We start from the raw sequence: 144,179 nt of genomic DNA, 5'->3' as shown, positions 1-144,179 counted from the left end.
ATAAGCTGTTTTAAGCATTCAGAGGTGAATACACTACGTTTTTGAGCACTTGAAAACCTAAGCATGTGCAAATGTGCAGAACAGTATTCTCAGATATGGAGCAAAAAGAAATGCAACTTTTTCTTCCTTAAAGTTATTCTGTGAACTTCCTGGCATAGAGACTGCGTTAGGACTATTCAATACTTAGTAGCGGAGTGCTTATTCATGAGATGAGGCTATCTAACAACTCATCTAACTTACTAAATTCAATTAAACAACCAAAAGAAAGGAACAGGTATTAAAAGAAATTTCATCACTAAAATGGACAGATTTTTGTTGTGAAGTTGTGAAGACATTATATACTCTAAATTAGAAATTAATCTTATTACTGTCTCTCCACTTTGGTTTAATTGCAGCCCATCCTGCTCATCTGTGCAAGGAAGCAACTAACACCAACATTAGAGAAAAAGAGATTATTAAGCAGAGTCTAGAGGAAACCACCTAGAACAATGCCATCTCCTCAACCTTACTGACAAAATGAAAGTTGCCACAGAAATCCTGAGGAAATGGGTTTACTTATTGCCATGTTATAATTTATTATACTGTGAGGGGGGGGGGAAAGTCAGCTTAAGCTTTTAAGAGTTTCTCCTATTATTAATTAAAAAAAAAAATTACTAGTCCCTGTGTACCTGAAGATGATGCATACACTAAACTTTCTAAACACAGAGAACATCAGGAATTTATTAGGAAATTACATCTCTTGATATATATTCCCAGATATTTGAATGCCCTCTTGCGGAAATTAAAATTCTTTTTGATTATATTACCTTCACTGGCATCTGGCTCTCCATTCGTTTTAATCTGTTTAGAAACTATTTTCATTTTCCATGACATACCACTCAAGATTCACTTATGCTGAAGTCTTTTTTTCTATTTTGTGAGCTATTTTATCTCCTTGTTGCACTGAACAGTGCATTTTGGTTTTAATTTACACAGAGATCAGCACTTTCCCCACTTGGGGGCACATGCTTTCCTCACAAAGATTATTGTTTGTGGGGAACCCAACACACCAAAATGTCAAAAAGAAGTATTTAAGTATCTGTTGTAGTTTTTATCTCGCTTGCCCCTTTTGGGGGGAAAGTTTCCTTAACCATAGGAACAGGTGAAAAAAGGGTATTGCTTGTCTTCAGTCACAGTGGCCTGTAAAGAATGCTGAGGTCTACACTATGCTAAATGTACAACAAAACCAGAGGCATGGAACTGGGACTCAAACTGCCAAGAAGCAGAGTAAATAATCTCACACTGCATTTCATACTACAAGTGCTTCCAATATCTGAATAAGCTCAGGTACCTCCAAAGTGTCAACATACAGTCACAACTGCCCTCATTTGAGTCAATAAAAAAAATTGATTATTTCCTTTTTCACATTAGTTCAGCAAAACTGGCAAATGTTTTAAGCTGACACCCTGCATCTCTGCTGGAGATTCATTCCATGTCCATTTGCCTACAGTGTGAGTATCTGCTCCAAAGAACTGCTCCAACCCTGCAGAGAAGTGTGCAGAGCAATTAGAGAATCAAGTGCTTCGTGCATATTAGTGCCTTCATATGTTTTGCATGGGCATCTTGGCAAGCAATGGCTTTCCCTGTTTATGGCTGCTTTCCTTCTTACACTAAAGGGGGAAAAAAAAAGAAAACAAACATGTATCAAAAGGAAGTGGAAAGAAAAATGAGTAATAGTAATATTACTTTTTTATTGCACATCCCTGCAATCCTGCTAATCTCTCCTCAAGATGAAAAAATCCTTCTTTTGCAAATACAACATAATCTTAAGATTCTGTATTTCCCTAGCATGTGTCACTTATTCTGATTAGGGCAAAATTATACTCCCCAACATAAACAGCTGTTAACTCCACTGCATTTAGAACTGCCACTGGCACTCCTGGGAGCACCTTTCCTCAATCCTACCTAGGTTGAAGAACTTTAACAGTTGGGGAGGAAAATTACTTTCCTGGGCTTGTTGCTGTTAATCGTTAGTGAAATTGTCTCATGAAAGCATTGGTTTAGGTTTAACATGCCTCCATAATTCTTTCCTATGCAAGGTTTAACATTTGCTTTTTATTTGGAGATGTAACTTAAAGTTCTGCATTCTTTCTACCAGTTCTACAGTGCCTCCACATAACATGGCAAAAATATCAAGGACAATTTATTATCTGACTTATTACCATTTCAGGTATAAAGAGAGCATAAATAAGAACAGTTTGTCCCTGTACCACATTACATCATTGTAAAGATGAAATGTTTCCCAAACATTTTTTCTTCTTGATCTCCCTTACATAAAAATGTTCGCACTTCATTTTACAGATAAAAAACGGAGGCAAAATATTAAGTCAAAAATAGCGCACCTCACTTGAAATCTCTAGGACCAGGTTTTTCACAGTATAAACTTCACTTCCATTGTGCAGAAAACTACTGTTTGAGTTGATGGACTAAGTGATAGCAGCAGATGGCTTTAGATCTGCACAGGACATGATTTCACCAAGTTTCATGGAAAGGTCCTCTATTTGACAGAGTTTGGACCAGGAAAGAGAATTACAAGCAATTTCTGTATCTATTAGACTAGAAAAGAATTTGAATTGCCAAAATATTAATACAAGAAAGTGAGATTGCTGATAAAAGGAGATAGAATAACATCTTTTTTACTGCACATTTAAATGCAACTAGCTCCATTCTCTAAACTTCAAATCAGGTGGGAAAAAGTTATGAGCAGAGGACCTCTTCAGAAGTTCTATGAACGACTAATTATTTTTTTAACCAAAATATTATTTTATATTAAACTTATTATTGTCAGTTGTCAATCAGCATTTCTAAAAAATATATTTGTTTTTCAATAATTGTTGTACTAGAGTGGTAGCCAGGGAAAAAGATCCTAGAGACATCTGCTTTAACAAGAATAAGCAGGTAAAACATTTTCAAAATATGAACAGGTTTGTTCAACTTGTATATATATACTATATGTTTACAAAAGTATATGACTAAAGTTTCTTTCTGAAAATAAATCACAAAGAATTATTTTTCATGTCAAAAACATTTAGTATTTGCAACTTTCTGATCTATTGTATAATTCTGTTAGCCAAAGACAAGGGAAATTTTTTTTTTTAAACAAGTTGGTACTTATAAAGTAATTATTCTTATAATTATAGTTGCATGGTTCAGTTTCTAAACCCATTTTGTTTTCCAGGTAATGACATTTTTAATGTTCAAACACTTAAAGGAATAACCTTGGACATAATAGAACACATTGAAAATAATAAGACATACCTTGTTTAGCTTTACAAAATATTCCAGTCCAGCTTCCAAGGGATTAGTGTCACAGTTCATCTGTTAAAAGATATAAATTCACGGTCCAGCAATGAGGGTCCATCATAGCTTTTGGGTTGGTGGGCTTATTTTTTCTTTCTGTGCATACTTCTATCTACTCTCGTGTCAATGTCTTCCATATTGTATACGTACAACTTCCATTTGAATACACTGAAAGCTTCCAATATGTGATTTAAACAGTGTATCTATTATAGTGCCTAATATATAGATATGTAAATCAGTCATCTAATTTCAATATGCAAAGTAAACACATTTCAGTAAGAAACAGGATTTTTCATCAAAGGAGACTGGAACTTGCAGAAGACTGAATAACTGAGGTATGCACACCTTTTACAACACAGCAGAATGTCTTAGCTGGAGAGGAAAATAAAACACAGCCAATTTCATTCACCACCTTCCCCTTCAGTGTAGGGGGAATAATTTGTTCGGTAGCATTTGAAGAAAGAATGAAAATAATTATCACAGGGCAAACAGAAAGGACCTCTACATGCCCGCCATTTCACCTTCTTGAGTTCTTTCATTTCAAAAGGAATTAGGAAAAATTTCAGGTAAGCAGAAATTATACTGATCTTCCCCAAATTCTCTAGACCCCCTGAGTAGTTCTTTATTGTGAGTGAGCAAATTCTGCAGAAACAAGCTAATGGGAAATGAAAAAGTTCCAAAGACATTATGAAGCAAGAATAATTGGCCTCTCAGGACACAGTTATTACAGAAATAAAATGTTTTCAGAATCTGTCAGCCAAACCTTTGATTTTAAAACACCAGAGCTCAGCAAAACCCTCATAATTTTGTTATACACAAGAGGGAAAACCATACATGAATAGAAATAAGTGTTTCTTTGCCAGCATTGCAATGGAGTACATTAATTATTTTTATTTAGAAATCACCAGTCAGAATTATAGCAGCTTTTCCTGCTCAAAGTAAATTTTTTTTCAAGCGAAATGGAGAAACTGGTACAAATATTAGCTATGCTAACTCTGACTAAAAGCTATACAGTCATAACTAAATAAAAATAAATTAAAAAAAACCCAACAAACATACTACTCCCCCTCCTCCTCACCAAAAACCTCAGAAGGAATAATAAAGAAGATTTTCTGACCTCTGCCCCCCAGGCTCGGAAACCCTTTTCCAGCCTTAAAGCATTCAGAGCATATGTTCCAAAGTCATCAATTCCCTCTTTCTGGCCAGCTTCCATGATTGCACTGTAAAGAGCTACAGAATCTTCTTTTCTATGATACAGCTCCCAGCCCAATTCACCTGTTACACAAAAAAGATTAATGGTTTCATTAACTCAATGAAATGATCCTAATAAATACACTCCTGTTCTTGGTCAAAAGTGGGGATCAATGCTGTAAGTGCTAATTCACACTCTGGGGTCAATTCTCCTAACATATAGCAAGTCTCATTCCGTGCAAGAACCCCAGAGGATTTGAGCCCTCTGTATTAAGCAGAGGGCTTACTTAAATTAGAACAATTTCCATTATTCTAATTTAAACTGTTAACTGAAAACTGTGGGTAAGGAAAAATCAGAATAACTGATAAGGAAAGATCATGTAATGAAGTTACAATGATAAATTAAGTTTAAGGGCATTAAAACCAGATGATGACTTGGCGAGTGAATAACAAATGTAACTGAGTGTAAATAAGAATCAGTGCATTGTATCATATTTAGCACAACAGATAGAGAATATGAATTACAGAACTTCAGCTGCTTCAAAATGCTCTGAATTCAATGCATTACACTAGAGATGAATGTAAAAAGAAATAAAAATAAAAAGTAACTGAAAAAACCAAAAACTAAGCACTACGGCATTACATTTTCAAAGCACATGACAAACACTAATATACACTAATCCAAAAAAAATTCTTGACGTTGGTTTTGCAGCAAATACCACAGAGGTTATCAGAACTGGCCTTTTGTTCTGCAAAATAAATATTTACACTATAGGATATTTCTAGAAAAAAAGGTCTTGGAAAAACTCAGCACAGACCCTGACCATATCAAATTTGGAAATCAATGTACTGTAATTCCTCCCACATTTATATGTAAAATATAATGAACCTACTTCTTAAGAATACATGATGAGACTTATTTTTCAACATTATTTTAGTGTCATTTATTATTTTATTGTCTTTTTCCTTAAGTGCATGTTTTTTCTATTGCTTACCTGTGTATGATATCCTAATAGCAATAAGAGCAATATTGGAAAGCTTCAGATGTTTACACTGGAGAAACTTAAAGGAACCATGACTCAGATCCTCATTTGTCAACTTCTGGAGGACTTCTCGTGCATATGGACCAGCTACACCAAGTACCCCCATCTCATCTGTCATGTTTTCTATTTCAACTTTGTATCCACCTGTTGTTACTTTCTCTTCTATCCATCTGCACATAAAACACAACACTGACGTTACACTGCTTATGAAAAATAACTGATTTAGATAAGATTTCAAGAAGAGTAACTTTTTTTAGTGTTCATCTCCCCAGCAGCTCCCAGTGCCACACCTTCTCCTAACCAACAAAACTATGTGCTACATTAGATAGTCAAATCCATCATTGATGTTAAACACTCTTTTCTCATGAAACACTGGTACAGCAACACAGGCATCTGAGATATAGCCAGGAAAGAAGAGAATTTAAATGGGTGGAACAGTATATTCAAGATAAGAGAAAGAAATGATCTCATACAGTGCCAAAGGATTTGGCTTTGGACCCAGAATGTGTTAGTAAAAAGTCAACCTACAAAAAGAGTAAGCAATAAGCACAATAAACATAAGAAATCTTCAAATAATTTCTGTGACAACAAAAATGTACAAGAAGGCTTGTTCCATTCTGAATGTAGTAGTTAAAGTATTGGCAGGAAGTTCAGTTTGGATTTAATAAAAAACAACAACTGAAAATTGTCTTTCAGGAAGCTCAGAAAATAAATAAAATTAGTATATTTAAAAATCTTAATAAGCACTAGATTATTCAGTGTTATCAGATCTCTGGCATAGGGGAGTACCAAAGAGGACTTCAGAAATCTGTAGAATTATATACATTAGACCTGACTCTGCTGTTTGGTTCCTGAATGTGCCAGTGATCCTACTGATTCCTCTGGGACTGTTATTAAACAGTACTTGAAATTAGTATACTAAATGGTATTCAAAAATACTTTGTATTCTTTGAATGTTAGGGTAGCAAGTTTCAGTCTTTTAGGCATTGATTAATTTTGATTAACTGGTTTGCCAGCAACCTCCAATTCCAATGTCAATTCCAATGCTCATCTATGAAAACTAATTTATTAAGTCATCCTGCAACTGCTTCTACTTCCTTTCTTTTTGTTGTTTCACTTTGTGACCCCGAAGCCCAAGGCAGAAGACATTACCACAAACACGAAGACTACACTACCTATCTCTATGGGCCAGGTCAGTGCCTCTGGGGTCATTTGTGTTTAAAGCCAATTTTTTTTTTTGCGTAAGAGAACACACTAGAAAGGAACAACTGTGCTATGTTACATCATACAATGCCAAACACAAGGTCCAACAACAAAACAATAACTACCTCCGATAACATATATTACATAACTGTCATTAAGTTCTCCATCTTTTTACATCAGCAATAATCCACTATCCAACTGCTTATACTTCAGGATTTAAGTCAACAAAGTTTCTAAGAACCTAAATTAAATAAAGAGTGTAGCTCTCATGAACTTTGTGAAAAGCTTGTTATGTACTTATTAAGAGTTTGGAACTTAGTAAAAATGTTTCTATATTAATATAACTGTATAGCACTATGTACTTACTGCATAAAAAATGAACTAACCTCAGATCGTGGAGTTCTGACCCTGACCCAGTTACAAGCATGAATTCTCCAGGACACAGTTGAGAAACGGTTAGCTCAGCATAAACTTTTCCTCTTGGCGTTAACATATGGCTTATATGTGTGGAACCCACCTACAGAGTAAAATTTGCAATTATTAAGAATGCAATATAAAACCTTTCAATTCTTAAACATCATTAAATATATGGTTATATGTCTTCATCTGAAAAAACAACTTTTTTCATGTTTGCTCTGCTGTGCCATAATAGGAGTGGAGAGATACACAACTGGCCAAGCTTAAGCTATGCAGTGGAAACTACATATTTTTTTGAAAATGGAAATGTTTAAAATAAGATAAATCAAGACCTTTATAAATATTTGTTAATTATGCATTACACAAGGCATTCTTAAGCTAGATTTGTTTTTTGATGCAGACAAGCATGAAAGGTACTAAAAATCAGCAGCTTAAAAAAAAATAACCAACTGTTGTGAATGTTGGATTTTTAAATGGACCCATAAACTGTACCTTCTGCTTTGCCATCTAGTTTTCTTTTTCCTCTTAGCAGTGCTGATTAAACTTCATAGAAAGCACTTGATTTGTTCTCATAATTTCCTCTTTAATCTTGATTTCCCTCCACCATATAAATATACTCAGCAAGTGTTATCAATGCCCACTGATGACACAGTTACCCTACCTCTACCCCAAATTAGACAGAAGACAAACTTTCAATCTATATTGTTATCACAAAATGAATACAGTAAAGAAGTATGACTGCATGGCAATTCAGGTTCTTCTTTCTCCTAAGATACCAATCTCATGTACATCCTTTCCATTCAGTTGACTCTGACCTTTGAGAAGAGCTTATATACCTTCATAGCTACAGTCTCAGTGTACTGCACTAGGCAGCCAGCTGTAAAACAGTCAGTATAAGGGGGAGCGTTTGAAAAAAAAAAACCTACACCAAAGCTGTTCATTTTGGAATTCAGAAAGAATACAACATCTAGCTATGACCACGCAAGAGCACCTTCCCCTGCTCTGCTCTGTGCCTCAAGCTGCCACAGTACACCACAGTTTTAGGCAGGCAGCTGCCAAGCTATTCTACTGTAAAAAAATTACAGGTGAGATTCACTTGCTTGTTTTAGATAGAGATTTGAAACACAGGAGGTTCTGTCTGAACATAAGGAGACATTCTTTTCCTCTAAAGATGTCTGAACACAGGAACCAGTTGCCCAGAGAGCTGGTGGAGTTGCCACCCTTGGAGATACTCGAAAGCCATTTGAACACAGTCCTAGGCAATAAGCTCCAGGTGATCTGCTTTAACAGGGAGTTGGACAAGTTGACATCCAGAGGTCCCTTCCAACCTCAGCCATTCTGATTCAATGATCAGTGCCAAAATGTACTTCTACTTGGGGCTGCTCTAGTATAAATTTCACTGTTTGTGCTCTTAAACGAATGCAACACATCTGACACAAATTATGCAACGATATTATGTTTCATTTTCCATGTCTGAAACAGAGGTTGTCTGTCTAAATCCTACATTACAACAGTTATCACTGTCCCACTTACCTTTGGAACAGCATTTGCAAATAGATGATCCAGCAGCTTAACAGAATCTGTGCCTTTTACTCTAAACTTGCCAAATGGTGACAGGTCAATCACACCAACTTTTTCCATAACCTGTTTATACTCACGACCCACAGGGTCAAACCAATTTGTGCGCCGAAAGCTGGGTCTGAAACAGAGCAGTTAGACACATTAAATACAATCTTAAAATTTTGTGCTCTTTTCAGCAAAACGTAGTCTTCAGTTTCTTCAGTTTAATAATCATCCAAAAGAGACAGACTTTCCTAATTGTAGGCAGCTTACCCAATATTTTCTTTAGTCGAGCATAGCTTAATAATTAAAATCCTTTAACATTTATTTAAGTTTAAGGTGTCAAAGGCTTTATTTCTGAACAACCAAGTGTGTCTCTTTATTCCTTTATGAGCCTCATTTAGATTGGGACTCCAGTATCCCTGTGGAAAATATTTCTTTGCTGGAAGCTTCCTGATGCAGGCAGGTAACTAGGTGGGCAATCACATAGGAGTAAAAAAAAAAAAACAAAAAGGAAAAGAAAAGAAGATCAAGCTCCTCTGTTCCAGACAACTAGAGAGAAATGAGCTTTTTCATGAAAACATTATACTGTGCTGCTGATCAAATAATGAGAAATGGACAAAAATACACTTTTATAATGAACAAGTTGTTTTCCAAGCTCCAGCTTGAGCTAGGTTGCTTGCTGCTATGCCAAACCTAGAACAGTTACAGGATACCTTGATGTGTGTTTCGAAATGTCTGCATTATCTGAATAAAATGTATTTTAAACTATGGAAAAAGCAAGAATAGAAGATCTATCTAATATATAGATCTGTAGCTGAAATGAATGATAAATGTATGCTTCTCATTACATTTAACTAGACTGACTTCTGCTATCATGGCAATTTCTCAGGGAAGGAAAAAAAAAAATCTTTCATTTACTTGTATCCAGTCTCATCTCCAGGTTTGTAGAACCAATGAGGTTGCTCCCATCCTGCATGAAAGCCCATTGAACATCTTGACTTTAGCAAATGATACAGCCCACTGATTCTCTCTGTTGGTCTCCCAGCAAATCTTTCTTCTTTAGGGTAACCAACTAGAGGGGAAAAGAAAAAAAAACAAACAAAAAACCCTCAAAAGCCATGGCATGCTAAGATCATCTTCAGCACAGAAAACATGTATATAAACAGAGAAATCTAGAGGCAGGCTTTGTTGGAATCCGTCTTCAGGACATAAATGTATTTAATAAATACCTTCTTACCAATGTTATTAAAACCGTAAGATTCTCTTGCTTTAGCTGCTGTGTATTCTGTGGTGGTCCACTTTCCGTAGCGGTTCGGATCTAATTCTATCAAGTCAAATGGAGGTTCCCCCTCAAGGATCCAGTCACTGAGGTACTTCCCTATGCCACCAGCATGTATAATGCCATACCTTGAAAACAGGAAAAAGTTCTGCCGTGCCAAGTCTTTCATGTTTTGTTTCTTAAAATCAGTACTAAAATATACTACTAACACATACTGCAAACACGCACTCTTAAGTATTTTACATTTTTCTCTCTTTTTTTCATTTGTTCTGTTTTGTCTTGTTTTCCAAGATTATATACTTATATTAACAGATATTTCTACTGCTCCATTGTCAGCAGCAGAATGTCCTCACTAATGTACAGCTGCAGTGTGTGAGATTACAGCAAAAGCTCTTTCTTTAAAATTCATAATTCAATCATCTTTTCCAGGGAATTAACACTCTTAAACAATTAATACTAAAGAATGTTTTCAAACTTCTGATGTCCATTAAATACACTTCTTAGTCATAGAATACCTCTTCTGTTTCAATCAAGTTTTATTAAACCAGACTCAGATTTGAAATCCATACTGAGACATTCTAGCAGCTCCAATGAGTATTTACATTTCAGTGACAAGAGCAACAGCAGCAAAAGTCGACACTGCAGAGATTGCTTTAAGGAATTTGAAATTCCAACAGTACTTTTTAAATTACTCCACAGAAAATCAGAGAATGTAGAGGAACTGGGGACAAAAACAGAAGACTTGTTTGCAATGGTGCCAGAGACTGAGAAACACATTTTCTCACCTGATTTGCCTTCTCTGTTCTTAACCACAACTACAAAGAGAACTGGTTCCAGAAAGCTTATGCTAATAAAATAAACACGTAGAAATTTCTGCTAACAATCTGTAGCAAAAGCCTGTCCAGTTTCTACATTAGTATGTGAAGAATCAGACTGTAGACAAAATATCTTGTCAGAAACCTACATTAAAGGAACCACTCTAGACAGCAAAGGTAGATGTTTAAAATTTATAAAGTGATAGATTTTAGGTTTCTGTATTTAAACATTTTGTACATAATTCTAACTATCAGAATGCTTGATATCTTGACATCCGTAGGGAAAAATGTGTGAAACTTGCTCCTGCAAGGTTACAGAAAACTGGGGACACAAATTTGTTGTGCTGCAATATGTACATGTTGCTTCTCAGTCTGTGTATGATCAAATAGTACCTCTGATTTGACACTGAAATGTTTAATGACAAATAATCATTAATACTGAATGATTTAAAACCTTTTGGAATACCTCTGTTGAATTAGTTTGCCATGTCTGAAAAAAATTTGTCAAAATATCTTTCTGCCTAGGCAAGATGTGAAAATAAATTCTTAGTTAGTTGTGAAATGTTCCCATAAGCACAACTGGAAAATCCTTGGAAAAAAAGTAAGTCTGTTCAAAACCAAATTTAGATTAACACACAGCAATTAAATCATAGACACTCACGCAGAATAGAGAAGCTAAAATAAACTTCAGTTGCTGCTCATCAACTTTACATTCTGAAGTCTATCCCCTCCATTAAAATAGGTAAGGATCTTATAAAAAAAAAGAAATAATTTCATTCTAATGCATATGCATAAGAAGAGTGAATCCATAATATCAATAACATTACTTTGAAATAGTGGGGTCTTAATAAATAAAAGAGAAATAACAAACTGAGTACATGAGGTAATTCTGCTAAACACACCCTGTTAGGCAGTTCAGCAAAAATCTTCAGACTCAGCACAAGCTTCTATAACCACAGCTGATGCAGTAAGGATGACTGCTTGTAAACTGCCACTTTGCAAGTGTTTCTGGTGTTAATGCAATTAAACAACTCTTAATTATTCATGGGTATAAGCTTTATGAGCATAGCTATGACGCCTTCGAGTACAGCTCCAGTCTTAGCCAGTTTAAGCCTCCCTGCACCATTCACTGCAGCCAAAAGCAGAGGGGAACAACAGCAAAGACACCACTGCACGATTGTGAGTGCTGACAGACCAAATACAATGAAGGTTTTCAGCTTCAGCTGAAGACTGCTGAGCTGATGGCAGAGTAACCTGAGGAGCAAGATAGCACAGGGGAGACTGCCCTGCTACTACAGCTACAGCCCTGCACCTGGGCTGAGTGGTCTCTGCACTCTACAGAGCTTTGCAGCACTGACTCTACACAACCCATTGATTTTGGTTTGATTTTAGATTACACAGGATGCCCAAATCCCTTGTTACCTCAGATAATAGGGAGCTGATTGTATTAATACATCCACTGCAATTGTTCTGCACAAAAATGAAATGTGTTGTTCAGGGGTAGGACGTTACAAGTAGCTGTGAAGAGTGGTACAGTGTAGTAATCTCAGTCTTCATATGATTTAGAGCAAATTTCCTTAATGAACACAAACTGTCCTTCTCTGGTTTTTCCTCTCTCCTGACATATTATTTCCCTATTGTTCCTGTCACATTCTTGTGTCTTACGAGTTCCTTGCTTCTCACCCGTTTCCAATTCATTCCATTCCTTTTCCTAGGAAATCTGAGTCTGCACACCATGGTCCCCTTTATAATGGCTTTATCCAGGTTATGGAATGGTTACACTGCTTTGAATTAAACTTTTCTGATTAAAATCCTAGCCTAATCTTGTTAACATTTTCAAAGCTGTAAGTAAATAAAAATGGGAAGCATTGAGCAACCTTAATAATAAATAGTGCTACACAATCTGCTAACTATACTTAACTTCTTTGCATGTTAAAATGCCTAGCAAGCTGCTAATTTTAGATAATAAAAATCCCCTAATCTAACAGCACTAAATCCTCTGTCACAATGTCCCTGCTAGTTGACTGTGAGATAAGGATTTGCTAATGCACACAAAAAGTTACAACACTGATAGAGACACTGCAGTGACCCAGAAGCACAGAACAGAGAGTCAAAAGTCCCTGAAAAGCAGACAAAGCAATCCAGTGATAGCCACGTAATTGTGAGCTGTGTACTAAACATTTAGAGATTAATTAAACTCCTGAAATAAGTTGTTTAAAGAAATTTAACCATGTAACACTAGTCTTCAGGTTTTCATATAAAGAACTTTGATTCTGCTTCCATTAACACCAATGAATTAAAAGACGCTCCAAAGTCTGGCCACAGAGTAATGAACTTAAATAGTCTTTTTGGTGAACAAGGTCTAGGCAAACCGCTTTTGTAACTGTAAGTTCTGCAAATGTTACTGAAAGATAACATTATTTTTTTTTAAATCCAAGCAGCAAAGGTGAATACCTTTCACAATGAATCATTGCAAAATTACCAAGCCTTTTTATTTTGAGGACCTCAGAAAGCATGTTAGTGATACTGCCTTATCTTATGATCTGAGGGTTTGTTTGCTTTGGAATGAAAGAAAACTGGAAAAAGCTGAGCTGGATTTTGAACAGCAAATTAGGCAATTGGAAAAACAATGTAAACAGAATGTATTCAATAACATGCACCTGGAATTGTAGTTGGTTCATTCCATCCATCTTGACTCAATGGTCAGACTAAGATAATTAAAGAGATGTCAGTGAGTGTTTTACCACTGACTCCAGTGCAGCCGTAATAAATAAGATGTAAATCACATTCAAGGAAAATGTCATAATGGGTGAGAGAATGACACCAGTAAACCACTTGTTTCTATTTTTGCGCTGTCCTCTTTGTTTGCTTTCTTCTAATACCCAGCAATGTAAGTTTTCAGCTCAACTTTCACAGTCAGAAACATGACTGGGTTTGTATTCCTTCAGCAGTCAGTCACACGGTATGCTGGTCTTCTGGTTAGTATACCTTCAGTTCTTTACCCAAAAATTAATACTTCACATTAAAAGCATCACAGATATTTGCCTCCAGATTAAAAGGAGGAAACAAATTTAAAAAATAGTTAGAGTTATGAAGAAGAAGCAAGAGAGAAAGATGAGCTTATTTTATAGAGATTGTGGTAATTAAGACTATTTCAAATTACATTTGACACAAAATATGTGCAAAACAATGGCCAAATCCATAAAAATGTACAAAGGTTGAGTTGACTGCCATTTTTACAATATGACAGACAAACAAAAGTTGTTACAAAGAACTTACTCACCCGAAACCAATAGCTACCCAGTAATTTCTGACACCCTGATGTGGTCCCACCATAGGAAGAATGTCTGGAGAATAGGTGATAGGACCTGCGATTGTGTTTACGATGTCCGCTTTTCTCAAAACGGGGACCATTTCCATAGCAGCCTCAATATGCTCCATTATTCTGTCTAAATCAGACTCAAAAAGTTCTTTTCCAAAACCTGCACAAATATTTCACTCTTATTATATACTTACACTAAAAACACATACATTTTAAATACACCTAGGCAATCTCTCTATATGAGAGTTACATGGAATTAAACAGTGTGTATGTTCAAGCCTTTGCCACCCTACACAAGAAGCACAGTGTGCAAAAATCCCTAGTTACCTACAGCATCAAGTTTATTTGTCACTGCAGTTATAGTATCCTTTATACATATTTGTTTAACCCTAAGGTCATGCAAATTCAACAATTTAGTAGAAAGGAAGTGAAGGAACACAGAAACTTTCTTCTACATTAATAACACACAATTATTTTTCTCAATATACCAATAATTTGAGAGGGGAAGAAACATGCTTCCTGTATATACTTATAATTTCCATTAAATTATGTGAATTATTTCACTCCTCAGTCAGGGCTCTAAGCAACATTGATTGCTCTTTCTTAGGAAACATGCATTTTTTTAAAACAGCAATACTATTGACTTAGTATAACTTTTTGTCTGGAAGTGAAGGGAAAGCTGGAGTCTAGATATAACACAGCAATTTATAATTTTTTTTTTAGTAAGCAGCTGTATGACATTGGCTATTTTTGTATTCTATACAAATGTACAGCTCTCTTGCACTTATATTCAAGCACAGCATTTTGTCTAAGACATGTCTTTGCTGTTTCTATTTGACAATTACACTGTCCAGCAGGAACAGCAAAAATCCAGAGCTCACATCAGTATGCTGGAGAGAACTGTAACTAATAAAAATCCCTATTCATTCAAAAAAGGCTACATAATGCAGATTTGGTGACTGCATCTAATCACAAAGCACAGCCACCTCTTCAGAAAGTAGGCTAAGATTACGTAGTAGATGTGTATGTTGTGCCTATTTCAAGTAGGCTTTTCTTATGTTACATTTGTATTTCTATTCTTTCATTATTAGAGTTACAATTATTCTTTGAAAAAAGTTTCTGAATTACAATCATGCATTGCAAATATTTTGTATTTTCCATCACCATAACAGCCTGGGATTTATACACATTGAAATGTGTGCTAGTGCTCATCAAGTTTAAAGATTTAATGTTCTTAGTTACCTGGTGGGACTCCATTTGTTACCCATGAGTCCTGCAGCTTCATTTTCTCCTCGCTTTCATATGGACCAAATAAAAGACCATCTCTTTCTTGCCTTAGATAATATGATCCTTCTAAGTCACGAATCACAGGCAATTCTGTTTTTAGGGCTTTCACTTCAGGGATAGTTGATGTCACAACATACTGATGATGAACAGGTATGAGAGGGTGCGGTAAGTCAATCATCTTGCCTATATCACGTGCCCAGAAGCCTAGAGAAGAAAAAAAAAAAAGCAAAACCAACATTCAAACACTAATTTAAGTGAATAGACAGTAAAATATTTGCAGGAAACACTGTGCTTTTATATGTGACATTTTTTTCCCCATACTTCTAATTTTCACATTATTTTTCATATTATCCAGCATATTTTCCCTCCATAATTCCATGTCCTTTTTCCTAATTATACTATATATTATTACAGCATACACATATTAAAAAAATATATAATTGGTAAATTATAAATCAGGCTTAAATTAACAGTTGCACAAACCTCTTGGTTTATTTCAGTAAATTAGGTCTCCAGTATACTCCTATCAGAGACACTTAAAAAACAGAATACATTAGCTTATGCCATAGGTGTTAACCTAGCCTCTTACAATCAACCAAAGGAGTTCGTATGCTTTCCCAAGACAGCACTCAAGTCCTAACACCCCAAAAGAGCAAGGAAGTACTTTCAGACAGCCAACCTCAAGAACTGGAGTTTCCTTCCTCTTTCACATGCATCGTGTGACTCATGTTAATTATGTCTCTCACACAGCAATCAATTCATTATAATGTTCACATCAGAAGTTCTGATACAGACTGTGACCAGAAAATGCAAGCAACAATTTCCCTGCCTCTGAAACTGGCTCAAGATCCTTCACATATACCATGAGGCGTAAGTTAAAGAAGACTTAATTCTTCTCTGTTAAGGTTAAGCTGCTAAGACACATTCACTTAGAGAGAGACTTGTGGCAAAGTCAAGGAGTGGAAAACACTTAATTGCCAAACTTATTAATTTTGGCTCTGCGTCATGGCTTACATCTGCTGTGAGGCTGGAACATAACAGTATTGGGAATTGGACAAGTACATCTGACTGGAATGGCGGCTGCTCTAAGAAGCTTTGAATATCTCTCAGCCCCACTGTGGTGGTTTGGGCTAGGCTTTCCTTGCTGACCAGTTTGTAACCAAGGAAGGGTCTAGATTTACCCAGTATTCCCTACAATTTTTACGTAAGCCCGACTATAAGAAGAAAGGAGGAGAGGCCTTCGCTCTCTTTCCTTCCGGCGGCTTGGAGGTGCAGGTTCCCTGCTGTTGAGTCTGTCGTGTTGGGGAGCGAGGCCTGGTAAGGCCTTGTCGACCTTGGGAGGCGGAGGTTGCCGGCGATCGTCCCGGAGTGACTCTCGGTTGTCCCAAGGAGAGTGGTGGGATATTTCTTTGCTAACTCTTTAGTTACTAGATCTCGGGCTACTGATTGGGATATATATATATATATATTTTATTTTGGTTTTGTTCCCTTTCCCTTCCCCCTTCCCTTTCCCTTGTGAAATTGTATATATTTTAAATTGTATATATTTCAATTGTAACATAAGTGTAAATATATTTTTATATATCACTTTAGCTGTCTCTCTCTCGTTTTGGGTTTTCTTAGTTGGTTGTTTTTCTCCCTCTTCTCCCTGAGGTTTTGCGGGGGGGGGATGACTTCTGGTGGTAAGGTTTGGAGATCTGGCAGGGAGCCAGGTTCAAACCATATCACCCACTCTCCTGACTCTTTAGATCAGGGAATAGAGGTCTCAGGAGTGGGAATGAAGGGGGAAAATTGGATGAAATAGGAGCTTCAGGGGAGTCTGGGAGTGAGCGCTGGGAAGGGCAAAATGAAAGAGGAAAGAAAGGTAGCAGGGCCTTCCAAATAAAAGGTTATGTGCCATATGGCACCCAGAAAATGAAGGTAGGTCAGCCTAGTTCTTGTGCAACCAGCTGACTGTTTATGACAAACTGTCTCTACCAAGATTTGCTACCTAACACAGCTACCCCTTCTCCTGTGACATACACTTCATGTTGCCCAGCTTAATATGCAACTTTTCTTCCTTTTTGCTGATTACTTGTCTGAACTAAACATTCCTACCTCTCTCTTCAATTCCAAGACTTCCATTCCACACCCCCCAAGATCTGGTCAAAGTTTCTCAGGGCCCTGAGGGCAGCAAAAGGCATAAATGATCCTGAACAGCCTCACCTGGGACTTCCACCCCCACTTCTGCCTATGGACACAGGTCAGCTGTGCCATTCCAGGTCAGCTCAGGTCCTTCAGAACCTGTCTGAGCTGGTTTGATTGTAGGTGTGTGCAGCTCTGTCACAACCATGCCTGTGCCTGGCCATGGAAAACATTGATCCAGACCCTGATCCGTGGACTACTTCTCAGCTTGACCTCAGCTCAGTCTCCTCTCCACAGTCCTGCCTGTTGATTATTGGGCACTATTCGACCCTTGTTTCTGTCACCAGGCCCGTTCCTGACCTGTGGTCACATTCTTGGCTTGGCCTCTGCCTGGCTTCATCACCATGGATCTGACTGTGCTTCATCTCCACAAGCTTGTCAGGAGATCTGTGGGCTGAACCTAGCTGTGAGTCCTGGGCCTTCCCTGCTCCCTTCCCTGTGCCCTATCAGACAGAGCACTTGCTGGCTCAGCCAGCCTTATTACCATGCTTGGCTCCCTGCTCCATCAGGAGCAGCCGGCTCATGCCGCTTGCTGACATTAACTTTGGAATACATCCTTTCACCTCTGGCTGGCATGGCTTAAAGCCAGGGCAATTAGGAAAGCTTATTTGGGCTATGCTGGCCTTGTGCCACCCCCCATGCCAGAAGGGCCAGCCTCAGGGTCTAACACCCATGGTTTTTACAAATGCAACATTTCCAACAAAAACGTTTTCTGTGGTGACTCAATAATTACTGATAGCCACCTGAAGCAAGGGAGCAGGAAATTCAGCATCACCATCAAGAGATCTGTTCAGTTAAAAGCCCCTGTCCAGTCAATACTGTCCAGTCAATACTAGAAACCAGCACCTGTTGCTCTGCCATTATCATATGTAAGGCTTTTGCTTCTTAATGGCACCCTTACCACTTGGAGGAGACTCTCTGCCAGAACGCTTGTTAGGTCAGTTATATTGGCTCAGGGATGATCCTGCCCTAGTTGTATACAGTGAATGATCCAAAATATCCTTTAAGACTACTGAAACATGACTTATGTTCCCTAGTACAGAAAATGATGAAAAAATTCTAATAAAACTGCATTTCTAGTACATCTGTAAGGGTTTACTTCATTACACATGACACACACAAATGTGGATTTAAGTGGAGGCTAAAAATCTTTAGGGAATGTCTTTTGATTTGGGCATTTTCCTATCACCTAAAAATAAAACTATTTTAAGGTAATGTCAGCTAATGATCCACAGAGAACAAAACGTGAAGTAGCAGAAAATTAGGTCTTTGAAACCTAACCTTGTTTCTTTCAGAAAAATAGAAATTTTCTTATCCATGAAGTTTGCAGAATAACACTACAAACACAGCTGATTTTAAAATGCTTTTGAGTAAGAGGTTTGCTTAAAATAAAATCTTCAGTATTGTCTTCTAAAAAAAGTCACTTATGGTAAGTGTGTATTTAATTGCTTAGAATAACAAGTGACATTTACTAATTGAAAAATATTACAATTTCTTTAAGGTTTTTGAACCATATGCAAATGTATTACAAAACTGAAAATGGAAAAAGGAAGAACATATTCTCTGAAACAGAATTCTAATTGGAAGCAGATATCAAGTCCTATTACATATAGTAGAGATAAATGAAGGTATACATTATGTCTCTAGGACATTCATGAAGATTAAATTGTAAAGACTGCAAACACCTGATGCTGAAATATTTAGTGGTTATATTCCTTAGCATATCTGCTGAAGTATGTAATCTGACTATCTCTTGTTTTTGAAAATCTCCCACCACTACTTATATATAGATGATTGTATATAGTGTGTACATGTCTGAAAATATGCTTATATACACACACCCACACTGTATATATAAACTAAATTCACTATTTTTGCAGAGTTTAATCAAACATTACATTATAAATAGGTTGCAAATCACTTCAGCAGGCTCAGTACCAGTTAGTTCATGTCAGGGATTATTTATTAGGCATCTACTTTCCTTCAAAATGGGAATCTCACATAAGGAACAGCTTAAGATTGGCTGAAACTAGTTTGTTCCAGTTCCTCAGCAGATGTCAGTTGTGGGGTGAGGCGGGGGAAGAGAGAATGTAAAGAGCCTTCTTATGTATTTTTTTTTGCAACATGAGCCTAAAATATGAGCTCTGAATTATACCAGTCATGATCTGTAGTGGAATGAGGCAAGGCTGAGAAAAAGAATTAATGTTATCTCAGAAAACATTTATAAGAGATATGTGTTATACAGGATTGATTTTACATCATTAGCCAGAATGTTAAGCAATATGTGCTTCAAGTATTCATTTTGGCTGAACAGTTAACTACACAGGAGAAATAAATAAATATATTGTTGATTTAATAAATTATTAAATAAAAAAAATACTTATGAACAGTTCAGAAGGGTGCATTCTAATTTTTGCAAATGAACTTTGAAAAGCATTTACCAGAAAACTCCACCTAAAGTCAACTTGATACATAAGCCAAAGAAAGATAACTACACTATGAAATTGTAAGAAAATTACCACATCTGTGATATTTCATCCATACGATGCAGAGCCAATAGTTAGGAATAATGAGTGCCTAGAAGTCTGTAGCCTAAATAAGTCTGACTGCCAAAAGAGCTGCCTTTCCATTTCATTATCTTGGATCACTCCCAGACCAATATAACCACACTGTGTAACAAATGACATACAGATCCTATTTGTAAGAGAGCTTGTGATTTTGTAACTGAATGCTGTCCCACAATTCATGCCTGAAAGCCATGAACTGACAGTCCAAAGGCAATCAAATATTGACACCTCTCATTTCCAAGTGTTTGACTCTGCAATCTACGTAAAATTCTTTTAATTTGCTTTCCCTGTTTGTGTGGTTGTTTGCTTTCCAAAAAGCATATTAGATTCCAGTAGTCCTCTTTTTCTCCCAAATGTGGCATTCATGAGCAAGCTTAGAGCCTCAAGCTGAACTTTTTCAGATCCTTGCTATTTAAGCTAGGCATACAGCAATAGCAGGTGACCACCTATGTATGGAAGGCATATGATGAGAAAGTGCACCTTTCAATGGGTTTTCCAGTTAGTCTTTATTGAAAGCCTGGAATGATCTAACACAGGGCTGATGAATGATCTACAGCCCAGACACTGAGAGAAAGGTCACCTAGTAAAGCTCATGCCCTGCGAGTTCAGTCATTTTATCCCACTCTCTCCAAATTTCTCTCTATCCCAATCTTCTCTCTTCACCACCCCTGCTTGGCTCATACCTGCTCTTCTTTTCTGCTGTCACAAACTCCTTTCTTCTTACTCCAGTCCTTACATACTTCTTCAGCTATTCTGCTGCTGTGTGTAAGTCAGTCTCCTCCGTTTGTCAAATTTTGTCCCAGCTGCCTTCTCTGCCTTCCAATCTACTCCCATCTACCTCTCCCTTGCTACTCCACTAGTCTTTTTTGCTTAGCTCAGGCAGCCTCAGTTTTCCACTCAGTTTCACACATAACCATTCCTTGAGGATCCTTCCTAATCATTTGTCTGAAAACCTCCTAGATCCTGTTTCTGTACTGAAACATGTCAGGTACCTTCCCACTCTCTCTCCCTGGTGTCACCCCCACTGTCGCCATCCCCTCTGGGTTTGAGCTTCCTTATTCATTAAGTCTTTCAGCATGTAAGTGTTCCACTTGCTGCCAGTGCTCCCAGACACCTCCAGGAATCTTTCCCAAGCATTTTGCTCTCCCAGTCTATTCCCCTTCCGGTCCAATTCACTCATAATTCCAATTGTCAACCGTGGTTATTCTACCAACCAACAAGAAGAGTCTCTGTCTCACCTCTTCATTTTATCTTCTTTGCACTAGAAATAGATGCTTTTTGTTGTTGTTGTTCCACTGCACATATACAGAAAGGAATTATAAAGACAGAGTCTTGCTCTCAGTACACTTGTCCCATCTGAGTAAGACAGTCCACTTGAGACATCACAGCTTCCTACTGACGCCCGATTGTTCACTGCAATGGGATGTATGAAAGACTAATGCCCCAAAAATGCAGGTATAATTCAGTTTGAGATAGACAGAGTCAGCAAAAATTTAATCTATATGTTAATATTCAACATATTTTCAAACAATAGAAACCAGAATGTCTTCTACTAGGAAGCAGAAGGTATGCTTCATATAGGATGTGCCAGTAGTTTCACCAATAATATATTTTTCTTTACTTGTATAAGGCAGCATAAAAATAAGTGAAATTTAGATTGAATACAGGCTTTTAGACCTATTAACTTGCTTAGGAAAACAAACACAAATCCAAAGGACTCTTGCCCAAAAGCTCTTTGGAGCAGAAACATCAGTCTGGCTTCTTTAAACATCAGTTTGGCTGCTTTAAAGAAGAATAAAAATTGCATATGTAAATACAAGCTCCTTTGAGTCAGGCAATTTTTATGATATGCAAAAAAATGCATTGTTAAGTTCATGTTTAAATACTACTGAAAGGACAACAAAAAAAATCTTTTGTCTCAAGGATATGTGGATAGAGTTAAACCTTAGAGAAAGATAATAGTGAAATAAGCAGGGTCAAATCGTCAGTCTCTTTGAAAAAACAGTGAAGACATTTCTACTTCATTTGTACATTCCATCTCCCATTAGATCTTAGCAAAAATATTGCACAGACCAGATAGTAGTTCGAGCACCCAGAGGGTGGTTGGGCACTGGAACACGCTCTCCAGGGCAGTGGTCCGCACCAAGCCTGACAGAGTCAAGAAACGTTTAGGCAACACTCTCAGATACATGGTGTGACTCTTGGTGTGCTCTGGGGCCAGGAGTTGGACTTGATGATCATTGTGGGTCCCTTCCAACTCAGGATATTCTATGATTCTAGACAGTAGCCTCTTTTCTACACAACTTACTATAAACCAGTTAAGGTCTCTTTTGCTACCATATATTTTTAATGCCTATTCAAGGGCAATTAACATAAGAGCTAAATTTTCATCACGGTGCAAAGTAATACATGCAAAGTACATTTTACCACAAACCAAGTGAACATTCGAAAACATATACTGCTTATACGTGTAATCCATGCAATTCAATACAGGTGCTTGGTGTCAGCTAGTTTGTAAATTTGAAGAGTAGACAAATGCTTATATTAAATCTTACCTGCAGTATTCACAATTCTCTTTGCTCGAATTATTCCAAGTGGAGTTTCAACTTCCCATGTCCCATCTGATCGGGAGTTAAGATCAGTCACTTGGACGGGATAATTTAACTGGGCACCATATTTTCTGGCTCCTGCAGCCAAAGCCATAGTGAGAGAATACGGATCGATATGACCATCTCCAGGGTTATACAGGCCAGCCAAAACCTAAGTGGAGATAAAATTCCCCAAATGAAATAAATTAAGAATTATCAAAATTAGCTAATTTAAAAAAAAAACACTTTCTTTCTTGAATATTGTAAACCTTAAGAAATCAAATCAAAACAAATTTTCAAAACATGTGATAATATTGGCCTACATAGAACTATCCAACTTAACAATAGTCTAAAGGAGTAAAATTGCTCAGATCTCCCATGCAATCAAAGGTTGCAATGCTTTAATGTTATAATATTATATACATAGTGATTAATAGTATGCACACTGGACTAAAATGCACATGAGTCTGATTTTAGGCTATAATACATCTTTTTTTAATTGAAAAACAAGAATTTCTGTACAATTTGTATAAAGAAAGTAGACCATACATATTTATATCTGATAGACCAATATTTAATTGCAAAGGAAATTATATTTCATAAAACCAGTTTCTTTACCTTATCCATGTTCAGTAAGGGAAATAGCTCTTGTACTTTCTCAGGCGTGATTAGGTACTGCTCTGTTGGGTGCCAACCAGCACGAGTCATTTGGTATTTGAATTCATCCACCCTAGTAGGAGTTGAAGCAATTCTGATACTGCCAGGCTGATGAAATCCCACAGACTAAACCAAAGAGAAATAGTGAATTACTGAAAGAACCTTTACTGATTCCCATATATGCATGTTTCTGTGCTATGGGAAGTCTAACAGAAATTTTGCCACTAACATCACCGAAAGAAAATTCAAGTAAGTTAGGGGCTCCTGAAGGAACAGGGCTTAGATGTAAACTCCTAGAGAAAATAATTTTTCAAGAAGTTATCAAATTAATTTCCTAGGTTAATGCATACTATGTTCAAAACAGTTGCAAGAAGCATTTATTGAATGTCATGATACTTTTACTTTTATTAAGATTTGATTAATACTTGATGTATGCACTTGCACAGTTTCAAAAATAGAATCAGGTATGTCTCAAAAATAAGTATATATAACAGCTTATATTAAAGTCTATCATCCACATAATTTCCTATTGAAATGCTGCAGAATATATTTAACTAAGCACCTTTATGACACAATGAATAACCACTCACCTTTTCTGTTTCTTAATAAAGTAAACATCCTTACAGAGCTAGACACTGACCGCTTACCTTCTGGTACATACTATTTTTTTCACTTTTTCTATGTTACCTCACAGGACAATAATAGGGCTGAATTAAGTTTTTTACTGAAACTCACAATGATAATCTGCTGTGGTATCTTATCTAGTTGAGTAGTAGAAAGAAGAAAAAAGCATTTTATGACAAATAGAAAAAATACATGTCATATTAAATATGACAAATGTAAAAAAAACTCTATAAAATTTGAAGACTAGTACAGTGAGGATTGTGCAATTTCTGCTGCAGTCCGAAGCAAGCACGAGTTTAGTAAATGAAATCTATATGGCTGAGTGATGCCAGATAAAAAGGATGACACCTGTGTTTCTCTGCATATCCATTCCTTAAATCACTACATAAAAACACATCTCTGAAAGGAACGGGAAGAATTGCAGCAATTTACTGAAGTACAGACAGCATCATATCATATGAATTTTTAAGTGGACACGTTTAAAACAGGAATGTATCATAATCAATCCATTCATTCCAGATCTCTGACGCTATTTGAGCTCCTCTATCAAGCTAAAGTTGCAGACTCTCAATCTGCTGAGCTCATGAGATGTTTTATGAACACCATTTTCTCAAACTGTAGAGGGATCTGGGAAACCATCTGAAATACATAGAGACTAAGCATGCAGAAGAGTTTGTTTCATTAAAAAGGGACACGATCCCACTCTACACCCTTATCAACTACAAACTTTTCTGTAAGACTATTATTGCAGCTAGTATTACTCTGAATTAATACTTTAAAGGTTAAGGTGATTACCTGCCCAGTCTCTTCTTCCAGTTTCTCATAGAGCTTGATGCTGTAAGCATGGATTTTCTTCAGGTTTATTCCAGGATGAAAATAAGTAGTTAAGCCAGCCTCAAATAAGAAATAGGAAAAATAACACCATAAATTAGAAATGTAATGTTTTCTTTCCTTCCTTCCAACTGTCAACATACCATAAAGAAACACATGGATACAGCCAGTTGCTACAAAAATAAAAATAAAATCCTTTCCCCACTTAAGGCATTTTTGTTTTCTGCACAGGTGTCTTTCCATCTGTCCTTTCTCATCAAATGTGTCAACCTATGATAGTTTTGCAGCTGTTCTCTCCTATGGTTTCCTTTCTTCCTTAAGTTATTCAGCTGACTGCTTCCTATCTTTTGGAAGGTACACAAAAACTTCATTTCTGACAACTAAGTCAAATTATTAACTCTAAATGTCCTGTAGTAAGGTCTTTTCTCTCTGTAAATGGAGATGGGAGAGAAACCAAACCTTCAGGAAGACCATATCTTCATATGAATTCTTACATTCCTGGAGCATGAACAGCAGGGCAGTGGAAGCCGATATTCTTCTATTCTCCACAGTTGTCTTATGTGGCAGCTAAAGAGCAACTGCTGCATTCCAGAAGTAGTTTAAAGCTATGTACATTCTGTACATCACTTTACTAGGTCTGACTTCAGAAAGCTGTCAAGCTCTTTTGAGTTTATGTAAAGGTAAAACCAAGAAGTTACTACAGCCTCTTTTATATTTAAGGAAACTATTCACCTGCCTACAATGGAGATGGCTGCATCAACCTAATGACATTCATAACTGCAGCCATTTAGCACTTAAAAAAGCAGAATACAGTGTTACTGAAGTTAAGCGTATGTCCTGAATTTGTCAACTCATTAACACCCTTCTTCAAGTGAGGCAGCATAAATGTAAAATTAACTTAGGTTTTCAAGATAACTACACTGATTTAAATATTTTATATACATAGTGCATTTTTTGCTAACTAAAACAGAGCTTATTCAAACATTAAGGTTGCTTCCATTAAGGGAGATAGACGCTGGAGTCCATCTTCCACTTTAGGGATCCTTTGAGAAAAATGATAGCAGTCAAAAGTAAAAAGTAACACATATAGTATAGTTCTGATACTTTCCTTCTAAGTTGCCCAGTTTGCATAAACATTAAATACTCTTGATTTTAACTTGTCAACGCCGTTCAGTGCTATGTATTTTGAGGCTTTAACTTTTAAAGCTAGTGGAATATCTGTAAACATATGAATAACAAAAGCAAGATTTAGTGATCTTTAAAGATATAATAATGCTAAGAAGCTATTAAATGTTACAATTCTCTATAATTAAAATATCATATATTAGATCACACAACCTCATTTTTTTAAACAATGGCCTCTTCTGTCCTATCTTTCTTGGTGCAGTTTCACATTTAAGACAGGATCTTTTTCTTCTGAAAGTTAGTTTCAAATTGTTCTTAGCAAATAGCTTACACCTAGATACCATTTCCATCAAAAAACATAGCTCATACTCACTGACATGACAGGTACTCATTATCTTCAGAGAAGGAGGGTCATTACTGTCTGGCATTACTGATTGTATGTCTTGATGCCATCCATAGTCTTGAAAGCTTTTCTTACCTTTATTTGTGAGAATTTTATCTTTCTGATATCTTAGTTTATATATGATATCATAGTGTACCACATCACTGAAATGTCAAAATAATCCAGTGGAAAAGAGTGTAAAATAAATCATTTGCCAGTATTAATTTTTCAGCTGTGTCTGCATTTTATTCATAAATTTGACTCTAAGTATGTTTAGTATTGTTCACCACCTCAACAGTCTGCATTTATAAAGTGATCATATAAACATGTAGGAGTGAGATAAATCTATTAATGGTCCCACTAAGGACAAAGAAGGTGGGCTGGATTCTTAAAGTCCCTGGGCTAAAGCAATAGTTTGGAAAAAATACTGCTTGCAATCATTAGCATCATACTGGACACAGGTGAAGATTAGGTATTTGACTAATTGTGGTTTTTATCTCATTTGATACATGTGCTTTTATATGGTTGTGAACACATTTATTTTAATTACCTTAGACTAAACCACAGGGCTCTTTTACTGTAGAATTTGTAATTAAAATTGTTTGTTTCTTAAAAACTACGTTCTAAGGGCCTTTTTTTTCTGTGTATACAGAATGAGGAAATAAATTAGGCATCAAAATGTTTAAATTTCTTTAGCCGTGTAAAGTAGCCTAGGACTAACTAATTTAGTTCTACCTGCCAAGTTTTTCATCTCATATTACTTTTACTGTCATCTTTTATTTATGTAAACATTTTCTGATCTTCTTTTATTTTTCCAAATGTAGTAATACATTTTCCAGATATAAGGAAATTCCATTTTCATGGTCACTGTTAGTGTAGTCTTTTTTAACTAAATAAGCCACAAATCACTTGCAAGTTAGCTATAAAACCATATATATTCATAAGCATTTAATTGCATGAATTAAATAAATACTCCACTCTCTGACGCTTTTAAGTGAAGGAAAGAATTTTAAATGCATTTGATGCCTTTCACCTCTGATAATGAATATTTCTGATTTCAGGAGCATAGTTGGGAGACAACTATAACCTGGCTGCACTATATAAAAATTAAGATCATAAAATCATAAAATAATGATAATGAAACAAACAGATTGAATGGGACCTCGGGAGATCTCTCTGCAACTTCAGCTAAAGGATCAGATCACATTGCTCAAGATTTTCTTCAGTCTGTCCTTTGAAAATCTCCAAAGATGGAGGCTGCACTACTTTCCTGGCTAAGCATAGAACTTTGCATTTGTCCTTGTTAAATTCCATAAAGCTCCTGTCCTTTCATCCTTCCAGCCTGTCTAGTTCCCTCAGCATCGCAGCTATGCCCTATGCATTGCCTGATCATCCCAGCTTGGTGTAAACTGCAAACTTGATGAGCACGTACTTTGTCACCTACTCCAGATAATTGAAAAACATATTAAACAGGATGGGTGCCAGGACAGACTCCTGCGACACTCCACTTATTTCCAGGCTTTGGGTAGCATATGACCCATTAACCACTACCCTCTGAGCCTAGCCATCCAGTCTTTTAATTTTCTAGTTGTCCAGCCATATAGACCACAGCATCTTCAGCTGAATACATGAATATTATGGGAAATGGTGTCTAAAGTACTGCTAAAATCTAGATAAGTAACATCAACTGATCTCCCCTTGTCTAAGAATTCAGTCATTTCATAATAGAAGGCAATCAGGTTTCATCAGACATGATTTATTCTTGGTAAATCCTGACTCTTCCCTGTCAAATTTTTTCTCCTTTATGAGCCCAGATCTGAGACTTGTTTGATGATTTTCCCAATAACCAAATTATGGTTAGCTGGCCTTTAGCTACTCTGCTCAGCCCTCTGGCATTTTAAAAGGATGCATACATGTGCCTTTCTCCAAATGTCTGGCACCTCCACCAATCTCAACAGTCTTTCAAAGTTGATACATCTGCAGATTTGCAATGCCTTGAGCAGTCAGTGCCTCAGTCCTGTACTTAAGTTGAAGTACTTTTTGAACGTTTCATAGTTATGATTCAATACACAAGATGCATGATCTGCCACTATGCATGGTGTTGCTCTGTTTGTTGAACTATGGTATAGCTGTCTAAAAGACACAAAGTTATTGAATTTTGTGTCTCCTAACTACATACAATGTGTTTTCTTTTGCTTTGTTTGTTGAAAAGCACATAAAATGAAATATACTACTTATATATTGCAGACAGTGACTTTTTTAAATTTCATTTTTTACTGTTGTTCTTTAATAAGGCCCCAAACACACAAACAATCTGCAACAAGATGAAGCATTCTAGACTTCAGACTTCCTCCCCTGGGAGAAGCATGAGAATATAAATAAAATACAATACATCTGATACATCCTCCTTAATTTGTTCCTGAAAGGCACTCAGATAAAGTATGCATAAATGTTCTATTGCACTAACAGAGTAGTTCTAGAGACATTAAACTGTTGGGTTTTCTCCTCTTTTGTATTGAATCACAGAATATTCCGAGTAGGAAAGAACGAACAAGGATCAAGTTTGAACTCTGAAGTAAATAGCCCATACTGGGATTAAATCTGCAACCTTGGCATTATTAGCACCGTGCTCTAACCAACTGGGCTAATCTCAGGGTCTACACACAGGGATAACAACCTCCCAATTTCAGATAAGAATAACTGGAAATTAATGGAAAAAGTATCTATTATTGTATTATTGTGGTAAGCTTTATTTCATTTTGTTACACTACCTGCTCCAGACAATATTGTAGAAAATATGGAATTACATACATGTACATTGTGCACCAGTATGTCCACATGATTAGCATTACTATAGGAGGTGTCTCCACTCTAACATTATTACATTATTAGTTCTTTTCCTTAAAATGCAGACAAACCTTCAGGCTTAAAAAAACCTCACAGTGTACAGTTGTTATATTTGCTCCCCCAAGACTTTATATAATGTCAGCAGTGGCAGGAAAGACAGCCAGGAAATAAAAAGGTAATGAAACTTCCACACCATTATATACACAAACTGCTGTTAATTTGAGAGATTAACAAAATATTTCTTACTGCATGCCAGGTAGATCCTGCAGTGAGCTCAGATTTTTCTAGCAGAACAACATCCTTCAAGCCAGCTTTAGCCAAGTGATAGGCTAGACTCACACCAACACAACCACCTCCAATGATCACTGTGTCTGCTCTGTCTTTCCCCAAGGAAGGAGATGAAGTTTTTTTCCTGAAAAAAAAGAAAAATTACAAAAAGGCAATTTTCCATCTGTTTTGTTTACTGTTTCAATGATAATAAAACTTGGTGTCTGCTTGGCAATTTACACACCTAACTTAAACCCCAACCTGTTCACCTGTATCTTCTTTTAAAGTAAATGCTCTTGGAGGGTCATATATGTAAATAGTAGTAATACCCCTAGCCATGACATGACATGACACGACATGACAGTAATACAAAAAAACCCAAAGCAAGCTTGCTTCCACTTGCAACTTTAAAACTTGTGTTATTACCCAATATAACTTTATATGTAGATCCTATTTTTCAATAACAAACTGGCCCCCCAAATGACAGTGTCAAAACCTGACTTTTCGAAAGCGCTTTAGTATGTGCAACACAAAGTCTTTAAAAAATGTATCCTTAATAAGGCTCCTTAATAAATTTCTAAAGCCAATGTCAGTAGGCTATGACAGTGTATGTGTTCATGAACAATGAAACTTGGTTTTTATTTTATATTCTGTCTATTTTGACATGTTCTTGTTTTCTGAAGACAAAACATTATAGGAACAGGTTTTTGTCAATTGCTCACACCTGCTACCCCACCACAATGTATTTTCACAACTACTTTAGGCCAGCATAAACCAGAACTGCTACCATAGGCAGTCCCATTCTTCTCTAAGTCATCTGATCCTCCTCTCTACTACCTCATCCACAGACAGCCAAGCAGCAAGCTACATGTGGAAATTTATAACGATTTTTAAAAAAGTATTTCTTTTGGTGCGAGACAAGGTAGGACATACTAGTACAGAAGCAGTACAGACTATGTAAACCACAGTATCTCTCCCTTCAGGACAGTTAATCAATACTCAATTTTATCTCTCCTTGTACATTTGCAACTTCTCTGGCAACAGACTTTCTAATGTGTAACTAGTCTTCCAGTCAGAAAACAAAGCTACTAGTTTTATGTATTATGAATAGAGATCTTATGACATTTTAACTGCAATTGTAGGAGGAATGTGCACCATGCTTACTCTCTAGGTAGTAACGAATAAATGGGAGGACAGAACACCACAGGTTTGTGTATTTGGTGCACCACACTCTTGCACGTGTTCTTTTTTGCGATTACATATTAATTTTTGCAAGTTAACACTAAGCTGTTTAACAGCCAAATGTGAGACACTTACACCACTCCTCTACTGAATTTTGAGGCACGTGTTAATCAAGGTCAACCACAGAGGCTTTTCTCACGCTTCTTTTATGCTGTGGATTTGAGATTTTCTCACCTGACTTTCAGGTTTTTTCAAACCTTTCCCCAGGAGCCCGGCAAAGATCCGGGGTGCACCTTCCCGGTGAACTACACCTTCACCCAGATGTTTGATCGTGCCAGTTAAAACCGGTCAGTACTTGCTCATCGGTATGGCCCAGAGGACACCAGGAGGGATCTCTACACCAAGTCAGCAACGCAGCCCGGATGGTTCTGGCTTTGCCGCAGCAACGCGAGGCGCTGGGAGATGCACCCCCTGCCCTCAGGTGATCCGTCCGGCTGCTGGTAGAGCATCGCAGGCCGGCGGCAGGAGCCCGCCCCTTTCACCGCCTTCCCTGCGCATCCCCGACAGCAGCATCACCGGGAGCCGCGGCTTCGGGCGGCGCGGAACCACGCGCGGAACCACGCGCGGACTGTGCGACCGCACCCGGCCCCTCCGCCCGCCCCCCGCCCGCACTCACCACCCCTGGGTGCCGAGGGGCCTCAGGGCCGCCGCGCCGAGGGGGCCGGGCCAGCGCGGGGGCTGCAGCCGTCGCAGGGCTCCCCGCAGCACCGCGCTCATCCCGCACACGACCAGTGACGGGGAGCGCTGGCCCCGCACCGCTCCCCGCGGCGACCCGTCCCGCCCCTGTCCCTCCGAGCCCAGCCCTCCCAGAGGAGGGTGCCGGACCGCCCCTTGGCCGAAGGGGCAGCCCGGGGGGGCACCGGGCGCCTCTCGAACTCGAGCCGGGCGGGGGCGGCGGCGGGAGGAGCGGGGCAGCCCCGGCCGTGCCAGGGCGCCCTACGGGGTCAGGGGCCGGACCGGGCAGGGGGTGTCGCCCGCAGCGCTGCCCCCAGCGCCCGCCCCCTCCCGGTGCTATAAAAGCGTGGCCGCAGGACTCGTCGGGTCGTGCTCCGCGCCGAGCCGTTGGGGGTTAGCGAGCAGCCGGCGTCCCTGGACGAGGAAGATGCTGCCGATCAGGAAGACCGCGAAACAGGGCAAAAGGGTAATTCTCCTGCCTCTCTCCCCACCCAGCCCCGGGCGCTGCCCTCCATGGGCACGGGAGTGATATCCCCGCCGCACTCCCCTCCGGCGCCCGCCGCGGTGCGGACGCTGCCCCGGCGGGACCGGGCGATGCGGGAGGACAGCCCCGCACCGCGAGTCTGGCGACGGCTCAGGGCAGAGCTCCCGGCCGCCCCTCTAGCCTCTGGGGGGTCCTGCCCGTAGGCTCCCGAGGAGAGCCGCAGCTAGAGCGCCATGACCCGCGAACTGCGCCGGTTACTAACCAGTAAGGTACTCGGTATCTCTGCAGGTAAGGTGATCTTGTGAGAACCTAAAATAAAGCCGTGATAATTATTGTAAGTGTTCAACATGGAGCTGTTAAAGACATTTGGACATCATTATGAGATAAATTAGATTGAATTAACTCTGTAACAGCTACAGAGTCTTTGTTTCTCTGAACACATAGACTGGAGCAACAGAGTTCGAGACCATTTTACCTAATAGTATTTGATATGCAAATTAAGCAGGACTCACAACACACTGGAAATTAAAATTATAAAGATTTTAAGGATAAACTGTCATTGAATTGGATTTCTGTCTTCAGCATCCTGCCTGCTCTATTTAAAAGCCCCAAATTGCTCTTCTCTTGATTAATATGACTGGATACCAACAGTATTTGTAATGTCCACCCAAATTCCTATGTATCTATGCCCTTTGCTCCCTCATTAACTAAAGAAAGAAACCAGTATAAAAAGTTATCCAGGCATCAGCCATTCAGGCCATTAAGGCAAAGCTATGAGCTTCTAAATCAAACTCTGACATTTACTGATACTGCTACCCTGCACTGCTGCTTGGGAAGGTCAGCAGAATCATATATCCATCTTTTATTTGGAAGGACACAATTACCATTAGTAGGGCACACCTTACTCAGAACGGGTTTTGCACATTTTTATGTGTAGCGTGTAAGTCCAGAGTAAGAGAACAGAAAGATACAGGAAGAAGTCTATGAGCTCTAGGTCTTTCAGGTAGATCAGTTGCAAAGGAGCGAGGTTGGGGGGTATTTTTTCTGCTTTTTATATTTTGGCATATACTCTTACCACCTAACTTCAACACCTAGCAGAAGGAAACTTTCCTAAGTTCCCCCTACAGGCAATGGACTTCTCTAGAGGGCTTACTTAAGATCTGAATAGTTGTTTTGAGATTCTTTTTCTCTCCACCAAGGAAAAGGTAGGCTATAGATAGACCAAGCAGGTTCTTCATTTACACAGTTCAGTTACATTCCTAAAGGTGGTTGAGGGAATATCTTCATAGGGACATTTGCACTCACTCTTTCCGTGAATAGATGGACCATGTGCTGCAACTTTATTCGTAGGAGCAAAGTGAAACAGTGAAAAGATGGCTCAAAAAAGCCTTGATTAGCTTTTTACACATTCTGTTTCTTGTAATTTAATACCAGATTTGTGTAGTACCAGATCACCTGTCAGTACGGTTTTGATCTGGATCAGACATGAGCACACAACTGTAACTCTCTGGGGCAGAACGAAGCAATATTGACCCTGAAATTCAGCTAGCTATACGCTCATTGAACCAATGATATTTTACAAAGTATATAAAGCAAAAATGGTGTGAAGAGAAGATGTCAGACCCATAATAAACTTTGCAAAAAGTTATTTCCATTTTAATCCAATATGAACTGATAAAGTAAGTTTTTATTAAGTATTTTGTGCTTTGTATTTATCTCTGCTGCCATTAGATGCCCTGATGCTAGGTTTCATGTATCACAATGTATTAAGATGCCATGGTCTATTGAAACATGGCTTATGTTGCTTCTGTGTGTCAAAAGTGAAGATTATTTTAAAATGCAGTTTAAAAAAACTAGAACTGTGAAGAAAAACTGTTGTTAAATCCTGTAAGTAAAAAAAAAAATCTGTTGAACTGCATTTAAGTACATATATAATAATAAATATAATACCTATATGTGATATCAATATGTGTCTATTACTTGATGTTCAGTTAACAAGCAACAACTGAGGCTGCTTGTATGTTAATTTTTTTTTCTGCATACCTGTTCTCTGGATATTAAATTTCTGAAGCAAACTCCATCTACAAAAGATACTTTGGCAGACGGGAAGCAGGGCTCAACCAGTGATCACTTGGGTACCTTTCTCTCACCCCATTTGAGGCATTTGGTTACAACTGCAAGTTAGTTTATTGCAAGCACAATCTTTACAAAGCCTCCTGGCACTTACATTAAAATTCTTTTGCCTGTTTCTGCTGAAATAAAGATTAAAACCTTGCACACTTGCTTTAATTAGGTCAATATTTTGGCAAGTCCACAGTGTGCAATGGAATCTGATGCAGAGGTTTGCAAGCCAACACTTGGCCAATCTCTGCACAGCAGCACTGCACAGAGAAGTCCTGCCATCTTGCTGCAATGTCAGTGCCTCAGCCAAAAATGGTGACCCTCTCAGGCTTGGTAGGCTCTAAAGAGCCTTACACTGCTGTGCTTGGTACTGAAACTGGCACAGTTGGCATACTGTTCCTTCTGCTTGGAAAGGCATACTCACACCCTGCCTAAAGGGCAGGGCTGAGATGTCATAAATGTTTGTCTTTGCTGGAGGTATGGTATAATAAGATAATTACATTAATGTGTAATAAGATAACTATATTAATGAAGGACAAAGTATCAAAAAAGAAAATCTACTAAAGGTTGAAGGCTGATTGTTAAAAAACCCTTCCACTCAGCATGAAAATCACACTCAACTCTATGTCCATGAGGCTTTTCTTTTTCCTACTCCCTCAAATTTCATCCATTGAAAGGCCAGTGTGCTGTCAAGAAAACTATGGAGAGAAATTGCAGTCTTGCCTTTGATAAATTCTTTTCCTATACTCACTACCTTGTGTATGTAGTCTTCAATCATTCATCCACTTCTTTAAATAAATAGAATTATGGTTGCAATCCAATAGCAGAAATAAACCCTATTTTGAACAAGCCAGTGAAGCAATGAAAGGAATAAAAAAAGTAATATATTTCAGGTGAAATGTTCTCATGTTTTTCAATTTTAAAAAAAAGAAAATTGCCACTTTCCTTGCACTAGCATGGAGTTGAAGGCAGAAGCAAGGGTAATCACAGGGTGCTGTAAGGTTTTTAATTTGGCATCTTAAAACATTTCAGGGCTGTGAAAAACAAAACAAGATTTTCTTTAACTTTGTAAATCTGGATAAGCAAACCCAGGCCTTAAAAAGACTGTCAGGAACTGCAGGCCAGCTTTTGAGATATGTCTTGTTTGGTAGGAAAATGTTACATGATTACTTTTCTGTGATGCCTGTTGTGCCATCTGGTGTCACAAGTTATTTGTGGTAAGGCTCTATGAAGGTGGCATTTGTAGCTGAAAAACAAATGGGCTAATAAAGAGATTAGTGATACTAGTGTTTCGTTTTAAGAAGTTTTGCATATATTTTACAGAAGATTTTGAGACACTGTTTTACTTTCATAGGAATGAAATTGGACCAGTGACTTCCAGTTCTGGGACCGTATCTCTGAAATACGGTACAACTGACTAATGAAAAGACATAAAAAATGTGTACATTTTAAAGCCTTATGCTGCAAAAGAGCACATATACCATTCTTTAAAGATAATTTCAAAAGGAAATTTATTACTTTTTACTATTACAGCAGAAGTATTTCTGGTAGCCCGCAGGTATTTATGTCTGCTTTGCAAATACAGAAAATGGCAACAAAGACAAAGGAAGGCCACAAAACTGAAGCACAGTAATTGTTAATATTTCCTCCTGCTTTCTTCAGGGTATTCTAGAGCGCTTGGATGCTGGAGAAATTGTGATTGGAGATGGAGGATTTGTCTTTGCTCTTGAAAAGAGGGGATATGTAAAAGCTGGGCCTTGGACTCCTGAAGCAACTGTAGAACACCCAGAAGCAGGTCAGTTTTACTAGGAAATAGTATTCCTGTAGTGAATGTAAACATGGTTGGTTCAATAATAACTATACAGGAACTCATAGTAGGTTTTCAAATAGGAGTGTTCCTTGACACTGTGTAAGTACATTGTTAAGAACAGCATAGGAACTGCCCATCTTACCCCTTTTACTTGCTCTAACACTAGCCAAAAGCAGTTGACTGGGGTTTATATTCATATTCTTATATGAATAGTGCAAACATGTAGTGATACCTCTTCAAAATGCTCTCCCAGTCTTCAATAATTTGTATCTCAGGGACTTTTTGTTGCAGATGTGGTTACATTTGTGTTTAATAACATTAGGTGATTTCTCAGTCATGAATTTGTCCAGTCTGTCCTAGAGCTGATCATTTAAAGCTTATGATTTATAACATCTCATGAAAAAGAATTCTGCAGTTAACCATCTGTTTTGTTTTGTTTTAGTAATTCTAGGACTCTTACATATTTAGAAACTAAAATAGTTTTTTTATTCTTTCAGAGAAATAACAGTTTTTAATAAACATCGTAATGGGAGTATTTAATGTTTCTTGCTCCAGTATGAAATGGGGAACGATAGACCTCATAAGAACCTAAAAATTGCAATAAACAGATAATGGAGTAACACTCTTAAAGTGGATGGAGAAAAAAACAAACAACTATTCCACACCTTCCAGCATAAAGATTATAGTGTTTAGCATAAATAGTGCAGAAGCAGATGCTATTAACTATTTATGTATGCTTCATTACAAGAAAGCATTTGCACTAATAATATGATGTGCAGTTAATCCCACAAGCCAACTCAGAATATCCCGGGGGAAAAAATTTTCTTTGTTCTGTGTTTGCCCTTCCAAATTAGTCTTTTCTTTCTACGCATGGGAAGAAGGAAGAGGAGGGGAAGGAGAGATTCTTAGCTCTCCCTGTTGCATTGCTTTGTACACCTTACCTATTCATGCAATCTAATTCCTCTGAGGCTTCAAGTGTCACTTATGTGTAGCATGCCTAATTTAGGGTTATGGACAGCTTTAGATAGTGCAGAGCTCCAGTAAAGGTTTAAGGATCAATGACCTAATTTGCTGACTCTCTTTGCTCATCCCAAAGAGAATTCCATTATCTCTCTTTCTGTTTGTTTCCACCTCTACCTTCGTCTGCCTCTGCACGTTCCAATTTACAACTCATAGCACTTATCCCACGCTCTTTATTTCCCCTTTGCTTGTTATTTTGCACCTCAAAAGCCCTTGACCCTCTCCACATGTCTCTTACAGGCTATTTATAAATACACCCTTCAGTGGAAATGTATTCACTGCTTTTTGTGCAGGGGGGGGGGGGAGGCTGCCTCCTCTCCATTATTGCTTTTTTGCTTCTGCATGCTCAAGGGTCATGTTACTTTGAAAGCAGGTGTAAAGAACACAAGGAGCAACTGGCTGAGCCAGTGGATGTAAAAACCATACAAACTACCAGAGCTTCTTGTTTTTATAAGGAAAGAAGGAAAAGGTGGGAGGTTCTGAGAATGCAGCAAGGGATTTAAAAAAACCCCACAAATTAAAAAAAAGTGAGTTTAAGCCCATTATCTGTTCTACTGGAGAGGAGTTTCACCAAACTGAGGAGTTTAGAAATGAGATCTAAATATTTCTTCTGAGACAGATCAGGTAGTGCTTATTGCCCCTATCTCTTGTTAGCTTATATCTGTCTTTTATGGAATGTCCAACTCACGGCAGAGTGAAATTAAAACTTAGTGTTATATGTTATACACCTGACTTCTAAAATGCATCAGATTATTAACAATGGTTTAATCTCATATGTGGCTGTTAGCCCCATTTCTCAAATGCTGGGGGGAAACACAGTTTCACTAGCATGCTGGAAGTCACACAAGTAAATTACCGAGTGGTTTGTGGTTTTGATAGTGCATCATGCTGTGGGTTTGATACCAACAACAGTGCATTCATTCCTCTGGTGAAAAATGATCTGCCTGGGGTTAAATGAGATTCAGGCTCATTTTTTCCCTCAAAATGTAGACCCATTCAAGAGCCTCTTCACATATCTGATATTTTGGGGTATGAAGTTCCTTAATCCCATGTGTTAGACTGTGTTTGATTTGCATACTTATGTCACCATCCTTATTCACACAAATACCAGGCCATCTTCTAGGAATGCTAGAACCATATTTAAAGATCACCAACCACGGGGGTAAACAAATCTGGTCTACTATTGAATATCATAGAGGATTTATGAAAATATTTGTAGATTTTTTTTTCCTTTCTCCATTTCCTGACTGGTTTTCATCAATGCTTTCTCACTGAGGGGAACAGAAACAGAAATTACAGAGCACTAGAAACATACAGAGACAGCCCTTATATTTGGGATCAGTAGCCTATTGTAATGGTGTAGGGAAAAGAATACTCCCTGAATTATGAATCTTTGTCTCTTTGTTAAAATGTAAGAATGAAATTTGATCCCACCAGTTCATGCAGATTCCAGGGGCTTTTCACAGTATCACAGAATATTCTGACTTGGAAGGGGCCCACAAAGATCATCAAGTCCAACTCTTAAATGAATGACCCCCACAGGGATTGAAACCACAACCTTGGCGTTACTAGCACCAGGCTCTAACCAACTCTCAGGGACTTTTTGAAATGTAGCTCTACTGTAACCTATGTTCCTGAAAAGATCTTTGTGACTGCTGAGAAAAGGAGCACTATGTTAAATCACAGTGGGGTAATTACAAGGCTGTAATTAGAAATTAAATACTGTACTACTAGCGAAAAGCAAGGACACTACACTTTCATTGATCCTTCAGTGAAAGCAAACATGCCTGCATGTATGCAAGTTGATTCTTGCAACTCAAACTGTTGATTTGAGCTTTTCTGGTGTGGAAAACTGTGTTTGTTGCAGCAGAAGGGAGTAATTTTATACTCATGACAAATTCGCACATTTTCTTAATGACTCAGATTGTCTGTAGACAATGAGCTATGATAAATCAGGTCTTCAGGAAACCTTTACTAAACATCTGCCACAGAAACTGCAGTGTTCTTGTGCATGTAGAAAGTAAGTATCTTGTGCACAGTATCTAGGGAATAAATTATTCCTGTATTTGGTATAAGCTGTCAAGCATTTACCTCTGTTTTACAGGATCAGTGGTGTTCTAGACATTATTATAATTCTTATTCTGTGGATATACATATAAAATCAATTGACAGTTCCAGTTCTGCTCCTGCTGTGGCAATCACAGTGTACTGCTTACAGCCAGGAAGGCACAAACTATCATTGCAGAGCCTACTCCCAAAGTCCTAATGTAGGCAATTTGTCCATTAAAAGTAATGGCAACCTTTCCTTTAAAGAAAATGTTGTCTCTGTAGTAAAATGATCATCTGCAGACATATGAGAAGAATTAACTTTGTGTTGTGAGTCACTTTTCTGGAGCAAGGAATCATCTTTTAATTAAAGGTGTATTTAGCAAAACAGAGCTTTGGTTTTGGCTGACTAGACTCTTTTAGAGTTTTGTCAAGGGAGAAAACTCAAAAATACAAAATAGGGGAAGTAATAAAACACCGTATTCTTCTGTATAAATATCCTTTTGTCCCTTAATGTGTTGCCCTAATAGTTTCTTCTGTTTTCTTCTTCATAGTCTAGAAGCTAAGAAAATGCAGCTGTTTCATTTGATGATCTTTTTGTCTGGTATTCCTTGTTGCTTTCATGTTCTTCTGTTATATGTCTGCTTTCCCTTCCTAAATCACTGTGTTATATGTCTGCTTTCCCTTCCTAAATCACTGTGCATCTTTATAACTGGGAGGTCTGAAGGACTGCACAAAGTAGAAGATAGACAAGGTGGCAGGCAAAGCTGAATCTGCTAATTAAATAGAAATCTTCAGTCATTCTTAGCAAAGAAAAATTAAGGAGAAAGTTTTCTACTTAACGTTCTGAGAGTGAGTAGAAAGAAGTTCTACGCAAACTGGGGTACTGCTTCTGCATTCTCATAATGGCTCTTCTAGTAAACACAGTATCACTTATTTTACACATTACATCAATAAACATTTGATTTTGGGATAACGCAGTAATAAGTGTACCAGACATCTCTTCTTTGTCTCTTGTTTTGCAGTTCGTCAACTTCACCGGGAATTCCTCAGAGCTGGATCCAATGTTCTGCAGACATTCACCTTTTACGCCAGTGAGGACAAACTAGAGAACAGGGGCAATTATGTTGCTGAGAAAATAACTGTGAGTAAAACAGTTTTGATGGCGATATGAAATGAATTGATTAATTTCAAAAGGTTTAGTAGAGAGATTATCAAGTACTTTCACAGTTTGTCATAACAGTTTTAGCAAGAAAGACAAGGACAAAAAAATCCCAAACACAACAACAAAACCAACCAACCAAAAAAACCCCCTCACAAAACACACCAACAAAAACCTCACCAGCCTAGCAAAAAACAAACAAAACCCAAAATAAACTACCCCCCCAATAAAATAGGTCAAGGATGAAGAGAGTAAAGAGAATGCCCACATTGTGTTTTTTCCTATCTGAGGAGATTGGTTTACTGATGCAAAGACTATAGGGAGGACTAAATGCACAAAAGGCAAAATTAATGGGGGAAAAAAAAGAAATGCTTTAACATTCAGAGAAATGAATAATCAGCTTGCTACCGTGCAAAATTATAAGGGCTGGAGAGCACCTGGTATTGGGAATCCATTGCAGCAAACCTTTCAAAACTGATTTCCTGCCAGTTCAAGAAGCGGGTCCTTTCAGGATTTAAGTGGTTTATGGTTCCACCACCCTGAGTTCCTGACCATGTTCCTGAGCACAAGGGAAGACAATCTGGCAGCAATAGACCTAAAAATCAGCTACATCTTTTAAGGCAGCCATGGAAAACTTCAGCTGAGAGAAGACTATGTAGATTCTAAGTAGTCCATGGACTGCAGAGAAACCTGCTATAATCAGTACTTGTTATCTATCCCAAACAATGGGATAGATTTTCTCCAAATCTTTTTTTTCCCCAGCTTTACCTCTTTTTCCAAAGCTGTGCTGGTCATCCTAATTTACCTATAGAGGGAATCTGTCTTTCAGCTTATGTGATTAATTAATTACAAATACTGATAAGTTTCCTTCTATTATTTTTAAATTGGTAACTTTAACATCAAATAATTAGTAATATCTTTTAAAAAAATGCCTTAAATAATTCTGTATGAATATTATATCTGATTTTTTTTAAATTATCAAAACACAAAAATACATTTTTAAAAAATAATTGAAATTACCATATATTTTGTTTTCCATCCACAAATGTCAGAATAAAAGCACACACTTAAAGGTAACTAACTCATTTTCTAAGAGGCAAAGAAAATTCCATTTCACACCAAATATTCACTTTTTACAGAATATTTGTGCAAAATGTATTAAAGGTGATGTGGTTTTTGTAGTATTTGATAATATGATAACTTAGAGGTGGCAAGAATTTTTTTCCTAGTGTTTGTTATTTTTCTTAAAGAATTTGATCTTCCTAATCAATATTATTTAAAAATCCATTTAAATTATAAAAGAATATGAAAAAGATATTATGGCTTTTGACTTTTTTTGTCCTTTTTTTTGCTCTGAAATTATATGTGTATCTCTGACCAGGTAAAATTGACATAATCTATATTCACACAGTGCCAGAAAGTGAATGAAGCTGCTTGTGACATTGCAAGAGAAGTGGCTAATGAAGGTGATGCTTTGGTGGCTGGAGGGGTCAGTCAAACACCATCATACTTAAGCTGCAAGAATAAAACAGAGGTTAAAGCAGTCTTTCAAAAACAACTAGATGTCTTTATGAAGAAGAATGTGGACTTCCTAATTGCAGAGGTAAATCTTTAAAAAAAGTACTTGCCTTCAACTGGCACAATGTTGACTTTTAACATGTCTAGTTTACTTTAGGGAGAACAACTATATATTGCTTCTTCCTTTAAAATTTTGTGCTGTGCTCTTGTCCCTGTAGTATCAGATATTTTTCTAAATGCACACCACCACCTGCAGGTGTCCTAGAAAAGGACCTTGAAACCTAAGTTTCTACCTCAGTGAAGTGAAATTCTATACTGGTACAAAGAAGATATAATAATGGGGTCTTAACTAGTTCCTATTTGTTCCCATATGTGGTAAGCAACCTAAGATGACTTTTCTAGATTAAAACAGTTCTTGGATTAATCCCTGATTAATCAAATCCTGTATGGGCAGTCTTATTCTGAAGCAAAATTATCATTATGTTTAACTTACTTTTACTCACTGACTTTTAAAAATCCTTTTTTAACTGGGTGGTCAGTGAACTCAACTGAATTATGTTAGTATAAATCAGAAAAGAATCAAGTCGTATTGCTGGTGAATTTGGGGTCTGGATTAATGTATTTATGCTTCATTGCCAAGAAACTAAGGTAGTCCAGTTTTAATTTCTTTCAGTATTTTGAACATGTTGAAGAGGCCGTGTGGGCAGTCGAAGTTCTAAAAGAATCTGGAAAGCCAGTTGCAGCTACAATGTGCATTGGTCCAGAAGGAGACATGCATGGAGTGTCCCCTGGACAATGTGCTGTCCAGCTGGTAAAGGCTGGTAAGGATCTCTTTTAATATGCCCTTTAAAAGCAGGGAACAAAGTAATGTCCTTAATTATTCAGATAAATATATGTGTATCTGAAGTAGGTAGCTTCCCAATTATATCTGATAAAAGTTTTGATTCTGTAGTAAAGTTTTTATGTGTACTTTACTAAAGCAGTCTTGTAAAAACAGATGAAAATGCAGCTATGAAATCCTTGATAATCAGAGTGCAATGGCTGGGAGCAATAGCCACAGACAGCTGATACTGAATACAGAAAAATCCTAAACCTACTCAAATTTCATTACAGACCCAGCCCCAAATTCTAGAATCACATGCAGGATCCAAAGCCACCTTTGATTCTCTGCTTGTGTATCTTTGAAATGTACGAAGCATAGTTCAAACCCAGGATGAGAGAATTAAGAGGATGAAAAAAATTAATAATTTTGCCTATTCCCAGGACAAGGGGTAAGGCAGAAGAAACTAATCAGGGGCATGATGAATGATGGTACAGCAGTTTATTATATCTGTTTGGAACAACACTTTTCCTTTCCAGTCAAAGTTGAAATCCAAAGGTAGAACTTGTGTTAGGAACCTGCTAACTATTTGCATGTGTGGCTGTACATAATCAGACTTCACTGATTAAGCACTGGTAAGAAAAGCAGCTGTAGAAGGGGGAAGATGTCATTCATTATCAGGAAGAAAAGAGGAGTGCAACTGAGATGCAAACGGAATGATCAACCTCAGCAGAGTTGAGCTCTAAGGCATCTGCCTTGTTTTCGTAACACTGGTGTAAAGATGGACTGTACTGCTTCTGGACTGCTGTGGCTCAGAACTTTCACTTCCCACTTTCTGTGGAGATGTGACTTGAAGTTATTTTCCTCCTCCCAGGTGCTTCTATTGTTGGAGTCAACTGCCATTTTGATCCAGAAACTTGCCTGGAAACTGTGAAACTGATGAAAGAGGGCTTGCAGGCTGCTAAACTGAAAGCCCACCTGATGTCCCAACCACTTGCTTTCCATACACCTGATTGTGGAAAGCAGGGTTTTATTGATCTTCCAGAATTTCCCTTTGGTAAGACAAGGGTATCTTTGTTGTTGTATGTTTGTTTGTTTATTTGTGGTTTTGTTTTATTGTATGTTCCTCTTTTGGTTTTTTTTCCCCAGCTTTTAGTAAAGCTGAAGCTGCAAAGTGTCCTTCTATACAATAGGATGAGTCCCAGTTACCTTCTGGCATTTTCCAGACAGATTACAGTATAGTATTGGATTAAAGATCATCCACATAGTGACAATGCTTCACTAGTATCGCAGCATGTGACTGAAAGTGAAATTACGATGAAAACAGTTAAAATACCACAATCTAAACTCAGTTAAAAACTTACTTCTTCCCAGTGCTATAGAACCATGGTCAGAACAGCTATAAACAGTCCAAAGAAATGAACAAAAGCAAATACTCAAAAAACCACTTACTATCCCACAAGGCCTATGTGTACCTGTTTAGGGACTTAATGTACAATGCATATGCAGAACTGGATACAGGTGCATGATTATTGCATAATAGTTCAGTCTTGTTGAGTGTTACTGTGTAATTTAAGTGAGACTAGAGAGAAACCAGAAAGGGGACTTCAATGTTGCTAACAAATTGGCAGTTTGGAGGCTTTACAACTATGCTCAGGAGAAACTCTACAAAAACTGAAAGATTCAGCCATTTTTGTGTATATAAGGCTTATTTTCCCTTGCGGTGCAAAGGATCCCTTTAACATAAAGACAGAATCAGCTTACACATTTTAAGGTTGATTAGAAAAATTCTTTCATTTTCAGATAACGTACACCTTTCTTTTCAAGATCAAACTGTATGGTATTAAATATTTGCAACTTGAATTTGTAGAAAAAAATTAAGAGATGGATGTGATTTTTAGGAAGTTAATTGTTTTTTCTTTAAATTTCTTTCTTTACATAAATGACGGAAAGAGAATAGTGAGCCTGAGGCATTCATTAAATGGTAATAACATGTCTGAGTTCTGAAAATATTCTGAGATGTTTAAAAGTGTTAGGAACCATTTATCCTATTCATTCCTTCATATAACTCCTCTGATTGCAAGCAAAAAAAGATCGAACAGATGCAGTAAGCAATCAAGTGAACTGAAAGATTCACTCTTGGATTGTATGTTTTAAGCAATCTGCATGAGATAATTGGTGAAGACTCATTTTGTGAATGTTTTCAATACCCAGAAGTAGCAACGAGTCACTTGATAGCAGATAAGCTGTTTGGTCAATCATTGTTAACCTGACCAAATTAACTGTTTTTTGTGAAAGGCAATATGGGCAAAGAGGTATTTAGATATCTGAAGAGTACATAACCTCTGTTCGGGCCAACAATATCTCAGTATCTAGGAAAGCATTAGCCATGTTGTATTGGCAAATTCCAGCATCTAGATGCCAGCAGTATTTATTTTTCTGTAGAATTTTATCCATTTTCCTGTGTTTTCCCTTCTGTGTTACTAGAATTTCTCTGAAATGTCACCAGTTAAATAAGGACAATATTTTAGAAAGAAATGTCCCAGTGAAAGCACCCCCAATTATATAGAGGGGGCAAATCTAGGAACAGGTTACAAACTTTTCATCAAAAACTGATGAAAATTTAAATCTCTTTTTACTATAAATTTTAACATTAAGTTATAGATATTTAATTCTGAATAAAGCCAAGAAAATAAATGGATTGACAGACATGGAAAACAGAATGTTAGTCAATTTTGGGGAGGTGTCTTTCTATTTTAGAGAAAAGCATTTGGTGTGGGACAGTATCAAATATTTTGCAGAAGTCAAGGAAGGTGATATCAGTCGCTCTTCCCTTCACCAGCACTGTAACCCCATCGTAGCAGGCCAAATTTGTCAGGCAGGATTTGCCCTCAGTGAAGCCACATCGGCAGCCACCAATCAGATCCTCATTTTTCATGTGCCTTAACATAGTTTCCATGGGATTTGATTCAGAGTCTTGCTGGGCACTGAGGTGAGACTGACCCATCTGTAGTTCTCTGGGTTTTCCTTTTTTTTAAATGAGGGTTATGTTTCCCTTACTCCAGTCACTGGGAACTTCATTAGACTGTCATGAGTTTTCACATATGACGACGGTTAGTGGCTTAGCCACTTCATCTGACAGTTCCCTCGGAACTCTCAGATGCATCTCATCAGGTCACATGGATTGTGACAGGGTTGTGGAGAAGACAGGGAGACACTCTATACTGTTCCCCTGGAGTTTTGTTGCTTATACCAGTATAAATTGAGTGCACAATGATGCATTCTTACTGTTGATCATTTGTATAAATTTTGCACTAGTGTTCTCATGATATATGAGAGACAAGTAAATCATGAATTTTTCCTTCTGATGCTTTTTGTCAGCTCTGTAGCATTGTACACAAGCTTTTTTTTATTTGAACAGCTTTCTAGGATAGCTTAATCTAAGTTTTCCTTGTGATATTAAGACCGCCTACTTTTCCTTTGTCCAGTCTTTCCTTCTAAGACCAATAATTTTCTGTTTAAGAATATTTAATTTTCTTCCTTCTGCTTTTTAATTTCTGAACCCATTTCTTAACTACACAGTGGACTTAGAATGGATCTGCTTTGTATCATCTTCTTGCATTTTAGGCATTTTTGGGAGAGGATATAGGGAGAAGAATCCTACCTCTCTACTGTATTGCTGGAGCCTTACTACCTTCCGACAGCTTCTTTGCCCAGTGGAGTGTTCAAATGCACAGACAGTGCACAGGCTTGCATGATAACCACGATGGTTCATCTCCTGCAGATGCGCATTAAGGAGTGGGAGGATTTTTATACTTTCATTCCCATATTTTTATTCCTTAAAGTTTCTTCTTCAGTCCTTGGTCTTTTCTTTCCAGTTATGCTGCTCTTGTGCCTCCTACCCTTTGAGGTGTGCTTTTCCTTTATCTTTTCACTTTCTATTCCTCTCCTTCCACGTCCTTCTTCTCAGTTCTGTTATCTCGTCACTTTGCTCACCACAACCTGCAACAGAGAGAAGGGTTCAAACTAAAGATTGCATCCTAACTTACCTACACACAGAACTTTCCACAGGCAATGACATGGTTTAAGGCAGCAAGATGCTTATGACTGGGATTCTAACTAAGGAATGGGCTAAGAAATAGCTACAGATCCCAGCTGAAACAATTGGCTGCTGTTAGCTGATCATGGAAAAAAATGTAATAAGCATTCTTGAGGAATAATGACCAGGCTTATTCCTATTCAGATAGACTGATACCTTCTCCTTTCACAGATTAGTTTGTGGTAATCAGATTTCCCAGGTATTGCTTGTTAATTAGGAAACGTAGCCATAACATTGAAAGTACTCCAAAACTTCAGCTAAGAACTCTGTCAGAATGGCAAGCATGCGATCAGTCTCAGAAGATACTATTTGCAAGGCCAAAAATGCTAACAAGCACAGGTCAGCAGAACACAGCACAATCAGAAGGCTAGACTTCTGAAAGTTTGCATCATTAATTCTAGGTCAGACAGTTCAACAGGTACATCTACATCTACAGTCACTTTAGCTAACAGAGTGCAAGTGTTTCAACAACATGATTTCTTACAAAAACTCTGTTGAAATGGACCATGGTGGAAACTTAAGATATGACTGTCATTGCAGGTCTGGAGCCAAGAATTGTGACCAGATGGGACATTCAAAAATATGCAAGAAAGGCCTATGACTTAGGAATTCGTTTCATTGGAGGCTGCTGTGGATTTGAGCCATATCACATCCGAGCAATAGCTGAGGAGCTGGCTCCTGAAAGAGGATTTTTGCCAGAAGCTTCTGAGAAGCATGGTAGCTGGGGCGATAACCTGAGCATGCATACCAAACCCTGGGTCAGAGCAAGGTGTGTATATCTGACCCGGAAAGCACACCAACACACCTCTTGCAAAGGCTTATATTGTGCAATGCAGCAGACTGGCTTAACTCATATGGAGGTCTAAATATCACTGTAAACATTCTATGTGTTAATAATTTTAAAGAATTAAAGCTGATCTTGGAGCAGGGAAATGGGCGAAGGAGCACTAGAGGAGCTCTTGTGAAAGTAATTCCTGAAAATAATTCATGAAAGTGAAGATGAAAAACTGACAGGGTACTATATATCAGCTTCTAATGGTGAGTGGCTTACAGTATTCCTTTCAAGGATGGAAAGAATACCTTAAAGATACTTTTTAAGCATGTATCATTTTATTGCATGCTTTCATTCCTCTGTATTTAAATATAGTTAGATGACCCCTTTGCAATGGTCATTTAGGCCACATTTCCTTCAGTATTGTGAGGTGCTGGGAAAAAAAACCCCTGAATTTCCTTTTCTTTCCTTAGGGCAAGAAAAGAATACTGGGTTAACCTGAAGCCTGCTTCAGGAAGGCCATATTGTCCTTCCATGTCAAAGCCAGATGGCTGGGGAGTGACCAAAGGAGCCAGGGAGCTGATGCAACAGAAAGAAGCAACGACTGAACAACAGCTGAAGGAGCTCTTCCAGAAACAGATCTAATCCACTGAAGTTGTGTAAATGTTAGAATGATTAATCTACAGACCATTTCATGTTTCACAAGAAAATCAGACAAGTACCCTACTGATTTATCACTTAAAATGTAATGAAAGAGACAAAATGCAGAAAGAATATGATTACAGAGTAAATATGTCAAACTTTGATAATAAAATCTTTCTCTGGACAAATAGTTTAGAGAATACATAGTCAAAAGTAAGTTTGTATTCTCATAATAACTGAGTTTCTGTTAGCTAGGTGCCATTAATTGGGTAGGCACATAAATACCTCAAAAGTAGTAACTGGCTCAACTCATATGTGCAAAGGGAAAAAGCCATCTCTAAATAAGGTATCAACAGACTTCAACTCCCAAGTCTGTTTTCAGTTTGGGATTATGTAGGAACTTCCTCAGACCTCAAGATTTGTTGAGGACTACTGCAAGAACACACAAGCTGCCAATACTTCAGACACACGATTATTTGTAACACTTTTTTGATTTCAAAAGAATAAAAGGAAACTGAAAAATATATCTTGTAATAGCAATCAAAACATAAGGAGAATGAGATCTTGCAGAAATTTCTTATATGCAGGGAGAAAGGTTAAAAGAACTTTTAGGAAAGGAAAATGACATGTAAATAACTCACTGCTTTTGTCTCAAGGTACCACCTACACAAGATTTCTTCTTCTGGAGACCAGAAGTCTTAAGAAATTACTCTGCAATTAAAAAAAAAAGGTCAAATAAATTAAAAATAACATGATGGAGTAGTTTTGTATTATCTTCATACCTTAAATCATGAGAGCTGAAACAGAACAACACACCTCCAGTAAAAAACTAATTTTCAAATGACGCATCTGATCTCTGGAAATCTCATTTTAAATATGTGGTTATCTCAAAATAGCAAAAAACCCGAAGGCTTGTAAAATATAACTCCTGTTTATATGAGTAGTAGAACATGCTGTTACTTAAAAAAAAAAAGGCTGATTGATTCATTCTACAATCTTAGCTGTAACAAATGAAAAACCCTGTTAGGAAATATCAATCTACTTAAGTTAAGAAAACCCATGGACATTTATACACTGATTTTGTTGAGAAGGTTTTTCATAGAAAGGGTACCACTGTACTTGGAACCCATAAAGGACACATTTCCATAGTTTATTTTTGTGAAATACCACACAACTTAGATTTCTCTCTAGAATGTAATTCCCACCCATTCTATATTAAGGCCTTCATGAAAATCCTATTCTCAAAGTTAGTCGAAAGCTTTAGTTCAACTATGTTTTATGTATAAGCTTATTTCATTATTTCTGTCCACGCTGGTATTCTACAGTTCAGGAAACAAATATACAAAACTTCAATGAGGAGCTTCAGGTATTCTTTTTAGACTGTTAATGGCAGACAGATTTTAGAAAAAGCCATCTCCATTCCGCAGGCTTGTAACATTGAAATACTAGCTGGAAATTTTGTCTGAAAGCCAAAAGCAGACAAATCAAGAAAGCAGATATTTTAAAATGTAGATTATTTGGAAAGCATCCATCTAAGTATATTAAACTCCTTTCCTTTCTAAATGCATCTGGGCATTACCTCTGCAAAAAGTGGAATAATGTAAAATCTGTAAAACAGAAAGGTCAGATCTTTCATCATCACCAGAATGCACACAGCATTAAAGATATATGTGTGATAAAGTGGCTTAAAATACAGGCTACAGTTGGTAAAGAAATGTTTTGAACAATCATTACCAATTTAGGGACTTGTGGTATAGAATGCAGCTTGACCATCACACACTAACTATATAAGCAGCTAGGGCTGATTTTTTTGAAACCATCAAAACATGCAAAAATTTGTATTGAAGTAAATGACTTCACAACACAGAATATTGAAGAACCTGAGATGATAAGATTTTTGAATGTTTAGATACCCAGTTTGAAAAGGATGAATTTTAACATGCTAAGAATGATGAAAATTATGTAGAAGTGATTTGAAGACATTAAAAATGAGATCTGACCCAAGAAGGAAGCTATACATACCCTGTTTAATTCATATCACAGGCTGGGCTTATCCAGAAATTGACAGTGGGATGAAAACAAGTTGTCAGGGTTCTTCACTGATCACTAAAGAACCCCAAACTAACAAAAAAACCCCCAATGAAACGAAACAAAAAAATCCAACACCCCCTGCCTTAAAAAAACCCCCAAACCCAAAAAACCACCAAGCAGCAAAGCCAACCAAGCTTTATTTCCCATTTCTTTCTGTGTAACATCTTAGTGAGGCACATAGGAACTGTTAGATGTGTTACAGCTTTCACAGAATCACAGAATATGGTGAGCTGGAAGGGAGCCACAAGGGTCATTGAGTCCAACCCTTAGATCTGCAAAGGACCATTCCCAAGAGTCACACCACATGTCCAAGAAAATTATCCAAACACTTCTTGAACTCTGTCAGGCTTGGTGCTGTGACCACTTCCCTGGGGAGGCTGTTCCAGTGCCCAGCTACCCTCTGGGTGAAGAACCTCTTTTCTAATATCCAACCCAAACCTCTCTTGACATAACTCCAGGCCATTCCCTCAGGTTCTGTCACTGGTCCCCATAGAGAAGAGATCAGTGTCTGCCCCTCCTCTTCCCTTCACAAGCAAGTTGTAACTGCAATGAGGTCTCCCCTCAGTCTCCTCTTCTCCAGGCTGAACACAGCAAGTGACCTCAGTCTCTCATTATATGGCTTCCCCTCAAGGCCCTTCACCATCCTCTAATGGTTAATTATGTGACTTGTTAAAGAAATAAGACAGGCTGACAGCACAGTCCTAGGAAATTTGTTTCCTTAGAAAGCCTATCTGAAAACTTAGATAGGAAGTGAACAGGGTTTTAGAAGGTTAGGTCCTGTATTTGGTACCCTAAGGCCTGTTTGGAAATACATCTAATGATGGAGCTTCCATGCCAGTGCCAGGCAGTCTGGTTACTTCACTATTCTTAACACATTTTTCCTAATTTGAATATTCCTTGATGGAATTTAAATCCATTATTTCTTTTCAGCTCATTGGAGACATGAAGAATTTCTTCACTTTATCTTTGCTGAAGTCTTTCACACATTTGAAGATTTACATACATTCCTTGTTTCTCTCTCAATCGAACAGACCTTGTTCATTCATCCTTTCCCTGCGGCCTCTGAGTCTATAGTTCATCATAAATCCAGAGATCACCTCCATCAGATCTCTTCCTATCTCTATGCTTTTTTTACCTGCAAGCAGAAGTGAAGATCCAGAAGTGAAAACCCAAAGTCTTTGCTATCTAAAGAATAAATCTTTACTCATGTGGCTGAATGTCAGGACCCTCTGTGTAATCTCAGGTGTTGGCCTGATTATTTGTAAACCACAGGAATGCAAGGGTTATTGTAAAGAAGGAAATTTGGGAGTAATAAAGTTATGTTTTCTGTAAATTTTGTTACTCCCAAATTTACAGAAAACATAATTTTTTCCCCTTGTTCTTTTGAAGAGAAAGTTTTCTAAAAATCCTACCAAATCTGACATCCTCAGGTACCAAAATTTCTTCCTAAAGCAGTTTGTGACTCTGCCTTCTTTTTCTATACACACAGTAGCAGGTTCAGTGACATTTTTTAAATCTTAACATCAAAAGAAGTGGATTCATATATTATTTCAGCAACTTGCTTTGCTACAAAATTCTTCACTACCTTTCCTTTATGTTCCACTTTATTGAGAGAGATGGTATTTGTCATAAATTTTATGGAATCATGATACTAAATTTTTTTAATGGTGTATACTATACCTCTATATGTACAACTCCTGAGACAGATAGCAATCAATTACATCCCAACATTAGGAATCTGCAGATGAACTTCCCATATATTTTGGTCAACTTCACCTCAGAGCTTCTGTGTCCAGTAAAGTGGAATATCTGAAAAGAAAAACAAATTTGTATAATAGGACTTGATGCAATAATGGTGGACAGTAGTTGCTATGAAATTAGTTTCAAAGCAGGTTGAGAAATGTATGTTTGGAAGGTAGAAGCATGACTCTTATCTGACAATTAACAAAGCAACAGCAAACACCCATCAAACGAAGCTTTACAAGCTTTACAAGTTGTCTCTGGGTGGTTCAAAAATGTTTTGTAGCATTCATTTGCAAACATTTGCATGTCATTGTTTCAGTGCAATTGAAGAGAGAGATGAAGTGACAAATGTAATGTGGGAGGGAAATTCCGTTATCAATTTTTATTTCTAATCAATCAAACAAACAAAGAATAGGTCAGTTTCATCCAAGAAAAAAACAAGAATAAAAAGACTCTACAATAATTTAGGTCAAGCAACAGCGTTCTTCAGCCCCATGAAAAAAAGCTTGCATGTTTGTATGAATTATGTCAGCTGGTATGCTGGAAGATCCTGCTGGCTCTTCCTACAAACATTTCTGCAACAAAGCACTTCTCAGGAGCATCACAGTATTACAGCTCCATGGAAAATCAAAGATGCGTCCTTTGAAGAAAAAGGCTTTTTAAAAATCATATTTCTTACTGTGTAATTTCTTCTTAGCTTTTTTCTGTATGATGAAACCCCAGCAAAGTGTACTCTCCAAAGACAGGCCTGTAGCAAGCTGTGTGAATGCTGCCTCCAGGCGGCTCCGTGCATAGATACAGCACCGGGTAAGGGAGAACCTCAAATGGCTTCTCAGGCTTGGGTATGCAGACAGAAATCAGAACAGCTGTTAATTCCTACTTAATTTCAGAACAGACTTAATTATACCTGTATTTGTTACTTAATAAGAAAGTGTTTTCTTTACAAGAACTGTAAAAGCTAATTAAATCTCCTGTTGTCTCAGTCTTATTTTACTGCCAGAATAAATGGACTGGATGGAAGTTTTTCCTTGAAAATAGCCAGATCCACTTTTATTTTAAACAATCAAATGGCATACAATGTAGACAAACATTTTAAATTTACAAGGAACGGGACAGTGGAGAAAAAAGCTGGAACAGGGACAGGATAGATGCAAAGAGGCACTGTGTGCAATATTAAATGCTACACAGCACTGCATCTACCACACAGCAGGGTAGAATTTAGATTTGATAAGCATGAAAAGCTGTGGCCTCTGTAGCCACTGCTTTCTGCAAGGCTAGACCTTGCCAGGTTTCGTTGTGTTATCCTGGCAAGACTGCCCCATCACTGAACAGCAAATTGAGGCTATGTTCTTTAAACTTTCTACTGTTTTTCCTAATTCTTCTATCGATATGAGAATTCTGGTCTCAGAGAAATAATTGTTATTCCATCCTACTTTAATACTGCTATGCCTGTGTTTAATGTGACTGGTTCTGCTGGTTCTGCTAGGCAGACAGGACTCTTAAAGATAATTACTATTTGCACCATTGACTTGAAAGGCAATCTGCTTTTTTTTTTTGGACCTGACGCTGTTCACACTCCATTCTGCTCACACTCATACAGCAGCACAAAAGGGCAGAAAGTGGATTAGATGTGTTTGCCTAGAAATGAAGCAATCCTTGTGTGTCATAAAGATAATACACCTGACTCTTACCCATCAGCTTCTTCCCACACGTGGGAATATAGAATATTGCAAAGGTGAGAGAGGGTGGCCAGGACAGTTGCCTTTGATTAGAAAATTAAAATAGTTCATCAGTCTTGTCATGCTAGCCTGTGGAAGGAAGGCTGCATACAAGTAAGAAAGTAAAGAATTAAAATCAGTTTATGCATTACTTATGCTGAACAGAATTGTTATGAACTGCCCAAGGTGAAACAGAGTAGGAAATCAGACTTTTGATTTTTTACTTGTAACTTTTACCAGAATATTTAGCTGAATGCCCTAAGGTGTTCCCAAAAAGCTGTGTCCAGAAGTTGTCCTCAGCTGGAGACAGAAAGTACATAGGAGTATGTCCAAATAGTAATTGCCAGCACTTTTAAAAATGTATGCAGAAAATTGACTGAACAAGGATTTGGTCCTTGGTCCAAAGCTTCATGCATAAACCATTCAGAAATCCTCTGCAAACCTGATTAGCTATTCTGTTCTCACTAATATATGCAGAAAAATCATAGATCTAAATTACTATTTCCTTCGGTTGCTAGTAATTTGGCATATCACACGGGTGAGCATCCAATGCTGACAGACCAATGTGTTTCACTCCAGACCTCTGGGCTGGTGTGAGTCCCCGCAGCACAGCTGAGTAGCCAGGATCAAGGCAAACAGACAGTCGCATAAGGTAGCTAAATAAAGCAGAGGTTCTAGAAGTAAGGATGGATTGCATTCACTACTGGGTATGTCTTACTGTTCATGGCTCAGCTTAATAGTCTGGCTAGAACAGGATCTGTTTTAGAAGGGTGTCTGGTTAACAGTTATTTATCTGAAGCACAGAGATATTTTTGAGTAACATAGCCTACTCCATTAGTAGCTAGTTAGCTGCAATAACTCTAATAAAGCAAAGCTCTTTCATTCTTTTGTCCTAATATACTGGCCTCATTTCTAAAATTAGTGCCTAAATGTGTGTTGTGCATGTGACAAACTTACTCATTAATTCAGTCCTACTGGCATCTATAGCTATAAACGGTCCTTTGCAGACACATCTGGTAGAACATTCTTAAGTTTTTTTCTACATCAATCTTCAAAAAAACCAGCAAAAGTCACATTCATTTAGAGGAGTACATGGTGACATTTTTGTTTTAATCTTCATCTATCTGATTAATGGAATCTATTAAAATAATAAAATGCGTAATACTCACAGCTCAAGATTTCCTTGCACAGGAAAGACAGTAATATTTTCCACATGAAACCCTGTTGTCTCTCAGTGGTTTCTAAAGGAAACAACAGAACAATGTAATGGATCACTCAGAACAGCGAGAACCTGCTTAGAATACAGTGCGTTTGGTTCAGAATAAATTAACACTTAATTATTACAGTTAACTATTTGGTTAAACCTAAAGAACAGCATGATGCCCATGAATAGTTTTAAACAATGTATTGGTGATAATGCCAATTTGGTCCTTCCATCCAGTGTCTGTTGTCATTCCCTGTAGAGTGACAACGAACTTCGAGTTAGATGCTAGCAATAGGCCCCAGTGGATCCTGGAAATGTCAAGGAGGGAAATGCTATAGTAAAGAAATTTTGAAATTCAGAAAACTGGCCTCAGTGTTTAGAAGCATTCACTGTTTGCAATTTTGGATTGAATCAATGTGACCCTGCAGTTTGCATGACCCAAACAAAATTCTTCACTGAGAAAAGAAAAGACTGGGATTCATCATCTCGAATAACATCTATTCTTTACAACAAGCATGTAGCAGAAGGCTATGGAAATGAAAGTGCAATTTATCCGAAGAGGCTTATACAATTAGATTCCATTTATATAACCTCCTCTCTTGCAATGCCTCAGTGCTCCATATTCTTTTAAAGTCTTTAATTTTACAGGAAACCAGTGAGGTAAAAAACTACTGACCATCTATTCAACATCTGGGAGGCCAAAGCAAAAGAATGAACAGGGGCTACATTCATACTGGCTCACGTAAGTTTACTTCAGTATAAACACTTCCTCCACTGGTGCCACTGGAACCTGGATCTTCCAGTCTTGTAAAAACAGTGCTCTGAATTGCTGAGTGGCACACTCTTAAACCTTGATGCCACAGCAGTTGCAAAACCAAAGGTTTGTACTGACAGCAAGTGGTCTGACTATGGCCCTAAAGAGCTTGTCCATGGTCATGCTGAGTTTGAAGTAGAACAGAAAGTTGTCATTGGATGCTTCCCAAGTCCCACAGGCCAGGCAGGAAAAATCTGAAGAAAGCAGGATTTCTGAAAGTAATCTTTTAATGTTTAGGCAAGTCAGAGGAAAGCACAGTGCCCTTGCCTAGTTTCTTAAGGTCCTATAGGATCTTCTGGCTGAAGCCCACTTTGCCCTGGGATTCCTTTTTCCCAGTAGACAGTTAGCTCCCTCTGCTCCCTGTGATTCTTTTTTTTTCCATTTAATAGTCCAAGAGCCTCATTTTCAATTCAAGTGAAGATGATTATAATTGATGTGAATTATGCAAAGCCTTTTGTTGTTTTCCATTCTGGCTCATTTAAAGCTTTGGATCTGAAAACCACTCCATATTGCTGTTCCAGGTCTGAATCTGTAGAGCAATCCCATTTCTAGTTTCAGAAATCTTTGTCTGGTTGATCATATAAATAATTTTGATTAATATGAATATAAGTAACTACATTTAAATTTGAGTCCATGGAAAAATACCATTAGATGAAACTGTCCTTTAGTAAGTCCTTTGCAATCCATAAATAACTCTGCTGAGAGCCGAACAAAGGCCCTTTGTGTTATTGCACATTGGAGCCAAAAATGTTCTTGAAGCAAAGTTTGTTTTCAATATAATTACATACAGCTCACACATAAAACAGCTTGTTGTGCTGAAGCCAAAAATGTAGTCCTTTAGATGCTATGAACATCCTCATCTATAGCAACAATAGAAACAAATGTATGGCAAGACCATTTATATTTCACTGATTCCTTTTCTTTTATTTGATATATTACTTCTTGTCTAAGGACACAGTCCTGCAAGAATCTTACTGCTAGCACAAATGTCTGCCTGTACAAACAGCCTTGCAGCACTGGGAGTTCAGTCAGTGAATTCAGGGCTGTTTTGATATCTTTTGCAGTAGTGCCTGTTACTGATCCTGACTGGAGACTTAAAAATATTCAGAAAATGTAGCAAATATATTTTAAAATACTGCAGAAGAAGTTGAAAATAAATACTTAGATTTGGGGGTTTTTTATATTGTGTGTCCTAAGATGTATTCAAACTTTCCAGTCAAAGTTTAAATGGTTGAGATTTTACTTTAGGAAACTGAATATGTCCTCAGCCATGTCTATCAGCTGAAGCATCCTGTCAGGATGGTCTATTTTGAGACTCTTCCACAATTAAATAATCACTCTGAAGCTAAAATGATGGAAACAATTTTGGATCGCCCAATGATGGTGGGAGAACCAGACAAGAAATTACTATAATTCACCTAGGAAATTTTGTTATTTTTTTCCTTAGCCACTTGCCCTTACATCCCTGCATCCTTCCATTCCACAGTATAGTGACTATAGAGCCATATGCCAATAATATCCTAATTCTCCATTGAGCTCGCTCTTGTATTTCAGCGTTTAATATCTTTCTTTTTGAGAGTACTAGTGGGAAAACATATGATGATAATCCACAGTGCTGTGTCATTCCTCAATAGCATATGTTTCTCTGCCATTGTAACATCTGGGTTTGTATGGTTCCGGAAAGAATCTTAACAGAAATAATTTTCCCTGTATACACATTTATAGTCAGTAAAGAGCTGCTTTAGTGACCCATCCCATCCTCATCATTACTCCTAGTGAAAGGACAGAAGAGATGCAATGGCCATGCCACAGTGAGAGGTGGAACAGACTGAAGGACAGAGGTAACTGAAATACTTCATAAAAATGATAACCTTCTCTGCTGGTGACAGGTCAAATCCCTGGAGGCCTTAGATCAACATAGCCAACTGTGCAGAGCACGGTTTACTTTGCTAAGAAATCATGAACCAGATGCCACCATGGGAAAATTTCTGCTACTGTTAACAAAAGTCTCTTTCCATCTCACTTTCTGAATTTTTTTTCCAAGAAGCAAAAGACAGTTCTGACCCTGACACAACCTACACAATTGGAGTATGTAGCTAATATTCTCACCAACAGGCTGAGAATCACATCATCAGAGATCCTTAGGACTCTGATTCTTCTCTTTCACTTTCTTGTACTACTCTGGGAAAGAAAAGTACTCTTTTGGGTATGCTACTTTACCGCAACGTAGTCTGGCATCTAACCAGGGTAGAGTTAATGCTCTAGCTCTAGTTGGCTCACCTCTGCCAGAAGAGCAGCTTGTAATAGGAAGCAGTGACTATTCAGGAGCTCTGCAGTACATTTTAGTGGTTTCTTTGCCCCCTCCCCTACTACCACCTGCATCTGCTTACACTTCATGCTCTCCTCACTCTACTGGTAGCAACATCCAAAACCCTTTTGCATTTCCCACACATCCAAGTAGGTCAGACCAGTCTTGTCCTAAATCTCAATCTACATAAATGCAGGTGGGAAATCATAGAATCATTTGGGTTAGAAAGGACTCTTAAGATCATCAAGTCCAGTCGTTAAACCAGCACTACCAAGTCCACACTAAATCATGTCCCCAAATGCTACATCTACACGTCTTTTAAAGACCTCCAGGGATGGTGACTCAGCCACTTTCCTGGGTAGCCTGTTCCAGTGCTTGACAGCCCTTCTGAGGAAGAAACTTTTCCCAAAATCCAATTTAAACCTCATATCATCATGTTGTCATATTAACAATGGCAACACAAAATTGTGACACAGCATGAAACAAATCCTTCACTGGTTCAGAAGCTTCTGGCTTTGAGGAAAATAAGCAAAACTCTGGAACGTGTTTTTGGTAGCACTCAAAGACAGAAGCTAAAAAGAAACAAGATGAAATAACATGTATTACCTAGGCATACATAACCTAAACTCTAAAAATTGCCTGTTCATTACCTTGCAGAAATGCAGATTATAAAAAAAATAAGTGAAGGAGTATGTAAAATACAAGGTCCCTACCCATGATAGATAATATCATTGAATTGAAAGTATAACTTTACCTGTTCCATGGTAAGGAACATCACAAAAGAACAGATTATTTTACTGGTATAAATTAAATAGAGCTCATCATCAAAAAGAAGACTAGCTCCAAGGATCAATGTGCATTTTATATTTACTGCTATAACTGTCTAAGCACTTTCAAACAAGCTTATAAGTTGCACTGACAAAAATACTTCTTCATATGAGAGCCAGAGGAAAACATATACCCAGCCATGAGGAGCATTCTGTGCAAGGGAAGGAAAACTCTCTATACAGATTTCAAATGTGTGTCACAAATAAGGGCTGACAGTTATGGGATTCAGGAGAAAAGAATCTACAAAACAGCCTTTTAAAATTCCATCAGAAAACAAAACTGAAAAATCAACAAAATAAATTTTTATTCTTGAAATTTTAAACAATGGAAAGAGTCTACTAAAGCAGAACACTTGCAGCAAACTTTAAGGTAATGCTAGACTTAGTCTCAACACACCATAACCAGTTGTATATCTCCGTAAACCAGTAATACACTGGCAATCTGGGCCCTAATTCTATCTTTAGGTACTATCTGCCTGCAGTTCAATAAAAACTTTGGAATTAAATAACGAAAATAATAATCAAATTCACTAGAGACCCAGTGGACAAAATCCGAAAAGCTGACCTGAAATTTTTACTAAAAAATGTCATTAAAATATGTGGCATTTAGACAATCCAGTGCTCACTGACGAGCAATCCTAGAAACAGAACTAAAACCTGTGTTTTACTTGGTTTCCTAACATAGAGCTATAAAGATTATTCTGTAGTTCTCCATCAGCTAAGTTCCCAGTGAATGAGTCTTTGATCTGTGGGCAATTGCAGCACTTCAATGCAGTTGCTGGCATGATAATTATTTTCCATTCAGCCTATTTCAGGAAACAATTTAGAGGGACCCTGTTCTTCTGCAATGGCTAAAATAGCAGCGAATCAGTCACACAAGGACTAAGCCACCAAGGGTGGGGCAACAGCTCAACTATATCGTCTCATGAGATCACTCTGAGTGTGGGAAATGGCACAGAGGTATGGGATTGATTTGAATGCAGAGCAGTGTGTGTGAGTGCGTCTAGGCATTCACACACACGTGAATGCATATTTTTAACAAATAGAGCAGTGAAGAGAATCTCTGCAGATGCAGACAAATAAGTCAAGGGAAAAAAAAAAAGCAAGACACTGCCGGTGAAAGAGTGGCAGGAACACGACACGACCATGAACAAAAGCAAACCAGCTTTTGGCTGTCTGTGCTGAAAAAAGCTCGGAATTGAGAACACAGAAATTTGCTCCTGTTACTTGATTTCAAATATACTCATAAAAATATGCTCAGCCTCTCTAAAGGCCCTAGATTGCATCAAAAAATACCTTGCTGCATTTTCAGTTTCCTCTTTGAGTGGAAATACCCTACAATTCTTTCCAAACTGATGAATTATTCATGCCAAAATGGTGAAACAATATTTAGGCAGAAAATTTGTACAGGAACTGGAACTAAAACCTAAAATCGGAAGATTATCTGGAATGTACCTGCAACTAGTTTAATTTCTGGGGTTTGGTATATGCTTTTGAAATTGAAATAAGAAATGGTTTCAACTACTTGATTTATGAAAATTGCACAATCCTATGTCTGCTCTTTATGTTTATATGAAACCACTGAATAAAATTCAGTTTTGACGCAAACCTATCTCCTTGCTGCCTTCTGTAGAAGTCAAACCGCTACTTCCAGAGTGATGTTTTAGTCTTACCTGCTCCTTCCTCACCTTGTCTATCAGGAGGCAAATTGAACGCATATACCAACAGCAATAGTGAGAACATAGAAGCTGTTACTGAGTGTAATCACTATATTGGAAAAGAAACTATACCATATATATATGTTACAAATAATTACAGAATTTTCTTGATTTCCTTTAACAAACAAACAAACAAAAAGTTAAAAAGAAGAAACAAGCAATACAGTGATTTAATTGATATATTACATTATATTTCACAGTATCTGTGCTGATTGAGGTCCAAACTTATGTACCTGTTGAATACTGGAATATATTCAAAATATTATTTTCCTTCCTGTTGTTATTGCAAGAGCTTACAGAAGTTGTAAATGATGCCCCTTTCATAGAGATGACTCCACACTGGAAACAAAAGACTACAATATATCTCACAGGAATTGGGAAGTGTAGCTAGAAATCAAAAATAATATCTGCAATTGCCAGTGCCAATTGCAAAATGAAAGAAAACAGACGTAAAAAGAATGCAGAAAAGAGCTGATCAAAGATGAAGCACAAAGACTATTGCTGTGATTAAAATTTTAGTAATTTGTGAAGAAAGAAGATAAGAAAATGAAATACCTTTATCTCTACAATGTATATACTTATAAGAAAGTGATAAGACAACTTGGAACTATTAAAATATTATAGGGTCAACATTTTAATTCAATTTTGTCATATACCAAAAACACTTTAAGACAAATTACACTGTCTAAGGAAAATGTAGTAGAGGAAATACTTTTTTAATCCAAAAGTGTAGTTGGAATTTATTTGGGGCACTCAAAGCAGGCCAAGTGAATACAAAGAATACAAGTGATGGAGATAGACAGCAAGGAGGAAAACAGTAACCAAATTAGGAAGAGAAGAAAAGCAGAACAGGAGAAAAGAGTGACACAATCCTTTTACCTCTTGCTGCGGTGTTCTGAAAGCTTTTCTGTTTCACATCTCTTTCACAATGACCATGACCTACCCAGGATCTCAATGCTTCACAACCGCAGAGATTCATTGTCATGAAAGCACATTTGCATCACAGCATATCCTAAATGTTTTCAAACTTCATTTTTCTTGAGTTTATTCACACCTCCATCATTGACTACTCTGCTAAAATGATTTAGAGTGCATTTTTGAGCCATCGGTCTGTCTCCAATAAAGTCATCACCACAGACTCCCACCCAGCAGTCTCCTGCCCCTCTACAATTGCACCTTTTATTTCCCCCCAAGCTGCAGCTGCTCTTGTTGATAGAGTTCATAGGTGGTAAACGTATTTATGTGGCTAAATTGAAGAAACTGCTTCTTTCAGGGCTGTGGAAGATCTAACTACAAAACAGTCCCCAGCCCTTAGTTAGGCACCAATTAATTCCTCCTGGGCCCCAAAACACTTTTGTCTTCTACGTCGAAGGTACAATAGCTTCCATTGCTTCTTTGCCCTTTTCAAGCCACAGTATTCCAGCAAAATAAGTTTGAAACTGCTCATTATTTCACAAGAAAAATGTTTATATTATTTAAAAGAGTCCTAACTTTTCATTTTCATAATGAAATAAAAATGTTTTCCTCTGACGTTTGAGAAACAAAAGAAACTGAAAACCCAAAACCCATTTTCTTTGCATTTCTTCTATCTAATGTCACTGAAAAAGCTTTTATTTCCAGTCAAAGTGAAGAAGAAATTTGAATAAAAATGAAAAAAGTCTTTGGTTTTCTTCAAATCTTTTCATATAATATCAGCTGGCTTTGTCTATAAGCCCAAGGAAGTGAAAGGGCTGTGCCTCCCACCAAGGCCCTGGCCCTAAGGGCAGAAACATGTCTCAAGTTGTCCAAAGCACAAAAGTCCAGCTCAGCTGATATGAAGAAGATATGCAGTAATTTTGCAGTAAAGGGGGAACTACTTAGTAGATTCTAGGATGGAAATGAAATATCTAATTAAATATGGGTGAAGTGCACATTTGCTACTGGCTGAAGAGAAACACAGGGATTGTGTCCTGTGTGGAAGTCCAGCCAGACCCACTGTTTTGAACATCAGGGAAAAAAAGAAAGGTAGAGAGGTCATTTAGTTCTAAAAGAGATGCAACAACATAAAAACTAGATAAGGTTTCACGATTTAATTTTCTTTTTTTACAAACAGTGTAGTGAGGCACTGGAACAGGTTTCCAGTAGAAGTTGTGGATTTCCCTTCCCTGTAAGTGTTCAAGCCAAGGCTGGATGGGACATTGAGCAACATGGTCTAAAGGAAGTCCCTGTACCATAGCAGGGGCGTGTTGGAACTAGATGGTCTTGAAGTCCCTTCCAACAAAAACAATTCCGCATTTGTCTTATAAAGTTAAGGTTTCTTCCCAAGGTAAGGAAGATTATGGTTAATGAAGGGTAGTTGATATTTACCCTCTATCCATTTAAGCTCAAATAAAAGTGTAATGGTTCTTTAAATAAAACACAGTCAGTGGCATGACAAATCACAGCATTCAAAGAGTTACGCATGGCTCTCAAACTGTAATAGGAATAGCTGCTCGTATTATCTGATTATCTGATATTCAAAGGCATTTGCCCTGAGAGAAGCTCAGACAGGGAAACAACAGCCAGAAAACATCAGTGTTCAGCAAGCTGCCAAACAGTATTATCTATACAAATCAGAGAAGATTAAATCTAGGAAGTTCTCCAGGTAGCCATCAAAGGACCGCAGAAAGATTGTGTGGCAAACACACCCTCTGTGACCCCTCTGGGTCTTCTTTCCTCAGTGCAAGAAACACATGGACTAGAGCAGTGCCTAGATAGGGTGTGTGCATGACACTGACTCTTCCTCCAGCTTCAGCAAATGCAGCTGCTGGAAGACAACTTGCATTTCTGCCATCATGCCTTTTCACTTGTGCTCCTCTTCTTTCCCAATGTCTTCTTCATTCTGGTTCTCCTTGCTATGCCTTCAGCTTACGTCTTAGTTGGCTAGATCACTCGTTTTGGCAGCACTGATGCAAGACTAAAAGTGCAGACAGGAAGGCAGAGTAAAGCAATGCTTTTGAACAGGTAAATGGTTGTAAAAGCCAAATCTTGAAGTCACCCTGTGCTATCCTCAGTCTCCTCTAACATCATCATCATGGCTAGGTTTCGCGAATGCAGATTTAGGAAGGCTCTATCCACGTTTGTTACAGGCACACTGCTCCTCTAACAGCAATGCTGTAAATTAAAGTCGGAGCAGAAACAGAAGATGCATTTCCTAACTTGGCTTTTTTCACCCCTTTGTGTGTATATCTCATAATTTATCATTGAGGAGGCAGGTTCAGGTTTTACCACAACAGTAATAATGTCAACTCTGGCTCATCATCCTAACTTCCTCATCCAAAAAGAACAGTTATTACCATCTGTAATACCACCTAAAAGGCTGCCAAATAGAACAGTTTCCCTTATTATAAAATACAAAACCAAACTAACAGCCAGTACTGCAGCTACGGAGAGAGGAAGTAAGCTTTCCCTGTTTTTTTCTTTTCTTTGTGGCTAATAAAGGTTTAAACTTCTGGGGTTCAGATTTTTTTTTAGATGTGAATGCTTGTTGACAGATGTTTGGGTGTCTCTGAATGGTCAGACTTTAATTATTCAGTATTGTACAGTGGGTCATGTAAATAAATACCTTTGACCCTCCTGACTAATTTGTTCCAGCAAAACAGGCTTAAAGTTTCTAATTAATACTAGATGCAACTGTCATCTCTCCATCCCCCACAGATGACTCATTAAACACTGTGCCATTGTTTCTTCGTTATTTTCTTCTTCCTAGTGCTCTTCCTCTCACTGCTGAGCTGCCATTCCTTGGATTACTCCCCCATTCTCACTAATTCAGGAGCCCAAACCATCTCTGCTCTCCCTAAGCAAGAAGCTGCTCCTACCCTGATATCCTTTACTGAAGTGAAAGGCAGTCCTTTATGCTAAAACTCAGAATCTTTCATTTTGATTATATAAACCTGATAAAACACAAGATGTTTTTTTACAACACTTCAGGCCCGACTGCCTTGTTATGGTTCAGGTCATTCATATTCTTGACTTCAAGATTCTGGTTTACAACCGGGGTATAATTTGCTACACTGCAGCTCTACCCCTGCCTTCTGGCCTCAGCAGACACTGCAGCATCTTAAATTCTTCTCACAGCATCACTCTACATTGTCTTCTGAGTAGACACTTTCCTTGGAAAGACTCTCTATGCATGTCAGGCTCCCAGGCATCCAACCTCTTTCAATGTATTATTCCCTACTAGTATCACACATTCTAGCCAAATATAGAGCCAAACCACTTGACCCAGTATTGAAATTGCAGAAGGTAAATAAGTTATACAAAAGGAAACATTTTCCCATCACAAATTAAACTCGTGTAATAGTTCACCTGAAAAGACTGAGGAATCTTTGTTTTTGGACAAATCAGGAAAGAGACAACATGAGCAAGTTATCTGCAGTGGACTACGTTCTGGGAGAATGGATGTTCTGCCTTATCTGTTGAGGTCCTTCCCAGACATAGCTCCTGATCCTATAATACAAGTAGCAGTATCTGCGTTCTGTTCAAGCAGCCACTTAAAAACTGTGGTCAAATTACACCAAGGCAAGCTCTTCGTAGTTGTTTAACAAAGGAAGTATGTTGCCACCACCTATTGCACCACTGCCCTTTTTATAACAGTCTTTTTCCAGATTGCTTCCCTGTTTCTTAGCGCATGCTAAGAGAGCAAACATGTCACAAGAAATAGTAGGAATATTTGCCATACTACTTGGAATGAAAGACAATTCAGGGTAGTAAAGTTAAGCACATAATGTCTGTAAAACATAATGACAATGCAGATTTGAGGGACTGTGGAGACATACTTAGATTGCTGTAATAAGGAATTACAAATTAACTACATGGAAGATAAACTTTCGATGAGTGAGAGGGCATTGAAACTTTTCAAGTTGCACAAATTAAAAATAAGATCCTGCAGTAAAAATTAATTTTCATTCCCATATAAAATAGATTTACAAAATAACACCCAGAATTCTCAGGAAAATTCCAAATGCAATTTGTGAAATTAAAATGAAGTGGTGCTAGACAAAAGCATCAAAAAATCTCCTGTTATTAACAAGGTCACCAGTGAAACAGGCATTCCCAGAAAAAAAAGATCAGTATCTCACTGGAGCAAAGATAAACTAAAGACGAGGTGATAGAAATTCTTGATTCAAGATGTTAAACTTCTCTACCATATCCAATAAAATATAAATACAATGCAGCTGACTTGAAATAGTTGCAACTGCTGAAGTTCTTCAGTAAATCCATTTCTGCCAGCAGACATTCAAAACTTTGACTGAAAACTCTCAAAATACAGAAGAGGTTGAAGTCCATCAAGTCTCAAAGAAAATAAGAAGCCACTACAAAAAATGCAATTGTTAACTACAGGAGAACCATCGATATTTTAAATAAGCAGAAACAGAGTGATTAATGCATAAATGAGTTTTCTGTGTTGGTTAAAATCAAGGAATTACCGTGCAAAATAAACAGAGTCATCTTTCAGTGTTCAACAAATAGAAAATAACATAATCATAAAGAAAACAAACTTTATACTATCAAAAAGGATTCTATAAACAGTGTAGAGAGAAAATAACAGAATTTAACAGCTACTGATGCTATCAATCAATAATATTTAGAAAAAGCATGTTTTTCTCCAGCTATATTTGCCTAATAAAAGACTTGTCTCCCTTATTTTAACCATTGTTACTCTCCTTTTTTTATAACTATGGTTATGACAACTTGAATATATCCAAAAGGAGTAAATATACAGAATATAGCTTTGATGCAATTTAACATAAAGGATTTGCCACGGTATGATGACAAGAAATTACCAACAGGAACTTGAATAACTCTGAATTCTCTAGACCTTGCATCAACAGCAAAGGATGTTAAGATGTGTTTGTCATATGATGTAATTCTAGGAATAAAGACTGGCTGGAAAAGGTGTCAGCTGCTAATTAATGACAAGCACAAGACAAATCATTAATAAAAGCTATTCCTATGGATGACCAGTTTCTCTGCAAAAGGAAACAAGACCACAGTCATAAACAACTATACAATACCATAATAAAAACTGGCTTCTTTTACATATGCTATATTATGTTAAAACAAAACTGGTGACTATTAAAATATATAATAGCTTGTACAGTCATCAGGTTTCATTTCAGTAATATCAGGTTTCATTTCAGTAATGTCAAGTTTCATTTCAGTAATGTCAGGTATGGAGCAAATTTATTGAACGGGCAAACCTGCTAGCCTGAGCTAGCAACACTGAAGTGCCAGAGTTGTAGCCCACTGCTGGGTATGCCATGCTAACATGATCTTCTGAGAAAACAAGGCTTATGTAATCACCACCCATTGCTCTGTCTCCCTGCCATTCCATACCTAATAATACTTGAATTTGCTGATCAATTTTTTCACTGAATTGCAAAGTAATTCAGATTGCATGAGTTTAACTGCTGAAGAATCCAAAGATAAATTAATTTCAATGAACATAAAATGGTTTGGATTGGATTAGATCTCAAGAGGTCATCTGGTTCAGCTCATGAAGCATCAACGGACAAATACATTTTTCTCTAAGTATCCAAAACCCCCTGCCATAAACATACATATACATGCATAGCTTATGCTCTCATCAGCTGACTGACCAGACACACGTGTATTTACATAGCTTTAGGTGAGTCATAGCACATACCTATGCTTCCCCAGAGGGGATGGCACCTTGGGGGATGTTGGGTGAGTTAGGACTTTGAATTGAGGATATGGAACATAAATCTGTAAAAAACCAGCTTTGAATATTCTATTGCTCATAGAATAAATTGTTTGCCTGAGGCATAAATGTAAGAACTGAAACCAATAAGACTTATTAAATGGGCTGGAGAATAGTAGCATAAAATCTGATATAGGTAACCTTCTAATTTCAGTTTAAAAGGCCATATTTAATTTCTGCCTATAAACAACTTTGTAAAGTTATGATATGGACATTGTTTCTAGTCCTGAAGGGCCCACAATCAGAAGGTGAATTTTTGTGCGGAGTTTGAGATACTGCTTAAAAGGAAAAATATTTATTTCTAAAACGAGAGCTTCTCCTTTTTTGCAAGGTTGATTTTCTTTCAGACCAGCTATTCACCAGCAATCACATGAAAGTAACAAAGACTCAAAGAAACAACGACCCTGTACAAATGCTGAACATTATTCAAAATAGTGACCAAAATTCACCTCTTCTTCATTACTCACATTTAAACTACAAATTATAGCTCTGTATGATCTCTCTTAGACTTTGCTACTCTTCAAAATCTGATCATCTGAATTTAAAGCAGGATTTTATCCATCTGCTGGGAACCATGGAGGCCCCTCATCAGAAGATTTGTACTTCTTTTTACCAGGACTATTCCGCTTTTCTCAATGCTGGCAGTGGGATCACATGGCAATTCATCTGAAGATGGAACCAGATGAAGATACCATCTGTTTCTCCTGCACTGAGTAACTGGATCAGAGTCAAGTATGTAGCAGCTTTGGGTGTAGCTTTTTCTACAGAGAGCAGCTGATGCTATCCAGTATTTCTCCAGAAAAATTTAATCAGGATGAGAACTTGTTTGGTAAGTGAAGCTAAATGTCAGGCCTTCTACCACTGCATAGAGGAGAACACAGATCTCCTTGATGTAGGTGTCATCCTGACATGCTTTGATATGAACACTCAGGAGGAAGGCTTGCCTGTACCATCAGCAGCATCCTTGTGACCTTTCACTCCATAAATTGAGTTTGTACCATTGTGTAGAGTGTCCCCATAGTATTCTGGAGAATTTTGCTGCCAGACGTTCTCACTAGTTTGCATTTCTTTACCCAGCAGGCTGTTGTCTGTCACGAAGTGTCTCCAATCTCACCGGATCCCCAAACGCTCAAACACATATTTGCCTAACTATCACTGTTACCGTTAGTTATTTCTGCTCAAAAGCTACTAAGGCTTTAAATTTTACTCCAGCCTGCTGACTTGTGCTTTACTAGGAGACAGAATTTCAAAATGCCTAGGAAAATACTCTGTGCTTAGTAAACATCATAGAAGTCTAATGTTTTGTTATGTTCCAAAGTCTGTTAATACTGGCATTAGTTTGCTTTCTGTTTTAGCCCCAGCTCTGCCTCTATCTGAGCCTACTCTGTTGCTCTTGTGCCAACCAAAAATGAATTTTCTAAGATGTTCTTCTTCAAAGGCTTTAAGTATGTCTATACTTCATATCTTCAGAGATATGAAGACTGTCAAGCTATCACAGTGTATCAGGGATATAGAGGATGACACCTTCAAAATATCTCAACTGTTCTCTTGTGATACATTCCACTGATTAATCAGGACGCAGACTGTATTCACTGCCACAGGAACCATAATTTTCTTTTTTTAAACTTTGTCTAGGTATTTTATCTGTTGTAACTTGATGGTTATTCTGTGGTTTGTGGCTACCCTGCCTAGTTGCAAACGTTCTTGATTGAGTTGAATTGTAGATGTGGCTAAACATATTGCTTCCTCTTTCCTTGAGTAATATTTTCCAATGCTCCACTACAGTCTTGATATTGCTGCATAGCTCAGTACTCTGCATTCAGAGACAAGAAGGAATCTTCTTTTTAGAGCAGCATTTTGAGATTCCTCAGGAATGACTTATGACTGGAGTTTTTCATTCTTGTCCTAAAAGAAAATAAGACTTTCAGGAAACTGTTTGATAAAACTATCTTTGTTTAATTCTGAGATATTAGGCATGACAAAAAGTATTTTTTATGCTAGAAATATTTCTTGCATTTTTGCACTTCAGACAAAAATCAAGTTCTTAAAAAAAATTTGCATTTATCAAAGCTCCAAATCGTTCTTTCTGTCATCAGGGTAATTTTCCCTATCCCTGTGTACTTGCACGGAACATGAAAGAGTAAGGTTTCTGTAAACAAACAAGCTGACAAATTGCTTTGTAAACCACTAAAAGAGCTGCAAGCACCACCGCTCCCAAATCATCCAAGCCTGCAAGACAGGACTATTCCAATTGCCTCTCTTGTTGCAAAGTATTTTCTATCTACCACAGAGACTACTGATAACTTTAATGCAATTTAGTAAAACTCCTATTAAAGTAAAAATTAGTTAAATGGTATGTTTAAATTAGAAACCTAGGTTTTTACATCATCTGAGCTTTCAAAGAGGGATTCTTGAGTATTATCAACATTATACCAACTCCACTAAGTTAATTTTGCCTTTCACTTGAACAGGCAAATGAAAAATTCTCAATGTACTTGTTTGAGTAGAAGGAAGAAGATAAACTTTTATGAATCATTCCTTTCAAGGAAAGATTGATTTATATTTAAGCTACTGTGGCCTCTCAGCAGTAAAGAAGAGATTACATTACATGTTCATTTTATCACACATTTGTAAAGCTTATCCCACAGTAATAAATCCATGTATCCTACAACTGCAATAATATTTGGTTGCAGAAAATTCTTCAGTTTAGAGCCAGCATAAATATTCAAACTATACAGTTTTCCTCCATAAAAGGGATAGGCTATCACATGCACTGCAGCTATACTGGTTCTGCTGCACAATGCAATTTCTTGTCCTTCAAAACTACCCCAAATCTGTTCTATCAAATTTGCTACAAGCAGGCACTTCCAGAAGTGCAGATACAACTGTTACTAGACAGTAGGCTTTTGGGCGGATGTTTCATTGCTACTAAGACATCACAAAGTCAACAGTGCTTTTAGGCAGCCAGCTTCTTGTTTCATTTCATCCAAACAGAAACTCAGAAACACTACTAAAACTTTTGCCAGAAAAAAAAAGACTCCAACTAACAACAAACAGACATTGCTATTTGGCTTGCCCACATTAAAATTTTAATCATACTATCAATCAGAAAACTACTGAAAAAGCTTGTCCAGCATAGCTGTTTAGAGCACAATACTTAACAGCAATTTCAGGACACCTAAATCTACTCCTGATGTTATGGTACTTTGAAGCATGCTATTAAATATCCCACCACTTTCATCTCAACTACCATAAGGAATTGCGTAGCTGGTTAGTTGAGAATTCTATGGTCTTGTGTTTGGACAGAAATCATCTTGCCACAGCAGTTGTTTGGAATTGATCAAACTTTAAACTAGATTTCCCAGATGAGATCTGCTTTCTCAAGAATTTTTTGTACTAAAGCTAGTTTAACTAAAGTGTTTCAAGTATTCAGATCCAGTCAGGTATAAATTTAGTTCAGACTGCAGTACACTGCAGGAGTCACAGACTAGGTGCTGGAATGGTTGTACAAACACTTACAGGACTATTTCTGTTTTTGTTCACAACATTAGCATGCAGAAGACAATTTAGCAGCATCAAGTGAGATCACTTTGCAGTGGTTAAGGTGATTCAAGCCACAGAGCACCCAACCTTTTACACCCAGCAATTACCAATTCACCTTACACACATGCAAGTCAGTGTGTATGTGCAGTTCCACAGCATTTCATCCCATTGCCAGTCCGGTTCTGCATTTATTATGTATGGATCTGCCCAGGTAGGCTACCTTTTCTGCCATATTTGGATTCTGTAGTTTCACTGTTCTCCCAGCACCGGCCTGAACTGAGATCATATCAGAGAACCAGCAGATACAAGCTCAAGGAGGTCATACTGGAAGGCAGAAAAACTTCCAGTTAACTTCTGGAAGCTTGCAAACCTACTCTTTGCTGACTTATTAATTCAAGATCTTATTAAATATCATTGCTTGGAGACTGCCCAAGGATAGCAATGACTCAAAGTACTCCCTGTCTTAGAAGTTCTGGTGCTTGACCCACTTCTTACAAAGAAATAGGACATCAATTGAATTCCTAACCTTATATTTCAGCTCACTGGTGACAGGAGTCTTGTGGCTCTCAAAAAGCTTTGGATCTATAAACATAATAATCCAGCTTGTCAGCTAAGTAACTGGTACTTCCAACAGCCCTGTTGGTAAGGTAACCAGGCCTCTCATGCATGTAGTTTCCATGATAGCAGCAGGATCCTCATGTGTTGAAGTGTCATGTCCTCAGCAGCAGCATGGCAGCAGTTCCCTTCTCTCTAGACAGCTTGGGTTTTTTTCGGAGACACTCCCAAGTAGTTCTTTCAGTTGTTGCAAACTTGTCACCTTTTTAAAGCAGGTGAATCAACAAATTAGGTGGATTGGCTGCTACCTAACTCACTTCTGCTTAGTGCTGAAGGGAATACCCCACCACAAACTCAGTTCAGATGGAATTTAGGTATTTTAGAATGCAATTTTAATTTTTTTGCTGGTATTTATTCAGTAGAAATCAGTGACGTATTTCCTTTAACTCATTCAAGAACAATTCACCAACATCTGAAAAGATTGCCCTTTGTGTTTTATGAATGACAAGTTATGGATGTCCCCCAATACAGAAGTGACTATGAAGGCTACTCAGTGCTTATTGATGCTGTAATTTTAAGAAATTGCTATTTCCTTGCATATTTTTCTGTAAGGGTACAATTTTAGCAAAGTATAACAGCTACAGAGAGCTGATGGTATGACTTTGCTGCTGCCTGAAAACAGGCCTATCAGAAACTTGATCGTAGATGAATGTTTTTCAGACTAGTTTTCACACAGCTCCCAAATGGTACATTTACCTAATCCCTCCTTTAAATCATACTGGCTTGCCCCTCCTCTGTCTAATGACAGCCAGAATAATACCACTTTGAAGACCTTAGCCTCTACAGTAATATACTTGAAATACTTGGACTCTCATCCTTTGCCTGATAAGAAATTTTGGATCCATGTTAAATTTTCTTAAGCCTGGAGATATAAGGAGAGATATATATTGCTGTGTCTCCATTGTTTTTTTCTTTCTTGCATTACAAAAAACAAAAATTGGGCTGCTGCTTACATTTACCTCCAAAAAGTTTGTTTAGCAGAATCACAGAATCACAGAATAGCTAGGGTCAGAAGGGATGTCTGGAGACCATCTAGTCCAACCTCTCTGCCAAGGCAGGGTCACCTAAAGCAGGTTACTGGGAAGGTATCCAGGTGCGGTTTGAATGTCTCCAGAGGGGGAGACTCCACGACCTCCCTGAATACCTAGCAGAAAGATACTAGATTTCCTCCACCGATGTATTCTTTGCATGCTTGCTTGGCCACTCCTACATGTAGTATAATCAAATAATTTTCACAGCATTTCACAGGTGCTTTGATCTGATGCCAACATTTACAGTAATAGGAAAGAATGCTGCACTCCAAGATGTATGTATCACCTTTAAGAACAGAGATATGGTCTGTCTTCTGGATGCTGAATCATAATTTCCTCCTTTTTTCTAACAGCTATGACTTTGGGTATATTCTCCTGTACATGTGATACTGCTTTGTAATGTCCAGAGAATGTTGGAACTGCCAGAGGCCCTCCCCAGACACTTCATCCTTGAAGGATGGTATGCTTTAGAAGAAGGCCGTGACTCACTCTTGCTTTTCTGGCAAATGCAAATGAAAATTTTTTATTTCCCTGGTGCTTCCTCTGATTTGGAGCAGAATGACAATATCACCGATGGGCTGTATTGGGTCTGGCTGAGATGAAGTTCATTTCCTCATAGCAGCCCTCACAGTGCTGTGCTATGCACTGGTGGCTAGAAAGGTGTTGATAACACAGTAGTGTTTCGGTTACTGCTGGGCAGTGCTGGTACAGCATCAGTGCTGTCTCCCCAATATTCTGCCCCTACCCCAAAAGGCTAGGAATGGGCAAGGTTCTGGGAGGGGACACAACTAAGGCAGCTAACCCAAACTGATGAAAGGAGTATTCCATATCATGTGACATCAGCTCAGATATAAAAGCTAAGGAACGGAGGAGGAAGGGGGGGTATTTGTTATTTACAATATTTATAGTGCAACTGGTATGTGTGCTGAAGCCCTGCTTCCCAAAAAGTGTCCAGACATCACTTGCTGATGTTAAGTAGAGAATAAAATCTTTGTCTTCTGAGAATGCAAACTTTTGCTTTTGCTTTAGTAGACAGCCTTATCACAACCTGTGAGTTGTCTTCCATCTGATTTTCTCTCCTCTGTCCAGCTGAAAAGGGGGAGTGATAAAGTGACCTGGTAGGCACCTGGCATCCAGCCAAGGTCAAACAACCCCACAGGCCAATGCATATTGTCTACTGGTCTTATTTTCGATACAAGTAGTTTGGGACTGTTATAGTAACAAGTACTTTTTTCATTTGTACCTGGGAAGAAATGGGATATCCCAAAAGGCACCAGGAAACATGCCCTTAAACTCAGAATTACTGGTGACTGATCATTCCTTTGAGACAAGCTTATGAGAGTTGCCTGTCCTGCCACACTGAAACCTATGTGCTTTGTAATAAACTTGGAAACTTCGGAATGCACGGCAGTCCAAAGAAGGACTGGCCAACGTGAGCACAAAAGGCCACGTCTCAGTGCAGTTTACTTCAGCTATGAAATACGCAATTGCCCAAGACTGCTGGGAGCTTGCCCTTGTCGCCAGGTCTCTTAACAGAAGCTGCGCACTTTCGCAGGCTAACCAGAGCTGCAAACTCCTGCCGCACGAAGTTCGCCGTCCGGCGCTCCTGATAACAAGTCTTTTAAGTATTCTCCTTAAACCTCTAGTCAGAATTAAGCCATACAACAGCAACTAAAACCACGCTCGCCCCTCCGGCCCCTCCCGGCGCGCGTCCCCGACGCCCGCACGCTTGCGCTGGCGTCCTCAGAGAAGAGGCGGGGCGTCCTCCTGCTCCGCCCACCGCGGGAGCGCGAGCGTGGCGGTTCCGCTGAGGAGGGGCGGGGCCGCGGCGCGAGGCTCCGCCCGCCTCGCTCCGCCAATGGGGACAGGCGGCGGAGGGGGTGGGGCCGGCGCGGGTCGCGCGGGGGGCGGGGCCGGCGCGGAGTTGCCGCAGCGCCGCCGCCGCTTGTAAACAGATCCAGCCCCACGTGACGCGCGCCCGGTACCTGCGCGGGGGCGTCGGGCATTGTCCGCCCTGGGACCGGCGGCACCACGCGGGCAGCGGCCGGAGGCGAGTGCGCTCCGCCCTTCCTCCCCCGCCGCTCCGGTGGGGAACCAACGCACACCCCCCCCGCCCTCCGGCCGCTAAGATGGCTGGTAGTGGGCGGTGAGGCGGCGCGGGGCTGTGGGGCGGCTGACGGGACGGTAGCGCGGAGGGCGGGAGGCGTGTTCCCGTGTGCGGAGCCGCGCGGCGCCATGTCCGCCTTCGCCTTGGAGGAGACGCTGGAGGCCGACTGGGTGGCCGTCAGGCCGCACGCCTTCCAGGAGCGAGAGAAGCACAAGTTCGCCTTCATCGTGGCCTGGAACGAGATCGAGGGCAAGTTCGCCATCACCTGCCACAACCGCACGGCGCAGCGCCAGCGCAGCGGCTCCCGCGAGCTGCGCCGCGGCGGCCCCGAGACCGCGGCCGCTCCCAAGGCCGGCGGCCCCGCGGCGCGCAGGGACGCGGGGCCGCCCCGGGGCTGCGCCCACGCCCGGGCCGAGGCGCTGCCCCAGAGCCCGCTACGCGCCAAGTGCAGCCCGGCGCGGAGGCCGCAGCGCGGCCCAGAGGCGGCAGGTGCCCCTGAGGAGATCGAGGTGCTGGAGCTGGGGAAGGAGGAGGCGGCCGCCGCGCTGTCGCTGCCACCCTCGCCCCCGCGGGCGGGCGAGCCGGGCGCTCCCGACGCCGAGCCCGTGGGGGAGGAGTGCAGCTGGGCCGGCCTCTTCTCCTTCCAGGACTTGCGGGCCGTGCACCAGCAGCTGTGCTCGGTGAACTCGGAGCTGGAGCCCTACTTGCCTGCCTTCCCCGAAGAGCCCTCGGGCATGTGGACGGTGCTGTTCGGAGCCCCGGAACTATCTGAGCAGGAGATGGACGCTCTCTGTTACAAGCTGCAAGTTTACTTGGTCCACAGCCTGGATACCTGTGGCTGGAAGATCCTTTCACAGGTACTCTTCACCGAGACCGATGACCCCGAAGAGTATTACGAGAGCCTGAGTGAGCTGCGACAGAAGGGGTACGAGGAGGTGCTGCAGAGGGCCCGCAGACGAATCCAGGAGGTGAGACTGGTTCAGATCTCTCCACTTTGGTGTCACCTTTAGTTTAATCTGTGACATCTTTTTTCAGTCGTTGTCTTCCTTGTTCTTGTTGTCCCGTTCCTTAGTGAGAAAATGAGGCTTAACCTTTCCAAGGTCTCTGGGGCCAGGATTTAAAAAGGTGCAGATTTCCTTACTCATCTGAGTGTGGCTCAGTACTTTATTCTGTGCAATTGTAGATGTTTTTGAACAAGTATGTGATGGATTTGGCAAGATCCCATATTTTTGTTCTTGTATTGCCTTGGACGACGATGTGTTGGGGTCTGAATTTTTCTGTTAAATAGAAGCAGCAACATGTGGTGTTTGTTTTGGCAGTGCAATTTAGACACTTGAGGCCAAGAAATTCTAGGTTCCTGTAAGCTCTGGGTGTTGAATCTGGTATTTATATAGTGAGATGACGTTTTCCAGTGAAATTGGAGTAAGTACAACTTTTGTTCAGCAGATAAGTTCCTAGAGTGAGGATTTTAAAAAAACAAGCTGTCTGACCCTAGCGGTTATTTACTGTGTTACTGTTGGTAGTGTCTGTCAAGACTTGGATATTTCAGGACACGCCATGTCTTTCCCGTACCTTGCATTGTTTAGACAAAGTAGTTGAGGATTTCCTGCTAACTAACTTGTAGCATAAGCGTGTGGGGATTTTTCCACTTTCTCAGTCTTCGTGGACTGAGGTATATAAGGACCCAGATTTCCACATTATAAAAGGAGAATGTTACGCTTGTTTTTTGTTTCAGTGCCCTTGGTCCAGAATGTAACAGGATCTATCTAGATGTGACTGTGAGTATGGATCACGTTAGGCAATTCTTTATTTTTGCAAACAGCACCTTAATTCTGTTGTATGGATATAGGTCAAGTTTGGCTGGTTCAGCTACCTGCATGTATCCTACCAACATTGTATTCAAAAATGTGTAGTGGCGATTGCTTTTTCCGCGATGCAGCGCACGCATGTCTCCTTGCTGTCTGTTTTCGTGGCATAATTTTTTGTCTTTGTAGAATTCAGGCTGAGTTTTTCTTTGGTGACTGGAGTTAGAGTATGAGAAAATTGTTTTATCAATGATATAGTCATGGTAAGAACATCCAACTTATAGCATTCTTAGGTAAAAGTTTATTTTTAAACTGTTGCGTTAGGGTATGTAATTTTGATTTTTCTTTTTCTTTTCATGTCTATTTAAAGGGCCGAATTAATTCTTGATATTGGGTATACAACTGGTTATTAGTCTGGAAATTTTCAGCAGTAGTTTTAGTCCACAGAATATGGAAGCGTATTGTCTTCCACTGTTTTTTTTTGACTCCATGAATACTTGGGACTGTACACTTAGATTACACTTAGCCTTTAGCTCATCAGTTCTTACAAGAAGCTGTGCAGGACAAGGGAAATTCCTGTTAAACATTTGAAATTTTGGAACTGGGTACCTAACTTGAGACATGTGGTGTTTTTGAGGAAATGCTGATTAGGAATTACTGAGCAAGAACCATTTGTTTCTTGGAGAATCTTAATTTCTATTTTGTTGGGAGCAGTAGTATTGGCAAAAGATAAATTGGTTATCGATATACAGTGCAGGCTTTATCCATCAAGACCTATAAACTGCAACATCTTATTCTCTGTTAGTGTTCTGAACTTGGTGCAGACAAAATGGCAGAGCCTATGTATGCATTTGACTACAATCCTTTCCCATGGTAACCAGTCCAGTAGTGTACCTAAAGGCAATACAGGTGCACTTCTGTCACTGTCAGTTGTGTAAGTTGATCCTTCTTTAATTAAAGGTAGTTCATGTTGAAGAAAAGAAACCAATGGAACGACCCACTCTTTCCCTTTTGGCTCTCAGGTTTCTCTTTTCCTTATCTGTTGAGGGTTTGCTTGGTCTACAGTAAATGTCTTTCTTTTAAGCAAATACGGATACTCTTTGTCACTACAATTCTAAACAAATGAAGCAGAGGATGATGGGCAATGCTTGGTATTTCTGAAGTAAAGGGTTTTTTTTACTTTAAAGCAAACCTGCTGAATCCATGGTTTATCTCACTCTTTAATTTGCTTTTCCGTCTGTGCTTGAAATCTTCTGTTAGTTGATTGCAGGAATCTATGCAATTTTAAATAATTCTGTGTCTTACAGGAACTTTGGGGAAAAAAAGAAAGTGATTGAGCAGCATTGGTAACTGGAATGATATCTAGGAGCGCAGGGAATGTGGAGGGTCTTCATTAATGTAAAATTGTGCAAAAGACAAGCTTTGAAATCCCAAGACCTTGACTTAGCGTCTTAAAATATACCTCTGTGGTTTATAGTTATGTCGTGTATGTCTTTTTTTCCCAGGACAAATTTTTCTAAGCAGAGGATTACTTGAGAAATGCTTGCAGTTTCTGTTGATTGTATTTTTTGGGGTAGGGAGGCAAAGTGAGCAACAAAGCCTCATGTTCCTTGTTTGAGCATCCCCTACTTAACTATTTGTTACTTTTCCTAAGTTACACACAAACCACTTTATTTTCACAGCGGATAATAATTGTTGCTCTTTGTAATAGTAAATTTGATCTCGGTGTGAATTTTAAACTTAATAAGCCCGAAGAATGTTGCAAGTAGAAACAGATCCAAGATGAGTAAGTAAAATAGTTGTAGAGGAACTGTGTGACCTGGAATTTATTTCTTCTGCCTCATTTGCAGTTTTGAAATAGCACGTCTTTTATTTTTTTCAAATAAAACTATTAATTTTGGAATAGTTTAGGAATTTAATTTAATGTTAAAGTAAAAACCTGTTTATTAAGTTTATATCTGTCTTAAAAAAATTCCTCAGGTGCTCAACTAAAAAGATAAAAAGATGTTATTTCAATAGAGTATATCGCTGAATCCTTATTTGTGATTCCTGCTTCTTGGACAGTTTTTCCAAAATCTTAAACTTTTTGTCTAGAAGGCAGAAAACATTCGCCTCTGTACTCTTTCTCTCACCCGTTTCCTATGTTCCTCCTATATATAGAGGAGTTTTTCTAGGCCGTATGTACATGTTTATGAATTTTTGTGACTTTAGTAATACCAAAGATGATGGTGTATTTCCTTGTCCATGCTGTGTTCTCAAAAGGTTGAATGTAGTCACGATTTTTCTGAATAAAAAGTGGTGTTAGTATCACCTGTGATTAAGAGGGTTTGGTGGCTTAGTCATGCTACAGACATACTTCACTGCGTGTTCTTGCATAGCGAGTTGAGGATTTGGGAAGCCTATCCGTATATTACATGTGTAATTCAGCATCTTTGAATTAATGGCACCTGGGAATGTTCCTGTTCCTTATAGCTCTTAATTGCCCTGGCAGACTGAAATTTGATGGATGATACTTTACAGGATCTTGAGTACCAGGTATAAAACTAGTCAGACTTGCTTTGGTTTTCTTTGTGCTTTATAAAATCTCTGAATTCCAGTGTCTGGAGGCAGACAAAGACCATTTTGTATCTCTGTTCTGTGTGTGTTCTTTTGAATTACTGTAATACAAAAGTTCAAACACTTCAAAGTGCATGATTAAATTCTGAAGAAATTTTGAAAGCATCTTATCTTCTGTGGTTGAATTAAGACTGCCCTGGGAGAGAGGACCTACTGCTATTTTTAGTCTCCAGCTCCTGTGTAGTGTTATATTTACTAAGCATGAGAATAGCCCTGAAAACTTTTGTCTTATGTTGGTTGAGTTAATTTTCTTTTGATTCAAAGAACCTGGAAGGAAAAATAAGTGTGGGTTTGTTTTTCTTTTTTTACAGTAACAACTTATATGAGAAGAAAATGTAGGGGGTTTTTTTTGATGGAAGGCTGTATGATCACTTTAATTTCTTCTTAAATCAGATACAAGGACTTTTTAAAATTACTTTGGCAGCATCAGTAGGCAAGTTTTTTCTTTTTGTTTTGAATGAATATGTTTGTCAAATCACAGAAAGTGGTAAGAAATTGGTTATGGGATTTCACATTTGTTACTTTCCAAAGTGTATTTCTTCAATATTGTCACGTATTTCTGTTTACATTAAAAAAAAAAAAATCCAATATTTTGTTGAACTTGTTATAATATTTTAGTGAAAAATAATATTCAGGATCATCTCTGACTAGAAGAATTTTACTTCATTGCTTTTGGTTATATGTATTCAGTTCTAAAATAAATGTATATATGGTAGATAGTGGGGCATTGTGCCAAAAATGGAACTTTTCCCAAAGTAAGGTGCCTGATGGCTGTTCAATGATCTACTGCTAGGCACAATGAGCTTTAAAGAGAGCTTCAACATCAAACTCAAAAATAATTCAGAAGTAAATATAAAACATTACAAAAAAGTGTTCTGTGTTCCAGTAGCACAGAAAAAATGTTAGCAGTAGTGTTTCCATCAAACCAATGTAGCATCTTTTTATGCAAGAAGCAAAGATAACTGAATATGGTATATGAGCTGCAGTGCTAGATTTAGAAGATACATAAGGTGTCTCAGGGGAGAACAGAACACTGGTTTGGATTTCACTGTCGGAGCACAGGAGATTAAAATAAGATACACTGTGCATTTTTTTCCCTATTGACATGAGTGGAGCAGAGTTAAGACTAATGCTGAGCATTCAGGAAATTCAAGCTGTTTTTGTTTGAATGCTTCTTTTTCTGTACTCATTATTTGTTGTGTTAACTCTTGTTTCCAGTAAAACTGTTTTGCTTCTAAATCCTTTGTAATTAGGCTGTTTAACTGAACTAGTACTGTAAGTTAGAACTAAGCAAAATAAAATGTCAGCAGCTGTAGGGCATGCTCTGTAGAGCAGGCAAGTAGCCTCCAAGCTCCTAGGAGACTCCTACATGATATTGCTACTCTAACTACTACTGAGCTAATACTAGAGCTAGCTGAAAATGACTACTGCAGCCGTCTCTGAAAACATCAGAATGCTTAAAATAATGTACGTTTCTTTAAAATGTGGACAAATTATGTGTACATAGAGAAAAGGATGTCTGCTTGAAAAATTGAGAAAAGGTCTTTTCTTGACAGAACTTAAGTCTTACATGAAAATTAAGAGTACATTCTGTAGAGTATAGCAATATTAGTTAGCTAGTAAGCCTGGACTTAATTTTTAGAAACTGAAGACATCAGCTTGCCAGTCTCATAATTAATTTCCTTATCCAAATGTTTGAGAGGAAAAAAGAAAAAAAAAAGAAATGCAGTATATGCTCTGTTTAGCTGCCTAAACTGGGATTGAAGAACCATTTATATTTTGTACTTGGGGGAGTATTTCTGCTGCTCACATTATTTTGATATTCCCCTTGTTTCCATAGATGTAGAGATAGACTTTCCTCTGTTTTTTGTTTCAAGTTGTTGATAGGCAGTTGCAGCATTTTCATATGACAGAATATTTTGAAGAGTTGTGAACAATCTATGTAATAAACACTCTATAACCCATTGTGCTCCTCAGGATTCACAGCTCACTTCATTTCTCTACCTTTTAGAGATGATGTTGTGTTGTCCTTTCTTCATGTTTACCTTTGTCTTGCATATTTTTTCTCATTTTTCCCAGCATTGTTTTCTTTCTCTTCAATTGAATGTCCTCCCTTCAAGGTAAATGCCTTTTAAAACTGTTTTCTTACTCCAGTAACATCTTTGTCCTCTCCTTTTCTGGCTGAGATGGTATTACACAAGCAGGTTTAGAATTTAAAACAGACTGTTTCTAATAATTTAATCGTTTTACATTTCTTTCTGTAACATGACAAGACACTTTACAGACAGACAGTGAGGATTGTGTTTCTTGCAAATGTAAGTGCTGCTACTGCAGAGCTGAAGAAGGCATTGAAAACCAAAGATTTTCAGAAATGGCTGCACTTTTTCCTTTCTGAGGATGTGCTTTTAACAGTTCATTTTTAATATTGGTAGACACATAGCATTGCAATCCACCAGGGTATTGCTGTTCATGGAGAGGACTCAGTCCAGCTAAAGATATATCTGCCAGACTTTATCTTTGCAAGAGATGAAAACCTAACCATCAAGAATATGGTAGAGAGAGAAGGAAGAAAGGCTAGGAGGAGAGGGAAGAAGAATGATGATGTTATAAAGATATACAACTTCACTGAGTCAGTTAATATGTATATATATCTGAGCTGTTGCTCAAGAATGGGCTAAATAGGTGGTAGAATAAGGGGGGGGATTGTGGAATGTTGAGCTTGGTGCTTTAGTCATTCAGTGTATCTTCTAAGTTGGCACAGTCCTTTTTCTCCTTTATTTTCTTCAGAGGAGAATCTGAATTATTAACATTTGGTGATATTATAATGTTACTCTGTGTTATTCTGTAATGCCACACTGTATTTATTTTTTCAGTATCATACAAACGCAAGTGAAGAAAACGAACATGGCTTGAACTCTTTAGAGGAACCTGCATCTAGAACCTATTTTGCACTTTTGTTGGCAACTGGAGTACTTAGGAGTTGCTAATAATAAAACAGCTACATTGTTTCTTCTCTCTTTTCCAGAAAACAAACACAAAAATAACCCTGAGTTAAAATAACTATTTTTAGAATGTCACAAGTTTTTGTTAATGTGCTGTGTAGCAAAAGCTTGTAAATAGTATACTCTGCTGTTGTAAACAATTTATTGTGTTCGAAATTCAGTATCCAGAAGCTTTGTCCTGCTACTGGTACTTGGTCTGATAACCCTTCTAGGGAAGGGACACATGAGACTGTCAGCAACTGTTGCTTTAACTGTGTAGTGTACGCTGATCTAGATGAGTAGATGAAAAGTTTTTTGAGGAAGAGAAGTGAAGCCAATGGATATTAGAACAATTAATTTAATTACTATTAATAGTACTAATATCACCGTATCCATTCAAAACCAAGATCTTGGATAGTTCACTGAAAGCACTTGCTTTAAGAGCAGTGTTGTTTTAATAGCAAACATGCAAGAATGTTTTAAGAACAATGTTGAAAGAATTGTTGTGACTTCACAGGAAGTAGTAGTATGCTCTCATCAGAAATGTAATGGTGATATTTGCTAGAATATAGGTTAGCCTTTATGTTTAAGCACTTTCAGGACTTGAGACAGGATTATAAAAATAAAGAGAAGTCTTAATTTGTTGGGCAGGAAATTGGATGATCTCATAGTATCTTCCAGTCATAAGTTGTATCAGCTAATAAGGGAAATATGGTTTTGTTTTAATTAGTTTGCTGTTGAACCTAACCCAATTTCCATTTTCTGAAGAATTTGGATTATTATTACTTTTATCTGAAAACCTCATGAAGAATTTTAACACAGAGTAATAGATGATAACTTGAAACATCTCTGCAAATGGTCTCCTTGTTTACTAGCTTTTTCCTATAAACTGTGTCCATTATTATTAGTAACCTCTTATTAAAGGCTCGTTGGTGTAGTTTGGACTTTACTTTTGAATTAGCTCTTCTGGTTGTAGGCATAAAGGTGTTTTGATGTGAAGACAGCTTCCCTGGCTAGCTAGGCTTTGAAAATGATCATCTGGAGCCATTGAGTGTAGATGTGAGTAGAACACTGGTGGTGTATCTGCACGACTCCACTTGCCAGTAGCAAAAATTTCGGCAGATAGTGCTTTCAATTAAAAACCTTACAGTGGTAAAACCCTATTTAGGGGTTTCCTTTCTATTCTTTTCTGTTTGTGGTATTTATGTAGTAGTATCAAATGTATAGTTTCGAGGTTTTTTTCTTTGTTACATATGGGACAGACAAACATTACTCCTTCAGACAAATCTTAACACTTATCAGACTTTTTTTGTTAGGGATTTGCTTCTGGAAAGGTGTTATAAAAGACTTTCAATCATCCAACAAACTTTTTTGTTGTGTTTTAAAGGAAATTGAGTACCTTTGCTTTCTTAAATGCATAAAATAAGCAAAAAATTTCATTATCTACTGTTACAGTACTTTTCAAAATGCATTTGTAGGCTAGCGTTTATGACCTTTTGGAAAAAATTCTATGATAGTGTGAGGAAACTGGATGGGTTTAGTTTTTTTCTGTTGAAAAACGTTGTTTAAATAATCAGTTAGCATTTGTGATGACTTGCAGATAATTTATGTGGGTCATCTGAAATTAATAGTCGCACAACTTTTCATGAAACAGTATTGCGTCATGACTTGTTTTGAGCTACTTCAGGGAGAGAGTATTGTAAAAGATTTTCAGTACTTTAGAGTCATAGATTATTATGTTAGAAGGAACCTCATTGTGTCTTCTAGTTGAACCCCATGCTTAAACTAGCTTTGATTAGGATTTTCTTCTTCTTAAAAAAAAACAAAACAAAACAACGAACTTACTGTGTTTTATATCTGTTGTAAGGCAATTTAAAAAAAAAAAAAGAAGAAAAAGAAATGAATGTATAAAGTTGTGAAACTTTTGAGGGAGAGAATCTGTAGATTAGTTCTAGAAGTTTCTGGAAGTTTGTAATTTTTCTACAAGTAGCACTGTGCTTCAGAGCACAAATTTTTCAGCTTTCAGTAATGTGATACATGTTCATAATCATCAAATGTTAGAATTTTAAGTTGTACCATTTTGTCACTTCAGAGTAGTATAATTCAGCAAAAAAATCATATGTGGGAGGAGGTTAAACAATCCAAAACTACTGGCCATATTGGAGCTGTTCTGGAAGAATTGAATTAGTAGCTAAATGGTATGTATTATTTCAACTGTGTTTTACCATGCTGCTTTATTGTGCATGGATTTTATTTCTCCATAATATTTAAACTCTTTATCCTTTTACATTCATTTCTCCATAAGAATAGGAATAAAACCAACCCAAACAGTTAGCGCGACAGAATACAAGTCTGCTCACCTAGTGCTAATATGAATTGCTTTTGCCTTAAGTACTGTTCTGTTATGAAAGTGATTTAATAGCTTGTAATTTACATTGTATTTGTTGTTAAGGTAGGAGGAAAAGAAATGTGCATGATACGAGATCTGAGTATTTTCTTGGTATCTTATTTAGCCTTTTGTTATTAATAGTGGACTGTAAATATATTCTTTCTAGTGGACTTTTTTTATATGTTGTAAACTCTAAATAAAAAACCCCATAATTTCAGCTTGAAAACTTTAAAAATTACATTTAGGGATGCAAAATGCTGTTTTCTTCTTAGACCTGCCTTTCCATGAATGAGATCCTGTAGAGGTTGAAACAGTGTTGAACTCTAACAGCTTTGAAAGGACATACAGAGGGCCATTTGAGTTACTTTTCAGCTGTCACCTGGGTTTAAAGGTGGTTGTTGAAGGGAGCTGAAGAACTGGATCATGAGCTTGCCAGTGTTGTTTTCAACTTTCAGCTTTGTGTTTGTTTCTGTTCTGCTTCTCTGTCCTTGCGGTGTGCTGATGCAACTCAATAAATCTCAGTAAATTAATTCAAGAGAAACTACAAAAACAGCTTTCTGCCAGATGCCAAGTTAGTTTGTTGAAGTGTCTTTACCAAAGCCAGTGAAGTGGAGGAAGAAGGCATGTAAGAGCAGAAGGAACATGGAACTGAAGAAGAGTTGGAAGAAGAGAGGGAAGAGAGTATAGGAAGTGGAATCTCCTTTTGATAGGAGCAAGCCATTAGCTCAGCTTTAAAAAGTAAATTCACCCATACCAGTGCTTAGAATCTGGTATTATCATAGTGCTTTACTTGCTTTGAATTAGATTTTTAAAAGTCTAACAGTAGACTTATCAGATACTTGAGAATTATCTGCTGCTGTGCCAAATACATTGTAAAACTGCTGAGAGTACTAATTCTGTGCTGCTGATCTAATTCCCATGAGCTGACTTGAGGGTGAAACTTTTTAGTGGAGGTGGGTGTTTGGCTGGGGCTGTGCCCCGACGTCACAAATCTTACATGAAGGGTTTTAAGACTAGCACTTTAATACTTGCTAAGTAAGTATCTTTGTTCTGTGCAGATCTTTTTGCTTAGGCAGTTGTCAGTTTTGATGCTCTTGAGTATGCTTTCCTAACAGCATAGTTCAGAAGCAGAGAAGAAGAGGATCTGTGGACCAAAACTTAATGTATTTTGTGGCACAACATGAACACTTATGTATGTATGTTTTCAGTCTTCTGGCCTGCAGAAAAAAAATTACTTAGAACTCATTAGGACATGTGTAAAATAAATTCTTTGCCAAGCCTTCAGGGTGAGGTGTTGCCTAGGAGTCTTTCTGTTCAGAGTTACTGTGTTCCAACTGATCAGTGATTCATTAGTGACTTTATCTTTTAGTTATTTTGCCCCTTTCCAAAGGAGAGGAGTCCATAATAACTCAGAGTGCCATAACAACTCTGAAATAAAATAAACAGTTCTATTTTATTCATCAAATCATGTTATAATATAAATACCTATTTCTGTGTTGCTGACAGGAAAAAAACCCCAAACCCTAAGACTCTTATGCAATTAGCCCTTGTTTACTATGATTTTTGTAGCTTGTCTGTGGCTATGCTAAGTAACATATGAAATTCAAGCAAATACCTAGTTTTTATAGGCACTCATTTGACTTGATAGTCTAACTCGGGAGTGGCGCAGGCACATCACACAGTAAGGTAGAGTGACCAGACAAGTACCATCTTAAACAAAAACACATGGTGTTACACGTTTGTCTTGTTTACAGGAAAGGAGATGCATAGTTTTTAGTTGTTGACCTCTGGAGCATTAGGAAGAGATTTAGTGTGCCATACATTGTTGTCAGAGTTGGCAGCTTTATGCCTGAGCCTTGTGATATTCCAACAAGTTATATATATACATACAGTTCTGCAGAGATTTTTATTTAGAACATTGTGTGGGAGGAGAGAAGTTGCATTGTTCAGTAATGATGCATACATGGAAGTAATGTTTTGGCTCAGTTGGCTGCATTAAAATACTACTTTAGTTTTTCTTAGTTCAGTTCTTGTCCTTTTCTATGGAATTATAGGTAGCATCTTGAAATGAAGTTCATTTTGGTAGGCAATGTAAATGAACTTGACGAAAGTAATTGTTACTGTCCAGGAGCTCTTAACCTAACTATAAGAGAGGATAACTGATATGAGGGAAAAGAGACCAGGCAATCTGCAGTGTCCTGGTTGTAGCCTTCAGGTGTGTTCTCTTGTAGTGGGTAGATGCTGGCCACTGGGTGCCCACCAAATCTGCTCTGACTCCCCTTGTCAGCAAGAAAATGATAAGTCTCATGGGTCGAGATAAGGACAGGGAGAGATCACTCACTAGTGAGTGCCAATCAAATCAGAGTAGGATAATGAAAAATAAAACCAAATCATAAAACACCTTCACACCTCTCCTCCCTTCTTCCTGGGCTCAACTTTCTTACTGATTACTCTGCCTCCTCCCCAGGTGGCACAGGGGAACAGGGAATGAGGGTTGTGGTCAGTTCATCAGATGTTGTCTTCGTGCTCTTCCCCTGCTCCAGAATGGGGACCCACCCAGAGGAGACAGACCTTCATGAAATTCTGTAGTGTGGATCCATCTCACAGGGTGCAGTCCTTGGGGAACAGGCTGTGCCAGCATCTGTCTCCCGTAAGCGCATAGGTCCTGCCAGAAAACTGCTCCAGCATGGGCTCTTCTGTCAGTGGGGCCACAGGTTGCCAGGAGCCTGCTCCATTGTGGGCTCTCCATGGAATGGCAGTGTGCTTCAGGGCCCATTCAGCTGCTCCAGTGTGGGGTCTTCCACGGGCTGCAGGAGAATCTCTACATTAGTGCTTGAGGGAGCCTCCTGCTGCTGCTTCTTCACTGACCTTGGTGTACGCAGAGTTGTTTCTCTCACTTGTTCTTGCTCCTCTCTTGGGCTGTAGTTGTTGTTGTGCCTGCAATCTTTCCCTCTTCTTAAATGTAATCCCAGAGGTGCTGATGAACTTCACCGTGGCCAGTGGTGAGTCCATCTTGAAGCTTGCTGGCGTGGGCTGTGTTGGACATGGGGAAGCTTCTGGCATCTTCCCATAAGTGCCAACCCTGTAGCTCCCCTACTACAAAAACCTTGCCACCTACACCCGATACATCTCTGCACAGATGTACTGAGGTACACAGACTCTCTGCACACAGATAAAGGACTGTTTTAAATAGGGTTTAGAGGAAAAACGCGACTCGCTTCATATTAGCAGCTCTTCAGAGGCTTAGAAGACACATTTTATGGAATTGTTCTTATTTCTTGTGTTTTAAACACCTTGTGTTTTGCTTTCCAATATCTTTGTTGGGTTTTGTTTTCTGTGCATGTGTGTTTGCTGTTTATTTCTTAGGCTAACTGCAGACTTTGTTATGTGTGTTTATGTGTGCATTTGGTTTGATTATTGAATTAGCTCAGTTTTTCTTTAACAGCCATTTAGAAAACTCCCCCCAAATCCAGACAATAACCTTGGTGGTGCATCAGTGTACACTTTCAATTCCCTGTTTTCAGAAGTCTCTTTGAAAAAAATTGGGCTTTTTGTCCACTTAATTGGTGTTTGATTGCTGTGCTGTTTCCAAATAAGTTAATATGGAATTAACTTGTTTATATCTTTTTTAATCTTAACAGGTGAGACAATTGTAGTGCTGGTTCAGGTACTTCTCATGCTAGTCAGTATTATCTAATTTATTTATACCATTTTCCCGCTCCGCCTTCTGTATCCATATTTTGTATTCTCTTCAATGATTTCTGCCCCAGCAGTAAAATACACTTTAGATGTGTGCTGGAGAGTCAGGTTTTGGTCTGTTACTGCTACAATAGTCCAAGTGGTCTTTTTATACTGCAAAGGTAAGGATTGTTGACGGCAGTGCAGTCATGCAAACAGAAAGCTGAATTTCCTGGAAAGACATCCAAAACCTAACAGTAATTTGTGACATTAAAGTGCAGGACCATGTGTGTAAGAGAGAGAAAAGCAGTTTGCCTATAGTAAAGATTTCATGTAGTTAAGACTCCTGCTCATTGCCAGGACATGTGGGAGTGTGTTTGCTTTTAACAATAATTTCTTTTGTTTGTTTAAAGATAACTTAAAAAGAGAAGCAGTTCTAAGCATGTTCTGATGCAAAAAAATTGCAGTCTTGAGTTCAGTTGCTAAAATTCTGCCTACAGATTTTGTGCTCTGTAGCTTTACTTTATAACTCATCTGAAGCTCATTATGGACTATTGCAAGTGTATCAGCAGGAGGGTTTGTTATTTTACTCTTAGGACTGCTGTTCTGGGTGAAGGATGGAGTATCTAAAATCTGTTCTGTCTGCAGTACTGTACTTTTCTCTGACAACAGCTATCTGTAGGGTTTTTTACCTGTGATACTGAATACGCTGCTTCAGTTAAAAATCTTTAGAATTCTCCCTGGAAATGGCAAATAATACTGTCAGGCTTCCAAGAATCTAAATTCATAGGAAAATAGGGTGTTCCGTAGTTACTATTATTCCAAAAGTGTGAAGAAGCTTACGAAGATCTTTATTGCTGGTTTTATCTAAAAATGGATATGTGTCATATTGCAATATTTTTATAAAATGCACAAAATAAAATAGGAATAACAGTGAAAGTTTTGGGAGTAATAGCAAAGGAAATTTAAGACTTGATTCTTCATCGATTAAATCAGGCTTTGGATTATGCTCCCAGCTGAGGTCAACTTGCACATAGTTATACTTTCTGCTGTAAAGCTTTTAAAGCTTTATGGACAAAATATTTTTAAAAAAATATTGAAGGAAGAAATAACCTTTGTTATACGGTTCAAATATATGTGCTGTTAAATTAGAAGAAGAAAAAGGGTTTCCTGCTGGCTAGAGTGTATCTGCATACTAGTTTTCTAAAATACATGGATTAATTTAGTTGTGAACAATATAACATTTGTGAAACATGATTCTTAAAATAAATGCAGTATTCAGTGGGTATAGCACTAGTCAGGCCTGTACTAGTCAGGATGTTAGTCTACTCTCCTCCACCCACTGCTTTAATACAATCTAAAAATTGTGAAAGTCAAAAATTCATACTGAGACTGTTGAAGTAAATGAGCAGTAACACTGAATGTGCTGAGAACTAATCTTCACTGGGGCATAGAACATGAACAAAATTGTTCAAATTGTATTTTTTGCTAACACCTTGAAAACTGCATGGTTTTAACTTACCAGATTGGTCTAGACATTTGGCTAGGTACTCACTGAGATACTGCCCGTCTGAAAATTGGAACGTATAGAATCAAACTACTTGTGAGTCTGTGGAGGGCCTGGTTTGCTCTAAGACCTTATTAATTCAATGGATTCTGTGCTAGTCCCAGCATTATGGTTATCTAGTAGTCTGAATACTGTCTGGATGTCAGCCAGCTAAAAAATGCTTCAGCTGACTTTGATCCAGAACAGGAAAGCTTCCATCAGATTGTGTTTATAATGGGAGTTGCTCTATGTAGCCAGTTTTGCACCATCTACTTCCCACGTCACTACCCCTTTCAGATTGGTGGCAGTAAAGCAGCCTGGACTCTTCATCAGGCTTACAAGGCTCTGTCTAGAAGTAGCTGTCAGTCTTCTGTTCATACCACACTGTGTTGGTGAAGACTAGGTGATTGGTAATCACATCAGTTCCAAAAAATGAGAGAATAGCTCTGTATTCCTTTAAACTATGTATATAGAAACATTTAGGTCAGAGAAGACCTTTAAGATCACCAAGTTCAACCATTAATGTAGCACTGTCAAGACCACCACTAAACCGTGTCCCTAAGTGCCACATGTGTACTTCTTTTAATTACCCCTAGGGATGGTGAATCAGCCAATTCCCTGGGCAACATGTTCCAATGCTTGTACGAAAAACCAAACACCAGTAAGACAAACTGTACATTTAGTGAAGGAGTAGTACTTTGTTAGGACAATCCACAGCAACTCCTGCCTGCATTAGGCAAAATTGTAACATAGGGAAGACTGTTGTATTGGGCTGACAGTGGTATTTGCAAGTGCTGTAGTAGCTATACCATCTATTTCCCTTTGTTTAATAAACTTAGTTGATATTTATAGTTAGTTCATATAATTCAGCTGAACTTCCCCAGGAGGCTGATCTACTCAGCATTGGAAGATTGGATATTTGCTGAAAGGAAAATACACCTTTTCAAGTGAGGCTGTAGGTTAGCTATCATACCATTTTGAGAAGTGCTGTATGTAGCAATCCTGTTTATTTTTGATAGGTCTTTACCTCTGTCTCTCTTCTCTTAGAGAAAGAAAAGTAGGCAGCACATTGCACTTAAAGCACTATAGTTTGCCTGTTTCTGCTTCCTACTCACCTGGTAGCTGGTAGGGCAAGCAGCAGTTTTTAACCAAAAACATTCACATATTTTGATTCATTTAGGCTAACCTCGTAAGACTTATTCTCTAGACGGTTCACCAGCTCCTTCTCCAGAGCTGCCTTGGAGCTGCCCTTCTCTGGACTTGCTCCGGCACCTCAATGTCTTTCTCGTAGTGAGGGGTCTGAAACACTGAACAAAATACTGAGCACAGTATTCAAGATCAATGTCCAGATATTTTTCATGAAAACATTGAAAAAGCCTGAAGATGTTAATAGAGATGGGTGTAATGGGGCTGTATGTCATGAGTACTCGCAAGTTGGTAACCTTCCTACCTGTTTTGAAGAGTATCCCTGTACAACAGCTCATTGGTGCTTGCACCAAACCAAATTAGATGATACTCCTGATTTCAAAATAATTTTTCATGTTTCATTATGTCCTTTTTGGCAACTGCAGATTAAATGAAGTTTCATCACCATTTTCATTCAGAAAGTCCTCATTAGTAACAAGGAAATAGATTCTGCATGTGTCATTGCCCTAGGGAAGAGAAGCTTACCTTGCATTAGTAGTTTAATAATATGTATGTGTGTGTATATAGATAGATAGGTAGACGTAGTTCTATATGAATAACCTTCTGTTTAGTGTTTTTTGAGGTTTGTTTTTTTTTTTTTTAATTGAGGGTTTGGTATTTCTGAAGGACTGAGATTTAGGATTGGATTTAGGATTGGAATAACCCCATCAATAGACCAAATAGAACTGAAGTTATGCCCATTTACTTACCTTTTATACGCACAGAAATGTATTGATAGTTCATTGCTTTATCCCTACTGTTTCCAGTAATGGACATTATTTTTGCTGAACAGCCAACTAATTATAAGTATCTACCAGCTTTTAGCGTCCCTAAGATGCCTCTGTACTAGACTGATAGTCATAAAATTGTAAAGGTCCTTCATTTCTTGACACTTTTACTCCCGCTTCTGAAAAGTTGTCCCCATCTTCCAAAATATCAGAACTATTAAATAGGCCTTAAGAATGGTCTATGAACAACAACAACAACAACAACAACAATTCCCTACATTGTATTGTTCTCTTCCTGGAATGAATTTACCAAAGACTCTCCTTTAAATGGTGATTAAATTTTCTCCAGTTGTCGGTAAATGCCCTCTAGAATTTGCATCCTAGTAGAGTGGTAGTGTTTCACAATGAAACAAAGCTGTAAATTTATTTAATAGTAAGATACTAATAGCGTAAGGAAATTAATATGATAATGTGCTGGTTGAGTTGCTACTAAGAATAGAGACCCTTCTTGCAGTGAATGGCTTGAGAAGAAAGATTTTGTTTTTCAGTAGCTTGGCAGAGGGAAAACTTCAGCTTTGGGACTCCAAGAGGTTTTTCTGACAGTGCTGGGGGAAAGCAGGAGAAAGCTGGAGTATGACAGCTCTGGGTTTAGGGACTAGCCACAAGAAAGAGGAGCTGAGGTAGATGGTGACTTCTTAGACTAGATGGTTAAAAAAACAATTGGGCTCGAATAATGTATGAAATCCATAGGGACTTAGTCCTTGAATCCAGAAGCATATTGGATGACTTCTGTCCCTGTAGTTTCAGGTTATGTTATGTGTGTCTAATCCTGAAAGTTCATAAAATGTCAGTTTTATGCAAGCCACAAACCACATACCCAGTGGTAGTGTTCTCAGTGAGAACTCAAATGCTGCAAAATACTACATGCTACTGGGAGAGTAGGAGGGCATAGCAAATGACTTGCAATAGCAACAGTTCTCTGTGTGAAATTGTTTAGGAAACACAACTGTTTGTCTCATGCTTATGAGGAATTTCACATCTGTTCTACACCATCTCTCTCAGACCTTGCTTCTCTGTTAAGCCTTAATGAGGGAAAGCTCTACCTGTCTTGTCATGTGACCATTATTTTAATGCTGAACATATAAATAAAGCTCTTTGCTTTATTTATAAGCATCTCCGCATCCTCTCTCTAATCTTGACTGCTCTTCAGTGCTTCAAAGGAAGGCCAGGTGGAGTTAGAGATTTTCTGAAACAAACTTTGCGTTATGAAGAAAGAAATTTTTCTTACCCAGTCTGGTAACTGAAACACAGTGTAGTAATATAAAAGTAATGGAGCAAGCTGAATAGACAGTATGGTAATCAAGACTTTTCTTCACTGTCCTAGGATATAAATGAACCAGATATCAGAGGCCTGTTGACCAGAGCTTCCATTTCTAATCTGCAGTTCTGTCTCTCTGATGTTTCGGTTATAACAGTTGATGCAGTTCACTATGCAGAGAGTATTTCACATAGGCTTGGCATCCAACTTGAATGAATAGATAGAAGATAGGATGTGCTTATTAGTGTTCCTAATCTATGTTAAGTTTAAATAAACTTGGACTATGAATGTATGCTTTTGAGATGATAATATAAAGGACAAGCGACTTTGACTTGGAAAATTATGTAAGAGGGGAATTAATTGCAGATAATCTTGTCTTTGTAAATACATCAAATACTCCACATGTCTGTATGAGATTAGTTTTTATTAAACAGCCTGAATATTTTTTTTTGGTAGAAATGGTGAAAGATTTCCAGCAGCATGTGAGGTCTGCCCAGGCAAATACCCAAAATAGATGCAAAACAAGCATATAAAATAAAAACCATACATTGTAGTGAATTTGTAAAAACAGATGAATTTTATCCTTCATAAGAACTACAGAAAGGAATAGACTTCAATGTTATGGGGGTTTTATATGAATTAAAGCATTTTTATACTAACATCTAAGTATTTTTTAAAGATTATAAGGCTTAGATAATTTCCTTTGTGAAAAAAAAAATAAATCTAATGAAATCCTTGTGCTGTCTAGGAAGTCAAAACTGGAATCATAAGCTGGAAGACAAAATTAGCCAAAATGCAGATCAGTGTTCTGTTTCATATAGATTCCTCCCTGTGGCTGAGACCACACTGAGGTAATGGGGCTGTGTGAGTCCAAAGAGCAAACTGGGGAAAAAAACCACCCCAAAACTGTGAAAAGTCAAAAATGCAACATTTTTTTTGTCTCCTTTCCTATCACTCCTTTTCCCCCAACTCTGATACCCAGTAGTGGGAAATACGTGAAGTAGCATACCTGATTACTGCATTATAGATTTCTTTACTGAGTTGTTTTTTATGCTGTCTTTGTGCTCATATTCATTACCTTCCAGAAATTTTTGGAAACAAAACAATCAGTAGGAGTGCTGCACATTCTCAGTTAAGGTTATCAGAGACATGCTCATACTTGACTGTCTAAACTGAAGATGTGCATTGGGGACTAAGACTTTTTTTCTCTTTGCTTGTCTGATGATTTTGTGGGAATGGGAAGATGGTACAAGACCATAGACTAAAAAATGGTTTTTAAATTGCTATCACTTTTATCAGGAATGCTTGAATATTTTCACTAAAACTGGTACTTTTTCTGCAGCTGCTCGAAAAACATAAGAATACAGAAAGTATGGTAGAGCTGCTTGAACTGTACCAAATGGAAGATGAAGCCTACAGTAGTCTTGCAGAAGCTACCACAGAGCTTTACCAGTACTTACTACAACCATTCCGTGATATGAGGGAACTTGCAATGCTTAGAAGACAACAAATAAAGGTATGGTAAAGGTAACTGAGCTTCCTATTAGTTGGGAAATCCTGCTTTTTAGTTGTTGTTTATTGGGTTTATTATACAGTATATGAAGGTGTGTTTTTTCCACTTGGTGTTCTCCACTCAGATGAGTGCTTTTGAAGAGTGAGAACATCTGACATATGTAGCTAACCACCACCTGTTTATCTTACTGTCTTCTGTTCAAATGTGTGGCTGAGCTAAAACTTAAACTTTTGTGGTTATTGGGAATATTGACTAATACATCAAGTAGAAAGAGATGTGCAGTATATATACTATTGTTAATTCTTCTAAAAGATTGCAAAGGAAGTTACTTTTCATTTTAGTTTTCTAAAATAATCTGATAAACTGTGGGAAATCGGTAGCTTTTTATCTGATATTGTGAAACACTGAAACATGGAACCATTTTCCAAGTGTATAATTAGTTGTAACACTTCAACGGTATATTTTCCTAAGAGCTAAAAAAGCGTAGCCACCTGAAGAATACTGCATTTTGGTAAAACTGTTTAAGAATGGGTATGCTCATTTTGTTTAAAAATAATTCTAATCATGAATACTTAACCAAAATTAACAAATTTCTCTTTATTGCATCTTGGAAGTACTTTTGATAAAATTATTAATTCCGATGCAGATTGTTAAGACTACAGCCTTCTGATTCTAAGCTAAAATGGTTTGTTTCATTTAATCTGTGTTGCAAATGACATTTTATCTCAGCTTGACACCTTGTTCAGTTAGCTAACATTACTGGTTTCAACTTAAAAATAGTGTTTCTCTCTGGTTTTGAGTATAGAATGAGGGAAGGAGGCAAAAGGATTTATGATTTCCAAACTAGTTTTATTTTGACATATTGCTATGTGCCTAAAGTAACTTTTCAGAAAGCTCAGCAATATGAAACGAACTTGGTGTTATAATGTGATAATATTTGAACAAAGAGTGGGGTTTTTTGTCCCAAAAGTTAAATATTGCTGCACAGAGAATTGGCATGAATATTTTTTCAGATGTATTACACAGTTGAAGATTATGAATACTTCACTTATTAAAAAGCTTTCTTCAGAGCACAGTGAAATAATTCCCATTTTATTTGAATTTGTAGCAGAGGTGTCATGGGTTAAGATTGGCTCCCCCGGGAGTCGGGGGCTCAGAGGTCATTGGGTGCCAGGGCAGTGTTCCCTGGAGGGCCAATTACCACTCGTCTTGTTCGCTTCTCTCAAAATCATGTATCACAGCACCGGAAGCTGTTGGCAGTTTCTGTTGGTGTCTGCGGCGTGTGGGTGTAGAAGGCCAGGGGGTGGCTGGGCTCCTTCCCCCCTCCAGGGGGGAGAGGGGAGTACTGCCGCCCCCCAACTCTGCCTAGGCCAGAGTTAGAGACAGCACTGGAGTGAGTGTGTATGTTTGTGAGGGACGCGACTCACAAACAACTGGTAAGCGAGAGAGAGAGAGAGAGGCAGCCCTTACAGCCAGGCCCTCTTCTTCTTTCCCCCCCTTTGCAGCTAAGCTGCAGAAAGGGGCTATTTTTCCCTCTTGCTGTTTAGTGGGAGTGGTGCAAGGCTCAGCATTGAAGCAGAGCCAAGTGGACGGGCTGATAACGAAGCAGCTCGGCGCTGGGGAAAAGAACCCCTGCCGAAGTTTGACCGGGGGCAGCCGAAAACTGACTTGGAGGATGCATACATTGATAAGCTACACTACAGCAGCCTACAGAACCAAGGTATGAGACCGAGAGAGAGAGATCACACAGCAGAAATGACACAGGACCAAGGAGAAAGGACTCAGAGCTACCTTCTTGGACTTTGTGAGGAAGGAAGGACTTCCACAAACAGCTGGAGCTTGGTGAGGGGGGAGCGTTCGGGGCCCCGAACACTCCCACGAGGGAGAGACTGGTTACTTATCAGCCTGAAAAGGCTTTTCCTGGACTAAAGTTAAAAGGAGAAGCTTCTAAGGGACTGATAGAAGTGTAATAATATATATATAGAGAGAGTTGCTTTTAGTTTGTATAGTATTTATTTTGTGTAAATAAAATGTAAGTACTTCCCCTTTCCCCTATAGAAGCCTCTGGCCTGAAAGTTTTCTCTTTGGTGTTGAGATAAATTGTGGGAAGGGGTGGGGAAGCCTGGAAATTGGATTTTAGATTTCTAATGTGGCTCAAACTGCCACAAGAGGAAAAGATGATTTTTTTGTTCTTTTGTCAAATAAGAAAACGTAAATATTACAATGAGTAGGAAATATGGATTAAGAGTTGTTTTGTGTTTTAAACCTCAGTGATCTCTAACTGCAGTTTGAAATACCTAATTTCATACTTTTCCTGAAAGAGTAAGAGCTTTGTTCTGTGGTTGATTATTTTAGTTGTACATAGTCATATCTAGTGTAATTTATGTTCTCTTCTTAACTTGCGAATTTTTGAGTTAAAAAACTTGGGGTCATTTTCATTCATCTATATTATGTGGTAGAGAAAGATGCTGTCTCTTTCGTTTCATTGTTTGGGAGAAAGCAGTACTTGTTTCTATGATGACAAAATATATGTTACACTGTATAGCTAGGGTTGAAGAATTGCTTTATGAATAGAACTTGTGCATGAAATGGTTTATATTAATTTTCTGCATATGTTTTCTGGCAGGCTTTGACGTTTTAGACGTTTTCTGTATTAGGTATCTGGTTTTGATTTGTGGGGAAGTTGTTTTAGTTTGGTTTGGCTTTTGGGTTTTTTTATGAATTTGGGAAGTTTTAACTTTTAATCAGTTTCATTTTGTTAGTTTTCACAGTGAGTTTAGAAAGAAGTTATTTGCATTGTCTGTAATCTTTGAGAAGAGTGTTTTGTGTTTTCTCCTTTTGGAGCAAGATATAAAAATTGAAATATGTATCATCTGAGTGTTAAATTTCTGCTGTTGCTGTGAAATTTAAGCAAGAGACAAACCTACAGGAGACAAGGGAGAGACAAGCACTAAGTTCTGTCTGATCAGTGGAGGCTTATTAGAGTAGGACAGTTGTATTGTATGCAGATTTCTTCTTTGGACAAAACCCCCACCAAACAACAAACCACAAACAAAATAACCCAGAATGGAAGATCATAACAAAGTTAAAACATGTAGAAGCTTGGAAATGTAGACTGTTTTTGTCCATTATAGACAAGATAGAATCTTCTTTTGCTTTTATATTTTAACTTGATCATATGTTTCAGGTGTATTTTGCATCATTCAGTATAAAGGATAGAACATTTAGTATGTGTGAGGAGTCAAAAGTTCTATTGTCAAGTACTTAAATATTTCTGGATTTGGAAAACATAATTTAAAAGGTGTAAGATTATGGAAGGAGAAAAGGATGGTTTATTATGAAATGAAATGTCACTCTGGAAAAGTGACTTCTGCTGCAATTTCTACTGAATTATGGACTAGTCATCTGACCCTAGAACAGTGTGTTCAGTAATGATATGCTTCTTTTTGTTTGGGCTTCCAGCATCAGAAACACAGTTTTGTTTGTATGAATGCTTAATATTTGTAAGTGCTGCTTAAAGGGGGACTTCCCTCTACAATAAGCATATCAGAATGCTTACCAGATACCATGCATTCTTGAAAGAGATGAACACTGCAAGCACAGCTGTATTTTGGACTTACATTTTTATCAGGATCATATGGAAACAATCCTGCTCACCCCAAGACCTTTATGGGGGACACACAAATAAAAGCCAAATTGTGGTGAATGGTATTATCAAATTGAGAAATGCATATCAAAGAAGCAACACTGTGCTTGTTTAAAGATTAAAATTGTATTTAGTATGATGATATTTTGCAAGGTAAGTTTGAAAAGTTGTATTGATAAACCAGCCAAACAGTCAGAACTATGATTATGTTTTGAATGCCTGAGGAGGTATGATAAAGGAATTGAAGACAGTATTATAATTTATATATACATAAAAACTGTGCTGAATGTGTATAGGCATTTCTCAATTTAGTTATGGACTGTTGCTAGTTTAGATGTAATAATAAGTGCAGATATTCAGCTAGTGGGTTTTAGCATGTTAATTTTCCTTTATGGATTGCTGGATCATTTCTTCTGATTTCAGACTGTTGAATGCAACACAGACATCAGGCAAGTGAAACTTGATATTTAAGTCCTGTGTTCTATGTTTTGGGCTATCTGTATATTCTTCCAAGAACTGGGAAGGCCACTATGAACTTAAAACCACAGGACATGCTCTTTTGCTAAGAATCAGACTCCTTAAGAACTAAAAAAAAGACTGTAGTATCTTTGATTCTAAAAATGTTTCATGAGTATACCCACAAATTTTTCATTAATCAGAATAGATCATTCCCATGTAAAATTTTATGAATTTTTTGCATGTGAAGAACACATTGCCGTCCATAGCAGAAAAGGGAGAGGTAGTAGGCATCAGTAGCTGGAAACACAAAGGTGAAATACTTCTGACATTTGGAAGAAGCAGAGTAGGTACCTGTGCTCTGGTGCCTTTGTTTTCAGAAAGTTTAATCTAAATTTTGTTAGATCCTCCATATATATAGTGCAGTGTTCTTCCGAAAGTTTGGAGGGGAGGCACCGGTTAGTGGTTGATATTGGGCTGTAGTACTTACTGTGACAGGTTAATATGATAAAACTTTAAGTCCTCTAAGATATGAAGTGTTCTTTGATGAGGGATACCAAATCTGGTTATTTAGAAAAGAAAAAAAATATTTCAGACGAGTAACTTCATGGGCAAAACCCCAAAGCCTTTTATGTCTGTGCAGTTGTGTTTGCCAGTCTTCATACAGAGAAAGAAACTACCTTACTACTTGTGGTCTTGTAACTGTGGACAGTACTCCATAGTCATGATGAATAGGCAATGAGTTTGATCAAACTCAAGGTGAAATCAGTGGGAGACTTTCTTTTTTCATGTATTTTTTTTTAATGTCCTTGGTATTAGACTAAAGATAAATGTAACAAACTGTTTCACAACCTACTTGTAGATGCCGGCAACACTTGGGCCTATGCACTGAGTTGCTTAACTGAGAACTGATAATACATTGTTACAGGTAGAAGACTACAGCCACCATTACCTCTCAGTTCATCTCCAGGAAATGAGAGTATTAAAATGTTATCATATGTTAAATATATTAAACATACTCTTAGCTTCATTGCATACCTAATCATTATTTTTACTGACATATTAATTCACTTGAATGTGGGGATGTTTTAAGAAATTTGAATGCTTTAATGTTGAGGTCTAGCACTGGAAATTAGAGACTAGAGCAGGATATACATTGAGAATTCATCACATCCTGTTTTTAAAAGTTTTAGAATGCTTCATTAGTTTGTTGTGCTTCCCTTTCAAGTTCCTTTACATATATTCTGGTATAATTGAAAATACAACTCTGGCTAACTGTATGTGAATTTTTTGTTGGTTTAATACATGATGGTAAATTGAAATAGTGAACTTTATAATTAATTTAACTTTGATTTGTGCAAAATTAAATACTTAGAAAAAACTTATGTTGTATTGAACGTGTGAAATTTTTGTTAAAAAATACTTTCACAGTATGAAACAAATTCAAGGGAGAAGAAATTGAGTGATGAGAATAACTAGCAAAGCAGTGAGAATTACTTTAAAAAATAGATAGAGAATACTTTTAAAAAGTCTCATAATCAGCTAAAGATGTTTGGGGAAGGAAGTGGATATTAGTGCTTCACTTTGGAGTATTGCTCCCATACATCCAACAGACCAATTCTGTATTACTAAATCCACATTTTTATCATTGGCTGTTGAATAACTGATATCTTAGTGAGCTGGTTTGTGAACTGTGCATTTTTTTTAAGCCTCTTATAATATTTTATAGTGCATCATGGTCTTGAAGTGAAGAACATGAAAACAAAGTTACAGAAGACATATTGGAAGACAATAAAGCAGCACTGATTAAAATACATAGATTATTTGCATGGCATTCAGCTCAATTTCATTCCCTCACTTTTGTGAACCACGCCCTCCAGTAGTCAAATTAGTGACTTGCTGACAAACAATTGGTGAAAAATGTCTGGTAAAAAAACCCACAAGGTAGTACTTGGTGGAGAAACTGTAAGACTTCAAAGAATTTCTAGCTATCTTTTTGTCTGTTTGTTGTTCAAGATGTGTCCTCACATCATTAGGAATGTATGGCCAGTCTTCGCGAACGAAGATTTGGGAAGGGTCTTTACCCTTCAAGCCTGCGCAGTGGATTTTTTAGGTGAGACACAGTGTGTGCTGAGCTGAGCCCACCCTTTAATCCTAAGGTTCATCTGCCGGGGCCGAGTGAGCTTGGACAGTGGCAGTGAGGTCCTCAGGATGTAGGTTTGTTTAGAGTGACCTTCTCTTAGATGGATGGCCTTACAGGGCTGACGAGCTCCATCTGCCCGGAGGAGTTCCCTGACCAGGAATCGAACCCGGTCCGCGGCGGTGAAAGCGCCTCATCCTAACCACTAGACCACCAGGGGGCTTTTGAAAAACATGTAGAGTTTGAAAGAAATCTGATTTTATGCAAAATGGCTGGATTTGTAAATTAAGGTCATAACATTTGTTGAAAATATTGCTTTCTTGTTTGAGAAACTTATGTAAAATGCTAAATTATGCTGTGATCATCTTTATAGTCTCAAAGACTGTTTCAGAAGAGTTGTATGGCATTCTCTGTTTTCAATCTGAACTATAAATCTTTGTCCTAGTTAGAACAGCTGGGACCAGTTCATCATTATGGGTGTAACCCAAAACTGTGTATTCTATAGCCTTCCATGCCATTTCCCGGAAACTGTTATCAATGAACCATTTACACCATCTACACATAGAGCCTGACTCCTCAGGCTATAAACTGGGTGTTAAGAGGCCTGCGAGACAGGAGGGTGCTCTTGTCCTTGCGCCCATTGAGGAACCCCCCGCCCTGAGGGAGGTACTGGGCATTCCTGCCTGAACTGGAGGATATATAATCTTGGAGTCTTGGGACTTTTTTAATCACTCGTGGGATCCAGTGGAAGACTGCAGATCACCACTCTCGACTGGACTGCAACCACCACCCTTGACTGGACTGCAATCACCACTTTTGACCAGGCTGCAACAGCACTCTCACCAACAGGTTTTTCCCCTCTCCCTTTACTTTGGACTCAGGGGGCCCAACAAACACCACTCTGTTCATGCCCCAGGTGCTGGGTTATACATTTGGGGTTTGTGGGTTAAAACCAATTTTTTTCTGTATAATCATACTTACTGTATTATTTTATTAAATTGTTATTCTGATTTATAATCTCTCTTTTGGGTTGAGTTCATTTTCCCCTGCTGGTTTACCTTTAAACCAGCACAGTCTTCTAGACTGTTGTATGAACTCAGAGCAGAACATTTTGCTGACTTAAAAAAGCCAGGGGTTTTTGGACTTTCTGAAATACATAGTGCTTAAAACAGGTGATCTGATAGAAAGCAGACTGGTAGTCTGAATCATTGAGGAAATTTTGTTCTTGGTAAGAGGTTGCGGACTACACTGTGATGTGTATTGGATAGCTTAAATCTGCCTTTCTGCAAAGGTGGGTAGAGTACAAAACTGCTCTGGGCGTTCAACTGTAAAACTGATTAATAAGACTTGTAGAAAAATCTGATTATGTTTGAATGCTGAAAGGTTTGTTGTTTTGGTTTTTAAAAAGTTGCCTTACTAAAAACTGTGCTGAAAAATAAAAATGGTAGGTTAAATTTCAGTAAATAAAAAATAATGCATGTGCAGAAGGTTGATGACAACCTTCAAAAGTGTATATGCACATTCATATGCACTGTTACTCCTGAGGAAAAATGTAGGAAAGTTATCTTGAGGAGTTTGCTGAAAACAGCTTGCCATTCAGCATTTTGAAAGAAGAAAGAAATGTTTTGAGTTATTAGGCAGATAAAAAACCCCCACCAACACGAAATAGAAAACATCCCACTTTGTTATATATCCATGGTATACTTGCTTCTTGAGTGTTGCAGTTTTAGTTTCTCCCTCTCAAAAGTGTATTGTAGTATCAGAATAGTTACAGTATGGACAGTTAGCATATTTTCTTGTGAACATCCTCAGTGGAAGACCAGAACAAATGAATCAGATTGCCTTAGTTTAGAAAGCATGTGGTTCATCTGAGATAAGAAAGAGATCTATAAATCCTTTTGAATATTGAATGTTTTCTTCAATCTTTCTTGTACTAAAAAACCAATAGATGTCCCTCAACCAACTTGTTTGGCTTTAAAACAGCGTGAAAATAAAGGAAAAACCAACTCTTAGTACAACTTACATGCTCTGTGGCAATAATTTGCACAGTTTAGCTGTGGACTCCGGGTACAGATGTGTTCCAGAAAGAGACAGAGCCATCAGCGGCTAATCATGATTCAGATTAACCATCAGCTCAGGAAGCCTCTAAGCTGTTCAGTAACAGAAGTTGTGAGTTATCAATGTATCCATACCTCGTGTCTTAATTTTTTTTCCACTCAAGTGCTAGTAAAGGAGGAAAGAGTGCAGAAAGATGCAGAATCAGTGTGTCCATTCAAAAAGGCATCTTGATGAAACTTTGAAAGGCTGTTTAACATGCAGAAAATACTAAATTGCGTGTCCCTGAGGATTAGAGTAAAGGAGGGTGAAAACTAAAGACATATGATTTTTTCTTTTGCAGTGTTGGAGATAGGAAAACAGAAAAAGAAGAGTAGACTTTGATGCAATGTTATTCAGGCTATAGAGGTCAAGGAAAGGGACTAAAGGCCTTCAAAGATTGAAAAACTTGATAAAAATCTGAGTTTCAAAAGTCCATGCAAACTGAGTCTGTAAATAGTTTGAAATCTAGTACTTTTTTTTCTGGTAGTGCTCTGAAAAAGTAATAATTTCTGTAAGCTTTTATCATATTTGCTGAGTTTATACTGAAACTTGTAGGGCTTTATTTGCAGTTGTTACAGTTATTTTCAGTATTCATGTGTTACGACCCGCCCCAGGAAAAGAGGGGGGAGGGGGTAACCCAGGTTTTATCAATAGTTCCTTTGGGGTGGATTAAAGCGAAACGACACTAAATAATCGGTGTCTGAAAACATATATTGACAAGATTTATTTTAACAATTCTGCATCAACAGGCATGCTAGCAGTTTGGGTGCTGTCATACAACAATGTGACACAGAGATAACCTTTGGGGGGCGAAGAAAATGCATAGGGGAGAGAAAAAAACCCAGGATGACAGTAAGGGGAAGTAAGGGAAAGAAAAGCTGAGGGTGGACAGATGTATATAGTCACCGCCCACGGGTCCAACGATGCTTCCATGTCTGAAGTGGTGGCCTTGATCTGCTGGGGGTGAAGGAAGGAAGCCCCCACACTCCAAGAAGTTAGGAGTTATATCCATGGTCAGTGTCACGGGCCGTGCCTCGAGCCTCCAAACATCTCCTGGGTCTGTGCTGAGTTTTTCTTTTTGTGTCTTGCCTGGTTCCCGCCTTTCTAGATTAGCAGAGGGAGGGAGGGGCCTGATTGCTCAGCAGAGGTATCAACAGTCAAAGGCCTGCGAGCTGGGCTTCTTGCCTTTTCAGGATTTCACACCTTCAGCACTGGAGGGAGGGAGGGGCCTGATTGCTCATCAGAGGTATCATGCAAGTCAAAAGCCTGTAAAAGTCTCCTAGAATGCATAAATCATTAACCATTTCAGTCTCTGACATCATGTTTATAGCTATTTATATGTGTTTAATGTGATTTCTTCTTGCATAATACTCATACCATTATTTTTCTTTTCTCAGTATATCTGTATATAAAAATTGTCCTGCGTATTTTGATGAACACTTGATAGATGTGCTTAACATTTTATCTATTGTATATATTGAGGTTTCTTTAACTGACGATTTAAAACCCCATCATTTTCATTTACAAACAGAATCTAGAATGTCTGGAAACACTAAAGCCCAGTTGTTTTAGCATTCAAGTTAAGTTGGGTTAAACAACATTTTCAAATAACTGGTAGAATATGTAATCTTAAAAATATATTTTTTAAAAAATAAAGCTTTCTTTTAGAAGGTGAGCTCTTTTTAGTCTGGGGCTCAGTCAGTGAAGCTGAAATGTAAATAAAGGGTTTGTGATATACAGATGCATAAATAAGGAAAGCATAATGCAGAGTGTACAGTTCAGCCTTAATTCTGTCGATTGCCAGTATAAAATACTGCAACTTAGTGTTTTTAATACTCCTTTATATACACACTTACGTGTCTGGGGGAAGAAAAAACAGTTGAATAAACCCAGTCATTCTGCTTACTCTTGCCATAACCTAAATCTTTTATGATTTTTCACTTCTGACTACTTCTTTTCAGCGTTCTCCGTAGTTGTGGAAGAAACATTCACCGCTGCACTTTACAGTACGATGGCATTATTGTTTCAGTCTTCTTTCTGTATGTCCTAGCATCTTGGTTGCTTTTCAATTTTCTTTTCAGTCTTTGTATATGTTGTTCTCCTATGTCATGAGATAATCAAACCCCCTGTAGTTTGTGTTGTTAATCCCAGTGTCAGATTTTTTAAGGAACCTAGACCATCTAAGTTGCTTTGTAGGTATTAACATTCAAGTACATATCAGTATTTCTTTGGATAAAACCAGTAAAACTATAAAGCCCTTTTTACATCTCAGTGGTTTCACTATATTTGGGGGTATATATAGAGAGTTATATTTTGGAAAATACTACTGGGTTTGTGTTATTAACTGGGAGGATAGTTAAATTAAAAACCTATAAAACTAATTCTGGATGATGAAGCTGAAATGTATGCTTACTGGTTCCTATGTCTAGCAGGCTGTGGTTGGAATTGGTTATTTGACCTCCTGGAATGTGTGGAAGGAAGGTAGCTGAGCCTTTCAGCTGAAACACTCATTTATGTATGAAGCCATTTCCTTTTTGTGTATTGCCTCTGTTGTGTGCAGTGCTCCCTCAACCAATTTTTTTTGTTGCTGTTGCATATTTCTCCTTTTCTGCCTATTACAAGTCTATCTAGGAGAAGGATTAGATAGGGGCTGGAGAGATGTATCCCTGCCTAAGCTATTATGTGGCCTGGCCTAAGTCTATTTCTGTCAGTCTTGTCCATTCTTGAGAGAGAATCTGGGAAGTATTAAAGACCATAATTTAGTAGCTGTGTACTACATGTGTGTCTTGTGATTGCAGGCCTTTTTCTCATATTTTCTTCCAATTAGCTTATTTTACTCTCTTCAAAACTCAACATGACAACAGTTTGCAAGCTGTTCCAGAGGAGAATCTTTCCAGTAGAAGGGTCTTGCCTCTGTTGATTCACCCTAATTTGCTCATGGACTAATTTAGGAACTTCCTTTCAGTTTGTTTTCTCTGAAGAATTAATTTGTTTTCCTTCAAAAACACACCAGAACACTGTAGAAATGTGTTCTTTTATCTTCCATTACTCTGAAGCAATAGCTGATGAAAGTCGCTGTTTGTATGATATGTTGAAGTTAATGGCTTCTGCTGTTTGTATCCCTTCTTATGTGCTTTCTGACAACCACTTTTGTGAAAGCTGTCATAATTTTCTTTGTTTCAAAGCAACATCTGAAGCAAAGCTTGCAAAACATGAAAGTATTCAAAAGCCTCCATCGGGGCAGGGGGGAGGAAATCATGGCCAATTTTACCCAGAAGCTTGGATTCCTCCCAAGGATTTTTTAAGGAAGAATAGCTGGAGTGGTTTTTTGAGAAAGTGATTACTAGAAGAGAAACTGTAGATTTGTCTATGTGATCTGGTTGTGAGATGAAAGGTTTTTCTGTTAGACCATGCATTCTCCAGAACTTTGAGTCCAAACGAGAAATTCCAGGCCAAAAGCTCAGTTTGAGAAAATTTTAGGTAACTGAAAAGCCTTTTAGATTAGGAAAAAGCTTCAACTGTATTGGAACTTCTTAATTTTTAACTGGAATTTTTACTGAATCAAAAGTAGATACAGAAGTTTACAAAAAGTGTCAATTAGGTGACAGCACATCTTAGTCATTCTTTCCTCACTGTCTCAGTTTCAGTTCTTTGTTGCCTTCTCTTAGTCATATGTAGCATGGACAATAGTAATTTAAATTGGTAGTTTTTCTCTTGAGTGACTGGTGATTGTCAGTATTTGCACTCACAAGACAACCATCTTTTTTTCGTTTTTCCCGGAGTGTGCCAGGTACACGGCTGAAAGTGGCTATTTGCATGCCCTTTATCTTTTCAATTGTCACAGTTAATTTGGTTTTGATTATGAAGAAGGACAGTAATTGCCTTTGGAAAGGTTGCTATCAGTATTTTCTTTTACACTGTGTTGTTTTTTCTTTTTTCAATAACTAGTTTTCTTTTTTACTTTCTTGATGGAGAAATTGAATCAGGTGGAACAGACTGACTGGCTGGGAAGAGATTGCTTTTCCCACAGGGAGCACTGGAGCACATTCAGGTCAATGGAGATGCTCTCAGAGGCTGCAGGGCGTGTAAGTCAGGCAAGCCCAGAAAAGCAAGCTTGGGCAGGAACACAAGCCTACTATGAGAAGCAGGGAGCAGCAGACAGCTAGACTCGAGAGATTGCAACTTTCAAGGAACCGAATAGGATTCTTATTTATTCAGAAAGTCATTGACCTAATAAAAACAAAGACGGGAAGCATGGACCTGTCTTTAAGGATGCAGTGCAGACTGTATTAATTGAACACCATTTTGCAGTCTCCTTCTGACAAGTCTACTTTTCCCAAAATTAAATAGTTTCTTTCATGGTTCCAAAGGGTAACAGAGGTCTCTGTGACTGAGGATTGTTACTTCAGGAATCAGACTAGAAGTTTGGATCTTGTTCTTGAACTTTCTCGTTCTGAATTTGTCACCTTGAACCTCAGTTGTCTCGGGCTCTCATAGCTGTGGAATGTTTGTGGGTTTGGTACTCTGGTCCAACAGCTTCAGAAGGAAAGGGAACAAACTTTTCAATTTAAGGTTCATCCTTACCTCCTAGCTAGTCACCTGTCTTAAGAAAGCAGTTGGGGTTTTTCATCTGTCAAAGACTGTTCCCTAGCACCTAGATTTTGTCTTCACCTGTAGATTTGACGTTCCCTTTGTAACAGGGAGAGCCTCCTTCCTTGTCATGGCTTAGCCCTGACTGGCAGCTAAGCCCCACACAGCTGCTTGCTCACTCCAACTCAGTGCGATGGGGCCAAGAGAATCAGAAGAGTAAAAGTGAGAACACTAATGAGTTGACATACAGACAGTTTAATAGGTAAAGCATGTGAGCAAAGCAAAACAGGAAATGCATTCACTGCTTCCCATGGGCAGGCACGTGTTCAACCATCTCTACAAAAGCAGGGCTCCATCATGGTTAACAGTATACTTGGGAAGACAAATGCCATCACTCTGAACATTCCCCGCTTCTTTCAGCTGAGCACAATGCTATATGGTATGGAATGCCCCTGTGGTCTGTTGGGATCAGCTGGCCTGGCTGTGTCCCACTCCAACTTCTTGTGTACCCTCAGTCTCCTTTCTGGTGGAGTGGCGTGATAAGCAGAAAAGGCCTTGGCTCTGTGTCAGCACTACTCAGCAATAGCTGAAATATCCTTTTATTAACAACACAGTTTACAGCACAAGTCTAAAACATAGCCCTATACCATCTACTATGAAGAAAATTAACCCAGCCAAAACCAACACATCCTTTCTCCATTGTTTTGTTGCTTCAGAGACAGAAAGTTAATGTTGTGTATGTGTATGTGTACCTTTTCCAAGCTGTAGAATGCCAAGTCCAAACATGAACATTAGCTTTACCTTTGGTCTTTTGATTGTTCTTTAAGTATCTTGTAGTAGAATCTTCATCTGTTCATGTTTACGCTCACTAGTTTGACTGTCTGGCTTGATAACAACAAGCTGTGTAGGTGTGGCCTAAGCATGAAGGCAGGTTAACTCAAGCAACGTTAAAGAAATGCTTCTATCCTTTTTATCTTTCTGGGCCTCCTCTCAGGCTTCAGTTAAGCATGCCTTTACTGCTGCAGCCTTAAGGAAAGATGTGGGGTGCTCTTGTTCGTGCAGCTGCTTCGGAATCTCCTTCCATACTGTAGTTATTTGTGGAGTATTCTGCTTGGTGTCTTTTGGATGTGAATGAGCATGTGAACAGCTGCATAAAGTGAAAGGGAGTGCACACTTTAGTAGCTGTACCAGGCTGAACTGGTCCATACTTAAACATGTTTACAAGCCCTGGTTCTTCCTTTCCTCATTCCCTCAGTTTCTAAAGCTTTTCAGGAGCTTTATGACCATGTGCTTGTGGTTGCATATAGATATGCATACTTGTATGGGTATTGCTAAAGTAAAGGCTTATTGGGTTTTCTCTGCGTTGCTGTATGAATACCTTCAGTGTGCATGGTGGTATGGATGACATATTTGGGATTGTGGTTAATGGAAAGATGCTTCCCTTTTTTGTTACTTGTAAATACTTGCTCTAAGGAACAAAGATACAATTGTATTATGGAATTGTAGATCTCTTTAGCTTACACCATGTGTGAATAATGTTTTGGCAGGCAAAACTTTATGAGAAAATGTTACTTTGAGGCTTCTTACTCTCCTGGAATTCATGCCTAACAACGTTATTCACTTTATTCAGTGATTCTGTCAGTCTCAAATTACCTCACCTTTAACGAAGGGATAGAAAAGGAAGACTTTTAACTGCATTGGTTTTTATCCAGCTTCTCAACTTGCTGTTTCAGAGTTCTGTGTAAATGGAAAGCATTAATTTCACCAGTCATCATTCACTGGTGTGTGTGTGTGTCTATATATATATATATATATATATATATATTTATATTTATATTTACAGTTTGACATTTATTTGGAAATTCCTGTCCCTCTGCTCCTAAGTATTGCTTGTGGAATCATGGGACATACGTGCTCCATTGAATTACACATTACAGCCTATCTAGTTAAAATTGTTGCTCACTTACCACTTGTCCACATTGTACTTTGCCTGTTGCCTTTCTAAGGGTTTTAGAAATAAGGAGTAGGTTAAAATACCTAGCTACTTGAAACATTTTTCAAGAAATGAACAAGTACTTAGATGGCAGCTATAAATTTTTATTTGTAAAAATCATCCCTCTAAGAGATGGGACAAATGGATATGGAGAGATGGGTCCTAAATGTCACTTAAAAACCTTTCATTTGCAATTAAATTATGGGGTGGAATGGCTCTCTTAGACCAGATCGAAGCTTTGTGAAACCAGGAGTAATACTCGAAGCATTAGAACTTCAGGTTGAAATATGTGGGTACATACAAGGTTATGGGTTTTGGGAGGTTTTGTCTGTACTAGTGAGGTGTCTTCTTGACTGATGTAAATGAAAAATATTCAAAATTAAGACTTTGGTATTGCATGAGCAGGCTTAAATTTTTAATTAAGATATAAGTATGTTGTCTGTAGAGGGACAAAATTTTCAGTTTTGGGAGAGAAATCTATGTTTTCATTAATCTTTAAAACTAACTCCAGGTTGTTTACTGGCTTCAGACAGTTGTCATCTCAAAATAAAATTGCCTTGATCTTGGCAATGAAAGGATATTTGAGCTGCTAAGGCACTAGGAAAATACATTTTTAAAAGTCATCTCTAACAAAACAAAACTACTAAAATATTGATGATTACTTACCACTACTTTAACACATCCCTAGTTTTCCAGCTTTGTTCTGACTGAAGAGCATTTTTTTACTTCAGAATTAAATACTTGGGGCTGGAAGAAAGCCTGGATGAAGTATGCTTGTTATCTACAGGTAATAAGATACTTAACAAAAAGATGCTGACAAATCAAACTTACCCTTGGGTTTATTAGGCTTCCATGAGTTTATAACGCTTCCAGTTATGAAATGTGGATGCACTTTTTCAAGACAAGGGAGCACATCCAAAGAGTTTTTTACTGTTGAATAGAAACTGTGGTGATATGTTGGTAATTTATCTCCTTTTTAATTTTTGTCTTTTGGTCACCCTGAAACTGTTTGCTGCTGGCAGAATAACTGCAATTAATTGTATTGTTAATTATGGACTGATTTATTTTCAGATCTCAATAGAGAATGACTATCTAGGCCCCAGAAGAATTGAGAGTCTGCAAAAAGAAGATGCCGATTGGCAGAAAAAAGCCCACATGGCTGTGCTTTCTATTCAAGACCTTACAGTCAAATACTTCGAAATAACAGCTAAAACACAGAAAGGTAGTTATTTTCTGCCATCCTATCCATCACATAAAAGATTAAATTATTTAATGTTTACAGTGTTCTGCATTGTACTGTGAATTATTTTTTTCATCTATCCTCCATAAGGAAAATGCAGTTATTAATCCTGTTTGTTTTTTATTCTGTGTCTAAATGAATCTTTCATCAGTAAACCTTTTTAGAACATCATAAGAGTTGAGGAGAATAGACATTTAGATAAAAGTTTTACAGCCACTTTCTCAGTGTGATTGTATTAGCAGCACTGTATACTTGGAAAGGATTTAGGAAGCATAGATTCTGTTTTCCATACTGGATATGGCCGACACCTATAGTAAGTGTTCATTATCTTCCAGTCTGTATTTTCTTCTGTCTCCCCTGCCTCTCAGTAATTTTTTTCATAGCTCTAAATATTAAGCAACAGCTCAGTTTAACTACTCAGTTGAAAGCTGCTCTGTTGTTTAGAAGTCTTCATTGATACAACCTTGGCATTTTTGTGCTTAAAGAATGGTGTGGTTTTACTAAGTAGTTGGTGCAGTAAAACCAGGTCATATGACTTGCCATGGATACCTGTGCTTTCATCCTTGTACCATTTTAACTGAAATAATCAGTTTATCAGTTTATACCTGAGAATGAGGTTTAATGTCACCTTTTTTTAGTTTGACTGCAGGCACCACTGGCAAGAGTTTGTCCTGCTGTCTATCCCTGCCTGACTGCAGGTCTCTGTTTCTTTCTTTGCCTTGATTATAGTGATTCTCAATCAGATAAATGAGCTGTAGGAGAAAACCTTTTTTGATTGGTAAGTTTCCTGTTTTCTCCCTGTATGACTGCCTCAAGAGAAGCAGTCACTGCAAAATTACTCTTTTTGGTGGCAACTAAAGGATAATGTGAAACTTCACCTTAATTTGAAAAAGTGACTAAACTGGTTAAAGCATGTTGGACGTAATTTAATTAGAGCAAATTCTGAATGTATTAATCAGCTTCGCTCATTGTCTAGTATGACAGAGTCAGCAAATAAAATACACCATTAGTTGATAATTCACAAATACTTACTGGTTGTTTTGTTGATGTGCTTTTTTTTATGTACAGCAGTCAGGATTGTGGGGAAAAACAGTGAAAAGTGAAATACCTCGAGACTGTTTACAGACTTTTAGTATACAAGTTGCTTGCCTGTTTTGTTTTGTGTTTTTCTTGGTCTCCTGCTGATCACAGAATGATCTTGCTTACATGCCAAAATACTAACAGATGGCAGAGGAAAAACACATGAGAACGTAAAGGTGTTTCTTGTTACCTAACAGCAGCATGTAATATCTTCTAGCATGTAAGGACTGAATACTAACTCTTTGATTCAGTGATTTTTTTTTTTGCTTTTTGCTTTCCAGTGCTAAGTGTACAGTATCATATGGTTGTTCTCTGTCTTAACAATGGTGAAAATCTCGTGTGTGTCAGCCTAGAAATAGTGAATCTGAATCAGGCAAAGGACTCCTGCATTTTGAGTTCAAAGATAGATATTATTTAAATTTAATTCAGTATTCTTACAGAATTACTTGAGGTTAAGCTGAAATTTTTGTTTTAAATTGTAATTTTTTTCACTCTTTAGATCTATTTAAACTTCTGACTGCACTATAAATGTTATTAAGGGAGAGTGCAGTAGCAGATAATTGGTTACAGAAGTGAGGAAAATTGGGGATGCATTTTAAGACCACATGGTACCATTAATGAGTTTTTTATTAAGTCAAGAATTTTGAACCTATGGCTCAAGTGTTTAGGTACTGTATATTCAGAATAGTCCATCTGTGGATAACAAAGATTGGAATTATAATGATAAAATTATCAACAAATAGCTAATTGCATTTTATGTGAATCCTAAGAGTACCTGCATCCTGGATTTTAATGTTAGTACTCTGTAGAATGACTACTCCCTGCTAAGAGAACTATGTATGCTTTCAGGTACGAATATATGCATTTTCTCTGCAGTAGAGTCAGTAGCGATCCAAAGAGAAGACAATTAAGCCACCTACCTCTTTTTCCTTTCTGTAGCTGTGTATGATCGAATGCGAGCAGATCAGAGAAAATTTGGTAAGGCAGCATGGGCAGCAGCAGTGGAACGTATGGAAAAGCTTCAGTATGCGGTTTCTAAGGAGACTTTGCAATTGATGCGTGCTAAAGAAATCTGTTTGGAGCAGAAGAAACATGCGCTGAAAGAGGAGGTAATTTTTCATGCCAATAAATAGAAAATAAAAACAGGCAGGAAAAAAATGTTAGACAAATGATGTTGCAATGTAGATGTGGTGAGTTTTGTACCACTTACGTATGTTTTCTGTTCACCTTTTCCTGGTTAGTCAGCCAGAAATTCTGTTTTTACTGTTAATGCTTACAGCTGTCCGCTGAGATGAGTGAAATGAAGAGCAGGGATAGGACAGAAATGTGCTGCTGTGTAATCTTCACAGTTTAGCTCTCAGAGGCATGACCACCTTTTCAGAATAGTTCTGACATTCCATATGGAAGGTATCTGAACATGACTAAATATACAAATGACTAGGTGGTTGTGCTGCAATCACTTTCTCTGCTTATCCTGATTATTAGGGCAATCTTCCTGAGGAAAGAGTGCATGCAGGAAACTGTGTTTAAATGTCTTAGCAGAAAAAAATCCACATTTATTGGGTTTTATGACACTTCCTCAAAAGCAAAAATGTTACAAATAATTTTTTTAAACTTTGCTATCAAATGGATATTCAGTGCTAAGAACTTTCTGTGACACGTTAATGTACGTTCTGTCAAATCAATTGCTTGTTTTAAGAGAACTTTTCAAATGTTTCAGCAAAATTTGACTAAACTGGTGCCTATGTTATGAAAAGGTTATCCAGAGAACTCACAACTTTAGCACTGTATAGGCTAGTAGGTTTGTAAGCCTGATAGACTGTGTGCCTATTTTAGGAGCCTCTGTAGAAGACAGCTTGATCTGCAAGGAAGAGAGAGTACATGCAAGACCCAGAGCACAAAAATAAGTTTGCTGTGTTTCAGTGGTCTTCAGATTTAGAAATTCAAGAGGTGTCTGGAAACCTCAGTTTATCAGGCTGTTGCCATCTTTAGCCAAGAGCTGATGAGCCAATCCAGCAGTACTAATTAGAAGTAAGATATTGAGTATGTTCACGTATTTAGAGTAACCATGCTTCGTGTTTTCCATAGTGCATCTAGTGTAGACCTTCTGTGAATTTTTGTTGAATGAGATCTCACTCTGGTAAATGGATATTGTTTGTTTTGAAATGCAAAAGTATTAAAGGCTGCATAGGAGACAGAGAAATAAGGAACATCTGATGGACATGGTGCTTTCAGTGGGGTATTACAAGGCATAGAGAGCTCTAGGTCTAAACATGGTGATAGGGAGATATGAGGACCAGCCAGCTTCTGGTCTGAAATATCATCTTTTGTTTTGAAAATGTAAAACCTTGAAGTATACCGAGTTGAATGTGAAAAAATGGCTGGTAATACCATATTGGAGAAGAAGGGTTGCAGTCTTGTAAAGAAAATATTTGTAGAACTGAAAGACCTTCTCTGGCAAACCATTTATCTACTATATTCCAAAAGATAAATCCAGGATATTCCTTTAAAAAATACTAAAATGCCCAAAAAACTAATATACCTGGATTTGAGCTGAGAAAGAATGACAATTCAAAACAAAGATCAGATCTGACAGTTTTTAAGGACGCTGTTGGTGTATTATATAGCTAGGTTATCTGTTCAGGAACCATACAGTAGTAATTTCCCATTTCTGTTGCACCTGAAATCTGAATATAGTGATGTTGTACCCCTAAAATAGAGCAGGTAACTAGTAGCATCTGTAATATATGCTGTATACAGGACTTAGATACCGCTGTCAGCTCCTTTGTCAGGCAGATGCCAGTGCAACTGAATGAAATAGCTGCTGTAACTTGATAAGCTGGTACTTTTGAAGATGGTCTGTTCATGTCTTTGTCTCTATTCAGTATTTATACAAAGACTGTAGATTTAAATTTGGGAACATCTTTTTTTTAAGAAAAAAAAAATGTGAAAGTTTGAGTTAATTTCACAGTTCACTGATAAAGCATAATTCTTAGGTGTGGTCAAATTTGAATGACATTACCTTAGTTTAAAAACCTAACAAACACTTCCCACCTCGAAACCCACCAAATTTTATTGCATTTTTACAACTTGAAAACCTCGAAAAATGCCAAAATGCCAATACCGTACCTGAACAATGTGCATTATCCCTCTTATGTGCAAAACTTGGGGAGTTCAAGAGAATCAGTCCTTTTGCTTGAAAAGCATTCTCTAATTCACTCCAAATATGCTATCATTGTGTCGTTTACTGTTCTGGTTACAATTAGTAACTTAATATGGATGCAGAGTAATAATGGCATAACCAGACATTTTGTGTAACACTAGACTAAAACAAATACATAATACATGATTGATTGTAGGGTTTGTGGTATTCAGTTAAGAACTTACTGAGCTTTTCAGACTAATAGTTGATATGCAAAAGGTGCATTTAGTAAATACATAATATAGTAAAAGAAACTTTTAAAATAGAAGTTACAAGAATTGATTCCCAGGTCTTCTGTCTAGCAGTGTTATAGGGAAATAAGCATAGTATATGGAACTGTTTGTGTTTAATTGAGCTGTGAAATCCCTGTCAATAGATAATGATGCAGATGCTAAAAGGTACATGCCTAAAAAAAAGGGGGTTGGACAAACTTATTAATTAAATCCGATAAGTCTATTTTGTTTAAAAGGCAGCACCATGGCTTAAGCTGTGCTGCAAGCTGTGCTAGATGCTGGTGAAACATTTTAAGGAGGTATGACTACATGGCCTACTATGTTTCATCTTCTTAGATATTTGCAGTTAGCCTTTTTCTGAAACATGGTATTGAGTAAAATGGATCATTGGTTTAACTCAATACAGATATCTTTTTAGTTTAGTGTAAGTTGTATTTAAACGTGATAAGTAAAACCGTGGGAACCCATTTGTGGTCATTCATTGCAGATACGGTTTTACACCTCGGAGAAACCACCATAATAACGTAAAAACATTCTAACAAATATATTTAAAATTTTTGATGTGTCCTGTATTTTTACTAGGTAGACATCTCTTCATAATGATTGAATGTTTGCTATATGAAACAGGACATCCATTGTCTGAGGAAAAACTATCAGATACACATTTTTTTGAGCAGTAGAGAACTTGGATGTAGCCCTAATTCTTCTGAATGCAGGTTGCAGAGCTGCATGAATTCCCTCCAAAGCGAGACAGCACTTAAGATCCCCTTACATGTTGATATTTCTTTAATATAGACTGAATGGCTAACTATTGAACAGTTAAATCTTGTTTGACTGTATGAAAGAGAATGGTTGCAGTTCACTTTGTTTGTTTGTGTCACTTTTCTGTGTCAAGCATATAACACAAGTAAGAACTGAAATATAAATATTTTGATCTATATATTTATTCTTCTTTGAAGGACTCCAGAAACAATGAAACTCCTCAGTTTAAATTGTCTTTACAAGAGGATTGGTACATATATTTATGCCTGTTTCCACAACCTTTCACATTTTTTCCTCAGTTCAGCTTTAATGACAGTTTTAACTGTACCTTTCTAGATGCCAATAGCAAAATAACTTTTAGACTTTTTGGATTGATGATAATAAAATTTTAATTTCATTATGTATTTTCAAAGAATCAGGTAGTAGAGTAAAAGAGTGTGAGGGGTGTTCCACACTATGCAGTGCATGACTTGTGACTCGGACAGTCACAAAGTGTAATACAATGCCATGGAGTTTTTTCATTGCCATACAGAAAAAAATGTCAGATAAGTAAGATGTCTTAAAGCGTGTGGTTCATAACATTTTAATATGTTACATTTAGTGTACTGAACAGTATTTAGTTGTAATGGTAAAGTCTGCGGTTTTGTTCATGTCATTATCCTGGAGTTGTATGTTTTTTGTTTGGTTGGTTGTTTTTTTCCTCTTTTCATTTAGATGCAGAGCCTGAAAGGTGGTACAGAAGCCTTAGCCCATTTGGACCAATTAGAAGCTGATTATTATGATCTACAGCTTCAGTTATATGAAGTGCAGTTTGAGATCTTGAAATGTGAAGAGCTGCTGCTGACAGCACAACTCGAAAGCATCAGAAGACTAATGTCAGGTGCTTTATTTATTTTAATTAATACATAATCTGTGAAAGATAATTTTCTTCCTAAGAGTCTATTTAAGCCTGTGTGAATGAAATGAGAACAAATTCTTTGCTATGTGAAGAGCTGCATCTTCTAACATAGATACTGTTAAATTAAAATTTACACCTGTGCAAAAGGCATTATGCATACAAATACAGAGGTTTTGGTATGGTTCCCATTACCTGTATTTGAAAGTAAGCATATAGGATACTGTATTAAGTTTTGAAAACCTAAATTTGGGGAAGGGGAAATGTCTTAATTACTAGACTTGTCTAACTAAAAATGTGCATTGGTACTACTCATTTCTTGAAAGTGATTGGTTTTCCAGAGGTATTTCTGCAAATTGGAGTCCCTCTGCTAAACTTTAAACCTTGTATTGCTATCTCAGATTTAGAGCAGCAATGCAAATCTTATGTTTGCTGAACCTAGTATACCTCACATACTTAAAAACTACGGAAATGGTACAGGTAAATTTTACAGCATTTTTGAATTCAGTTCTATCCTTTAGACACATTTTTGTTTGATGTTTGTAAGAGATTTGAAGTTGGATTTTACTGGGAGTTGCCTCTGTAAGAGGAGAAAACACAGGTATGGTGGATTCTTCTCACTGTTACGTGTATCTCCTCCTTTAAGCTTGTGATGGAAACAACTTTAACTGCAAGTATGGAAGATGAGGATTGGAAACTCTGTAAATGACTTATAGAAATGTGGCAGCTTTGACTGGGTGCTTCTGTGAAAAGCTGGTTAGTGCTTTTGAGGTAGATAGATTTTGTACATGGGAAATCAGGCATGTAATTTTGGTACTGAAGACATGGTATGGTCTGCGTATTTACAGACTGAGGAAAATCCCTGAATGGGAGACTGAGAAGGAAAGTATATCAAAATTCTTTGTCTTTGATGTAGTGATAGTATAGGCCCTCAGAGATTAAGTGTTCTGTAAAAGCATCGTTCTGACTTGTCAGTAATGTTTTCTCCAGAAATCTCAAAGCCCCTAGCCCACAACCTGATCCAAAATAAAACAAAACCCCTAGTCAGCTGAACAACCACCTTCCTCCTTCCCTCATGTTAACAAAATAGTTCGTTGTTCTGGTTTCCTTTACTCTTTTGAATTTTAGAAATATTGTTTAATGATAAATCTAAAACTATCCTGTAGGACAGACAATGAAAAGTACAGTTCTTAAACACGTGGGGATTGTTCAAAGGATGAAATTACCTCTTCAGACTTTACTTAGGTGAATAGAACAATTAATGTGAAGAATACTGTTATGCTGAACTGGCTACATATGTTTGAGACTGTTCAACACCAAATCTGAATTAAAGCACCTAAGGCATATAGTGGTCTTTTAATATGTGTTGTTTCTTATGATGTCAAAAGAACAGCATGGTCTGTTTCACCTTCTGTTACACTTTCTTTTTAAAGTGTACTGATAGTAAAGTAATAGACTTTTGATTTTGCACATCTGTATGATTTGAAATTCATGTGTGTAAGCCGTGTAGATGCTGTTGCTTTCCTTTTGTCGTTGACTGTATTGTTGCTGCAGAGATAGTTCAGAGAGCTCTCAAAAGAATGTTTTGAGAGTGTGATTTGAATTGACTGCTAGTTAGTTCAAAGCTAGAAGAAGAGCATCTTTGCAAATTCAGCACATTGGATCTGATAAGTATCAAGTGATAATAGATTGTCATATTATGAACAATACTAGTGATTTTTTACTGTCATTAAGCAAATACCTTCATTGAAATTCCTGAGATGAGACTTTACTAGGTTAGAAGTTATAAGGGTTTGTCTTATCCTATGAACTATTAGTACATTCTTGTTAAAATGGTTTTGTGGTGGATAAACTTGTGTATTTCCACCTTTAACTCTGCATGAAAATGTCCTCAACCAAAATTTGTACCTAAATTCTCCCATTTTATAAGTGCATGGTGAAATATCATCATTAGTCATTAATCATCTTCTTACTTGGTGATACCTGAAAGGTAGTTCTAGTGACTTGGCAATTTTACGTATTGATGAAACTTTACGGTAGTTTTATTTTTTAAACTGAGCACTGAAGTAAAGAATCTGTTGGGTATGTTTTTACTACTTTTTATTTTAGGATTAATGTATTACTATGCTTTCTTCTCTGTCCCTGCCATGACTTCTACTAAGCTGAAATTAGCATGACAGTAATAATTTTGGTTGTAGCAGAGGCTGTACGCACAATTAACATGAAGTGACGACAGCTTTTAAAACGGACAATATACCACTAAACAAAACCCTGTCTCCATCCCCAAATAATATAGTAGCTGAAGTAGGAGAAAGTACAGTCTTGCTGAAAGTAGTTGATGAAGTCGAAATAAAGTTTGGTGGTGCTGTGGAATAGACACTTGACAGTCATACCAACTGCATCTGCCTATTTCAGACAGCACTGTAATGCATATTCCTCTTGTTGTATTACAAATATATCCTACTTCATATGCCAGTGAAATAAAGAGCAGGAGGTCTTTGCTGCTTCTTCATCCCAACATTCTGCAAGGATTTATAATCATCACTCTTTCCTTCTTGGCAAGAGATGAGAAGACAGCGTTCAGAGGTGACCTCAGTGTTCTTCTGAATGCTTCACTCAGGAAGCTAAAAATCATGAGTGTTGATAAAACTATTAGTAATTACCTCCTTGCCAGGCCAGTAGTGCTTTGAAGGATTGCCTTGAAGTTTCCTCCCTCCTTCCCAGAAGCAGTGACTGGGACATCAAAAACCTAAGAGACGATTTTTAGTGTCTTGTTGTCTGATTCCCCTTACATGAAATTAACAGTTGGTTGTAACAGAAGAGTCTCATGCCAGAGACTTCAGAAAGAGACTGTCTATCCTGAACTTCATGGTGAAGACCAGAGGAAATCACTGCACATCATGGATCCCTTGTGTTAGTCAAGAGACCCGAAGTCATGCGTGGGCATTGTGTTTAAATTAGGCTACAGATAACAAATGTACATTTACAGCTGCATTTGTGTTTTAATGCTCTGAGCTTGCCTTAGTAGCAGGTTGAGCTTCATTGTTTGAGAAAAATTAAATATTAATCAAATACAAACTATTAATTTTATTTTTTTTTTTAATTGCTGACACCTTTAAAACAGAGAAGAGAGATGAAGTGGTGTATTATGACACTTACGAAAGTATGGAAGCCATGCTTGAAAAAGAGGATATGGCAACATCTATACACTTGCAAAAAGAGGAGCTACAAAAGTTACAACAAAAAATCCGCCAGCTGGAAGCAAGGCGTGGACGTATTTCAGCCAAGAAAGCCTACCTCAGAAATAAGAAGGTATTATTTAATTGCCTTTTTTTAAACATAATTAGCAAATTTCATAAAACTTCAAAAGGTTTCATTTCAGATGCAACTTCCAAGTCTCCCAGAATTTTTGTGGATTATATTTATTTACTACTTACTAAAAGTTGTTTTACAGAACACCAAATAGAGTAGCATGTATTATTAAATTGATATATTTAAGATTCAGTTTACCTTCTAGCTTTAAAGGAACCTTTAATTACTTTGAAGTCAACAAATAAACTTGTTTCTACTAACTAATTAGAATACTTTCATGTGGGAAGTACATGCTAGAATGCATGTTTTTACAGAAAGTAGTTTTATATATGTTTACAGAAGAAAATTCTTATGGGTGTTTTCTCACTAATGTCTTCTATTTTCATTCACGTACCTCATCTTTTTAAGCTTACATAGTGTGTCTTTGATACTCTGTATTTAGCAGATACATATGAAATCCAGTCTGTAGTCTTAATTTGTAAACCTAGGTGTGCATTGTAATACTTACTAGCAAATAGGTTCCACGCCATGCTTGTAATATAAGGCTAATGTCAGTTGAGGCCTCATTCTGGATTGGGATCAGTGGTTGGTTTTGACTGTCTTCCCAGTCATGTCCCTTTATGTGGAAAATGACCCCTTTAAAGAATTCTAGCAGATTGAGGGTAAAGCGTTCAGGTCTTGCCTCCCCTTCGTAACTAATGTGTGTATTTCTGTACCTAAATCTGAAGCATAAAAGAGCAAATGAAACAGTAGTTGATACATTTTATATTTTGGATCTTTTATGTTTCTGCAGTCACTATTCTGTCCCTGATTAACCAAATATGAAGACTGCAAATAAAGTATTAAAAGAAAGGTCTCTTGTTAGCCAGTTATGGGAAGTAGCTTGCTCAGAGGCATTGTGTTTGTTTTACTTGAATTGGTAAAAAGAAAAAAGTAGCAAGAAGCTGGACTTTTTAGTATTTTAAGGAACAGAACCTGTCTTTTGTGTTAAGCTAATTTGCATAGGCTGTATTATCATAGAATCAGTTGGGTTGGAAGGGACCTTTGAGATCATCAAGTCCAATCCTTGATCCACTACTGCTGCAGTTACTAGACCATGGCACTAAGTGCCACATCCAGTTTCTTTTTAAAAATCTCCAGGGACAGAGAATCCACTACTTCCCTGGGCAGCCCATTCCAATGTCTGATTACCCCCTCTGTAAAGAAATTCTTTCTAATATCTAACCTTAACCTCCCCTGGCACAACTTGAGACCATGCCCTCTTTACTTGCTGGTAATTGCCTGGGAAAAGAGACCAACCCCCACCTGTCTACAACCTCCTTTCAGGGAGTTGTAGAGAGTGATAAGGTCTCCCCTGAACCTCCTCTTCTCCAGGCTGAACAAGCTCAGCTCCCTCAGCCTCTCCTCACAGGACTTGTGCTCCAGTCCCTTCCCCAGCCTTGTTGCTCTTCTCTGGACCTGCTCCAGCACCTCAATATCCTTCCTGAACTGAGGGGCCCAGAACTGGACACAGTACTCAAAGTGTGACCTCACCAGTGCTGAGTACAGGGGCCACCTGGACACACTGCTGGCTCATGTTCAGCCTCCTGTCAATCCAAACTCCTGGATCCTTTTCTACCTGGCTACTCTCCAACCACTCTGTCCCCAGACTGTAGTGCTGCAGGGGGTTGTTGTGGCCAAAGTGCAGGACCCGGCACTTGGCCTTGTTGAACCTCATCCTGTTGGAATTGGCCCAGCTCTCCAACCTATCCAGGTCCCTCTGCAGAGCCCTCCTGCCTTCCAGCTGATCAACACTTCCCCCCAGCTTAGTTGGTCTCAAGTTGTGCCAGGGGAGGTTTAGGTTAGATATTAGAAAGAATTTCTTTACAGAGAGGGTGGTCAGACATTGGAATGGGCTGCCCAGGGAAGTAGTGGATTCTCCGTCCCTGGAGATTTTTAAAAAGAAACTGGATGTGGCACTTAGTGCCATGGTCTAGTAACCGCAGTGGTAGTGGATCAGGGGTTGGACTTGATGATCTCGAAGGTCCCTTCCAACCCAGCTGATTCTATGATCTGCAGATTTGCTGATGATGGACTCAATCCCCTCATCTAAATCATCAGTAAAGATATTAAACAGAACTGGGCCCAACACTGATCCCTGGGACACACCACTAGTGACTGGCCGCCAACTGGATGCAGCCCCATTCACCAGCACTCTCTGGGCCCGGCCCTCCAGCCTGTTCCTAACCCAGCACAGGGTGCCCCTGTCCAAGCCGTGGGCTGCCAGCTTTTTCAGGAGGATGCTGTGGGAGGTGGTGTCAAAGGCCTTACTGAAGTCCAGACAGACCACATCCACAGCCTTCCCCTCATCCACCGGGTGGGTCACCTGATCATAAAAGGAGACCAGGTTGGTCAGGCAGGACCTGCCCTTCCTAAACCCGTGGTGGCTGGGTCTGATCCCTTGTCCATCCCGTAGGTGCTGTGTGATTGCACCGAGGATGATCTGCTCCATAACCTTGCTAGGCACTGAGGTCAGGCTGACAGGCCTGTAGTTTCCCAGGTCCTCCTTCCGGCCCTTTTTGTGGATTGGTGTGACATTTGCCAATTTCCAATCATCTGGGACCTCCCCAGTGAGCCAGGACTGTTGGTAGATGATGGAGAGAAGCTTGGCGAGCTCTTCCGCCAGCTCCCTCATCACCCTTGGGTGGATCCCATCTGGTCCCACAGACTTGCAGGGATCCAAGTGGCTCAGTAGGTCACTAACTGTTTCCTTTTGGATTACAGGGGGGCTGTTCAGTTTCTTGTCTCTTTCTAAAAGCTTCAGAAGCCAGCTGTCCTCAGGAGAACCTGTCTTACTTATGCTATGATACTTTCTCCTGCATATGAAAAGGCACTGCTGACATCTTACAAAGTAGACAAACATGTTTAAAAATGATGGCCTGGTTGCTCTTCCTTACCTAACTTACTGGAGCTAACAGGTCTAGGCAACCCTGAAGCAGGAGTAGAGAGTTCTTAGCATGCCTATTTATGTGTATCATGAACTAGTCACCTTCAGTGGCTCATTTGTTTCAGGGTTATGCTATGATAAAATACCTTGCTTAAGCTCAAGGAGTTACTTTTTGGCTGTAACACTAGTTGCGGCGTGCCTGCTTCTGCACTGTGACAAGAGGCAGAGTTGTGTATAGTAGTGTTGCTTGTCTGTGCCGGCGTGCAGGAGTGACATAGTTATGTCTGCCCAACACTGTGCTGGAAGAATGTGGTTATACAGCTTTCAGGACCTGAGGTAATGCCTCCATGTGGAACTTGATGACTGGATATCACATCACTCTCAGAACTACTTCCAGCTCTTTTACTGATCTAATTGCCCAGCATAGCAGTATCTGCAGTTGAGTGCTGCAGTGAAATACTTAGTTTTCAGCTTCCAAAGAAATCACAGGTTAGAATAATGTGTATTTAAACTTGCAGGGGAAAAGCAAAGATCTTTATGTGAGCAAAAAGAAAAGGCAGACTCTCTTGTTGTGCACTGTCGTGTGGCAGTGGTTGGGCACAAAAGAACACAGCCATTTGGTAGCTTCTCTTCTTACTGCTGAATAACGCAGAGCCCTGCTAAGCTTACTGGCAATTACCGGAAGATCAAGACTCATGGCTTTGACTCATCATAAACAAGCTTTGTATTTTCAGTGACCATTCAGTGCAAAACATTGTTATTGAACACTGTTTGAGGTGCCTGTTGTGAGTAGTCGTACTTCTGGGAGGAAAAAAGGATTCTTGCTCTGAAGTGTTCACAGTTTAAGCATACAGAACTAAGATACAGATGGGATACAAAATCAGATTCTAGATGGTGAGAATGAGGGCAGTGATGACTGAATGCTATGTGAACAAAAGTGACTTTTGGAGGGTGAATATAGAAAGTACATACTGAGTGGTAAATATCTTTCTCTGTCTGTCTCAATTAAGAAACATTTGTTGTTGAACTGAGATGAGAGTCTTCTTAATGCTTTTCAGATGGTGTTCCTGTTCCTGGCCATGCTTGTTTCAGTGAATTATCTTAAAACAAACTTTAAACAGGTGTTCTGATTTGAATTGGGTTGGTGAGATTTTGGTGGTGGTTTTGGAGTTTTTTCCTCTCCTTTTTTTTTTTTTTTTTACCTTGTCAGTTCTGTAGTTGAAAATAAAAAGCATGTTGTGCATTAAATGGTGTGTATCACAGTCTTGTGATATATTTAGAAATTACAGTCCTTGCTCAGTATTAGTTTTTTGGCAACTGAAGATGCCTTCAGGAGAATATCTCCTTTCTAGCAGTAGATAGCAGGACTGAGGAAACAACAAGAAATTATTCTCTATCATCAGTTTTATTTTTTCAGGGGAGGTCATTTCATCATCCAAGTATTTGAAAATCTTTTCTATTGAGAAAAGATCTATTTTGCATCTGTTTTGCAGATGATACGTTTATTTTTCAGTGATGTCAAATAATTGTACCAAACCTTTATTTAGAAATGTTGCTAACAGGTGTTTATCAAAAACGTTTTTCAGTTGTGACTCTGAATAACTGAACTGGCGTTTTTAAAATTCATGGTTTTACAGAGGTTGATGTTTTTTCACTGTATTACCATGAGTATAAGGTCTTTATTCTCATATTTTTTTATACAATATGCATACCTATGTGCATTTGTTAAGCAATCATTTCCTGGTGTTCCCTTGTGTTGATGTTAAATAAGTTATTAAAAAATAAATTTTTAATAGCAGTATCACTTTCATTTATTGAAAGCTAAGCTATAGATTTTTCATGCAGGATATTACTGTTGTTATGCCAGTCTACCCCCTGCTGGCTGCACAGTAGTATTAATTAAATTGCCATATGAAAAAACCAGCTGATTTATTAGGGAGCTAGATTTAGAGCAAACAGGCAAGGTGAAAAAAATGGTGTAGAAGATATCTAGAAAAATATCTTTGGAAAAATAGAGTTGTGATGGAATGGAACTATTTTGCACGCGGGAGGAGTGTTCGTTATCACGAGCAGACTGGTTGGTGAAGTTTTTTGGGGTGTGTTCATAACATGTGCTTTGATATAGGAAGCTTCCTCACGTGCTGTTGTGTTCATTTAATAGGACACCTTTATTACTTGGCAAGCCTACAGTTTAAAGCATAACCCATGCCAAAATAGATGTTATGTAGATGTAGTGACAGCTGGCATAGGATTACTTGGTATGCTATTATTATTACTACATCAACAGCAATGTTAAGAGAGTAACGACACAGAATGCTTATCACAGAATCACAGAATATGTTGATTTGGAAGGATCATCCACAAGGATTACTGAGTCCAACCTTTAGCCACGCGCAGGACCATCCCCAGGAGTCACACCGTGTGCCTGAGAGTATCATCCAAACGCTTCTTGAACTCTGTCAGACTTGGTGCTGTGACCACTGCCCTGGGGAGTCTGTTCCAGTGCCCAACCACGCTCTGGGTGAAGAACCTTTTTCTAATAACCAACCTAAAACTCTCCTGACATAACTTCATGACCATCTTCGTTGCCCTCCTTTGGATGCTCTCTAATAGCTTAAAATAGTAAAACACGGTTTCTGCACATGAAAAGCTCACATTTTATTTGGGATGTTTTTTAATCTGAAAGCAAGGCTCACTGGAACTAGTTAAATACAACACTAATATATATTACATGTATTACATGTTGCTGGTCTTAAACATTGTAGTTTATCCAGTTACAAGGTTTGAAATGGTTCCTCAGCTCTCCCTTTTTTTCTCTTTAATAGAAGTACAGTTTGATACTGTGAAATCAGTCAGGTGATTAAAAGAGAAATGAGCATTATTTCTTGTTGCTTTTTCAGTTCCATATGGTTTATCAATGTATTTCTTGAGATGTTGCTCTCACTGGACATAATTTTTCGGGGAGGTGGTGGAGTCACCATCCCTCGAGGTGTTCAAGAGGCATCTGGATCTGGCACTGGGTGATTTAGGGTTTAGGGCTCACAGTGACAGTGCTGGGTAGATGGTTGGACTGGATGATCTTGTACATCTCTTCTCCCAAGCAGCTATCAGTAAGACAAGAGGGTACGGTCTTGAACTCTGCCAGAGGAGGTTTAGGTTAGATATTAGGATGAAATTCTTTACAGAGAGGTAATCAGGCATTGGAATGGGCTGCCCAGGGAAGTGGTGGATTCTCCATCCCTGGAGGTTTTTAAGATAAGACTGGATGTGGCACTTAGTGCCATGGTCTAGCAACCATGATGGTAGTGGATCAGGGGTTGTACTTGATCTCAGAGGTCCTTTCCAACCCGGCTGCTTCTATGATTCTGTGATTCTCTTCCAGCCTTGATGATTCCGTGATAATGCTCCTGCTTCCCAGGGCTGAGAAGGAAGGACTACTTCATATGTGCAGCAGGCTGCATTCCTGCTCATACAACCAATTATGATGGTTTTGGACTTTTTTTTGCCAGAGTTTGTTGGTTTATGTTCAACTTGTCATCTGCGATAATAATCCAGATAATTTTCTTAATGCTGCCATCTGGCTGTTTTTTATTTCCTCCTTTGTTTGGAGTTACTTAATCTTGTCTACAAGTAGAACCCTGCATTTGTCCGTCTGAAATTGCAACTTTTCTTTTTTTTCTGAGACCATTAATTAGCTGAGATGATTCAGATTGCTAATCCTGTCCTGCAACTTTTCCAGCCCCTCCTAGTATTTTTATTATTTCATGTTATAGAGATCTAATTATATCAAAGTAGGTCGTTTATTAATACAAAGCCAGCAGCAAATAGATTTTGGTCTGGTTTATCCTCTTTACATATTTAAAACATCTCTCATTATTACACATAATCAAAAAGCTTTAAATACTGATGCTAAAGAGAAAATATCACATAAAATTGTGCCCCTCAAGTATTTGAGACATGTCAGAAAACCCAAACCTAACTTACATTTTCTCATTTTATAAAACCTAAATAGAGAATAAACTATAAACATAAATCAGTAGTAGCATTACAAAAAGTCATTCTGATTCTCTTAGTATGATGAAGCTGTTGCCGTGTTTTTGAAATGCAGAGATGAGGTATTTCGTACTTTTGCAGTTACAAATTAAATGGATTAACCTTTCCAGGAGTAACTCTTTTCACCGGGGGAAAAAACCTAACCTAAACAAACAGAAACAAATGAATCTAAAGCCCACCAGTGTTTAACTATATATATATGGATGTGTTAAGAGAAGGTTCAGAGTAGATCCATGAATATTATCAGAGGGTTGGAGCACCTCTCCTATGAGGACAGGCTGAGACAGCTGGAGAAGAGAAGGCTGTGGGGACCTGCACCTCAGTGTAGCCTTCCTAAAGGGACCTTATAAAAAGGAGAGAGTGTGACTTTTTACTTGGGCAGATAGTTTACATGGACAAGGGGGGATAGTTTTAAACTGGGGGAACAGTTTTAAACTAGAAGAGATTTAGATAGCTGTTAGAAAGAAATTCTTTACTGAGAGTGGTGAGACATTGGAATAAGTTGCCCAGAGAAGTTGTGGATGCCCTGTCCCTGTAAGTGTTCAAGGCCAGATTGGATGGGACCCTGAGCAACCTGATACAGTGAAAGATTCCCTGACTGTGACAGGGAGGTTGTAACTAGGTGAGCTTTAAGATCCCTTCCCATCCAAGCCATTCTGCAATATGCCTCTGATGAAGCTGGGACAGTATTGCCACAGACAGCTTTGCTTTTGTCAGTTACCTGCATACAGGAGCAACGTTGATGGTCTTACTGTTCAGAATCATTCAAGACATCATGCTATTCCTTTTCCATGCAGGAACACTGACTACCTTTTTATGTGATCATAGCATGTCCATGGTTAGCTTGTAGGAGAACATAGCTTTATCTGCATTTTTAAGTGTCCAAAATAGTGAGCTTTTTTTATCCCTTCAGTCCCTATTTTTGTGCTGTTTGCCACAACTGTAATGTCTTGATTGGTGGCTGATAACTCTGTCAGCTCCTTGAAGCAATGCTTTCAATGGCAAAGCTCTTTTCTGGATCTACCCAGTAGGTCACACTGACTGATGCCTGGGAAGCCCATCTCTTTCATATTCTAGCTGAAGTCATACTCCAGACTGCTTCCTAACGCTGCACCTTCTCAGACAACTGTGAGATTTGTTTATGACTGTACGTCTGATTTTGTTGTAGTTCTGTTCTGTGTGGTGCTTATACCAGGTCTAATTTCATAGCTCATGTCTGATTTCCTGGCGCTCAGTGTTGTCCTATGAAGTTATCTATCTACCTGCTGTTTGACTGTCATCCTGTTCCTTGTCAGCTATCGTAACATGGTCTGTTTTTTTGTTTTCTTTTGTTTTCTTTTTAATCTGTTCTTATTTGCAGACAATATGCTTGGTTTTAAACAGGTGTTAGAGATGTGAACTCAGGATAAGAAGTGAACATGATGAAATTTGAACAGCTTTATTCGTGTTCGTGCTTGCAGATTGTACATGCAAAAGATGAACTGACACCTGTAAATGGGAAGCTCTCTATTTGCATAAATATTAATATGCAGTATAGTCAAGAGTTAGTTATTATCCATGTGTGAAAATACATGGAGTTAAACAAGGACTTTGTGAAATATCAACAAATTTATGTTTGTTGCCACTTTTGTACTAGTACTGTAGAACAGACTTTTCAACCAGCTGTCACTTGTGTATATCTTTGAACAGTTAAAGTAGTAGGTTTGGATTTGTCTGGCTTGGTTTTGTTTCAGTTATGGTTTATTGTAGGTTAAATTAGCTTGTCTGAGATAGGCTTTGTTGCTTTTATTTTTCTAGGTGCTGTTTGCTAAATGTGACATTATACTCTGTAAATGTATATGTGAAATACATATTTTATAGGAAGTGTTTTGTATCATCCCTACAGGAGATCTGTATTGCAAAGCATAATGAAAAGATCCAGCACCGTCACCAGAGTGAGGAGGAGTACAAAATGCACCATACTGTTCAGCTAGTAAGTTTGAGTTTTCTGCTGTTGAGTTTAGCCTGTTGTTAATAGCATGCATTCCTCATTATACATTTATTAGGAGAGCATTCAGAGTGATAGCTCTTTTAAAAAGATGGTGTGTATCCCTGACCTTTGCACAATGGATTTCTGTGTCATATTATGCTGGTAAGAGGAGTATATATCTGCGTTAGGATGACACTGGAACCAAGCAAGTAAAGTCTTTTAATGCTGAGTACAGTCTGAGTGATTACTGCTAGGGTAAGCTGCATGCAGTTTGTTATTGCATACACATGGATGATTCTGGACAGCTCTGAGAACAGTGGAAGGTAGGTTATATGAGTAAGGAAATTATACACATTTATTCTCAAATCTTAATAAGCTTGTTCATTGTTTTTCTTCTTTCTACACAAGAAATTACTTGAATTATGTTATATAAACATTTAGTTCCTGCTGTACGCTCCACGATTCTCTGCATAGTCTCATCGCAGAGGATAGGCTAACTAGTCTAACCCTTACGCTGAACATAGTAGACTTTATCTTAAAGAATATTCAAATTCTGGGCTTGGTCCCAGGAGCTGATATAGTATCAATATTTAATAAAGATCACTGACAAAGATGCATTGAAATCTAAGTCTCTTTAATTCGGGGTTCAGTTGGATTAGTGGAAGTGATTCTGTTTCATCCTTATACATTTTTAACATTGATACATTTGTCCAGGAAGTCATCTGCATAATTTATTTTATGGAAAGGCTACTTGTCAAAGACTGTACGTATTGGAATACTCTTTCAGGAACTTAAAAAAAAAATATTTTTTTTTCAGTTCTTACAATAAGGCAAAGAAATTTGCTGTGCAGATTGTAGTCCATTTATCACTCTTAAAAATAAGACTCAACAAAGCCAAAGGACTTTCTTGTCTCTCAGATACTACAGAGGTTTAAATAGTGGAGTTGCCTGCTTGTATTATGTAAAGAATTATGCCAATTTTTAGATTTTGTGCGGGGTTTTTCTGTTAATAATGTGACTGAAAATTTCTAACATTATTGTAAAATAGGTTTTAAGTCACTGGTTTTCATAAAGAATTTTGAAAAGATAACCTCAAGACAGTCCAAATTTGAAACCAAATAAGAATTGCAATTTCACTGTTTTATTTAAAAGCCAAGCGAAAAGAAATAAACAAAAACCTCAAAACAAAGAAAGAAAACCCCTTGAGTTTGCAACTACTTCAGGAAGTTTAATCTGAATGCGTATGTAACATTCAGGTGTGATGATAGAACTACTCTTTCTTCTTGTTATAATCTTTATGCTTCTATTTTAACTTTTTTGCCCCATTGCTCTGTTACTTTCTTTTTACTACATGCTTCTCTTCCTCTTACCTTTCCTTTTTTCCTGTCCTTACTATTTTTCAGACATGTTCTCCTCTTTCTCTCCGTAGTGTATCTATACTTAGTTCCTTACAAATCACAGGAGTTGGCTCCTTATGAAGGACACCAGGCCACTAGCTGACTTATGAAAATGTCAGGCAGGCAGACACTGCTTTTGACTGAATGACAGTAAAAAGTTCACAGAAGTGATCATAATTTTTAGTTATGAAGATGTGCATTTAAAAGGAATACTAAATACTGTGAGACATTTAAAAATTAAAGTTACTGTTTCTGCTCAGGGTTTTTTCTTTATAGTCAGCTCTTACCTCACTTTTCCTGATAGCTTCCGAACTTGCATGCAGTGAATTTCACCATCTGTTAACTAGCTTCCATGTCCAGTAAATTTGACTGAGAAGTTAGTGTCTGCTTCAAAGGTGTAGTAAATTTGATGAAGTTTTGTGAGAAAGGATGACTCGTTAAGGAGATGGATCCAAAAGAGTGTTTTCAGTAAGGTAAGATTTCCCCCCCCCAAAAAAAACCCCCCACAGCTGTCTTAGCTGCAAGGAAGAGCTTCAAACCTTTACTTAAGTGCAATTACATTAATTCAACCTGCATTAAATAATGACAGCTTAAGTTAATACAAAACTTAAATTTACTGTTGTAAATGTAAATGTGAAAACATCTACTTAATTTGCTCAGTATTGGATTAAAAACTTTGTGACACTGAGTTCTGTGATTTCTTGTACTGTGAAAATACTAATATGACTTGTTTAAAAGGTCAGCCTTGCAATTTGGACTGTCATTTTGTTCTTGAAATGAGGGAAAATGGATACTGTTTTGCTGTGTGACTAATTTATACAATTTTTAATTCGAAAGGGCTTCTCTCAGCATAGCATTCTGTCACTTAGTCCAGGTATTTCTCATCTCTCAAGGCAGCAAGTCTTCCAAGTGTTCCCATTGGAGATTGAAATATTTCTTTCCTGACCTTCGTGAAACAGGAAATGTATGCTGTTTTTTAAGAGGAAGACAAAGGTCAATTTTTGAAGTTTGGAAATATGTTTATTTGAAAAGTAACTTTTTAAGCAATTCTTGACATGTAGTAGAAGAGTTACTTTAATTTTTTTAATTATACCAAATAGAATGTTGGATGTAATATTTGCATGTTTTCCATGTATTTTCTCAGAAGCGAGATCAATTGCAAGATGAAGAGGAAAGAAAGAGCTCCTGGGTTAGTCAGGAACGACAGAAAACACTGGACAGACTTCGTTCATTTAAGCAGGTAACAGAAGAAGAGTTGTTCTTTTCTACCAGTTTCCTTCGCAAAAGAAGCTTTCACTAATTCCAGGACTATACTATGCTTTGTTGTGCAGTTAACTGTTCTTTGGAAAATTCATAACAAAATATGGCATTGAGGATAACAGGTTCCTCTCACTGTTGCCTTCCCAGTGCCATAATAAACCTCTCTTCACTCTTACACCTATACCTTGTGACAAGACACTTAGCAAATGTTCCTAGAAGTAGTATAATCTAAATGGTAGAGCATTAGCATCTGACATACCCCCCTACCACTGATTGCTAGAATACCTGCCAATACCTGCCCCTTCCTATTACAATGGAAGCACCAGAAAATGGATAGAATGAAGGGGAAAGAATAAGGAAAGGGCTGAAAGTGCAAGAAAACAGAGACTCTATTAATTGGTGAAGCCTTTTTTTTTTGTTGTTGAATATATAAGAAAAGGTATGAGAAGTTTCTTTACTGGAAGGTTGTCTTGTTCGGCATACACTCCTCATGTCCTTATTGTTTGCAAGGCTCTTGAATTGCGTAACTTCTGTAAATTAAAGCAGATTTACTTATTTTAACCAGCAACTCTTCATACTTTATGTGTGAAAATGCTTATATTTTTACATATTACTGCTTTAGGCCTACCACAGTTGCGTAGAAAATGTTAGACCTGTCTTTCAGAAGCAGTTTAATTTTTTGCCTGAAAAGGGCTATGGACAAAACTAATATGAAAAGACAGATATTGAGGCAGCAAATTTAAGAACTAAATACTTTGAAAGACTTAAAAAGTTTGATGTTATCAAGACATACCTTTTAAAGCAGTATGATTCACATTTAAGGCCAGTATATTAGGTCAGGGAGACTCTGACTGGTCTTGCAGACCTCATACACTTTCAGAGGGAGCCATTGACTAGTGCAAGACGGAATTTTGAATTTTAGTTTCCAGAAAAAAAATATACCTTCTGGTTCTTTGAGAAATTCTAATACCAACCCATGTATATCCCTGAGAAGACCAATCAGATGCAAATTGTGGCTTAATTAAGAATAAAAATCAGGAAAATTGATATTTTTTTATTTTTTTTTTTAATAAAGGTGGGGATATCTTTGCCTTGATTTTATGTACAGAGCAAAAGGAAAGTTATTTGTCAGAAAGGCAAAAACCTAACGACAGGTACTTAAAATCTAGAATAGTTCATTGCATGTACTTAGCTAATCATCAATACCTTATTCACTTTAGCGATACCCTGGGCAAGTCATACTTAAATCAACCAGACTACGGCTGGCTCACGCAAAAAGAAAATGTGCTGCCAGTTCACTGTCCTGTGTCAATCAGCCTCAATCTTTGCCAGCAACCATAAAAATCCAAGAGAAAAGTGAAGAGGTGGAATCAGAAAGTGTAGTTCAGCCTTTGCAAGTGCAGGAACCTACAAGCTTAAAACAACTTCAGGATATCTCCTTGCCTCGTAATGGTGTTACCTCTGAACTGCCCCATGTCAGCACTTCTCCACTCACCAGTAATCAGCCTCAGCCGGAGGCTGTTACTGGAGAACAGCTTCCAGCCCCTTTGCCTCCACCACCTCCACCTCCGCCTCCACCTTTGCCCTCCAAGGAAGATGCCACCAAATCCGTAGAGAAAAGTGACAGCTTTGTTAAACGTGTGGAGAAAGGAGTCCAGCACTCTTCTGGTGTCCCACCAGCTCATCTGTTTGATAGCAGTCAGCTAGTCAGTGCCAAGAAGAAGCTTAAGAAGACTGGTGATCTAGAGGGTTTACAGAGGAGGAAAGGTAATGTTTTAATTTCTGTGTATTTAATTTTTTGTTGCTAATTTAAAAATTGTAATGCACATCCATTCCTCTTTTGAATTGCTCTGTAGGAAAGTGTGTGCTGTGTTTTAATAATAATAATTTATTATTAATAAGAAAGTTGTTAAATCCTTTTCAGTTGACAGATACTGGCAACTCAAACATTAGGACCTTTATGACAGTGTGGCATACTTGAGCAGTTAGAAAACACTTAGAAAACTGACTTTGTGGTATACCATGTTAGATTAGATAGAAAATGGAGCTAAATGCTGTCTAAAATAATTTGTATCTATTTACTACCAGCACTGCAAATATTATATGCTTCACCTGAGGATGCAGTGTTTTTTTAAACAGAGTAACAATGATTTTTCTGCAGTCCTGTTGTTTATTTTACATTTTACCTTGCAATTTTGTATAAAGCACCTATTGTGCTTGCAGTTTTATATACATCATAATACGACAAATATAAAGTCAAATTACATCATCCCTCTTAAGAGTATTGTCTGCAGCAGCACTCTGCCTCTGATCTATATCCCCTGAGATGTTCCAAGTCTCTCAGTGGCTTCAGAAGGTTGTCTGTGTATGACAGACAAGTGCTTTACAGTCATTCTTTCCACTCTCAAATGTGCAGTCGCATGTTCTTTTATTTCTTTCTTTTCCTCATGTCTGTTCTAACTGTCCGAGCCCATACTCTAATGGACAGAGCTTACTCATAAATGTAAAACAGGTTTTAAAAAATGTGTTCTGCAGTATAAAAAAAAACCCTGGAGATGGATATTCAGGTATAGATTTTTAAGTGCTGCATGTTTTATGTTCTAGTGTATGTGAGCTATTTAAACCATTGTACTTTATTATAACACATTCTCTGGGGTGGAGATCTTGCCTCCTTATAGCTCTTCAAAGACCCAAAGCCCGTGTTTTATTTCTTCAGAAAACTAGTTTCAAAATCAGGGATAAAGGAAGGATTTGCCATGAAGTATTATCTTTTACTTCTCTGTTTAATTAATTATGAAGGAAGGGAGTTTTTATAGGCATGATGTGATGACTAGGTGCTAATACGTTTGTGAATCCAGAGAAGCAGGAAAATGCATGCTGTTGCAGTTGTCTGTATTGCTGTTTACCTCACTGGCATGTCATAGGCAAAATTAGCCATATAGTGTGAGTGATGAGAATGGATGCACAGTCCAGTACCTAAGGTACCTAAATGCCTAAGGTAAAACTCATTACTTGAGTTTTAAAGTAAAAAAAAAAACAAACTTTGATTGTGTTGGATTCGTTGCAGCTTATTTGATTTCCCTGATTGCAACCAGGAAAGCCACTTTTTCAAAAAGCTTTACTACCTGCCTGATAGGAAGTTAAGTGGTTACAAAAATTGTCTGTATAAACCAATTTTGACCTGGTAGTAAGGAAGATAAATTTAGAGGCTGAAATGTTATTGGGGGAACCATTATACTTATGGTGTGGGACCATCACATTGATAGTATGTAGCTACTTTTTTATCTCTAGGAAATAAAAATTAAGGCTGATAAAATTTAGTAAAAACAATACTGAAGGTCTTTTGATTTACTGCAGTGAGTTCCCCGATGGATGAAGTGCTGGCTTCCTTGAAACGTGGCAGCTTTCACTTAAGAAAAGTTGAGCAGAGAAGTCTTCCTCCTTTTCCTGATGAAGATGATAGCAATAACATCTTGGCTCAGATCAGGAAAGGAGTGAAACTGAAGAAAGTGCAGAAAGATGTTTTGAGAGAATCCTTTACAATTCTGCCTGATACTGACCCTCTGACAAGGAGCATCCATGAAGCATTGCGGCGGATTAAGGAAGCATCACCTGAGTCAGAGGATGAAGAGGAGAGCTTACCTTGCACAGACTGGGAAAATTAACCTGTAATTAAACTACATTTAAAAAAAATATTTCTGCAACAATTTTTCTATAACAATAGCAAATAAACCTCAGGTTGTTCAGTTTAGGAGACATAGTACTTATGTGACTAAACTGCTTGTCATCCAGTGTGATAAAACATACATGAATTTTGTATCACTGACTTTCCAAAGAATTTAAGGTTTATAATAAGGAAAACTTTTTTAGACAATGTCTTAGCTTTTTATTGTTTGAGTACTTTTGCTGAATATTGACAGGACTGCTCCTAGAAAAAGCTCTATTTTGTTTAGTAAATTTGAAGGGACAGTTCCCAGCTTATCAAAAAGCTTTAAAAAGCAGCACAATCGCTCTTGGACGCACCTTATACTTACATTTTAGTTACTTCCAGCCTTATAAAAATTTGGCATGTCTGTCACTTCAAGCTGAATAACTCTTAAGTGAAGGACAGTTAAATTTGAATGCTGAACACATTGAAATCTCTTGGGTTACGCTGTGTGACTGACTTTGTGATAGCTTGGTTTCAGTGTGTAAAATCTCTGACTTAATTGAATTTCCAGGCTATAAACAGTAAATATACAAAAATTTAATTTATACTTCTACTATTCATACTAATTCCATGAACTTGCATTATACTATGCTAAAGTGCCTGAAAGTACAGACTTCAGCAGATGAAGTTAATGATTTCACAACAAACTAAAAATTGGCAAAAGATAAGTTTTCAAAATTACGTCTGCATCAGTAACAAAAAGAGATTCTTGATTGCAGCAGCATACAGCACTGTTCTGCGATGGTTCTTTTCTGCTACTGGCACGTGGATGAACTTAAGTATCAGTGAAGGTTCCCACTAAACGTAAAATTTGAGAAACCAGAGGTATGACAATCTGTAAAGAATTTAAAAATCTGTTTAGAAATCAAAGGCTGTTTTAATAGAATGGAAGACAAATAGTTGTAATCCTTGCAACACAGCTAGCAGTAGAAAACAGATAACTTTTGAATGTTCACAATCTGGCATTTCTACCCTGGTTAGTTACTACTGTAGCTGGAGAAGGACTGTTGGTAAAGTGCTATAGCTGTTTAAAAACTGATTGGGAACTTAGCATATCATCTGCTGAATGTTCTTGTGTATAGGAAAGACTGTGTCTCAAACTGTTCTACTGGTATGCTATTTTTAAATAATTTAAAATTTTTGAAAAGGAAAATAAATGTTGCCTTTATTTCCTCATGAACTAGCCATTAGCCACCCTAATGATTTACTATTGTTTAATTATGCCTTGCTCCTTCTATTCCGTACTAAATGTACTGCTAGTTTTGGAGCTGAAAATGCAGGAGTGGAGATGTATTTAACTCTTGCTGAAACTCAAAGTGAAAATAATTTTGCTTGGATATAAATATATTTGCTTGGATATATCCATGTGTACCGAAAAATCCCACTACCACAGCCCTTCAGAAATCAAGTGACGACTGTAAGAAAAGACATGTCTTGGAACTGACTTGGCTTTCTTAGTGCAATTATTCTAATTTCTTAGATAATGGACCAAATTTAAAATTTGTGATCTGACTTTATGATTTTAGTAGATCTTTTTTACTTTTTAGGATCATCTTTGCCTTTTTTTTTTTCCCCCCAAGATAAACAGGAATTTTCCAGGAGTGACTTTACATTTTTTCAATCTAGTTGGTTGACCTCTTAAACATTTTCTATTAGAAGTGCATTGTCTTAGAATTCTTCTGTGGTCATTGCCATACAATATGAATACACGTTTTTCTCTGCTATTTGCAGGCCCATAAAACAGTTCAGAATGCAGGCTGAAAATCACTGCCATGCAGTCCCTTTAATATGCTGGTTGTTGTCTCCTTTTTACCAGCCTATATCCTTCTGAGGTCCCATGAAATCACTTGGACCTAAAAGCAAGATGCAGTGTTGGAGTTCTGAGTGTGTGCTCCTTGGGAGTTCTTCATACATCTGGGACCTGCTTTCACTTACCAGTGTCATATTTTATTATGAAAACAACGCTATTTTCATGCGGTGAGACTATTCAATAGATAATAGTCTCAACTGAAAAATAGTTGTACAAAACAGCTAACAGCTCAGAAAGGAAAAGCAAGCCCCTGCTATGGAAGCATGTGAAGTGATTTGGGAGAACAGAGAGGGAGACAAAACTCTTGAGAAATTCAGCTGAATAAATACTTTCCATATAGATGAGTGTGCTTGCTTGACCAGACTGGCTTAATAGAATTCATTATACAAGAATAAAATGTAATGAAAGTCTGTTGTAGAAATTGCAGACTAGTATTCTTTTACTATAAGGTCATCCATTTAATACCGTGCTTTAAGACTGACCTACTGATTTTTAACTGGTAAGCTCTGCACATGCCAAAAACTAGCACAGAAGTTTTAGATTGAAAACAGTTATACAAAAGTATATTGGCACACGTGTTGTGAACTGTGCTTAATTACATGTACATTTGTATAGGCTAAATGTAATGCAGTTATTTGCCTTAGGAACGAAGGCTAAATCTGAAACAGTGATGTACATCTATCAAGAGCCAAAAAGTGTCTTGAAGCATCTGCAGGCAGTATTAACAGTGCTCCCTGAAGAGGTTTCATTAATATTGAAGTTTGAAGACAAACTAATAGTAACTGATTCTTGCAGGAGATTTAGTCATCTGTTGTATTACCTGCTCTGTAATTTAACTTCTACCTGAAGTTATGACTAACTTCCTTAAAAATACTTCCTTCTTTACAGACACTCTAAACCACATGCAAAGATGTTGAGGCATTCTGTGTACTGAAATAGCTGAACAAGTAATACAGATATGCACTGGCTTCTGTGTGAAGAATCCAGGAGATTACTGGTTATCAAAAGCGTCCAAAGCATATATGTATGTGTGTACGTAATAGTACACATAAACCACTATAGTACATTAAGAGTACTTCTAAGTAACACAAAACGTGGGTTCCTGTGAGTGATGGACAAAGTAACAGATAACAAGTGAGCTTTTTCTCTCTATAATCTTCTAATTGCAGTATTTTGAGCCTCTTCAAACTCTAATCTGTGTTTACTGCCAGTAATACTAGAAGGCAAAAAAAAAAGATCTGGTCATACTATGTGTGTTTTGGCTCCAGAGTTAGTGTGTCATTACCCTGGGAGCAACAAGAATCTTTGCTCAGTACAACACTGCTCAGTATTGCATGTTAGAATTGCCTGATATGTTGATCAAAGAATATTTGTACAGCTGTTTAGCTTTTCAGATGTTCCTTTTTCTTTTTTTCCCAAACAGGTGATTGACAGCCACCGATGTGAGAAAAGAAACCCCAGTTGAAGATTACTTTACTTTTCCTCTGCATTTCTGAAAATTCAGAGCCAGCAGTTATGACCATCAATTCCACAGGAGGCTTTTTTTGGCAAAGAAAGTCTTTCTTTGACAGATAATTCAGTATATGGAAAAAATGGCCTGAAATGTTAATTTCAGGTCACTTTTTTCTTTATTTGTTCAAACAAATCCTGGTTTGGGCAGAAAGCTAAGTTGTTTAGATGTGCATTTTATACTATTAAGAATGCCCAATTCTTAAGCACTTTTTATATTTGTGTTAGTAATGTGTGGTCAGGTAAGTGAGGGGGGCATTTTGAGTTGGGTGACTATGTGGTGTTAGCATAACCTTAGGATTCTAAACCGGCTAGAAAATGTCCCCTTCACTGCACTGAATATCTCATGTGCTTGAAAATTCAAATAAATGGCTCCTGGCAGAGAAGGTTGCTGTGCAGCAGTGTGATATTCCAGAAAGAACAGAATTTCTAGTTGCACTACAGTAGCTGAAATTCAGTAACATGCAACTGAGATTTTTTTTCTTCTTAGTTTGAAGAATTGTATGTCAGTGTGAAAAGCAACAAGTGACCACAGCACAATGAGAAATAAGAATTGAATTCAGTACATATTCGAGAATGTGTTTGTTTCCATCATGATACATTTAGGAAGACATACTGCAGCACCTTTTTAGAAGGTCATTTGTAGTCTGACATCTTTTTAAAGTAGACATTTTCATGCTTTTTTAAAATAATATTTAGCTATGCTGAACCAAGTTAGTTATACTTTTATCATTTGTTATAAGAAGCAATATTTTGTAATTTCATACTTAAAAATATTTTTCTCTTTTAGTTTAAAATGGCTTTTGATTAGTCTAAGCAGCCTTCTTTAAAAGAGATCAAAGCACTTAAATGTACTGATAATTCAGTTGTGAAAATCATGCTTTTCCTGCTGGTTTTCATTATTCCCTTTAGTGGCTGCAGAAATGTTTGTATTTCATACCCAAAAGCCTACTGGCTGAAAACTGGTTCTTTTGATTCTGACTGTTTTATTTGTAAAGGAGGGCTACAACTTCCTCTGCAGTGAATACTTAGGAGTAGTCCTAAACTTCATGACTAATGGCTGCAGGCAGCTACTCTTACGATACCACAGTACCAAGAGGTATGTCAATACAAAGATACAAATAGCCTTGTACCGCTTCAAAACCTCATGTGGTATTAAAGTCAGCCCATTACACTTCTAATAAAACTGAATTTTCACTAGAATTTTGTTTTTACTAGTGTAACATACACTGTGTTTGAGAAATACACAGTCCCTGTCCTTTGTGTAGTGTGGTCCATTCACTGTTCCTCTTTTGACAGATAAACTACTATGGGGATTTGGGTTCTTTTAAGTGGAGTTACTCATTGCTGCTGTCATGTAATGGAACATGTACTGTGTTAAAATTTATAACAGGGGATTTCATGTCTTGCCGTTTACTTACAGAAAGAGAGCAGGAGAACTTACCTTAGCAATAGGCTGTATAACCTAAAGGAACCTCAGCTCTTGGACCCTTCAGTTGTTTTGCTGTGGCTGTCTGAAAATTAAAGCTCTGTCAAACATCTTGAAAGGATTTTCTTAACCATGTTGCCTTACTTATAAAGTTAGTGAACATTCATTTTCAAAGCACCTGCAAGCAGTGTTAATGCAGAGTTGTATTGATTTTTGCTTAATTAGTTGTCAGGTCTCTGTTTTTTGGTCCTTAGATCAGCTCTGTGAAATACCTGATAATGGCTTTCCACAGGCCTAAAACTACATCGATGTTTTTTTCTTAAACTGCTTCTCTGAACTCTGAGTTACACGGTATGGATGCAAGCTGCCTAATGCTGTGTTCATGCAGCAATAGTAGCAATTTCAAAGTTCAGCATAATCATTTGACACAGCCTATACCATAATCTGTGGTGTGTTTTTACTCTATATTTGTTTGTAATTTCAATCACCACACATTAAAACCAAGGTAATGAAATAAATTTTTGGCTGTGGCACAGAGCAGAACCATGATGTAGAATGGTAATTCACATTATACAATTCATCTGAAACTTAGTGCAAAATTACCAGTTGTGAATGAGCAACTTTTATATCTGTTTTTTCCTATTTTTCAGCCTGCAGTTTTATTCCTTGGCGTATGCATATAGGACACTAGTAAAATTCCAAGCCGAGGAAAAACAGTGTAATTTTAAAGTATAGGTGCAGTGGTTCCCTTGCACAGCATTTGTCTGCAGTTAACCACTGTGTTGTGATTTATCTAAATAGCTCCATGCTGTACTGTAGTACAGTTTTCAGATATGTTTGCCATGTAATCTGTCATCTTTGCCTTGAAAAATGTGTGCATGATTGATAAAAAAATTACGTTTCATATTTAGCTGAAATCTTAGATTCCTGTAATAGCTTAGTCTGTATAGAAATGGAGTTCTCATATGAGCATGTATTTTATGCGCACACAAAAAGTAGTTGTTATGCTGAGCATAGCAGTATGTATCAGTTCAAAACTGCCATCTTCTGTGTGGAAAGTGAATGTTTGGTTTTTTCCATGTCCTGCTCAAAAAAAAAAAAAAAAAATCCTGAATTTTAATCCTCCATGAGTCACTAGATGTCACAATTTCACATAATTTTCCACTTTGATATAAAAATTGTGCATATGTAGTGTACACAGGCTAATGCATAAAACTTCCATCCTTCGTAATGTGAAAATTTTCCAGTTGGATGGCTACAGAACCAAATGGGGAAAGTTTATATTCACAAGAAACTTTTATGGAAATTATGACAGTCCTGCATTGTGGTCGGTTCCTCCATAGCTGAGAAAAGCTGTAATAATTGCATTGGTCCTTGAGAAATCTTGGCAAGCATCACTAAGAAAAAACACAGAAACATGTGCAAGGAGCCTCCATAAAAAGACCTTTCTGACTATTGGTATTTTTTGTTTCATTGTTGTGACTGCATTGTTCCATTGCTAGTTATTTATCTTAAGCAATTTGTCATCTGTTGGGGTTTTTCCATTTTTAGAAGCTTCTTTCTTCTTTCTTTGTTCAAATTAAAACTCTAACTATGGTGTAATTGATCCTGTGAGGTAAGGAGTTGGAATGCATAGTGTTTATTGTACAAATGCTTATGTAAGGACTGAAAAATCTTTTTTGAGTGGGAACAAGAAACTAAATACTCAGTTTCTACTAAAATAACCAAAATGTAAACAGCAGTAGTCTTTTGTTCAGAAATGGAATTTTCATCAACAAAAATTTCATGCTCTCATTCACAGAGGTTCCAGATCCTTTACAGTTGACCAATAGTCTTACTCACTTTACTTATTTTCATATGCTAGTTATCTGTCTAGGGTAGATGAAGGCTTTTTTATTTTTCAAACATCACTTTTGAGTTTTGTTTGTTTGTTTTAAATCTGACAGTCTGCATCCTACACCAGACACTTGTAAAATAAATTAGTATGATTATATATTGTGTTCTTTTGTGACTGCATTGGGGATAGAACTTAACATACTTCACTATATTATTTGTAAAGAATCATTTTGAGTATGAGCACTATATTCTGTACTGTTTAATATTAAAGTAATGACAGATGCATTATTGAAGATGCAACTTACTGAGGAAGCAGAAACATTATTGGTTAATGTTACCCTTGTTCCATTTGTTGCACTGAATTTCAAGAGTGTAATTTGTAAATCAAGTTTGCTTATGCGTGTAATCAGATTTTATTTTCATTGTAATGCTTATGTAATAAATTACCTGCATATATTTCTGGTAACAATTCCATAAGCATGGACAATACGTTGTTATGTTTCTCACTACAGAATTAATGTTAAGAACAAGCAAAGCTTCTTGCAAAGAAAGGGAGTAACAGAAGCACCTTACTGGGAGAGTTTGTTGCATGATTTCACTGCTCTGGGAGCTGACAGACAGTAGATCATCTTAAACTTGACTGCAAATTGCTCTTTGGTGTAATAAGCACATTGACATATTGCTATTAATGCTATCAACAGCAATGGCTATTTTTAACCTACACATATACTGTAATTTAAATTTTCCTACAAAATAAATTTATATTTAATTGACACCTAATACAATAAATACTTAATACTTAAAATTAGAATTTTTAGGAGGGTCAAGGGAGGGAGGGCATGCCAGTATATTTGTGGGAGGGACATTGCATATATAGGTCTTTGTACTTCCTGTTCAGTTTGACTGTTAGCCCAAAACTCACAGCTCTGACTGTGGTGAATCTGCAACCTGACATCTTTATATTTTTGTTGTGATTCAGGTCTTCTATGTTCTGTGGCCCAGAGCTTCAGAATTTGACAGAAGTCGTCATCTTTTCCGTTCTCAAATGTGAATGCTCTGTACCTCTGTCATGGGAAATGACCAAGCAATGAATTTTACTCTGCTGAGTTTCTAATACTAATGTAGAGCTTTATTTAAAGCTGTTATCTAAGGCTGTTAACCAGAAGTGTGTCCATTGGAAACAACCAAAAAAAGATGATCGCTGTTTTGGTGCATAAAGTCCAGACTCTGCAGAGATTTTTAGTCCAGTCCTATCCCGTAATAAGTTTGCTGTAAACTGGCTTGATTTTCAGATTACAAACTTATTTTTGATTTCTGAATTGGGAAATAGGTGTTGGACATTGGGGATATTCACTTAACATCTCGCAGCATGGTGTTGCAGTTGCCATATATTTTGAATTTCATCTTAATGTATAAAAAAATGTATCATCATAAAAGGAAAGCTTAAGAATTACAAATGGCTGCAAGTTGTCTTGCATGAATGAAGCCAGTGAAGCTTAGTGAAACTAACTTCTTTGTTAAGCCTGTTGAATAAATAAGAAATAATCTAAAGAAAACAAATTTTCCATTCACTAGCTTTGTGCAATATTATTATTAGACTCAGACACTACTAGCACATTGTGCTTGGCTTTAAGAAAGTTCTTTAACTCCATTATATTCAAAAGGACATATTAAAATCATATTTTATTGTAAACAATTCTGCAAATTTACTATGCCTGAAAATGCTCGAAGTTATAAAGTGTTAAGCACAAGTATGTTTTAAAAAAAAAGGTTAAAAACTAAACAGACATTTCTAGCAATACCTAAAAACTAAAAACTGTCTGCTTTTTGGTCTTTTTTCTTTAGTGCAGCTTTTCAGCAACGCAAGTTTATTTCTGTGTATTTCATGTTTTTTTATAATCATGATTCAGAAATATAAACCTGTACGCAAGGTACTGCATTCACCTTATTGTACATGCAATGTAACATCATACTCACAGTTTTGGTGCTTTAAAATTATTCCTTTTTTCTTTATTAAAAGATATTTATTTGACCACTGTCTTGGTTTTACCTTTGACTATGTACCAACATTAAAAGAAATATTTTTAGCATAGTTTGGTTCCCACCAAAAAAAAAAAAATCAGATCTGATTCATTTCGGTTCCCTTTGTTACTCTTTTAACTCCTCAAGCTGCCTGTTATTGCTTAATGGCAGGTGGTTGTGTCTAAGCTATGTTGCAACAGGGAATAATATATTTAGGTAACATCTTTGTAAACGAAGTCACATGAACAATTGAGGTATTATAGAAGAAACTTGCTCTTAAATAATGCAGAATAGTTGTGCTTAAATACAAGTCACACCCACTTTCCATCTCTTAATCAAAAGACAAACACTATGAAAAAAACGTGAAAGTTTAAATCCAGAAATGGTAAGAGCTTTAGTTCCCTTATTACACTTACCGTGTCCCAAACTAAAGTTCCTAGATGTCTGTGGG

The 144,179-nt window shown here is 37.8% G+C and overlaps 3 protein-coding genes and 1 long non-coding RNA gene across 4 annotated transcripts in view; 2 read left to right on the top strand and 2 right to left on the bottom strand.

Annotated features, from left to right (window-relative positions):
• Positions 1–31,575, bottom strand: part of DMGDH (dimethylglycine dehydrogenase) — a 39,655-nt gene extending 8,080 nt beyond the window's left edge. Inside the window, exons 1-14 of the mRNA XM_032676231.1 lie at positions 31,390–31,575; positions 29,511–29,676; positions 24,875–24,973; positions 23,417–23,581; positions 22,766–22,970; positions 15,415–15,663; positions 14,134–14,332; positions 9,994–10,163; positions 9,675–9,828; positions 8,727–8,892; positions 7,163–7,293; positions 5,526–5,743; positions 4,457–4,614; positions 3,298–3,357 (exon numbers count right to left, since the gene is read on the bottom strand). Of these exons, the coding sequence (XP_032532122.1) occupies positions 3,298–3,357; positions 4,457–4,614; positions 5,526–5,743; positions 7,163–7,293; positions 8,727–8,892; positions 9,675–9,828; positions 9,994–10,163; positions 14,134–14,332; positions 15,415–15,663; positions 22,766–22,970; positions 23,417–23,581; positions 24,875–24,973; positions 29,511–29,676; positions 31,390–31,490 (2,241 nt within the window). The 5' untranslated portion in view covers positions 31,491–31,575. The remainder of the gene's footprint in view (positions 1–3,297; positions 3,358–4,456; positions 4,615–5,525; positions 5,744–7,162; positions 7,294–8,726; positions 8,893–9,674; positions 9,829–9,993; positions 10,164–14,133; positions 14,333–15,414; positions 15,664–22,765; positions 22,971–23,416; positions 23,582–24,874; positions 24,974–29,510; positions 29,677–31,389) is intronic.
• A 212-nt stretch (positions 31,576–31,787) lies between these two features.
• LOC116780611 (betaine--homocysteine S-methyltransferase 1) lies at positions 31,788–48,689 on the top strand. The gene is made up of 8 exons (XM_032675815.1): positions 31,788–31,914; positions 35,716–35,848; positions 39,955–40,073; positions 41,503–41,694; positions 42,283–42,430; positions 43,304–43,486; positions 47,069–47,297; positions 47,774–48,689. The coding sequence occupies exons 1-8, from the start codon at positions 31,876–31,878 to the stop codon at positions 47,943–47,945; spliced, it is 1,215 nt and encodes a 404-aa protein (XP_032531706.1). The 5' UTR covers positions 31,788–31,875; the 3' UTR covers positions 47,946–48,689.
• Positions 48,690–50,992: 2,303 nt separating this feature from the next.
• On the bottom strand, positions 50,993–52,608 carry LOC116780764. The gene is made up of 3 exons (XR_004354615.1): positions 52,456–52,608; positions 51,714–51,842; positions 50,993–51,168 (listed from the first exon to the last, which is right to left on the bottom strand). It is a non-coding gene; the product is annotated as an uncharacterized LOC116780764 (long non-coding RNA).
• A 21,650-nt stretch (positions 52,609–74,258) lies between these two features.
• Positions 74,259–143,738, top strand: JMY (junction mediating and regulatory protein, p53 cofactor). Its single transcript, XM_032676071.1, has 11 exons — positions 74,259–75,371; positions 93,992–94,165; positions 110,156–110,306; positions 112,344–112,513; positions 116,316–116,481; positions 119,621–119,808; positions 128,673–128,759; positions 131,298–131,393; positions 132,634–133,180; positions 134,771–135,081; positions 138,356–143,738. The coding sequence occupies exons 1-10, from the start codon at positions 74,532–74,534 to the stop codon at positions 135,076–135,078; spliced, it is 2,727 nt and encodes a 908-aa protein (XP_032531962.1). The 5' UTR covers positions 74,259–74,531; the 3' UTR covers positions 135,079–135,081; positions 138,356–143,738.
• Positions 143,739–144,179: the final 441 nt, after the last annotated feature.

This window comes from Chiroxiphia lanceolata, chromosome Z (genome assembly GCF_009829145.1).
Source record: "Chiroxiphia lanceolata isolate bChiLan1 chromosome Z, bChiLan1.pri, whole genome shotgun sequence".
Taxonomy (NCBI): domain Eukaryota; kingdom Metazoa; phylum Chordata; class Aves; order Passeriformes; family Pipridae; genus Chiroxiphia; species Chiroxiphia lanceolata.
Note: the sequence above shows the minus strand (reverse complement) of the source record. Positions and strands in the feature narration are given on the sequence as shown.

What these genes read in the sequence shown, in the direction of transcription:
- LOC116780611 (XM_032675815.1), top strand. Translation starts at nt 31,876, where the DNA reads ATGCTGCCGATCAGGAAGACCGCGAAACAGGGCAAAAGG. An exon ending in TGTAGAACACCCAGAAGCAG is followed by an intron (nt 35,849 to 39,954) that starts GTCAGTTTTACT and finishes CTTGTTTTGCAG; the next exon opens with TTCGTCAACTTCACCGGGAA. An exon ending in AAACCCTGGGTCAGAGCAAG is followed by an intron (nt 47,298 to 47,773) that starts GTGTGTATATCT and finishes TTCTTTCCTTAG; the next exon opens with GGCAAGAAAAGAATACTGGG.
- JMY (XM_032676071.1), top strand. Translation starts at nt 74,532, where the DNA reads ATGTCCGCCTTCGCCTTGGAGGAGACGCTGGAGGCCGACTGGGTGGCC. An exon ending in CCCGCAGACGAATCCAGGAG is followed by an intron (nt 75,372 to 93,991) that starts GTGAGACTGGTT and finishes CTTTTTCTGCAG; the next exon opens with CTGCTCGAAAAACATAAGAA. An exon ending in AACAGCTAAAACACAGAAAG is followed by an intron (nt 110,307 to 112,343) that starts GTAGTTATTTTC and finishes TCCTTTCTGTAG; the next exon opens with CTGTGTATGATCGAATGCGA.